The sequence below is a fragment of the Ruditapes philippinarum genome, unplaced genomic scaffold, assembly GCF_026571515.1.
Source record: "Ruditapes philippinarum isolate M1 unplaced genomic scaffold, ASM2657151v2 ctg660_1_1_1_1, whole genome shotgun sequence".
Classification (NCBI taxonomy): domain Eukaryota; kingdom Metazoa; phylum Mollusca; class Bivalvia; order Venerida; family Veneridae; genus Ruditapes; species Ruditapes philippinarum.
Window position 1 is genome coordinate 70096 of NW_026860859.1, and position 144179 is coordinate 214274.

At 33.6% G+C, this 144179-nt stretch overlaps 6 protein-coding genes and 1 long non-coding RNA gene across 7 annotated transcripts; 3 read left to right on the top strand and 4 right to left on the bottom strand.

Annotated features, from left to right (window-relative positions):
* Window positions 1–6876: 6876 nt before the first annotated feature.
* LOC132713583 (uncharacterized) lies at window positions 6877–15999 on the top strand. The gene is made up of 2 exons (XR_009623467.1): window positions 6877–7007; window positions 14024–15999. It is a non-coding gene; the product is annotated as an uncharacterized LOC132713583 (long non-coding RNA).
* A 566-nt stretch (window positions 16000–16565) lies between these two features.
* Window positions 16566–33305, bottom strand: LOC132713582 (elongation factor 1-alpha-like). The gene is made up of 7 exons (XM_060696219.1): window positions 33149–33305; window positions 21845–22003; window positions 19855–20023; window positions 19182–19360; window positions 18064–18358; window positions 17405–17661; window positions 16566–17113 (listed from the first exon to the last, which is right to left on the bottom strand). Exons 2-7 carry the CDS (start codon window positions 21986–21988, stop codon window positions 16754–16756), a joined length of 1404 nt encoding a protein of 467 aa, XP_060552202.1. The 5' UTR covers window positions 21989–22003; window positions 33149–33305; the 3' UTR covers window positions 16566–16753.
* A 1460-nt stretch (window positions 33306–34765) lies between these two features.
* On the bottom strand, window positions 34766–43499 carry LOC132713584 (elongation factor 1-alpha-like). Its single transcript, XM_060696220.1, has 7 exons — window positions 43375–43499; window positions 38509–38693; window positions 37834–38002; window positions 37219–37397; window positions 36614–36911; window positions 36140–36396; window positions 34766–35321 (listed from the first exon to the last, which is right to left on the bottom strand). Exons 2-7 carry the CDS (start codon window positions 38662–38664, stop codon window positions 34962–34964), a joined length of 1419 nt encoding a protein of 472 aa, XP_060552203.1. The 5' UTR covers window positions 38665–38693; window positions 43375–43499; the 3' UTR covers window positions 34766–34961.
* A 5868-nt stretch (window positions 43500–49367) lies between these two features.
* Window positions 49368–65329, bottom strand: LOC132713585 (elongation factor 1-alpha-like). The gene is made up of 7 exons (XM_060696221.1): window positions 65176–65329; window positions 60366–60551; window positions 59835–60003; window positions 58286–58464; window positions 57239–57533; window positions 55555–55811; window positions 49368–50264 (listed from the first exon to the last, which is right to left on the bottom strand). Exons 2-7 carry the CDS (start codon window positions 60507–60509, stop codon window positions 49905–49907), a joined length of 1404 nt encoding a protein of 467 aa, XP_060552204.1. The 5' UTR covers window positions 60510–60551; window positions 65176–65329; the 3' UTR covers window positions 49368–49904.
* Window positions 65330–67611: 2282 nt separating this feature from the next.
* Window positions 67612–78093, bottom strand: LOC132713600 (adenosine deaminase-like). The gene is made up of 9 exons (XM_060696244.1): window positions 77942–78093; window positions 76653–76714; window positions 75179–75301; window positions 74521–74777; window positions 74031–74167; window positions 71689–71760; window positions 71045–71214; window positions 70180–70306; window positions 67612–68176 (listed from the first exon to the last, which is right to left on the bottom strand). Exons 1-9 carry the CDS (start codon window positions 77993–77995, stop codon window positions 68075–68077), a joined length of 1104 nt encoding a protein of 367 aa, XP_060552227.1. The 5' UTR covers window positions 77996–78093; the 3' UTR covers window positions 67612–68074.
* A 3980-nt stretch (window positions 78094–82073) lies between these two features.
* LOC132713586 (toll-like receptor 6) lies at window positions 82074–88627 on the top strand. Its single transcript, XM_060696222.1, has 2 exons — window positions 82074–82294; window positions 84981–88627. Exon 2 carries the CDS (start codon window positions 85005–85007, stop codon window positions 88620–88622), a length of 3618 nt encoding a protein of 1205 aa, XP_060552205.1. The 5' UTR covers window positions 82074–82294; window positions 84981–85004; the 3' UTR covers window positions 88623–88627.
* Window positions 88628–93334: 4707 nt separating this feature from the next.
* LOC132713587 (cullin-associated NEDD8-dissociated protein 1-like) lies at window positions 93335–124294 on the top strand. Its single transcript, XM_060696223.1, has 32 exons — window positions 93335–93506; window positions 100587–100688; window positions 102716–102783; window positions 103329–103441; window positions 103955–104055; window positions 104383–104449; window positions 106493–106591; window positions 106851–106977; window positions 107550–107712; window positions 108980–109083; window positions 109681–109835; window positions 110596–110704; window positions 111248–111433; window positions 111715–111826; window positions 112529–112622; window positions 112981–113098; window positions 113449–113580; window positions 114065–114098; window positions 114813–114912; window positions 115411–115496; window positions 115930–116193; window positions 116979–117074; window positions 117285–117352; window positions 118213–118307; window positions 119004–119107; window positions 119540–119607; window positions 120036–120225; window positions 120852–121040; window positions 121608–121679; window positions 122275–122446; window positions 123189–123335; window positions 124005–124294. The coding sequence occupies exons 1-32, from the start codon at window positions 93465–93467 to the stop codon at window positions 124133–124135; spliced, it is 3708 nt and encodes a 1235-aa protein (XP_060552206.1). The 5' UTR covers window positions 93335–93464; the 3' UTR covers window positions 124136–124294.
* The last annotated feature ends 19885 nt before the right edge of the window (window positions 124295–144179 follow it).

Below are 144179 nucleotides of genomic sequence, written 5' to 3' on the forward strand. Positions count from 1 at the left end.
GTGTCTATAATAACACACTGTCACTACTTACGGAATCAATCGCAACTTGTCGGTCCTTTCCGTCAGTCTTCGGATAAGGACGAATACACAGAGCGGGTTAACCTACGCATGTAAACAAATAGATGTTTGGTAAAGGTTAATCGAAATTAAGTAAATTTAAAGATATAAAAGTAAACTTTACTACTCAATTTATATACTTATATAATTATGGTTGTAGAATTCGAAAGTACAAAATGTCTACCGGTTGGCATAATTCGTATTTGTTTAAAATTCTACATCAGTGGGCATTTTTAAATTAGTGTTATGATTGTCAGATAATTTTACCGAAATAGACTTTATTTTCCTATGTATGTCAATATACATTCGATATACATTATCTCTTTGTTTTTGTTTACAACTTAAACTACTGTGTCCGAGGTCATTATGTATAATAGCCGAGGATGTTCCGATTCCATACGGCATGCATTCCGATTGCATACGGTCAATAAATTACTATAATAACTCGTTGTCACTGTTCGGCATATGTTCCGTCAATATTTTACTATCACTACGGCGCACGTACGTACGCCAGGGTTGGGTTTCATTGAGAGTTCTGGTCCTCAGATAAAAATTGAGAGATTATTTCGTTTCAAGAAAGTCTTTAAAAATGGTCCTAACTTATGACTCCTATATTTATAGCCAAAAACAGTCCTAAGTCTATCGATTTCCTAGCGACGCCATTATAAATATCACCGATTTAGTGAAAGGAGACATCGAGAGGAAATCATTTCAGGGTCAAATTATTCCTGCCTGTATATTCAAACTCAATATTAAGCTATTTATCGCCTTTGCAAGCAAAACTTTATGTGACCACCGCTCTTCACCGTGGAGAAACGCGCACCTGTTCAAGTCGTACAGTAGCGTTGTTGCTTTATTTCTAAAGTTACCTGGATGGTCTAACTAACTGATAAGACAACCAGTGCGGAAGGCGGGTTTCAAAATTGACTTACACTTCAGAAAATGTTTACAGTAAAGTAAAATTAACATCAATTATAATATGTGTTTTACGTGCAATATTTAGAGGTAATAAACATCGTTATATTATGAACCGGTCGCGATATTTTTATTGCATTTATCATTAAGTGACGACAATCGGCGAACACAACCATTGATTAAAAAATACCTATTGTTTTTGTTGTTGTTACTTTTTGTTGTTGCTGTTTTTTTTTCGTTTGTTTGTTTGTTTGTTTTTTTTTTTTGTTTGTAAATATGTAAAAAATTTCAATACTATCATTTGCAAGGAGGTTACTGGGTTTATATCATGTATTTTATAAAGTTTCAAAAAGTCCCCTAATGGGTTTTCACTTTTTACTTCTTTTTATAAAATTTTCCGTTACATTTTTAATACCATTTTTGTGGAAAATTTTCCCGGGAATTGTCGAAATATAAAGGTGGGTTTTCCATCAGATTTAATTATATATAATTTTATTTAAAACTGCACTATTTTTTCACCAATTGCACTGTTAAAGTACATACATATATAAGACTGCAATACTTCTGAATTTAAGATTAAAATTAAGAATGGAAATAAAGAATGGAAAGTCATATTCTAACCACATAAACCAAAGAACAAATAGTACAACAATAAAATAAAAAAATCCCTCGTGGGATTTGAACTCACGTCTCACGTAAACGGAACAAAATCGAATACAGTTCAAAAAAAGTTAATCAACACTCATCAACACATAGTTTTTGTTTGCCACACTGCCTCTTTAAAATTGATTTTATTTTCTAAGTTTCTATTTCTGCGCATCAAAAGTCCAAACCGGTGTTAAATAACAGATAAACACCGCTGAGACCGATATTATTTCTTAATTATTGTTATTTGAGCGATCAATATGCTCGAGAAACACGCTTCAAACTCCCAAAGAGTGTAACTAAAAGTACTAGCATGACTAGAATTACACAATCGGATCTCCTCGGCTATTATCCTTCGCAATAGATTCCTGACACAATAAGGCGACATATTTGGACTACTTCAGTCACATGATTCCGCCATTTTGTCTGTTTATCTTAACATGATGTCAGTCGTAAAATTTCAAAATTTAGTCATTATTTCTTGTTTTTCATTATAACAGGAGAAGGTATCACAAACAGGAATACCTTAAATACTCGGGAACACGTCATGTGTTACTGAACACTGTCTTATAACTCTGGCGATTACGTTGGTGTGTGTTCGTGTTCTACACTGTAAATGAAGAGAACACCGAACGCGTTCACTGTTGTTCTATAGTCATGATAGTGGAACATTGCGCCTTTTTGTATATCTGTGTTCAGAAAAGGCGTCATAACACAGTGTTGCGTAGTACTACGAGGGTCTTAGCTACGGATTCAAACCGACTTGGTGAATCAGTGCATGGCCCTGGTGATTTTAGAATTGAATTAAGACAAATCTGACAGTTATGTGGTGTCTGGTAAATCGTTAGATAATCCTGTTACATGTATACTTACGCTGTTATCCTCAACATCAGAACTGTGAAGAATTCGAGTTTCAAACTTCGCAACGGTCTTTCGATTCCTTTCTACACCATTCTACATGCCAGTACCATTTTCATGGCTGAGGAATCAGAATTCTTGGGATCGCCGTCGTTAGATATTTGTGAAAATAATTCATTTCAATATGGAGAAACCAATGTTAATTTGACTAATGAAATTGTAAACGACAATACTTTAAACTATGACTCCAATAAGAATAGTAACTCTTGGTACACGCATAAAGGGTTGAACATACTACATCTTAACATTCACTATTTGTACCCAAAATTAGACGAACTCAAAATTATAATTTCAGAACAAAAAATTGATATACTCTGTTTATGTGAAACGTTTCTAAATGTAAATTTTCTAGACAATGAACTACAGTTGGACAATTTTACACTTTTTCGCAAGGACAGGCCTTCCAATGGAGGCGGTTTAATTATTTATGTTAGAGACTGTTTATCTTTTGTACATAGATCTGATTTAGAAAGTATTTCTATTGAATCCATTTGGCTTGAACTTAAACAGCCTAAATGTAAATCGTTATTACTGTGTTATGCATACAGACCACCATCTTCTAAAGTTGAGTGGCTTGATAATTTTGCTATATCCTTAGAAAAATCTTATTTAGAGGAAAAAGAATTTATTGTTATTGGAGATTTTAACTATGATATTTTAAAGCATGATAATTGTTCTAAATCTTGGTTAGATCTAATGCAGTCTGTAAATTTTTCTCAGCTTGTTGAATCTCCTACCAGAGTAACTTCAAGCTCTGCTACATTGATAGATCATGCATTTTCAAACATGCCTCAAAATGTAGTCGATGTTTTTGTACCTTCCTTATCCATTAGTGACCATTTTCCCATTTGTCTTACACGCAAACTTTCAAATATCAGTGTTAAAGGTCCCATGCATAAGACAATAACCTTCCGGTCTCTTAAACACTTTGATGAAAATCGATTTTTAACCGAATTGTCAGAGCAACTCTGGTCAGAAGTAGCATTTGTAGAAAATCAAGATAACTCAATAGATTTGTTCACTGATAAATTTTTGTCTGTCCTTGAAAAACATGCACCAACCAGAAAAAAACGAGTAAAGAAGGTCACCCAACCAAACTGGATTAATAAAAACATCCTCGATGCTATTAAAACAAAACACCAGTTTCATAGGGTTAATGACACATATAATTACAACATATGGAAACAAAACGTTAAGTCTCTCATATATGATTCTAAGCGACAATATTATAATGATACCATCAATCAAAACAAACACAACCCAAAGAAATTATGGACTGGTCTAAATGAATTATCTGGTTACAAATCCAAGGTTCAAACACATTTTATTGATGATGATGATGGCAACCCGGTTTCTGACCCCTTAATCACTGCAAATTTATTCAACAGACAATTTGCAAATCTCCACCAATCCCATCATGCCATTAATCAGACTGGTTATGAAAATCCTGAGCTTGTTGAAGTAAATGCATCTAAAAACTTCAGCAGTATACCCCCTTTCGAAAATACCTAAAATAGAGCTCTCTTATGTGTTGAACCAATTAAATCAGTTGATATTACAAATCATGTGGGTCAGATGTCTCAGTGCAAGTTTCTAAAGTTATCGGCTCATATTATTGCTTTTCCATACTTACCACTATATTCAATAACAGTATTCTAAACAAAACATTTCCTAAATCATTCAAAAAATGCAAAGTTGCATTCCTATACATAAAAAGGGTTCTAAAAGTGATAAAAGAAACTATAGGCCCAATTTCCATACTTCTCCTTGACATCACTAATTCTTTGAACGTCATGTCAGTTCCACATTTAAAGCAATACCTTGAGAAAAATCAAACTTCTTTACAACGTCAGTCCCTGGATTCAGGTCAAATCATTCATGTCAAACAGCATTGATTAGAATATTGATGACTGGATTACAGCTATTGACAAAAAGAAATAGTTGGTTCTAATTTTCCTTGATCTCTCTAAAGCTTTTTACTATGTTGATCACTCCTATATATTTGGAAAGCTTAGAAATGATATAACCTAGACCCATTCATCAGATTGCTTGTTTTCCTCCTATTTTAAGATTGCAGAACCCAACAAACTTATATCCGGTTTATATATTCAGAGTCCCAAGTTCAATAACTACTGGAGTTGCCTCAGGCTCAGTGCTAGGTCCTATTCAATGACCTGCCTTTTCTATGGAAAAACAGCATTTTTGCTGATGACACTACCCTTTCAACCTCTGATGTATCTCTAAACAGAGTAGTTAAATCTCTTACTCATGATCTATTAAATGCCAACAAATGGTGTGATTTGAATCGCATGTCTATCAATGTTAACAAAACTAAGGTCATGTATATTTCCTCAAAACACAAGCAAAATTATATCCATGAAAGTAATCCTTGTATTCTATATAAAGCAGAGCAAATTTTTTGTAGCTCTGAAGAAAAATTATTGGTATTACAATTCAATAAACACCTTGTCTTGGCAAAGCCATATTGATAAAATGTTCTTAAAAAGTGTAACTCATTGTTACATTTATTATCACGTATTAAATTATTTCATATCTATACCTGTACGTAAAATATTTTACAATGCATATATTTTACCACATCTTGATTATTGTTGCATAATTTACGGTAACTGTACGTCTTTTCTAGAAGATAAACTCATTAAGTTCAAAAGAGAGCTGCAAGACTTAATTCTAGACAAAGATTATGACACTCCATCTGCTGAACTTTTTTCTGAACTCCGCTGGATGACCTTTTCACAGAGGGTTGTTTTTTCAAAAAGCTTACTATGATGTTTAAAATAATGAATAATCAGGCGCCTACCTATTTATTGAATAATTTCATTTTATCGTCAGATGTTCATACTCGCATTTTGCGTTCATCATCTGATTTTCAACTTTATACCCTAGACAAATACTGAACAATTTCGTAAGTCTTTTGTTTATTCTGGATCTTGTATTTGGAATGGCCTTCCTGATTATATTAAGTCTGCTACATCTGTTAACCATTTTTAAAACCTTATACTTGAGGTATTATCACACATCCATGTATGCAAATTGATAATCTCCTGTATGTTTTTACATTTATGTATTTTAATAGTTTGAATATGTTAAATTTACATTGTTCCTTGTTGAGGGCCTCATGGAAGATTGATATGTTGTTCAAATGAGTTCTCTCGTTAAATAAAGTCTTTATTATTATTATTATTATTATTGTAAATCAGCTATTCGATATTTTGTAAGGAGTCTTCTGATTGGCCAATAGCAACGAGACCGAAACGTTTCGCACAAGGATTCCTAATGGCGTAGAAAGCAATCGAAAGACCGTGTAGAGGTTTGAAACTCGAATTTCGCGTGTATCAGATGCTACTAATTGTGGTGAGTGGTTCCACATAATGTATTTAGTAATATTATTTAGTAAATTCAAGTGATTTTGACCGGTAACTCTGCTAACAAACATGCATTAGTCTATGTTTACGTACCGAATCAATGTGCCACTTATATTTGTCTTCCTGGGAGTTTTAGCACAAATGCGCTCGTTTGCTGACAGATATTTCATGAACGGGAAAGGCTAAAGACTTGGGGTCGGTCTCATTTGGAAGCTTAATAAAACATGAAATAGTGATAAAAGGTTTTTTTACTTTTCTGGACAAATGTTTCACAACGTCCCGGGGAAATGAACCCCTTGCTCGTAGACTCGAATCTGGAGTTTCCGGGCTCTTAACTTATAGCTATACTTTTTTAAGGGGGCTCATATTTCACTTTTTTGGCACATTTTAAAGATCCTGTATTTTAATAATTGAGAATGTATACCACTCTTACGTGAAATTGTATATTTATAAAATTATGCTAATACAACAATTTTCAAACATCGAAGAATATGTAAAAATATATATTGCAAATATTTGTACATATTAAATGTAATCATTAAATTATGTGCATTCATTTCTTATTGGAAAATTTGACTTAGAATTTATAGAAAACAAATTTCTAATTACCTCCCTTATTAACATGAAATGTAAAATTCGGTAATATCTTTATAAATAATGCTTTTTGGAACCTACAATATTGATAAATCTTAATTTGAGCATCATATTATTATTTAAAACCATAAAAAATATGTTTAAGATGAACACAGAGACTTTTTATCAATGTGGTCATATTTTCTTCCCAGGTCCGATACTCGTGCCTGTGATCGGTTCCATAAAAAATCAATAATCTTTTTGTAATTCACTGTAGCATTAAACCGTATAATGATTATGTAACAATGTACATATCCTAAGAATGCAATATATTTATCTGTTTTCATTTTAAATCACAAGCAAAATCCGTTCATTGACGCATTTCTGGTGTACAGGTATCACAACAGTAGGTTTAAGTATCGTATTCTATGTACCGTAAATGTGTAAAATAAACAGGTGTTTATAAATATCTTAAGGTAAATACCGAAAACGGATTTTCAGAATTAACAACAGGTGAGTTGACAAAAAACAACTTTTTGTATTACCGAAGAATAACCAGTGGCAGTGACCTAGAGAACGTATCATATGTAATGCTGTGTTATAGGAAGTGCTTCGGGTCATAGTTCATTTATCTAGGTTTGGATCGGTCGATACACGTTCAATTCGAGATTATACATTTTGTGTAGACTTTCAAGCATTCTTTTATATTAACGACACTGTTGTGATTACACGAGAACGAAAGTCACTTGGTAGATAATCGATATCAATAAGTCAATAGATCACGTGTGGAAATACGAGAACAGGTATATATCTCTCTACCTGTTATATTCGGACAACTAATTACACTGACCTGGACTTGTTTAGTATTAAGGGCTTAAATTGTTATCTTTCATGCGGAAGTAGTTTAAGACATGTCAAATGTAACAGTGTAATATCCAAATGTATCCATATCGTTTTGTTGTATGAATGTATGTACAACATAATGAGTAATTTTATTTATTTTTTATATTCTATAAAATGTGTTATCAAATGCGTTTTGTGCATCGCAAGAAAATGTGTATTTAGATAAAACTTAAGTCGTGACTCACTAACGTTCAAATATGGATTGCATAACGACAGATAAAATTAGGTTAAAAACTAACACAATTTGATAAATTATTTATATAGATCTAACACAGGATATATATCTTTTTGTGTCGCCTCTACGGAGTAGTGGCGACATATAGGGATCACTTCTCCGTCGTCTGTCTGTCCGTCTGTCTGTTTGTCTGTCCGTCCGCCGTCACAAAACTTGTCCGGACTACTCCTCATAAACTACTGGTGCAATTTCATCCAAACTTTACAGGAATGATCAGTACCAAGTCTAGTTGTGAATATTGTCAGCATTTTCCAGTGATTTTTGTCAGAGTTTTGGCCCTTTAATAATTTTTATTTTTAAAGTTTGTCCGGACTACTTCTCTTATACCACTAATGCAATTTGAATGAAACTTTACAGGATTGATCTATAGCTCAAGTCCTTGCGCATATTGCACGGGTTTTCCGGTTGAATGATTTTTGGCCGAGTTATGGCCCTTTGATAAAAAGGTGTTTTTTTCTGTGTGTTGCCAGATACACAAAAGCTTGTCCGGACTACTACTCATAAACTACTGGTGCAATTTCATCCAAACTTTACAGGAATGATCAGTACCAAGTCTAGTTGTGCATATTGTCAGCATTTTCCGGTCAGAGTTATGGCCCTTTAATATTTTTTTTTCAAAGTTTGTCCGGACTACTTCTCTTATACCACTTATGCAATTTCAATGAAACTTTACCGAATTGATCTGTAGCTCAAGTCCTTGCGCATATTGCACGGGTTTTCCGGTTGAATGATTTTTGGCCGAGTTATGGCCCTTTGATAAAAAGGTGTTTTTTTCTGTGTGTTGCCAGATACACAAAAGCTTGTCGGGACTACTCCTCATAAACTATTGGTGCAATTTTATCCAAACTTTACAGGAATGATCAGTACCAAGTCTAGTTGTGCACTGTCCGTCTGTCTGTCTGTCCGTCTGTCACAAAACTTGTCCCAACATGAAATTGGCCATCATGAGGCGACACATGTGATCACTGATCGCTCTTGTTTTTCAAAAAGACGTTTTATCGGTTTTTGTCGTCATTTTGAAAATATACTCTTTTACTCATTTACCTAGTCAGAATGATATGCACTATAAAAACAGACACTCACAGATAATAATAATAATAATAATAATAATAATATTTAATAATATTTTATTATTATTATTAGTTCACTATTTACCACTGTTTGTCCTATCAGTGATGTCCAGACGTGGTTCCCATCTGCATTTTACTGATATATTACATCTGTGTAAAGGCTACAGCATATTTGAGTATATAACGTTAAATCACAAGTAACCTATAAGGTATGTAAATAAACAAAATTCTATATTTGCCGTCATTTTAAAGGTGGCATTGGATCCCTGTTATGGTGTCGAGTTACGAATATATCAGTTGTCTAATGCATTATGTAAAAAGATAGAATAATTACATAATACTATAAAAAAAACTGTGTCTAACATTGTGACAAATGTCCTATGCTGTGTAAAATTTTATGTAAATGCCTTTAAGCCTGTGCAATATACAAATGTAAACAAATACAACCAACAACCAGTAAGTGCACATTGTTATGCTGACCGTCATATAGTTAAGTACTATATAAGTCTATGAACTTAATTTTATATCATTTTAAAGATGTCCTTGTATGCAAACCCTAACTACATTGATGTGAATGTTATTCTGTCAGTTATATAGTGAGGAATACAAACTTTAAGGTGTAATTCATGCCAGTAGCCTATTCAACAAACGTAGGAACAGGAACGCAGATTTGGGCGCATATTTCAGTGTTGTTTGTCCTTGGAATATATTTTCATATTATCCGACAGCGTGTTTTCTTTAAGGTGGCCTTAAAAAATAAACCCAATTGATCTAAATCTTTTATTATAAAAATCGGTCAAAGTTTACTGTATATTGAAAAAGTCGTCAGATTTGGCTGATATTATATTCTTTAAGGCCGTACACTCGGTTTTAACGAAAAAATATTTAGATGTAGGCCGGTAATTTTAGAGATTATAACTCTGCGTTTGATTATAATTCCCGGCTATATTCATGTCTTACATATTTGCTTAGGCTTTGTAACACCGCATTTCGGGGTCCAACGCACTTTGGGGTCCAAAGTGCGTAAAACAAGTACATATGCATTTTTTTACATCAGACTAACGCCGAATTATTCAGGGGAGATCACTGCGTAAAGATGGTCAAATGACAGGCGCATTAATTTTCAAGCAACATAATTCCCGAATGGTCGAAGATTTCTAATATTGTTTTATTCTTTATAGATATACATGCTTTTAGTAAGCTCCATGATTATTTACATCTGTGTTAAACAACAGTTAGTGTCGTTACAAACCCTAATTTAGAATAACATGGTTTTCTTTAGGCCTTTAACATATAAATTCACCGTGGCCGAGGGGTTTGCGCGCTCGCATAGGAAGCGAGAGGTCTGGAATTCAAATCCCAGTTAAAGCAACTCATTTTTTTCAAATTTCTTAAGTCAAATAAACATTGGATTGAATATCTTATAGCCAATTACTACGATTAAAACGCTGGAAAGCATTGGTGGCACTATACAAAAACAAATTGGTTTATAATCTCACAACCTTCACCTTTCTGACATTCTGATACCCAAATAAATTCAGCGCCTTCTGTGCTTTGATTTATTAATCATTTTGTAGTACACAGTGGGTTATTATGGTATGTTATTTAAGAAATAATATATCCCAAACTGTGATTTTATTGCTCAATAACATCACTGGAGTTCGGATGCGGGGAATTATATCACGAGGGCGTAGCCCGAGTGATATAATGATGCGCATCCGAACGACAAACAGTGATGTTATCAAGCAATAAAATCACTGATTTGGATATATTATTTCGATTCTAACACGACATCAACAAATAAATGCTGAATTACATGATAATAAGCTAAATTACGCCTGATTTGTTTCCGTACTTATTGTCAGCGCGTCACATTTTTAGTGGTTACGTCACGTGTATAATGATTACGTCACATGTCTAAATATAGAACGCCAAACAGTGATTTTATAGCATAATAACACACACTTTCGGTTCTTCTATGTTCAATAGGGAAAAATGCAGGTCGGGTTAGAATGTTGTATATGTATCCGAAAGCTGTAAATAGAATGATGACCGTAACATTGTGAAAGTACGAAAATCTATTTTAGGGATGTACTAATTTGCCGGTCTCATATTGGTTATTCCCGGTCTCTCCCGGTCTCTCCCTATAATAATTACAAGTAAAATGGTTTCCTGCGGGGAACATTTTTAATGATACAAAGCTATTTCATTTAACTTTTTTCAACATTGTTTTGGGAGAGGGGAATAAATAAACTTTTGTATCAGGAATAAAGTTGACAATAATCGATCAAAATAGAAGAAGGTCTTTGGAAACTGGTGACCGTTTAACATGAAACAAATATTTCTTTTTAAGAAAATGATTAAATAGGCCTACCATTTTATGAATAATTCCAAGCAAAAAAAATAATAAAGTAAACATACAAGTTTACGCAGAAAATATCTCTATTTATTATGGCAGATGCCACTACGAATATTTTAATTTTGTAGATTTTCACTATAAACAATTTATTGTTTGTAAAATTTGAGATACATATATTAAAGAAACAATGATAATTTTCGAATATATCATTCAAGTTTTTCCACCTTAAACAGTAAATTAATTATAGAAAATTAGAAATATCACGTAATAGTTTTTTGTTCTTATTATGTGTAATTCTGACTAACTCGCTAGAGGTAATTCCGTAACGTACCGATAAACGGTATTTAGCCAGGTTTTCGAAAAGGTCAATTAACCAATCGTGTACGGTTTACAGATCACATGCTCCTCCATGTACCGAAAACAGGTCACGTGCTCCTCCATGCCCGTACCAATACCCTGCGGTCTCCAGACCGCAAATCCAGACCGCAGGGAATTATAGACGTTGAAATATGAACTGTGACGATTTTCCGGTTGTCTTTCTTATGATTTACATATGCATTTTACTGACACGTACGACATTTTTGCAACCGCTAAGCATTATGTATATTACTATTATACTCCGGGTAACGCTCATATTTAAATAAAATAATTTTATTGCAGAAATTCATGTGCAGAACCCATGTCATCCTTTTGCGGCTTAAGGTCAATGTCTTACTGAATGTGTTTTATTTGAATACGAAAATGCACAAATTTATAGGATATATGACATACATTGAAGGAAATTACAGTTTGCATGCCTTGCTTCTAAAAATAAAGACCGACAGCAATTTATATTTACCCCCATCCACCAAAAATTACACCTTAAATAAACTAATTTAGGCCTTCTTCATTCTCCAGAATTCGCAAAATTCCTAATAAAATATACTAACACACAGTGTAATCACTGTTTTTTTTCTTCAAAAATATCCAATTAACTGTCTCATACGTTTAAAATCTTCACAAAATTTTCACAAAATTTCTTACTTGTTTGGCGCCAACTGTCAACTTTCTAACCTCTATTCGGAGAGGCACAAATACATACAATGCTACCAAAATGTTAAGTTTCGGGTAAATATCCAAAACATACTGATCATTTCCTACACACAAACACGAAATAATTATAATTGCACTGAAGTATAAAAATATTTTAGTACCTTAACAACACCATGTCAGTGTTATTAATACATGTAAATTTGATCTGGGCCATACTTCGAATATATCCCTGCCCCAAGGATAACAAGACATTCGGAACTCTTTGGCTATTATTCATAACAAACTCGGACTTAATACTTCTAGATGACAGTGTAATATATGATCGGAATATCTAGCTCGAGGGTGACTGTTTACGGCGGTTTCCGCTAAACATTTACCCCCGTCTGCACCGACGTGCAGATAGAGTTGTAAACGGTAGTTAGTCCAGTCTGATATATGCAAAAAAAATTTAATATTGTACATTGTATAACGAATATATATTTGACATTCAGAGTTTCGATAAAATTATGATAAAAATAGATTATTCTATGACTGACAATCATGTTTAATTTACAAATGTCCACTGATGATCAGCTGGTAGACATTTTCTACTTCGGTTTCTATATAACCATTATAATAAGTAGATCTATATATAAGGGGTACAAGTAAATTTACTGTTACTTTCATTTCTATAAATTTACTTAATTTAAGTAGACTTTTACCCGATATATTGGAATACACTTAGCATTGAATTACTACTGTTTGTTTTACATGTTTCTTAGCGTACTATGTTTGACCGAATTGCCGCACATGTTCTATGTATTCTTACTATTGTGTTTTTGAGGTCCGGAAAGGACGGATTTAAGTAATGTAATGTTAGCATTTATTTCAGCGCCTGAGTATATATCAGGCCAAGCTCATAGCCAATAAAATTTGTGTTAGAAATTGATGTTCCAAATTATCCCTACTTAATAAAAATAGTCTTCCTTCACAGAAAGGAATCAATAATGCATTATACATGATAAACATTTGTATAATATAGAGCAAACTGGTTAGTTATTGAATTTTGTAACATTAGACTTGTCAAAGAAGTGTGATCTAAATCTGTTGATTCATGCAGTGCCACAAGTTAACCTCAGCAACCTTTTTCTGTGAAATTCAGAACTATTATTAATTCCCCTGAGATATTATATGATGATTTTCGTAGTTTTGCTGTAATGTAAAATAATGTATCTTTTTTTCAAAATCTACTAGGGACTTAATATCTACCAGGGACTTACGATAACAATTTAAGTTCTACTTAAGAATCTATAAAACTTTAATTCTTTATCTTTTATTATATTTATTATTCATCTTATTATATATCAAATATTTTTGTTTGTTTGTTTGTTTGTTTTTGTTTCTGCGCAAATATAAGCCGTACCTTCCATGCGTGTCCTTAAGTTAAAACAAGGAGCTCGGTGGAATATATATATATAGGGGTTAAAGCTACTCGTTTGACTCCAGTATGATTGCTCCAGTAAACGACGCCACAGTGTGTTTTAAGATTCTACTCATTATCAAGCTTAATTAAAATTGATTTATTAAAGTTAAACAATTATATACACCGGCATTTGTACTTTCATATGAAAATAAACCATTTAAAAATACGACGAGATCGTGTTTTGTTGTCAAGGTACTCTCCAATTGTGTCGCGTTTTCTTTTTAAACACAAATCTGTTCATGCTTATGGATAATGCAACGGGACGGAGACAAAATCAAAACGAATTAAGAAAATACGCGTGTTTATGATATTTTTTTAGAAATTTAATAAACACAATTATATATCATGATTTTGTGCTTGTTATTAACCATGAAATATTAATCTGTAATAACTTTAGTATAGAGATGTTTTGTTATTGCGCATGCGGCTTTTATGATATTTATCTCTGTTCTATTTTGTTTTCTTTAGCTAACAATGAATATCGACACACAACCGATTAGTCCTACACAAATAAATGAACCGGTTGATGTTACCGCAGTTACGCTGGAACAGGCGGAAGAGGAGCGCCGGAAACGTGAGGCTCAAACATCGGAGCCGATTGACGATGAAGCATGTGTTGCTTGTTTAGCTTGCTGTTGTTGTTGTTGTAGTGGTGACGGTGGTGACTCACATGGAGGGGGAGATGATAGTTGTGATTGTGGTTGTGACGGGGACGGTGATTGTGGGGATTGTGATTGTGTAATATTGTGATTGTTTACTATACAGTTGTGATAGCGGGCAGTTCAGTTAGTGAACGATCTTGTATATTACTAAGATCACAGACCATAAAAGAAAGGGTAATATGCAGAAGACCCAGCAATGTTTATTATAAAGTTTGAAAGGCAATGGATAATGAAAATGTTTTGATTTGCTAATTTAATACTCTTCTCAATAGATCTGAAAAGATCACATCAAACAATGCATATGTTTTATTGTCTGATTTTAAACACATTACACGTGCATGTAACCCGTGGCTCCGATATTTCAACGAAATGATGTACACTAAATGCGGGACTGAAAATTGTGTTTGTGCTACATACATGTATATGCCTGGTAGATGTATATGGTTCCTTGTTAGACAAAATATCTAACTTTTCTAGCAATTTTGATTATTATCTGTGACGCATATTCTAACTGGGTGCTAGCTTCGGTTTTATTCTTTGCTAAGATAATTATCTAGACGAATATTTCTTTTCTTAATTAGCAAAGTAATATTATAACTATGCTATTATTTCTGTCGTTGCCATGGTACCTCATTTGTGTTTAGATATCCATTTAATTGTGTCTTATGCTAAGCTTCAGTACTGTAAATATACTATATTTGACGTCAATTATCTAGAAATGTGTTTCATGGGAGCAAAGTAGTGGTCAATGAACGGGCAACATGTCAAATAATTATTATATTAAGCACGAGGCATGATATGTAGATGAATCGATTTTCCTTCCATTATAATACATTATATAGATATACTTACAGAACATATGCGGACATTTTTCTTTAAATATCAATTCCGTAAATAATAGTTAAGGGTACAAGTAAATACCACAGAGTGCTTTGATTTTACATAACTTTTTTCCATAGAATGTTATCTTTAGATTATTCAAAGAACTATGTATCATTGGGTCAAGATTGCAGTGACCTTGTACAAGGAAAACGTTTGATTGTCAATAACTACATTGACTTTTCCCTTACTTTTACCAAGTATTTTCAAGAAATACAGGTCAAAAGTTGACATCAAATAACATTGGTACCGACAACTGGCATTCAGTTAGCAATTAACAACCTGAAATTACTTGAAATAAAAAATGATCTTACGTTAATTATAGGTGTGCTGTTATTGTCACTTTCATGTTATTGAGGATAAGGACATTATATTCGTATTCACAGAGTGGGGAAAAACGCGCAGTTTGACTTTGACTCGAACACAAACACCACGGAATACTAGTCCACCACTTGATCGACAAAAGTACCTGAACGTTTTCATATTTTCTATTATATTAAGTGAACAAATACACGACACTGTGTAATCATGATCTCATTTTTATCATTCGTTTTTACAACTTTTTGGAGGGTATTTTAAAATCGTTTTTATTAAAGGGTATGAACACATTGATTTAATATATATAATAATTTTATAATAATAATAATTTTAAATTAACACTATGTACATTTGCCATGGTTCCGGCATGAAGATGTTAAAATAATTCAAAAAATGTGCAATCATTTACACCATGTCAAACCGTTAAACTGTATATTTATAATGAAAGTATGTTTTATGTCATCTTTTTTAAACGTTTAAATGTATTTCTACGCACTCAAATCGTCGAAGTAACTCGATTAAATGCAAATAAATGTATATCATGTTCGTCTACATTTTTTATTAGATTAAAAGTAAAATAGTGTTTTTGTTCTTTTATACTTGGATTACTCTACAGTTGGCACATTTTCCAGAAGTATATAAAATCTTGTCAATCTGGCCACTAGTCAGTGTGCAAACTTTCAATGAAACTTATTCGAGAGAAAGCAAAATAATTTTAGCAGAGGATGCGTTTACGGTCAACGTATTGCCTCCCAAAAGTGCTACTTTGTTCAGAACTTTTCTGGCTACTGAAGACGTGGTAGATTAAACTTATGCAGCTGACTGGAGTCCCTCCCCGTTCATTTTACTTCTAAAGCTCAGAAAATATCATTATCATCTCTTGACAGATTCATTCATCAGTACATTTTATAGCTTTCTGCAGAATCCTACATATCAACATTTTCGATAGGCTAACTTGTTGAATACTTCAAAATTCATGTCACTAAGGGTTTTGGTGGAAAATCACAATTAGCGTGCGTGGCATGATTCCACAGCATTTACAGCATTTATAAAATGTGAGTAAAATGTCTAGAAATTGAAATTTGACTTGCTGTGTAGATCTAATTAGATCTCTCCAGCTAAATGGAAGTTAAGAAAGATAAACATTATCATGTAGTCTTCTGAGTTTACTGCATACTTTTTAGCCTTTAAACAGGTATTTTTATTTTTGTAAACTCAAGAGTATCATTAATAATAAATCAGGAAAAAAAACTGAAAAGAAACTTTAACGCACTTCAGTTCATTTTTTAAAGTCAAATGTCTTTATTACATGTTTCATATCTGATAAAAAAAAGTTTGGTTATTTCTTCTTTCCGGTAGCCTTTTGTGCAGCCTTTGTCACTTTGCCAGAAACTTCTGATTTCTCCACCTCTTTGATCACACCAACAGCAACTGTTTGTCGCATGTCACGGACAGCAAAGCGCCCCAGGGGGGCATACTCTGAGAATGCTTCTACCACCATTGGTTTAGATGGACACAGGATTGCAATACATGCATCTCCAGACTTGAGGAGTTTAGGATTTTCCTCGAGATTTTTTCCTGAACGTCTATCTATCTTCTGCTTAAGTTCCTCGAATTTACAGGCGATATGTGCTGTATGACAATCGAGAACAGGTGCGTACCCCGCCTTAATTTCTCCTGGGTGATTAAGAATAATAACCTGAAATGGAATTTATATATTATATTTTTGGTTTGTTTTGTTTTGTAAAATGAAATACAGGCATAACAATATTCCAAACTATACAAGTAGTTTGTATGTATAACAGGATAAGCTAGTTACTAGTTTATGGTTTTCTGGTTATAAAACAACACTCTGTTCATTGTAAAGAAAACATTAAAAAATCTTTAGATTTCTAGTTGTGCAAATATGAACCACTTTATCTGACATTTTTAACAGAATAGGGATTAGATATAGAATGCATGCATGTTTATGTAAGGTGAAATATAGTACCTGGGCAGTGAAGCTCTTGGCACCTTTCGGTGGATCATTCTTTGAATCACCGCAAACGTTCCCTCTCTTAATGTCCTTGATAGATACATTCTTTACATTAAAGCCCACGTTGTCACCGGGTGTTGCCTCTGGTAAAGACTCGTGGTGCATTTCAACCGACTTCACCTCGGTAGTGAGTTGTGATGGCGCAAACGTTACTACCATGCCAGGCTTGAGTATACCAGTTTCAACTCTTCCAACTGGCACTGTTCCAATACCTGAAATATGATTCTTTTACTTCATATGTTGTTTTCTATTATTCTGTAATTCAAAACGTTACAAAGTTATCCCTAACCCATGCAGAAAACATAATTCCTAAGCCTTCAATAGCTGTGAAAGATATTATTCAAATCTCCTTTGAATATCTATCACTAGAAGAGCAATATATTATATGTTTTATTAGTTATTCTAAGATAATATAAATTGTTCCTCTTGCAAATAATCAAACCAATGATACAATGTGAGAAACCCAACTTCTCGTTCACTCAGATAAATACTATATTTGAAACAAAATAAATTAAAACCTTTCAATCTTCAAATCTTCTATAAATCAAAATTACAATGTGAAATATTTATAACAAGGTTTAAAACTTCTTATTTTCAGAGCTATTTTTTATTACCTCCAATTTTGTATACATCCTGAAGTGGTAGACGAAGGGGCTTATCAGTCGGTCTGCTCGGTGGCACAATGGAGTCCAGGGCTTCAAATAATGTCAGGCCGGAAGCTTTTTCTTCTTTCCCGTCCACGTTCTTTCTCTCAATTTTCCATCCTTTGTACCAGGGCATGTTACTAGAAGGCTCTAACATGTTGTCACCATGCCAACCGGAAATAGGAACAATTGCTACTGCTTTTGGATTGTAACCGACCTTTTTAACGTAGGCAGAAACTTCTTTCTCTATTTCAGTAAATCTTGCCTGGAATAAAAGACAGAGATAATTGTAAACAAAAAGTGTATTCATGACTTCTACTAACTCACTGTAAAAATGTGCGACAAGGTTAAAGCAAGGTCTTTCAACGTTAATTGATACGAAAATTGAATTTTGAACTTACGAGATTGACTGCCTAACCATTAGATCATGGCCTGTTTAGATATATAAGTGTTGGATACAATCACAGGCATTAGGCATATTTGTCTTGCAAATAATGGTCACATTATCATAAAATGATCTCTCCTTGACCATCAAGAACAAAATTACTATCCGGCACCCGTTTACTACTATATAATGATTTGATTGGCAAGGCAAATGACATTTTGACATAAATTTGCCGCTTCAACTACAATAAGGATTTGACATAGATTTTGAAGTCACAAAAAAAATGAAAACGAGAATAAATCATGAATAAATGCGATACGATATGGATTTGATATGAACATTTTGGAAATGATAACGAGACTATAAGGGGTGGTGTATGGATTTGATATGGACTTTTTTGACTATGGAATTGAAAACGAGGCTAAGTTGATAAGAATGTATCGAATAATTTTTATCTATTGCAACATTATGAGGAGCAAAATTCTAAAAGTGCATTGGCTTTATTTTATAAGGTGTGAAAGAAATATGTTATAAACGACCAAAAAGAAACCAACAGAATTTCAATAAAGAGGGTAGGGCAACTACCATATGTTTCGTATTGGCCATTCTTGTTGTTGTTGCAGTTAAACGATTCCTATACCATATAGTAAAACGATTCCTATACCATATAGTAAAATGCTAATCAACATTTTAAAGGGCAAACCTCCGAGTAAGGCGGTTCCGTGTTGTCAATTTTGTTAACTCCCACAATTAATTGTTTCACACCAAGGGTGTAAGCCAACAGGGCGTGCTCTCTTGTTTGACCGTTCTTGGAGATTCCCGCCTCAAACTCTCCAGTACTGGAGGCGACAATCAATACAGCGCAGTCAGCTTGCGAGGTTCCTTTAAACATATGACAATACGTATAAACATATTGACAAATGTAACTATTCAGTAACATAAAAAAAACATGTTGCCTTTAACTCTGACGCAAGGTCGGTATTTGATATCAGCGTTTACCTTGCCAGATACCAATTCAAGCCCTTCAGAGATACGACCATATTTCACCATAAGACATAAAATAATTTGTAGAAATTTATAACTTTAGAGAGCGGACACGACATAATTGCAAATAAGTTTTGAGCTTTAACCACAATCATGTTAGAATATCTTTAAACTTAGCTTTAGCCATATCACAGTAATTTTGAGATTTACTATCCTAATAGGGGAGGTAAATCTTCAATGTTTACCTAACCAATTCGTAAGGTATAGCTTCCCTTCCGTCGCGCAAGTATCGCTTTACGGAAGTGTGGGGGCTATATTTACTACCAGATAGTTAGAGAAAGTATCTTTGAGATCCAGTTAGTAAGGAAAAGTTTCAACGGATGCTTATATACCTGTAATCATGTTCTTGATGAAATCACGATGGCCTGGGGCATCAATAATGGTGACATAGTATTTAGTGGTCTCAAATTTCCACAGAGCAATATCGATGGTGATACCACGTTCTCTTTCTGCCTTCAGTTTGTCCAACACCCAGGCATACTTGAAGGAACCTTTGCCCATCTAGAATAAAATATGATTCAGATGATTAAATTTGATTAAACACAATGAATGGATAAAAAAAATTCAAATGCAACTACCTTATCCTTGAATCATTAAAAAAAGAAAAAGTGGTAATGAATAAGAAATAAAACCTTCCAATTTTAGCCAATGGGTCAATGTCATTTTGTATTTTGGAAAGAATGTCTTAGATATAATATACACAAGAAGGCCAATCAGTGTTTCGGAGTAAAAGGTATTTGTTTAAGGTAAATTCCATGATTAGACTGTAATAGTATGGACTACGTCGCTAATAATAATAATAATAATAATAATAATAATAATAATAATAATAAATATAAATATAATGAACAAATAAGCGCTGAAATAACCCAAGGAGTAACACAAGCCTCGTCAGTAAAACGCTTTCTAAATTACTGAGAGATACGGAAAAAATGGAAGATATCCGAATTAATTAAACTTATGTTCGAGGAAAAGCCTTTAGAATGAGTAATATTATATTGTTATTGCAATGCTTTATTTTATTTGCTTTATCATTATTTACTTAAAGTTGTTTCACCTTGCCCAACACTTCATGATTTCTTTTTTTATAGTCGGGACTGATGATTCATTCGTTGAATTTCAATACCTTCTTGACTAAAATTATTCAGAATTGAAAACTTAAACGCTCCATTGAATTATTTGCTATTTATAGCAATGTATAACCTTGTCGCTTGTTTTCTATCCGATATATTACATTTATCTACAAGATAATGTTTCGAAAGTGACATGTAAAAAAAGACCCAGACAGTATAAATTAAAACTTATGTTCGAGGAAAATCACTTTAGAATTGAGTTAATATTATATTGTTATTGCAATGCTTTATTTTTTATTTGCTCCAATCTATTATAACCTTTAAGTGATTCACTTTGGCACAACACTTTCATGGAATTTTGTTTATTTATTTTTTTTTTTTTTTACTTTTGTTGGTAGTCGGTTACTGATGATTCATTCGTTGAATTTCAATACCTTCTTGACTAAAAATTATATGAAATTGAAAGAGCTAAACACTCCATTGAATAATTTGCTATTTATAGCATTGTATAACCTTGTCGCTTGTTTTCTACCTGATATATTACATTTAACTACAATATAATGTTTGGAAAGTGACACAGAAAAAATGACCCAATATTATCACGTTATATGATTATCACGTTATATGATTATCACATTATATGATTATCACGTTATATGAGTGTCGTGTTATATGAATATCACGTTATATGATTATCACGTTATATGATTATCACGTTATATGATTCATCTAAGAGTTGTTTAATTATAGAACTGTTTCAATTATAACATTTGCATTAAAATTGCAGACTGAAACCTGTGAACGACTGAAACGCACCATTAAATATTTTGAAATTAAAATTGTATAACCTTGGGCTTCCTTTGACATTCCTTCATTATCACACGTTTGTAAATTTTATTACGAATCAAAGTTTGAAAGAAAACGACCATAAAATTAGTTAGGACCTTGAGACCTTTTTTACATAAATGAATTGTTTGAGGGTTATGTTCAGCTTTCAAGTACTGTACTATTTTCGTCGTTTATTTCTAAAGATATCACCTAAATGTAATCAATTGTTTATTGCCCATATAAATTTGAAATCAAGATCTATTTTGAAGAAAATATTCAAAAATCATTTTCCAAATTATAATTTCATTCAAAAGCGGTACTACCCCAACAAAAATGTTAAGTTTTAGAAACACAACATGTTGTAGTGCAGGTTTTGAACATTAGGATTATGTAGTACGAGTGAAATTCGAATGTACATTACCTCAGCAGCCTCTTTCTCAAATTTCTCAATGGTTCTTTTATCAATACCACCACATTTATAGATCAGGTGACCAGTTGAGGTGGACTTGCCAGAGTCCACATGACCAATCACAACAATGTTGATGTGGATCTTTTCTTTACCCATTTTCACGATGTCTTTCTGCAATAAATTAAAGGAATGAGAAGCATTTAAGACGCAAGTCTCGAGGAAAATCAACCTTGAGAAAAAATGTACTAAGATATTATGAAGAGCAAAAAATATTGGCAATTCAAGAAACAGTGAACATGTTTTAAGCAAATTAATGAATGATTTTGCAGTATTTATCATCATATTTCTACGTGACTAACGCAGAAAGGGCTATTTTTGCACATTTTGAGCTTTATTTGGTAATTTACTTGGAGTGTCGTTTGCAGAGTGTAAATTACTTTCTTTGTCCACTTCACAGCAGTTTATTTGTAACACATTTTATAAAATGTCCATGTAAAACAAATGCCAGGAACGCTGCTTTAACCGGTAAGCAATAGTTTCATGAACGTGCGAATGGCTCTAAGGAAAACTTATTTCTTTCATACAGGTATTTTAGGAGTACATGTGTATACATTTTATTTTTAAATATTCATAAAAAAATGTTTTGCAACAGATATATACCTTCATACATTTACAAAGCCCACTGAACCTTGGAAAAGCTTTTTTTATTTTCGTGTCCTATTACAAAGAAACGCATTTTTTTCTGAGGCTTATTTTGGCTTTAAATTAAAAATCGACATTTAGTGTTATTATTAGCCCGGTTTAAGTTCAAAGTGTTTAAACGTTTGTCGATCAAATATATTTCGAGTCCCGTCAAAAACCTCAGTACTGTGTCACAGTTGCCTGACACACTCACCCCCTGCCCCCTCCCTACCCCCAATCCTACCCCTTAGTACCCTATATACTAGTATATAACAAACACTATGGAATATTGAATGTCAAAGTCCTTGACTTTGCAGACGATAAAGAAGATGTCGTCTGCTAATATACAGTTTGCTTAGAAATGTAACGTAACAGCTTGCATCCTTACAAAATACTGCAGAAAACATAGGTAAATTGATTACAATATTCTGTTTTCAGTTAATTTAAACGTTTCATTAATAAAGCATGGCGGCTGCAGCATTTTAGCTTATTGATCTAAAATATTTTCTATTGATATTAAATGAAACATGGCTATTGTGCTCGTTAAAAAAAGAAACACACATATTCTGATTGTAAAAGCATTTATAAGATTGTAAATTTCAATGGAACAGCTAATATTGCTGTCATGTAAGAAAACAACTAGCTCGGGCCGATGTTCTATGGATTTGGAGATATAGGCCTTACTTAACTTGTCACCTCTCGGCTTGGTTTATTTTAGTTTTACAGCACACAAGGATCGGCAAGATCTTACTTTAAATTATAACATTTTGTATTTTATTGCAATATCATGCCTTTTACATGATCCCAACACTAACGAAGCGAACACTCCGCCTCTTCTCTATAAGGCACGGCTAATTCAGGTTATAATAAATAGTATGCTTTTATGAAAAAAATGTTTATCGGTACCCCTTTGTTTTGTCAATATTGATATAATTAGATAATGAAAGAAGTTATGTTGAAATGATTGATATAATGTATTCATAATTTAGAGGTCAGTAAAATCAAACTATAAATAGCTTTATACACTACAAATCGCAGGTCATCGGCAAAAAATTTGGAGTTTGAACATGTTTACTGGATAAGATCCGAGATCTTTCTTGTACAAACATGGCAGATCCTTCAGACCAAACTACCCATTCGTCACTTAGGAGTTAGGCTTCTATCGCAATCTACGAAAAATGTGTCAGGGACTACGAGGAAGGGTACTAGGGTGTTTGAGCACTTAGTAAGATGAGACGACTTGAACCGCAGCACCCTTTGCTTGCACAAACAGCTCTTTTCAAGTCTAACCTCCTCCATTATTGCCACTGGTACTGTACGTTTAGGTGCTCATTGATCGCTCTACAGTGACCTTATTTCGGCTCAACATTTATTTCTTTACCTTATACTCTGTGGAAATTGCACGGAGGTAAATGAGGGCATGACTGGTGACATGTCCGGGATCCGTACCCGACAACGAAACGACCCTCTTTAAACATACATTACATGCATACTAATAAATCAGATCCGGTAAAATGCAGACGACAGTTTGCAGATGATTTTATTTAAATGCGCCAAAAGGACAATATTTACACAAAACGTTGCGTATCATATGATAAGCTAACAAAAACATTAGAGCACTTTAGTTTCCTCATGTATTTGTTAACCTTGTGCATCCATGTGTATGCATTTTGAATACAGATTTAATTCGGTCTATATGTCAAAATTTGCATTTTTGAAAATACTCATTTATTTCGAAATTTTGGAAGTTTTCCTATCGGAAGCCACGATTTTAAATTGTAAACAAATTTTAGCTAAATAAAAAGAAATATTCTAACGTGACCCTATGACGTTGAAAAACCTGGGACAGTTCCAGTCTAAGACACAACGTTCACAACATTATTTTTAAACATCATATATTTTCCCTTGTTATTTGAGCGAAAAAACAAAACAAGAACGTTCGTTTATTTCGAATTCCGACTTATTTACTCGAAATTTCGACTTACATTGTACGACTGACATTGGTTGCCGGTGAAATTCAAGATACTTTCTTTCATGTGTAGCTGTTGCACATTGACAGAGCACCTATGTTTTTAACAGAACAATTTAATAGGTTCAGATGGGATACAATAAAACGTCTGAAGAACGCCTGAAAGTACAAATTAAAAGGAAGCATTGTGGGGTTTTTTTAGGTGTGGCGTGTACATGCCATTGTCAAAAGTGACCACACTAATATAAAAATTTGTCCAGGTACCCGTTTCTCCATCTCCATCGTTCAACCGCACTATATCTTATATTATCTAAACTCTTGTAACTCATACCTTTGGCCATTCTAGTAATGTAACTAAGTCGAAATTTCGAGTTAGTTTGTCGAAATTTCGCTTACTCACTCGAAATTTCGAGTTACTAAGTCGAAATTTCGAGTTACTAAGTCGAAATTTCGAGATAAGTTACTTGAAATTTCGAGTGAGTATGGAGTATGCCGAAATTTAGAGTAAGTAAGTCAAAATTTTGAGTAAGTAAGTCGCAATTTCGAGATAATTTTATGTTACTCGAATTTTCGAGTTATTAATTCAAAATTTCGAGTAAGTCAGTCGAAATTTCGAGTTGATAAAAACACACACTTGGCACTAATGCTCTTCCGTAAATATCTGCGCAACGATATGTTGATAAAACCTGCGCAAAGCCCAACAAAATTTATATAAAAAAGGACTTTAAAACGATTTTTTCTATCCGGGTGGTAATTATCCTGTATACCGTGTGGTACGCACGTGCTCACGTACTTCCTGTTGCTGTTATTTCTAGATTTAGATATAAATAACTTCCTCCTTTGTATAACTTCTCTTTTTCAGGCAATGTGTAAACTAATTTTTAATGAAGACAAAACACACACGTATAGCATTTTTGTTGCCCAAATCCGCGATAATTTTCGGGATATTGCTTGACCGGTTTCAGAAGCGACCCTGTTTTGTTTATTATATAAAACCGTTACAGAGAAAAATATAAATGAGACCTCGGTCATCAGAAAGACCCTCCGTATTGTCTGTGGAGGGTCAAAGGACCATACCTGCTGGGACGTCTGGATTACTAATCTTGCGCGTTAGTTTGTGCGAATTATTTAGTTTGATTGTGTTGGAAACTATAAACTTATTGAAACATTCTTGAATCCGATCCTGGGACCAACTTATAACTAACAATGGGTGTAAAGATTCTTGCTCACGGAAACAGCGGCTTATCCTTGACAGGTTTTCAACCTATATAGCCAGAAATATTTAGATTACTGTTATATGTAAATATTACAGCATTACGCCTTCAGATTCACGCTAATTTTCATGACAATTTTGAAAATGTATTTAATTTAATGTTTAATATTTTAAAATAAACAAAAGGAAGCAATTAATTAATAGAACCCACGTAATTACCAAAAAGTTGTCAAAAAATGCATAAATAGCCCTTACTGCGTTAGCAACGCAGTAGAAATATTGTTGTAAATACTGAAAAATCAGTCATTAACCGCACATAGCATGTAAAATATTACTTGAATCTTGCTTTTCCTAAAATCGTAGTACATATTTCTCAAGTTTGATTCTATTGAAATATTTTGACTCATCTGGAAGCAAGCAGCTTTAAGACATGGCTATACATATATATATATATATATATATATATATAACAACTGATAATGCGTGCAGAAATGAACAAATATTATCGTTAATTTAAAGTAAATGAGGCAAAACAATTTCAAAACAAATTTGTAATCATTCAGGGGTAAAGTATTGGTTATGTGCCATATTTTCTGTATCAAAAGAAGTTTTCGTTCGGTTAACTAACAAAAGAGTATGCGACAAAAAGGCGGTAAAATCAATAATATACATGATTTGGCATTATATAGATATACCCAAAACAGCGTACGAGAACCTGGCCAAATAAGACCAAAATTATAAATTGAACTTCAAAATAAACATATATGTTAAAGTATACAACATATGTAAGTTTTAAAAATGTCTGCAGTATATTTTATGATATTTTAAAATTTGTTTACGTTTTTAGAGGTAAACAGTCTTAATGTAAAGAGAGTAAATGTCCATTCATTGTACAGTAAGGTGTGTGAATGTCCGTCCACAATACAACAAGGTGTGGGTGAATGTCCATCCACTGTACATTAAGGTGTGTGAATGTCCGTCCACAGTAAAGTAAAGTGTGTGAATGTCCATCCACTGTACAGTAAGATGTGTGAATGTCCATCCAATGTACATTAAGGTGTGTGAATGTCCATCCAATGTGCATTAAGGTGTGTGAATGTCCATCCAAAGTACAGTAAAGTGTGTGAATGTCCATCCACTGTAAAGTAAGGTGTGTGAATGTCTATCCACTGTACAGTAAGATGTGTGAATGTCCATCCACTGAAAAGTAAGATGTGGGAATGTCAATCCAATGTACATTAAGGTGTGTAAATGTCTATCCATTGTACAGTAAGGTGTGTGAATGTCCATCCACTTTACAGTAAGGTAGTGTGAATTAATCCACAGTACAGTAGATGTGTGAATGTCTATCCACTGAACAGTAAGGTGTAAGAATGTACATCCAATGTACATTAAGGTGTGTGAATGTACATCCAATGTACATTAAGGTGTGTGAATGTCCGTCCACTGTACAGTAAGGTGTGGTGTGAATGTCCATCCACAGTACAGTAAGGTGTGTGAATGTCAATCCACAGTACAGTAAGGTGTGTGAATGTCCATCCAATGTACATTTAGGTGTGAAAATGTCCATCCACAGTAAAGTAAGGTGTGGTGTGAATGTCCATCAACAGTACAGTAAGGTGTGTAAATGCCTATCCCTTGTTCATTAAGGTGTGTGAATGTTCATCCACAGTATTATATGGTGTGTGAATGTCCGTCCACAGTACAGTAAGGTTTGTGAATGTCCATCGAATGTACATTAAGGTTTGTAAATATCCATCGACTGTACAGTAAGGTGTGGTGTGAATGTCCATCAACAGTAAAGTAAGGTGTGTGAATGTCAATCCACAGTACAGTAAGGTGTGTGAATGTCAATCCATAGTACAGTAAGGTGTGTGAATGTCCATCCAATGTACATTTAGATGTGAAAATGTCCATCCACAGTAAAGTAAGGTGTGGTGTGAATGTCCATCAACAGTACAGTAAGGTGTGTAAATGCCTATCCCTTGTTCATTAAGGTGTGTGAATGTTCATCCACAGTATTATATGGTGTGTGAATGTCCGTCCACAGTACAGTAAGGTTTGTGAATGTCCATCCAATGTACATTAAGGTTTGTAAATATCCATCGACTGTACAGTAAGGTGGGGTGTGAATGTCCATCAACAGTAAAGTAAGGTGTGTGAATGGCCATCCACTGGACATTCACACACACCTTACTGTACAGTAGATGAACATTCACACACCTTACTGTACAGTGGATGTACATTCACACACCTTACTGTACAGTGGATGGACATTTACAAACCTTACTGTACTGTGGATGGACATTAACACACCTTAATGAACTGTGGATGGACATTCACATACATTGTACTAAACTGTGGACGGATATTTACACCCTAACTTAACTGTGAATAGACATGTAGACACCTTTTGTACTAGAGAAGGTAATATTTACACACATTATTTTACTTTTCATTGATATTTAAATATATCTTACTGTACTATGGAAGAATATTTACACACATTACTTCACTATTCATGGATATTTACACACACCTTATTATATTGTGGATGGAATTCAGAAACACCTTACTGTACATTGAATGGACATTTGCACCACACCTCACTGTACAGTGGATGGACATTAACACTACACCTTACTGTAATTTTGATGGGCATTTTTACTCAATCCAATGCACATTAAGGTGTGTGAATGTCCATCCAAAGTGCAGTACGGTGTGTGCATGTCCATCCACTGTACAGTAAGGTGTGTGAATGTCTATCCACTGTACATTAAGGTGTGTGAATGTACATCCACTGTACAGTGTGTGTGAATGTCCATCCACTGCACAGTAAGGTGTGTGAATGTCCATCCACTGCACAGTAAGGTGTGTGAATGTCCATCCACTGCACAGTAAGGTGTGTGAATGTCCATCCACTGTACATTAAGGTGTGTGTGAATGTCCATCCACAGTACAGTGTGTGTGAATGTCCATCCACTGCACAGTAAGGTGTGTGAATGTCCATCCACTGCACAGTAAGGTGTGTGAATGTCCATCCACTGTACATTAAGGTGTGTGTGAATGTACATCCACTGTACAGTGTGTGTGAATGTCCATCCACTGCACAGTAAGGTGTGTGAATGTCCATCCACAGTACAGTAAGGTGTGTGTGAATGTCCATCCACAGTACATAAATGTGTGTAAATGTCTATCCAATGTACAGTAAGGTGTGTGAATTTCCATCCACTGTACAGTAAGAAGATGTGTGAATGTCCTTCCAATGTACATTAAGGTCAACTGTATAGTAATTTGTGTGAAGTCTATCCACCGTACAGTTAGGTGTGTAAATGATCATCCACTGTACAATTAGGTGTGTAAATATCCGTCCACAGTACAGTAAGGTGTGGTGTGAATGTCCATCCACTGTACATTAAGGTGAGTGAATGTCCATCCACAGTACAGTAAGGAGTCTGAATGTCCATCCAAAGTACAATAAGGTGAAAATGTCTATCCAATGTACAGTAAGGTGTGTGAATTTCCATCCACTGTACAGTAAGATGTGTGAATGTCCTTCCAATGTACATTAAGGTCAACTGTATAGTAATTTGTGTGAAGTCTATCCACCGTACAGTTAGGTGTGTAAATGATCATCCACTGTACAATTAGGTGTGTAAATATCCGTCCACAGTACAGTAAGGTGTGGTGTGAATGTCCATCCACTGTACATTAAGGTGAGTGAATGTCCATCCACAGTACAGAAAGGAGTCTGAATGTCCATCCAAAGTACAATAAGGTGAAAATGTCCATCCACTGTACAGTAAGGTGTGTCTGAATGTCCATCCAAAGTACAATAAGGTGAAAATGTCCATCAACAGTACAGTAAGGTGTATGAATGTCCATCCACAGTACAGTTAGGGGTGAATATAGTAAAGTGTGTAAATGTCCGTCTCAAACGGAACATTTTTGTAAATGTCTGTCCAAAGTAAGTAAAAAGAGGGTATGCGTGTATGTCCATCCACCGTAATGTTGTAAATGGCCGTTGTCAAACATAGTCTGAAGTATTTCCGCTGATTCATGCCACTTCAATTTAATGTGTACAATATGTTATTGGAAAGGCCCTTCTGTGTGGATAAATTACACTATATTTCAGTAGTAATAGCTTGAGTAGGAATCTAATTTACTTGGTTAGCTTCAGCCACAAGACTTTATATGAATAATTTATTTCCTTCAGGTAAGAATATACCTTATGTAATCAATGTTGAATGTATGTTTAGTTTCTGATACTGCAATAGATTTTCTCCGGAATAATATATATTTCAGGGTTTCCTCAGCTAATCTGGTTGTACAAACAAACTTTCGAAAAAAAGCGTAACAGGCTGACTAATCTATAGTTGACAGAATGTGGGTTTTTCCAAGCTCATCCCCAGGTACACACAAACTTTTACCGTTATAAATTTACGGTGCACTACCGGTCACAATAGATTAACAAAAACCATGCTTATTATGACTTCCCCATTTTTCAATTCATTATTATATAGGGACATTTTTCTGACAATGGAAATCGATGTTAGTCGGTCATTCGTTCGTTCGTTCATACATTCATTCGTTTCTTTGTTTCTTTTTCTCTTTTTTGTTATATCTATCGTTGTTTATTGTTATTATTGTCGTTGTTGTTGTTGTAAGTAAGTTTGTTTTGTTTCTTTTTGTTTCTTAAGGCTAGTTACCTTACTTATGTGACAGATGCAAAAATCTTTTTACAGCATCATGTGTTGTACTGCAACAATAACGTACATGTAAATTCATTCAACAGTTTGTATTTCAATGCTAATAGAATGAAACATCTGTGTTCATCTATAAAATATATTTTAGCAAATGTCTTTGGTTTTACGATACAAATTACATGTATATCTCTATTTATTTTAAGTTTGATGTTACATAAGCATTTCCAATATGTAGTTTTAAATTTCATTTTCTGCATACAAATGTATATGACCTAACATGAATAAACAAATATTTTGTTGTTGTTGTTGTTGTTGTTGTTGCTGTTGCATGATAACCTTACTTTTTTAACTTCGTAAAAACAAGATGAATATTTACTTTGCTATACTGTGTGAAAAAGGGGAACCTATGTTCGAGCCGTCAGTATTTAGCCATATTAAAAGATGAACAGTCCATTTAAGATATTTTGCATGGTTCGAATTAATCATATTTGTCTTGTTGACATTAGCGGCGGAATAGCTATTTGTTACTCTTACAAATGTTACGCTGGCGATATGCAATCACCTAATTATTGCCCTAGATTTCTATCAAATAGCGACATCAGCGCCGAAGTGGATGTGTCAACTACGACGTGGTGTATGTGATAACTGCGACGTAGAGAATGTGATAACTGCGCCGTGGTGAATGTGATAACTGCGCCGTGGTGTATGCTATAACTGCGCCGTGGTGAATGTGATAACTGCGCCGTGGTGAATGTGAAAACTGCGACGTAGAGAATGTGATAAATGCGACGTAGAGAATGTGAAAACTGCGACGTAAAGAATGTGATAATTGCGCCGTGGTGAATGTGATAACTGCGTCGTGGTGTATGTGATAACTGCGCCGTGGTGTATGCGATAACTGCGCCGTGGTGAATGTGATAACTGCGACGTAGAGAATGTGATAAATGCGACGTAGAGAATGTACTTACTGCGACGTAGAGAATGTGATAACTGCGTCGTGGTGTATGTGATAACTGCGCCGTGGTTTATATGATAACTGCGCCGTGGTGAATGTGAAAACTGCGACGTAAGTATGTGATAACTGCGCCGTAGTGTATGCGATAACTGCGCCGTGGTGTATGCGATAACTGCGCCGTGGTGTATGCGATAACTGCGCCGTGGTGTATGCGTTAACAAAACCGTGGTGTATGTGATAACAAAACCGTAGTGTATGCGATTTCTGCGCCGTGGTGAATGTGATAACTACACCGTTATGTATGTGATAACTACACCGTTATGTATGTGATAACTGCGCCGTGGTGTATGCGATAACTGCGCCGTGGTGTATGCGATAACTGCACCGTGGTGAATGAATGTTCCCTTTTTCATCTTCTTTCTTAGTCTCTATTCATAGTGGAATGATAATTTACATCCATTAACAGACCTTTGACTTTCAAAAATAACCCGTCTTTTCGTCGCTTTGTCTGTTTTATATTAGTCTTATGAGCGCCATCAATCATAGCAAAGAAACCACTTCTTAATAAATCTTACCCTAGCTGTTATTGGATGTTGAACCTTAAGTTTTAAAATCTTTATATGCTCTATTACTAGTACATATGCTTTATCAGGACTTTATTATGGCAAAGGGGAAGTTTTAGTTGTTGTGTTTTTATCATGAAACTACACCGTCAATATATGAAATATGATCAACCTTGCCAAGGACGATAACAAAATAATTTAACGCACAGGAAAAGGAAAAAACATGTAATAGCTTTGAATACGTAAACACCGGATATGCCCTATACACCCGGTTTCATGTGCGGGAGAATCAATACTTAAAGCATTACAAGTGACTAGATACAAAAGTTATTGTCAATGTCATCAGAATGAATACATGTTTAACTTCAAAAACAAAATCATTAATGTAAACAAAATTATCGGTCTATTTCAAACAGATCTAAATTAAGACAGGGGTATTTTATTTGAAGAACTAGCACGGTTTTTCATATCATGCCTGATATATAGTGATACTCTACATAAAAATGTCACTGTTAATATCATTGAAACATGCGTTTTAATGTTTTGCTCTAGAAAATTTGCTTTAACAAACTTTACGGTGTTATCTTAATGAAAAATCACTTATTACTATTATAACTAACAAGACAGGATAGTGATCGAAACCTTGACCTCTGCCAGTCGGGGCACAAGCCAAATAACTCATGCAAATCGAGAAACTGTACAAAAGCAAATAGTAAAGTTAAGAGAAAAATCGATTTCACTGTTGTCTTTTATTCATTTACGTATCGATTTTCAGTTCCAATCCATAACAAATTACTTTGAACTTAATCAATAATTAATATCACTACCAGACGACACTGTCGCTTTAAAATGAATATGTCTCATGTATGGAGAAAAAAGGCGCGAAACAGAGGGAAACCTCCAGACGAAAAACAAAACCTAACAACCGCTTCCTCACGTGCAGCGTATATTGTACGTTACTGAATAACTCGTTAAATATATTTGTTTCATTTGATTATTTAATTTAATTATTTATATAATATGAAAGTTGATCTTTACCATAAAAAAGTAATAAAAGAAATTCTGATTGCTGTAAGCTTAGAGTCTGCTTTGAATATGTATTCTTTTATCATTGTCCCACAAAAACAATTACAATGTATCATGAATTTTAAAAAATGCTGTTTCCTTCATTTTAAGTTTTTATTTCATTTTAGATATTGCTAATTATGAAAAAAGGAAGATATACATACTCAGGTGTATAATCCAGGTGTCTACCGTAATGGTTGTGCAATCGTGTAAATCGTTACAACTATTTTAAGCTTAAAACATGCACTAGATATCGATTTGGGTTCATTCGCCTTTGCTACAAACTACGTTTTTAAAACATTGAATAGCCTAATATTCTAACAGGTCTGTAATTAGATATTTTAATCATATCAATTTGTGTACAGACAAGTTTTGCGTACTACTACATAATATACATGTACTTAGGGGGTAGAAATTTGCTGATCATAGTAAACGTTTTCACATTTTGAGATCATGATATGAGCCGCGTCACGACAAAACCAACATAATGGGTTTGCGACCAGCATGGATCCAGACCAGCCTGCGCATCCGCGCAGTCTGATCAGGATCCATGCTGTTCGCTTACCAACTCTATTACAAGTAGAGAAACTGATGGCGAACAGCATGGATCCTGATCAGACTGCGCGGATGCGCAGGCTGGTCTGGATCCATGCTGGTCGCAAAACCATTATGTTGGTGTTGTCATGACGCGGCTCATATTTCTAAAGATATAGATATACTAAGTTAGTCTTTTATTTTACACATCTAGAGGCATGCCACTGGAACCTCTATGCAACTTGAAATTTAAGTGGTAAAAACTTGTGACAGACCGTTTGTTCTATATGTTAGCCTAGTATATTTTAGCATCTTTTTGATGATGCCAAACATCGCGGTACACATTTTCTTCGATATACATATCTGGTACGACTGAGATATTTTGGGGAATTTTGGAAGACGGCATTATTATTGCCTAATTTTATAGCGTTATCCCCATCTATACAAACGCTTTTGTCGAGTTTCGAGAAGCGTCTATCAAATGCTGCAGACCGAATTGAAGATTTTTTTCTTTTCAAAAATATCGATACAAGTTCGTTATGCCTTTGTACTTTTAAGTATAAAAAAGAGGAATGACTGAACATATGTTTTCTATTCAAACAATTCCGTTCGTATTGGTTGCATTAATTACGACAATCATTTTTAAAGATCCTGTATGTTTTGTGATTGATATTGTTACTGTGTGTATACCACACTTTCAAAAAATTATATATGTATATAATTATGCAAATAAAATAATTTTCAAACATCGAAGAATATGTAAAATGTGTACTGCAAATATTTGTGAACATTATATTTAATCAATAAATTATATGCATTCATTTCTTATTGGAAAATTTGAAATAGAATTTATAGAAAATAAATTTCTAATTACCTCCCTTTATTTACATGAAATGATAATTTCGGTAATATCTTTATAAAAATGCTTTTTGGAACTTACAATATTGACAAATCTTAATTTGAGCATCATATTTATGGAATAACAATCACCATTCAATAATGCCATACCTGATTTCACACGAGTATAATAATTCAATGAATTATATATGCTCTATTTTAAATCGTACAGGTAAAATATCGATTATTATAAATGGGAGTACGCCCGGGTAAACAATATACTAGGATAAACCTGTACAAGATGTACCATGGGGGTAAATTGTTGTTTTTTCCTGAATTCTAGGTATGTTTTAAATGTTTAGGTAAAATTTAAAGCCTAAACATATATATATAACAGGACTACTTTGAAGCTGACTAATTTATTTTATTATATTTTGAGATACACAGATTTATATATCAAGTTAACAATCCAATTTCTTAGAAATGCTGTTCCTGGTAATCTATTACAAACAGATTTGATATAAATAAAATATAGATACACATATAGATGAACGTATTTTATCTTGCCATTGCTAAAACGCGTAAGAGTTCTGCAAGTTTCAATACCTATTTCTTCTTCCCGGTCGCCTTTTGTGCTGCCTTCGTGGTTTTTCCTTGCATCTCAGATTTCTGCACCGATTTTATTACACCAACCGCCACGGTCTGTCTCATGTCTCGGACAGCAAACCTCCCCAGTGGGGGATATTCTGAGAAACTCTCGACCACCATCGGTTTAGATGGTACCAACTTTACCATACAAGCATCACCAGATTTGACCATCTTTGGATTCTCTTCCAATACCTTGCCGGATCTACGATCAATCTTTTCCTTGATTTCCTCAAACTTGCAGGCAATGTGTGCCGTGTGACAATCTAAAACCGGGGCATATCCATGATGAATCTCTCCTGGGTGGTTCATGATGATCACCTATAAAACAAAGCAAACTATTAACCGTGAGTACAGCGTTAATCAGAATGTATACTAGTATTTAATTGATTTGACAGTAATTGTTCTTTACTGTACTCTTGTACTTGTGCATTGTATTCGTGTATTGTACTCAGTGTATAGTTCTCAGTGTATTGTACTCAGCGTATTGTACTCGGTGTATTGTACTTGTGCATTGTATTCGTGTATTGTACTCAATGTTTTGTACTCGGTGTATTGTACTCAGTGTATTGTATTTGGTGTATTGTACTCGGTGTTTTTGAACTCGGAGTATTGTACTTAATGTATTGTTCTCAGTGTATTGTACTCAGTGTATTGTGCTCCGTGTATTATACTCGGTGTATTGTACTCAGTGTATTGTCACGGTGTATTGTACTCAGGGTATTGTACACAGTGCATTGTTCTCAGTGCATTGTACCGGTGTATTGTACTTGGTGTATTTGAACTGGGTGTGTTGTGCTCGGTGTATTTGAACTCGATGTAATGTACTCGGTATATACGCAATGTAATGTACTCGGTGTATTGTACCCAGTGTAATGTATTCGGTGTATTGTACTCGATGTATTGTACTCAGTGTATTGTACTCGGTGTATTGTACTCAGTGAAATGTACTCAGCGTATTTACAGAGTGTATTGTACCCGGTGTGTTATACTCGGTGTGTATTGTACTCGGTTTATTGTACTCAGTGTATTGTACTCCGTGTATTGTACTCGGTATTGTACAAGATAATTGTTAAGCAACAATATATTATTTGTAGTAAAGTACTTAACTGTAGATATAGAAAATATTTCTTAAATACCTGTGCAACAAAACTACTCGCTCCTTTTGGGGGATCATTCTTTGAATCACCGCAAACATTTCCTCTCTTTATATCTTTAATAGATACATTCTTTACATTAAACCCCACGTTGTCACCTGGCAGAGCCTCGGTCAAGGCTTCATGGTGCATTTCAACCGACTTGACCTCAGTGGTAAGTTGTACAGGAGCAAAGGTTACCACCATGCCAGGTTTGATAACTCCCGTTTCAACACGCCCAACCGGAACAGTTCCTATTCCTAAAACATCGCAAAGCAATTGATATTATATCATTAACTATAGTACAATTTTATGTAAATAGGGGATTTGTTCACCAAAGATTAAAATTATTTACAAAAAAAAATGTAGTTTTCAATTTTTCTAATTTTTTTTGTAAAACTAATGTATCATAGTGAGAAGATTTCTAAACATTTAGTGACTATTATATTATAAATTAAGATTAGGTTCTGTCATTACCTCCGATCTTGTACACATCTTGAAGAGGAAGTCGTAATGGTTTATCTGTTGGTCGAGCCGGAGACTGGATAGAATCCAATGCCTCAAGGAGGGTCTTTCCCGACGACTGAATAATTTTTCCAGTGACAGGCTCCTTCTTCTCAACAGACCATCCTTTGTACCAGGGCATGTTGTTAGATGGTTCAATCATGTTATCACCGTGCCAACCGGAAATAGGTACAACTGCTACTTCCTTCGGATTATAACCAACCTTTTTCACGTATGCACTAACTTCTTTTGTTATTTCATTGAATCTCGCCTGGACAAAAATAAAACAATTTATTTTATTTATTGTTTTGTTATCGCATTCTAAAAAAGCAGTCATTATACATCTGCCATTATCATTATTCTGCGATAATTTTATGCAACAATTTGTAGACATTATTTCCAAAATATCAAGCGCCCATACATGTACAAATGAAGCAGCTTTCCCAGGGTGAATTTTGTAGATCGTTCAAATTTTATACCGACTTAAATTCAGGTTAAATTTATAAAATAAATATATTTGTAATATTCACTTTGACGTCTTTACGTCAAGCTGTATATGAAATTTTATAAACGCAAACCTCAGAGTACGGTGGTTCCGTGTTGTCAATCTTATTTACACCAATTATCATTTGTTTCACACCAAGGGTGTAAGCCAACAGGGCGTGCTCTCTTGTTTGACCGTTCTTTGAGATTCCCGCTTCAAACTCTCCAGTACTGGAGGCGACAATCAATACAGCGCAGTCAGCTTGTGAAGTTCCTTTTCAAACACAAATTATTCCAAATCTTTATAATTATATTACATTCAACAATCTATATCTTATATCAAACGAAGTGTAGTCTACGATATTTGTATAATATTTAAGTCACAGATAATGGTAAACAATGTATTTGTCTTATTTGCCCTCTTTCCCCTCGCTCTCTTGCGTAATGATATCAGTCTATCATGATTTCAAAGGTCAAAAGTTGTCATTAACCTGAATAAGACTTACATAAACATCTGTTTTATACCTGTGATCATGTTTTCTATTCCTGTGATCATATTATTTACCTGTTAACATACCTGTGATCATGTTTTAAATACCTGTGATCTCTTATACGGCTGTGATCATGTTTTATATACTTGGTTCATGTTTTATATTCTTATGATCATACTTCTATACCTGTTAACAAACCTGTGATCGTGTTGTATATACCTGTGATCATGTTTTTGATGAAATCACGATGACCCGGTGCGTCAATTATGGTGATGTAGTATTTCGATGTAGTAAATTTCCACAGTGCAATATCGATCGTTATACCACGTTCTCTTTCTGCCTTCAGTTTGTCCAACACCCAGGCATATTTGAAAGATCCTTTGCCCATCTGTATGAAAATATATTGCATACCTGTTTTTGATAATACATTTTCAAACATGCAGGCGCATGTCCAGTAATTTATTCCGGAGGGGGTCGCAAAATTTAAGCAAAGTGTAATACGTGTCCAAAAGGGGTGGGGACAATTACTAATGTTTTCTTTTTTAAAAAGAAGTCCGAGTCAAAAAGAATTTGGTTGAATTGCACTTGTTTTTTGCACTATTTTAACTTGGAAAAAAACACGTAAATTGATATTTGAATGCTTGAGGGATTCCACATACTAGACAAATATTAAAGTGGTATCGTGACTTCATATACCCTGTTACCCTACCCCCGTGGATCCACGAATAATACATGCTTATGGTTATTTAAAGCTCCAGTATTTCAAACCAACATCCAACAATGGTTTATGTGTTTACATTTTCATTTCATAATGAAAATTATCATTTCACAAAATAAAAAATGAAAAACTGAAAGTAAGTATAGCACAACTTAATGATAAAATTTTAACATTACCTCAGCAGCCTCTTTCTCAAATTTCTCAATGGTTCTTTTATCAATACCACCACATTTATAGATCAGGTGACCAGTTGAGGTGGACTTGCCCGAGTCCACATGACCAATCACAACAATGTTGATGTGGACCTTCTCTTTAAACTCTTTAGGAGGCATCTTTTTGTTCTGTGCAACAACCTTCAGTTCTAAAAAATAAAACATATTTTTGTGTGTGAGCACTTTAACAAACATCATTTTTGTAAAATGAATTTAATTCCCTAAAAATTCTTTGATATATATATACTAATGGAGTTCTTGCCCAAGAAAATTTCCATAAATAACCATGGGAATGTTACGGTACGGTGGCACAAAGGTGACATGTGGGTGTTTTTATTTATCTCGTGGCCACGAGATACTATGTCGTGGCCACGAGTTACTAAGTCGTGGCCACGACATGGTATCTCGTGGCCACGACTTAGCTATCTCCTGGCCACGACTTAGTAACTTTTGGCCACAACATAGTATCTCGTGGTCACGACTTAGCTATCTAACTCGTGGCCACGACTAAGCTATCTCGAGGCAACGACTTAGTAACTCGTGGCCACGACAAAGTATCTCGTGGCCACGACTTAGCTATCTAACTCGTGGCCACGACTTAGCTATCTCGTGGCCACGACTTAGTAACTCGTGGCCACGACATAGTATCTCGTGGTCACGACTTAGCTATCTCCTGGCCACGACTTAGTAACTCGTGGCCACGACATAGTATCTCGTGGCCACGAGATAAATAAAAACACACACATGTCACCTTTCTGCCACCGTACGAATCCGTTCCTGGAACCAACCAGAACCTTTCTATTTTATCATGTACACGTATACATGTATATATTATTAGCATTACGTTATGTGGTCAACTATAAACGTCATATGTTAAGGAAATACGTTTTATACACAGCCATATTAACTGACAAATGTCTTTGTGACTAATTCATAAAGGAACTCCGCTATGATCAGTCCGATTTGCAATTTTTGGTCGTTTTCTACAATAATAAAAATCATTCTGGAACGAATGATCACAAGATATTAAACTAGATCTGCATCAAGAAGAACATTTATCATGACAACAAACCTCATTGGAGTCTCTATCATATTAATACTGCACAATAAGTGTTAACTTCGATTAAAACAAAAATTCGTTTATTTACAGCAGTCGTGTATAATTAATACTAAAGTTACAAAATAGTTGAAATTATACCGACCCAACACCATTCCCCCAACCCCACCCCTGCACTCCCACTCCAATCGGATGACTCAAATCAGAATTAAACAAAGCGGCTTAGTAGTATTTATGTCAAAGCATAAATATCAAATAAAATGTAAATTTACTATTTCTAGACATTTTAATGCCGGTACCTATAATACTTTTAGATGATTGGTTCCAACAATAAAAAGTAAGGACTATAAAAAAGAAAACTATGGTTTTGCACAATGTATAGTTTTCATTAAAGAGGTGTATCAGTTATGTAGTTTCAAGCTGATGTGTATAATTATTTTTCAGTTTTGATCAGAGAAATAATAAATGTAAAAAGGGCAATAATAAAAAAAAAGAGACTTATGGGTACTTAACACAGTGCTTCACATAAATGAAATATATTGAACTGTGAAATTTCAAAATGATGTTTTCAATGTTTTATGAGGTATACTGTGGTCTAAAAGTAAGTATGAAAAACTAAAAAGGGCAATAACTCGACGATTATGAAATATAGAGTGAAAGCAGCCTTCTCTTTTTCTAAAGGTTTGTTATATTGTGATAAAAATGATTTTAGAATTACTGGAATGGAACAAAATGTCATCATATTTTATTGTGAGTGGGCATGCGTGAAATCATCGCCAAACCTACTAAAATAGCAACAAAATATTTTATTCTGTTCACATACAATATCCATGTATAGTAATCTTGTGATAAATATTTTAAAAGTTTAAGAAAATAACATAATTTTACAGTTTGTTAGTTTTTATAGAATATTGCATCAGACATACTTGAACAGTTACGCATTACTGGCTATATAAGTATATTTTAAAACATTTGCATGACTTGCAATTGATCACCCGAGACAGAATTTTTGAAATTATCTTCATTTATTACACAATGAAACTTCGCTATGCAAAACCACGCCAGGTCTTACTTGTATATACATGTGTACGTGCATCTTTGCGTACCCGTGAATGCAGACGTTTTAAGAATGACTGTTCAAGACGGCACTCTTTTAAAAATAGTACTGTTCCAAGTTTCAATCATAAAATCTTACACAAATGTACTTATAAATGTTTAACCATATCTTTCTTTCGATTTTTCAAAAAGGATGTAACTTACCTTATTATAATGATTAAAAGCAAACTCTGATCTGTGTGAAAACAATATAAGCTATTAAAAGTAGATTTTTTTCCTAGCATTTGTTTGTTTATTTAAAAGGAATAAAATATACTTAAGGACAACTAAAACGCACGGTCGGGATAATTGGATTTTAACAAGGAAAATATATTTCTTTTAAATATTTTTTCACATTTTCATAAAACCGAATGCATTCCGGTCATTTAGATACCAAAGTTATGAAAATAATTGCATTTTAGTGAAGTTATTGCATAATAAAGACTATGGTGGCATATTTCTGCCAACAGATAACCTGATAACAAACAAGTTAATTAAGAGGTTAACTAGTTACGTAACTAGTTAACCTCTTAATTAACTAGTTAGTTATCAGGTTAACTAGTTACGTAACTAGTTAATTTTTTCAATAAATTAAAGATCATAACGGGAAATAAATGCATGTTAGTGCCTGCAACTGCCATCCTTTTATTATATTATCATCTTAAAATTAAGAGGTTAACTAGTTACGTAACTAGTTAACCTCTTAATTAACTAGTTAATTAATAGGTTAACTAGTTACATAAATACTTAACTAGTTAACCTCTTAATTAACTAGTTAATTATCAGGTTAACTAGTTACGCAAATACCTAACTAGTTAACCTAATAATTAACTAGTTAATTATCAGGTTAACTAGTTACGTAACTAGTTAACCTCTTAATTAACTAGTTAATTATCAGGTTAACTAGTTACGTAACTAGTTAACCTCTTAATTAACTAGTTAACTAGTTAACCAGTTAAGTATTTATGTAACTAGTTAACCTATTAATTAACTAGTTAATTATCAGGTTAACTAGTTACGTAACTAGTTAACCTCTTAATATTAAGCTGACAATAAGGGATGGCAGTTGCGGGCACAAACGTGCATTTATTTCCCGTTATGATCTTTTCTTTATGGAAAAAATTAACTAGTTACGTAACTAGTTAACCTGATAATTAACTAGTTAATTAAGAGGTTAACTAGTTACGTAACTAGTAACTAGTTAATTATCAGGTTATCTGGTGGCAGAAATATGCAACCATAAAAGACAGTACCCGAAAAATGAAAAGTAACACTTTTGGCTAATTGTGATAAGATCACAACAGAAAAACAGATTGAAACAATTCATGGTTACTTTATGAAATGAAATTATTTGATTTTTTAAACTGCTAATTATTAACTTGTTTTTCACACCTTTCTAGAAATGTTAGACACAAATGAGCAATTAAAATCTTTATGAGAATGAATATTAAACTATGCCAATGATCAGTTTTAGAAATCGTAAAAGCTCACATGGAAATTGCATATACAAAATGTACACACTTTTCCTCTATTAAAGGTACTCAATTTCAAACACTACTGATGACTTTGTAGCAAATTGTATGCAATGGTTCTACAAAGAAATAACCGCTGGGTAGATTTAGGACATATTCAGTCTGGTCTATCGTCCACCGTTTTGGTGTCCATCGGTCTACAATATCTCTGCTTCACCAGCGTTTTCGCACTACACTACAGGCCGAATGGCGTCAGATTCCACAGGCGACTATCCGCACCGTAAGGTCTATGAGACAACGATGTACATCTGTAAGAGACGCTGATGGAGGACATTGTCGTTTCTAAAGATCCCGACGGTGACATTACGAATAGACATTTATGAGTGACATTGTTTTGGATTTTCATTTTGGTTTTTGCCTTTGTTAAAGGGACTCCACTATGGTTTAAAAGCAAAAAAAATATTACTTTTGAATTTCTTAAATAAATGAGCTGGGGCACTTTGAACAGAAAGATATGCAAAGATAGTTAACAAATATACTTTGATATAAATTGAAAATCATATTTTTATGCTTTTCTTAGCCCGATTTGAGTGAAAAGTGTTTAAACGATTTTCATTTTGGGTTATTTTTTATAATTTGAATAATTATTCTGGAAAAACGAAGTGTGCGAATTATCTGAAATTTTGCACAAATATTAGTGGTCTTAACCTACATCAAATGGTAAATTTATCTGGAAAAAATATTTTCAGTCCCATCATGTCAAAAAACCTCAGTGGAGTCCCTTTAAGATTTCATTACTGTGATGAAAAAGTGTGATTTTGGGATTTTCACCTTAGGTTCTTCGATTTACTGGTGTACGTTTGATTTCAAATATTTTGAATTATTTTCAGTTGTAAAGTTTACATTTTGTATTAAAGTTATGATATATATCTAATGGAGTCGTTAGTGGTTTGTTTTCATGTAATAAAATGCATATAATGCGGGCGTGCGTTTTCATTGTCCTTAAGTATAAAATATAACCAATGTGAACCTTTTTTATATTAGATATTGTAGCTATCCCACCCACAGAGCAGCAGAATATGAATAATTGTTGACATATGAATAAGAATAAAATTACAAACATATAAATTTAATCCATGTCCAGATTACAAACAAAAAAAAAGAGATTGTCAAAATAAAAAAATTATAAACAAGAAGGAAACTAACCTGCCTTGTTGATGTAATATTCAGAGAACTGGATATATACATATCACAAGTTTCAACCAATTACAAACATTTCGTTTTATGTGCTTACATGCATAAAATGAGGGTTGTCATGAAAGTTATAAAGAAGAACCGCGAATATATGTAACAATATAATATAGAAATATGAGTCAGTGTGAATACATCAAAGACTCGTGATAATTCGGCACGATTCGGCAGTTTCCGTGTCGTTCTATAACACGCAGAAGGATTATCCCAAGAAAAATTTAGAATGCAAAAAAGCAATAATGCACGGACTTCCGCCATTACTGGAACGTCGCAACGTCAACTTATAGATATGATGCATGGAAAATAACGACTTTGGCCGAAATTATACCAGCATTTGATTGAATGAATATTGATTTAACAACCCTTTAAGAGAAATCGAAATAGAAGCTTTTGTGCGACAGATGTTTATTGAACCGTATTATTCAATATAGATGAAATATAATCTTAGCGTGTCATTTATACAATAAACTGTACTTTAATACATATGTACCTGTATACAAACTCTTACTGATTTGAAAGTGGTGATTTTCATTTCAAAAAAAACTAATCCTCTTGAGTTCATGGTAGGTGAACCTTCATGTATAGGTAAATATACTATTGAACTGTCCATGTATGTTGAAAATCATTTATAAAATTAAATGAATAAGAACTGACACAAGGGTCAGTGCGTCCAATGGGTCAAGTCTGTAAAACGATTAAACAGTGAAGAAAATATCTTTTAAAGCAGCACGCCTACAGATTCGAAAGTTTTTAAAATGTGTATAAATATAAAATGGTCTGAAGTGAGCAAAGAAAGTAAAGCGCTTACAATCCACCGAAGGAGGTCCAATTATGAAAAATTGGCCCTTACTGCGTTAGTCACGCAGTAGAAGTGTGATGATAAATACTGCCATCATCAATCATTTATTACACATGAAATGTAAAGTATTACTTGCATCTAGAATATTTTTAATTTTCTTAAAATCTTAGAACATTTTTCTCAAGTTTGATTTCCTTGAAATATTTTGGTTCATCTTGGCGCATGCAGCTTTAAAGAAGCATATCGCCAGCTTTGTACAATAGATATAATATCATAATGCTCAAAAAGCACTGATAATTGATATTGTCAATAAAACACTGGCAGATTTGTTAAGAACAAAATTAATTTGACCACGTACAGGGTAATGCATCTGTCCAAACCTATTTTGTGCATATCTAAATTAGATACATATGTACATTGTATCTGAATTTCCTACCTTGCAATGAATTTCGGCCATAAAAGAATATCACCAAAGATGATAGTATGTATTTATGTTTACAAATGATAATTTAAGAATCTTTGGGATAAAATGGTAAATTCTGTTTTTTTTATTTTGCACTTAATATCGATCTTTGCATTTCTTACACAATGAATGTTTTACTTAGCTTGATTTTTGTATAAAGATTTATTTTTACTCAGATGAGTTATTTAAAATTCTTTAGCAAGTGTTAAGTGTTTGAAATTATTTTAATATACAGCTGACTTACTAGACTGATTAATAGTTTGTAGATATGTTAAAATTCATTTGAAATACTGCAATCATATTGGACAAAAAAAATGATTTCGAACACTAATTTACCTTAGCGATGAAGATTGAACAAAATAAAATTATACATTACAACCTGTGAACAATATGCAACATCAAAGTGACATTTAAAAGACAAAGATTGAGATTCTTGATGAGAGGTGTTGTTCTGGTGGTTAAATTTATTGTAAAGTCTTAAATTACTTAAGAAGACTTGATACTGTTGTTATTGAAGGACCTTTCTACAGAAACTGCATCTTAAAGTTTAACCGATTTATAAGTTTAAATGGATAGGCGCTGATGAAATAACGAGACTATCATCTACCATATGAATCACGTGTAAAGATACGAAAACTGAAGAAATATCACAATATTCTAATTCAGACACTCAAGTTCTTTTTGCTGAAAGAAAAGCCTGCCTTATACACATTTATCGCACATTGGATTGATATGATGAATAATTATCATATTATTTGAAGTAAATGGTTTAAGGTTCATGTATTCAACTTTTAGATAGAGTATGGGTTAATATACAATTTATCGATATTGCTATATATAAATCTGTAATTAAGAGAATAAAGGCTCAAAATAACATAAGATCGAAGAAATTGATAACTATGAAAGGCAGGTGTTATATCGAAATCTATGTCAACTGATATCAAATATCAAATCTTGAGACCCGTTCTGAGGTCACTTGGGTGAGAATGTACGACAATGCCAAGTCAATGGTATCAATATTCAAATTTACATTTACAGCTGTAGTAGTTCAATTTTCAATGTTGTAGCTCTCAATAAAAACAAGAGCTGTCAGTAGGACAGCACGGTGCTTGAATTTGTAAAATTTTCTAAGTTACAGGTAAGGGTAACATTTTTTCTTTAAATCAATGTAACAATTATAGGCCTTGAAAAGAGTCATTCTATGCTTCCAAAGAAGTGTATAAAATTTCAACTTGTTTAAAGCCAGATGTCAATGGACTTTGAAAATACTTGAGGTGGTACGCGCGCGAACTTTAAGTCGTATTTCTAAGTCAAAAGGGGGCATAATTTCGTCAAATGCTTGATAGAGTTATCTTCTCCTGTCTACAGGTTGGGGTCATGGTGTTTAGCAAGTGTGCAAAGTTTCAAAGCCATATGTCAATGGACTTTGAAAATATTTTAGGTATTACAAAAACTTTAACACTAGTTGTTTCGCCGACGCTCAGGTGACAAGTATAGCTCTACTTACTCTTATCGAATAGTTGAGTAAGAAAGTATGTCATTGGGTCAAAATCTAATCAAAGTTCAATTCTGCATCTTAAAATGAGCACACAAAAAACAAATTTCGTAGCTTTTAAAAGCTGTTTACAAAAAGAAAACTACTGGCAACAAATGTAAAAGTTAAATTTTGCATCTACTATCGGCATCTTGTCCAAATTTCATAGCTGCATATTTGAAAACCAAAAGGTAAGTCACATGGTCACCACACCTGGAAGAGGGACTCATTTGATACTAAGGCTATAATTTCTTAAAACTTGGTAAAGGTCCAGCGACAGTATTTCATACCAAGTATCATAGTTCTTGCCCTTGTATATTTAAATTTAACTATATTTATAAAAGGAAAATCATAACCAACAGGGATAGCCAACATTGACTCCATAGCTTTAATTTGAACAAGGATGAAATAGGTCCAATACTTAATGATTAATGCCAAATGTCAAAGCTCTAACCCTTCTTGTTAAGGTATATGTATATATTTATATACTGAAACAAAAAAGAAACTTTCTCCAAGTTTGAATGTAGATATGTTAGAACAGTTTTTCAATCCTTTTGAAACTCGATTTTATACGTTGAATAAACATATCGGGCTTTTATACGGGGATTAGCTGACCGATTTTGAATACAAAACGAGTTTGAGAAGCTACTACATGTATATAAGTGTGTACATCTAAGTGGTACCCTTGAACAACTGGCACATACTTTGCGAAAGTTTTGGCTCAGTATATATATATGGAAAACACATGGTTAACCCCTGGAATGTTATTTGAACGAACTTGGCAGAGGTCAACCAGACAATATTTCATACTCTAGCCCTGTTGTAGTTTTAGACAAGAATTTTACTGTACATATACATGTAGTAAAAACCTAGGACCCTCTTGGGCGGGGCCAATTTCTACCCAGATCTATAATTTTGACTATCCTAGTTAAGTCCACAAGATGTTTCATGTCAAATATCTAAACTGCAGCTTAAGATTTTATGTATGAACAGAAAAACTGACTCGTGGGACACCACAAATTTTAACCCCAGGGCTATAGTTTGACAATGTTGGTGATGTCTTATAAAATGTTTTGCAACAGACATCTGACAACCTCTGTTGGGAGACTTAAATCTTTACTTTATTATAGAGGAAAACTTATGATGCACGACCCTAAGATCCAATTTGATATACAATGTTTTATGCCAAATATCTAATGGGCACTTGCAGTTGGTGAAGATTTTTATAGACTTTTTTCTTTGGTTGCTTCAGCATCTAGAGCTCTGCATAGAATTACATTATTTGAACAACTTTGTAGGCACATTCATGTCAAGGCAATATATTGGCCTTGTGGTTTGTGAGGAAATGTTTCAACTGTTGAAGCATATAAGCAAGACCACAGACAACTACCAACCACAATGGTTATTAACAAGTAAAAGTAACTAAAAAGTAAAGGCTAATTTTAGAACCACAGAGGCCAAAGTCATGTCAAGGTCAAAATAAGTTTGACATACATTAAGGTAGTTTTTATACTTGCTATGGCAAATTATAAATACAACACATACATTAATAACTTCAATTTTAAAATTCAGACAATTTAGTTTCAAGGTAGTTGATGGTTCAAGGTTAAATTTCTTATGGTATGCGCTGAAATGTTAAGTTTCATAAAATTTCAATACAAGAGGGCCGTGATCAGATGACCAGGCCCCAAGGTTATAACACCTTTTCCTGAGATCAAGTTCGAATCTCGAGATTTTCATTAGTCAATTCACCCATTTGTATATACATATAAGGAAATCAAATCTAAGCTCTTGCTCTTTCGGTCTTTAAAGTTTTTACTATAGACCTTCAAAAAAAATCAGACCCCCCAGGGCGGGGCCAATTTTGACCCTGGGGCTTTTATTAGAACAAACTTGGTATACACTCACTGCTTAATATCTAAGCTCTACCTCAGTTTTTTTAACTAGAACTGCCACTATCATGGCGTGAATACCCCCGCATACCACTTTGTCAGAATCAACAGTGGCCATTTAAAGCTCAAGGACAACCTCCCTGTCAAATCTGAGGTTACTAAGCCAGTGCATTGCTAAGTTATGTATTCTACATGCTTCAAATGTGAAAATGTCAAAAACAATACACTGCAGACAGGCATTCTTAAGCAATTGTGGGGAAAAGCTTTTTTTGTCAAGGTCCCTGTGACCCTGACCTTTGATCCAGTGACCTCAAAATCAATAGGGGTCACCTTACGGTCATGATCAACATCTATGCCAAATACGAAGACTGTGGGTCAAAGGAATCTTAAGTTATTGGGCAGACAAACTTTTTGAAGTCAAAGTCCCTGTAACCTTGACCTTTGATCCAGTGACCTCAAAATCAAAAGGGGTCATCTACTAATCATGACTAACCTCCATGCCAAATATGAAGACTGTGGGTCAAAGGAATCTTAAGTTAATGGGCAGACAAGCTTTTTATAGTGAAGGCCCCTGTGACCTTGACCTTTGACCTGGTGACCTCAAAGTCAATAGGGGTCATCTACTAATCATGACTAACCTCCATGCCAAATATGAAGACTGTGGGTCAAAGGAATCTAAAGTTATTGGGCGGACAAGCTTTTTGAAGTCAAGGCCCCTGTGATCTTGACCTTTGACCTGGTGACCTCAAAATCAATGGGAGTCATCTACTAATCATGACTAATCTCCATGCCAAATATGAAGACTGTGGGTCAAAGGAATCTTAAGTTATTGGTCGGACAAGAAAAAACCGCCGGACGGCCGGACAGACGGACAGACAAGCTGATTCCAGTATACAACTTTGTTGTGCGGGGGTATAAAAAAAGATATTTTAAGTTTGTTCCTTTGGTTTTATGGCAACCAAAGTTCTGCATGGAATTAAATTCTTTGAAAAAATTTTTAAAGGTGACCACCAAAGGAACATGCCTGTGAAGTTGGGTTGAGATGTCGTTTCAACGGACAGACGCCGGACAAAAAACCATCACAAAAGCTCACCAGGTCACTTTGTTACAGGCGAGCTAAAAAACAACCAGGCTGGTATGATAGCCTCAAGCAAGTATGCCCCCTTGTAACTTTCATTGTGCACTGCGTATATTTACATACCAAACTGAAATGTCTAGATTTCTGAAAATTTGTTTTTCATATATAATTAAAGAAAAAGATGTTTTTAACTAACGTTTTATTTTCTATATATTGTATGTGCCAAAACATGGCAAGTGAAGATGACAATGGTAAATTTACAATGGCACCTGAAATTTTTTATGTATTACATTCTTGGAGCCTACTCTTTGTTCCATCAAGTATTGTTGTCAATGAACTTATTTCCAGTTTAGCACTAATAGATTAACAATTAACAGTTCATTCATGAACTAACAATTTTTTAGATGAAATCAAAGCCATTTAAAAGTGGCACAATGAAATTGGAACAACAATTTGCTAATGTTCTGGAGCAAGTTGGGCTCCATGGTTAAGTAACTGCAGAATAATTACAATAATGTTGCAGACCATCAGCATATGTCTGATAATTTTAGATAGTTCACATTATGATAATGTCAAACATAAGGAAAATGAAAATTATAAACAGAAGAATACAAAGAAATATGTTAAACCTGATATTACAAACATTTGATTTTTACTTTGGCCTTTAATCGTCTATATACATTCAACCTGTCCCACAGGCATTTAATAAGATCCAAAGATCATTTCTTCTTTCCAGTTGCTTTTTGTGCTGCCTTCGTGGTTTTTCCTTGCTTGTCAGTTTTCTCCACCGATTTTATTACGCCAACAGCCACCGTTTGTCTCATGTCTCGGACAGCGAACCTCCCCAGTGGGGCATACTCGGCAAAGGACTCGACCACCATTGGTTTAGATGGTACTAAAGTCACCATACATGCGTCACCAGATTTGACCATCTTTGGCATATCCTCTAACTTCTTGCCAGATCTACGATCAATCTTTTCCTTGATTTCTGCAAACTTGCAGGCTATGTGTGCCGTGTGACAATCTAAAACCGGGGCATATCCATTATGAATCTCTCCTGGGTGGTTCATGATGATGACCTATAAAACAAAGCAGTATTTTATTACTTCCATAAGTTTTGCAATTATCCCATCTTGTTTTTAATTAAAAGCTGATTAGATGAATAAATACATGATTACATAACTTATTTTAAGTTAAAACAAGAGCCATCAGTGATCACATCTGCCGCCTCATGATAGCCAATTGCATGTTGCAGCTAGTGTGTATAGCTGGAGACACAAAAATCATTAACAGGGTAAAAACAATTTTTCATTCAAGGGCCATAACTCTGCCAAAAATCATTCAACCAGAAAACCCATGTAATTTGCGCAAGTACTTGAGCTACCAATCAATCCTACAGTTTCATTGTTAGTGGTGTAAAAGGAGTAGTCTGGACAAACTTTAAAAATAAACATCATTAAAGGGCCATCACTCTTGACAAACAAGAGGGCCATGATGGCCCTGGAATTGCTCACCTGGGCCAATGCCAAGTTTATACCAGGGACTTTTATTTGAACAAACTTGGTAGACAGCCCCCCCCCCCCCCCCCCCCCCCCCCCGGGGAGGGCCAATTTTAACTCCAGTTTTATTTAAACAAACTACTAGAAAATATTTCATGCTTAGCTCTTTTGGTTTTTTAAAAGTTAAGAATGAAAATCAATGACCCCCTGGGGCCGGACCAATTTTGACCCCAGGGCTTTTATTTGAACAAACTTGGCAGACATTCACTAGAAGATGTTTCATGCTTAATATTGAAACTTGAAACTTTTTATTTACTTAAACGCCTATTTTTACAAAACATTCATATTCAATGGCGTTGTACAGCAATAATAATGATAATAAAATACTTCTAATAAAATACTATTAAGAAATGGTTACAGTGTTATGAGCAGATATTAAGAAATTATTGAATGATTTTAAATGAAAATGAGTAAAAATGGTATCAATTCAAGTTAAGAACATATCATGCATCAAGAATAATAAAAAATTGATAAAAGATTACTAATATCACATTGAAAAATCACTTTTAGAATATACTACATATCACAGCTATGAATTTTAAAATTTCAAACGTCATTTGCGCTTTTTCACTTTTGAATTAAAACAAGTTGAAATAGTCCCTGAACATGTGGGTCTTAAGATTTCTCTTGAATGCTTCTATAGTGTTACTGTTTCTGATTTCTGTCGGTAATTGATTATACAGTTTAGGTCCAATGTAACTAAAGCTACGGTCTGCGAAAGATTTTCTCTTATTGAAAGGAACATTGTAACAATTGTCAACACATTCTGATGATCTGAGAACTCGTTTTGCAGATTTGCTTTCTAAAAAGTTCAGTAAGATAATCTGGTGCGTTTCCCTCGAACAATTGAACATGTAAGTTAAGATTTTAAAACTTATTCTTGCCTTTACTGGCAGCCAGTGAAGATCGAACAAAGCTTGCTTAGAGCTATCATATTTACTTCTTGAAAGAACTAACTTTGCGCACATATTTTGAATCCTTTGCATCTTTTGTAAATCACAGTTTGCGATACCGTATAAGATGGAGTTACAGTAGTCTAAGTGAGACATTACTAAAGATAACACAAGAGTCTCTGTCGCTTCCTTTGTGAGGTATTGTCTTATGTTTTTGATCCCCATAAAATTTATCATGGCAGTTCTACATTTCCGCTTTACGTGTTCTTTGAAGTTCAAATTTTCGTCGAGGAAAGCACCAAGATATCGAATGCAGTTTTCTTTGTTGATGGTATCGTTTACAATTTTGATAGATTTAGTTTCACATTTGGTAAGTTGTTGCTTACTCCCAAACAATGAATTCGGTTTTTGAGGTGTTCATTTTCAACTTATTAGAATTCATCCAGTTGTTCGTTGTTTCGCCAGCGTTTTCTAAATCACTTATTGTATTCTTTTCACTGTTTTGTATATTTGGAGAAAACGATTTGTCCATAGTATGGTCGTCTGCGAAGCCACGAAGTGTGACCGTCGGCGGAATGTCATCGAAAAGTGTGCCTGCATAGGCGAGATACAACCAGGGCCCGAGACAGGATCCTTGAGGAACAGAACACTCCAGTGCACGTGACGTCGAATATGCCGAGTTTACATTAACCCGACAACTGCGTGGGTGAAGGTAGGAGTCAACCCAGCTTAATGCGGTAGAGGTAAGTCCGTGTTGCTTGTTGAGCACGTCGATCAAAATGCTGTGGTCGACCGTGTCAAACGCGGCGCTCAGGTCAATGGCGATTAAAGCAGTCACTTCCTGTTTTTCCATTGCGCCGAGAAGGTCGTTCACAAGACGCAGAAGCGCAGACTCACAGGAATGATTTTTTCTATAAGCACTTTGATTTGTGGGTAGAAGTTTATGTTTTTCAGCATGTGAATTTAACACTAATAGGGCTGCTTTTTCAATAACTTTTGAAAGAAACGGAAGATTACTGACTGGGCGATAATTCGAATAGATCAGATCAAGTCCAACTTTTTTAAGCAATGGTCGAACTACAGCCTGTTTCCATTTCTCAGGAAAGATGCCTTGACTGAGCGATAGGTTCACTAATTTAGTTATCAACGGAAGTAATTCAGTCAAAAACATTTTCAAGACGACAGTTGGTAGTACGTCGAGTTCACACGATTTCGATTGCATATTGTTTATGATTTTCTTCACATCATCTTCGGAAAGTTCGTCGAATTTTGGTAGATTTTTCCACATTTTTTGACCGAAGGTTCGTAGTTCGGGTAAGTTTTCAAAGATTCTCTGATTTTAGAAATTTTGTTCATAAAATGGTCCGCAAACGAATCCGCAATAGCATTGTCACTCTCGCCGCTCGGCATAGGATTTTGTACTTTACTTCCGGTAATTTCTGTCACAAATTTATATAATTTCTTTGAATCGCCTTTAAACTCCGAAACTTTTTCGCTGAATGTTTGCTTTTTCACTTTTTTAATTTCCATAAAGTATTTATTCCGGGCATTTTGAAATGAATGATAGTCCTCGGGTTTTTTTGTATCGTTTCCATGTTTTTTTCTGCTTTCCGAAATTGTTGTTTCTTTTCAAGAATTGAATCACTGAACCATGGCTTTGGAGCACGAGTAATACGAGTTTTTCTCTGTGACTGGGGCATGTTTGTCCAAAATAACTTGAATTTTATTCTCAAAATCACATACATATTCGTTTATGTCTATTTGTTCAATTTCTAGACTTTTCAGATCTTCTGAGAAAGCGTCTTTATCAATATTTTTTATAGTTCCTAAACGAGACTGTTTCACTTTTGATATTTTCCTTTTTTATTTCAGTCACAATTTTGACAACACAATGATCTGATAAAAATGGACCCTGTTCACATGATTTTATTTTAACCCCATTTTCTTGTTCAGTTATTACAAGGTCTAGTACGTTGCCCCCAATGTGTGTACTGAAGTCGACATGCTGATGAAGCCCAAGCGAAAATAAACAGTTTTTGAATTCTGATGTTGCGTGTGTACCGTCGTTTAAATGTAAGTTGAAATCGCCCATTAACATCAGGTTAGAGTTCTAAGCTGTAGCTATTTGGGGTTTTTAAAAGAAGATTTTTTAAAGTTTTTACTATATACAAATAAGGAAAACACAATGATCCCTCAGGCTGGGGCCAATTTTGACCCCAGGGCATTGATTTGAACAAACTTGGTACACACCGACTAGATGATGTTTTCATGCCAATTATTTAAGCTCTAGCTCTTGCGGTTTTCTAAAAGAAAATATTTTAAGTTTTTACTATATACAAATAAGGAAAATCAATGACCCCCGGGGCCGGGCCAATTTTAACCCCAGGGCATTTATTTGAACAAACTTGGTAGACACCCACTAGAAGATGTTTCATGCCTAATATTTAAGCCCTAGCTATTTGGGGTTTTTAAAAGGAGATTTTTTAAGTTTTTACTATATACAAATAGGGAAAATCAATGACCCCCTGGGGCGGGGCCAATTTTGACCCCAGGGCATTTATTTGAACAAACTTGGTAGACACTGACTAGTTGATGTTTCATTGGCCAAGTGGTTTATGAGGAGATGTTGTTTAAAGTAAAAGTTTACGGACGGACGGACGCCGGACGAAAAGCGATCACAAAAGCTCACCATGTCACTTTGTGACAGGTGAGCTAAAAATCATTGAACCGCAAAATGCTGATATGCACAACTCGACATGGTAATGATCTTTCCTGTAAAGTTTGGATGAAATTGCACAAGTAGTTTTTGAGGTGTAGTCGGGAAAAGTTTTGTGACGGATGGACAGACAGATGACAGAGAAGTGGTCCTTTTGTCACCAATACTTTGTAGAAGCGACAAAAAAAACTATTTGGTAGTAATTAAGAAATCAAACCTTCTCTTTGAACAATTTTTAAATCCTATAAGTTTGGATGAAATTTACTTAGCGGTTTATGAGAAGATGGTGTTTTAAGTAAATGTTTACAGACGGATGACGGCGGCTAGACAAAAAGCGATCACAAAAGCTCACCATGTCACTTTGTTAAAAAACAAGAGGAAACAAGGCCCGGAAAAATTGTTGCAAAATACGCCCATCATATTAAAAAGCTTTTTACAGAGATGTGGGCTTTATAGAAATGCATAATAGGAGATATACTTTGGGCAATATCCAGACAATATCTGGATATTTTATCATCTCTAGTGTCCTTGACATTACAAATATAAACCCAAATTACATGTGTCACACTTGTAGTCATGATAGTTATCATTTGTGTTATAATCCATCAATAAATGATGCCTAAATGGTCCCTTATCTTTATGTTGACCTATTGTGACCTTGATTTTGGTAGCAGGGACCCCGATTATGTATGCAATACTTCGCCTCACAATACAGTGAACATTGTGCAAAGTTAAATTGAAATCCCCCAATGAATGTATAAATTTTGCTTTCAATGACCTGTGACCTTTGACCTAGAGACCAGGTTCATGCACTTGACACAACTTCTCATAGTGGTGAACATTTCTATGAAGTTTCATTAAAATTCCTTCATGCCTGTAGGAGATATGCTCCTGACAAAATTGGACGCTGCCCGCCCGTCGGGGGCGAAACTTATAATAATACAACCTGTTTTACAAAAGGGTGTAAAAAAAACAGACATGACTGCAAAAATATTTAAGATTATCATCCCTATTTGAAATCATCAAATGGTAATGTTTAAGAAGAATAAACATGTACAGGTTTGAAATGAATAGCTTTTTTAGTATAATAGAGAATGTGGACTTTAACGCAAGGTTAACCAATACAGACATTAATGCAGACACCTATAAAATAGTCATGACAATAGCTTTCTTTTAAAGGAAGGTAATAAAGGCTAAATACCTGTGCCAGAAAACTGTCTGCTCCTTTTGGTGGATCATTCTTTGAATCCCCGCAAACATTTCCTCTCTTAATGTCCTTGATAGATACATTCTTTACGTTAAATCCCACGTTGTCACCTGGCAGAGCCTCGGTCAAGGCTTCATGGTGCATTTCAACCGACTTGACCTCAGTGGTCAGTTGTACAGGAGCAAAGGTTACCACCATGCCAGGTTTGAGCAGTCCAGTTTCAACACGCCCAACCGGAACAGTTCCTATTCCTGAAATTCCCAAAGGTAAACCTTGCTTAAATCATTTTAAAGGAAGCAGGTTTCAACATATTATGTATAATTATATAGATGTTCCTGCCACATTACAATTATGATCACCATGATTATATATCATTGGTGTGGGTGTTGTGCATGACACATCCCCTAATGTTGGTCAATAATCATTTAGGAATAAGAAAGTTTTAAGCCAAAGGAAAGTGGGCAAACTCAATTTACATGTTTTCAGTTGTGATGACAATAATGTTATGAAAGAGAAAATTTAACTATTCTTTTACAATTGTTTATAAAGCTCTGGAAAATCTAACTTGCTGTTAAGTTAATCACCTACAAATAACCAACAGATGGACAGAGGGTTCAATTACATGTACTATATTCCCTGGGGGTCATTAAAAAGCAAACTGCCATAATTTAACAACACACATGTATATAATTCAATTTTGATTAATTTCTAACAGCAAATGAAATCAATCTTGATACATTTTTTTTGCTGCATCAAATGGATATTTCTTAATCATAAAGAGCCATAATATTTAAAATGATTTCCTTACTGAAATATACATTCACAAAGACTACCACATTGAACAGGTTTTCAAATTTTAAAAGGGTCACATTTACACTTGGATTTCTATAGTACGTCTATTAGATAGAATCATGCAGAGTTTAATAACATTCTTATAAATCACTTGTAAAATAAGGCTCATAATGGTCATTAATTTGCCCTAAAAAGGCCAAGTTTTATAGATGCAATTGGCTAAAACTCGGAAAAACATGTGAAGATTTTGAAAAGTACTAAAATGTGACATTTCTCTACTAAATTATAATTATGTCCATGCCAAGTTCAATAATTTATATCTGATCATCCGCTTGTAAAATATGGCCTTAATAGTTTATTTTCTCTTATAAAGAATCACAAATCAAAAATGCATATAATGATATTAAGACTATTATAATATTTTAAGGACATAAAGGCTAAATAAAATGTAATGTTTTTGCAAAATTTATCAACAATTAAATTAGATAAGTTCCATGGTCAATTCTCAAAAAAGTTGTATTGTAACAAAGAATATTTAATACACATGAATATTGTTCAAAATAATTTTGTGCTTGTGCTTTTTCTACCAATTTTTTTCATCCAAGCAGAGTAAAAAATTAAAGAATTTTTGTAGCAGATATATAGCTTAAAACACTTTTTCCTTATTTTATTAATATTGTTAGCATTTCAATGTAATCAAACACTTGTACGATATATGGACTAAACATGAAAATTTTCATTTAAAAATTGTCCATTTGTTTAGGTCCATTACTCACTGTCAAATGGATGGATGACAAAAAAGTGAGTGATCAAAAAAATATCTCAGGTGACTTAAAACCTTCATTACATTGTGCAAGTTTGTTTAAAGATTCACTTTAAAGTATACCTCCTATCTTGTAGACATCCTGAAGTGGTAATCTGAGTGGTTTGTCTGTAGGTCGGGTTGGAGGAAGAATGGCGTCAAGGGCCTCAAACAAAGTCTTCCCCGTCAGTGACTCCTCCTTTCCATCTGCACCCTTCCTCTCTATTTTCCATCCCTTGTACCATCCCATATTTGGTGATGGTTCCAACATGTTGTCCCCGTGCCAACCAGAAATGGGAACAATTGCTACTGCTTTAGGATTATAACCAACTTTTTTCACATACGCACTTACTTCTTTCTCTATTTCTTTGAATCTGCTCTGCAAGTAAATGTTTTAAATAGTTTTGAAATCAAGTAAATTGGTTCACACATGTTATAATTGAGTGAAAATAAAAGTTTAAAACTATACCTTAAATCCACATAGGGTCAAATCTAAAAATTCTATTATGGGTAAAATGCAAGATTATGTCTAAATTACCTTACCTTAATCTTAACACACAACAATAGCTAGATATATCAAAAGTCTAATATCAACAATATAATTGTCTTATTAGATGGCTTGTATCTGAATATCTGTAATATTGAGACTGCTAACAGACGGACAGACAGATGGATTTCTTATTTTAACTGCTGGAAAACCAATGTTTTGTAAGTACAAAAACAACCTATAGCTATGACTCTAAAGTTTCAGATGTCTTCCTAACATGCTGTTGTATAAGGTTCACCAGTCTAACTTGGTCAGCAACTTGTAAAGGTCTACTACAATATAACATATGCTTAATGTCCAAGTTTTAGCAATGACATTTCTATACACTTTTACAAAAAATATGAACTTCTATACAAGGCCAAATCTGACCTCTGAACTTATAATGGGCATTTCAGTTTTCTGAAAGAATATTTTATTAGACTTCATTTTTTAATGTCTATTTTTGGCTTCTACATAAGAATGATACAACTTGTATACATTAGCTTAGGGTCACTAGGATAATTCTTAAATAGTTAAATTCAAATATGCAGTTTCACTTCAATTTTTTTATATATCGGCATCAATTTAACACTGGTAAGGTATACCTCAGAGTATGGTGGTTCTGTGTTGTCAATCTTATTTACTCCAATTATCATTTGTTTCACACCAAGGGTGTAAGCCAACAGGGCGTGCTCTCTTGTTTGACCGTTCTTGGAGATTCCCGCTTCAAACTCTCCAGTACTGGAGGCGACAATCAGTACAGCGCAGTCAGCTTGTGAGGTTCCTTTCAAATACAAAATGGTAACATTTTATGCTCAAAACTGTGCACCAATTCTTATATTTACATCACAATCACAAAATCGTCTGAACCCTGAAAACATAAGTTATTTAATGCTTTTATTTGTTCAGACATTTACACACCTTTGTTTAGTCACCTTTAGCCATTTCAATAATTGGGACATTTTCAGTTGATTAAGTGTATTATTGATTACTTTTACATAGTAAAATATAAAATTGAACACGATTATGTCAAATTATCAAGTTACTTGGACATATACCTACACTTCACCACCGGGATAGGGCGATGAAATGGCTTAATGTTTCCATCTTAACAATTTGCAGATAAATGTTCTGTAGGTTTTGTATTTGGATACTTCAAAAAGATACCATCATATTTTTATACCTATAGGTCCTAATTTACCACACGTCCATTTAATTCAGGTACAAACTGGTGTAGAACCAGCAACCTATAATCTATGGATAGTTGCTCAAAATAATAAAATGTATAAGACTATGTTTGTTCTGTAAAGTCGGCATAGAAAATGAAAAACATGTTCTTTTGGAGTGCCCCATGTATGAATCAGATAGAGCTGCATTAACAAATAGGGCTGATAGTTTAAATGAAGATTACAATACCATGCAGATAAACTGTTTTTCTTTACACAAACCCAGATACATGTTTGATAAGATTACTAAATGCAAACACCTGTTGTAACATTCTTACTAAAAGAAATAATATGTTATATTCAAATAACTCAAGAAAAATAAGATCCTAGCAGTTGATTAGTCTGTTTTAACTCAGAAGTTTTAGACCATTTTAAGTGATATTTTATCCCTTTTAACTACTTTTTTATGGACCGTTTTAAATTGTAAATGCCTGTATGATAGCAAGAATTTTAAAGTCTATGTAAATAAGGGAGACAACACTGTACTGTATATAGACAGTATATGTATATGAAGTTGTCCCCCTTATAAGCTATTATAGTCTCATAATTCTTTAATAAGAATGGCTATACTTGAAATGTATGTATCATATCTGTTTTACATCTGTTTTTATACATGTAAATCATGTTAGATGAGACTTAAATACATTATTAAATATAAATGTAACAGTTGGAGAATAGTTTTACTTTATTACATTATTAAAGGCCCATTATATATCAGAAATGCAGTCACTTATTTCTCAAATGTTTTACGTGCTCTTAATCCATAATTACACTCTAAATCCATAATTACACTCTAAATCCATAATTACACTCTAAATCCATAATTACACTCTAAATCCATAATTAAACCATTAAACGCACGGTTTGACATCTCTAAAGAATAATTTCTGAGGTATAATGTGCCTTTACTAGCAATGCTTTATGATACCTGTAATCATGTTCTTGATGAAATCACGATGGCCTGGGGCATCAATAATGGTGACGTAGTATTTAGTGGTCTCAAATTTCCACAGGGCAATATCGATGGTGATACCACGTTCTCTTTCTGCCTTCAGTTTGTCCAACACCCAGGCATACTTGAACGAACCTTTGCCCATCTGTTAAATATATAAATAACAAAAATCTTTTAAGTGTATATATATTATGTCATTTAACATGCATACATCAAACATCAAAAGCAGTCTAATTACATCATAGTTTACAATTTTCTTCATATAGTGTAGAAATATGGTGATAAATACTACAAATCAGTTATACTCACATAACATTTAAATTTCTACATGAATCTTGAATATTTTTACTTTTCTTAAAATCTTGGTTAATAATTTTCCAAAGTTTTGTTTTCTTGAAATAACTTGGCTCCTCAGCTGCTAGATAATTGCTATAATTTTGTAACGACTAAGAAAAAATTTGCATATATTTTTTGTCAGGAAAAACTCTAATGTCTATGTTAACTTACCTCAGCAGCCTCTTTCTCAAATTTCTCAATGGTTCTTTTATCAATACCACCACATTTATAGATCAGGTGACCAGTCGAGGTGGACTTGCCAGAGTCCACATGACCAATCACAACAATGTTGATGTGGATCTTTTCTTTACCCATTTTAATTTGTGTTTCTGTTCTTTTCAAATATCAAGCGAAGTTCTGTAAAAAAAGGTAAAAACTTGCATGTTATGCCATTAAATGTTTCCTACTGCAAGATTGTCAATTAAACAAGAGCTGTCAGAAGGACAGCACGCTCGGCTATTCTCAGTGCTTGATAGTAAAAGATCCTTGATAATGTAATTTCAGTAAAAAATTTCAAAAAAAGTTCAAAAGGGGCCTATTATGCTCCCCAAAAAAGTGTATAAAATTTCAGCTTGTGTCAAAGCAACAACTTGTGTCAAAGCAAGATGTCAATTGAGTACATGTATAAAAATATTCGAGGTGGTACCCAATCTTTAAGGGACTCCACTGAGGTTTAAAAGCCTAAAACCATAACATTAGAATTTCTTACATAAATGTACTGGGGCGCTTTAAACAGAAATATATGCAAAGATAGTTAAGGAATATACTTTAAAATAAATCGAAAATCATAGTTTTATGCTTTTCTTAGACCAATTTGAGTGAAAAGCTTTTATACACTTTTCATTTTGGGTCATTTTTTTTACAATTTTGAAAATTATTATGGAAAAACGAAGTGCGCGAATGATCTGAAAGTTTGCACAAAGATTCGTGGTCAAAACCTACATCAAATGGTACATTTATCTGGAAAAAAATATTTTTCAGTCCCATCATGTCAAAAAACCTCAGTGGAGTCGCTTTAAGGTAAATTCTAAGTTGAAAAAGGGGCATAATTCTGTCAAAATGCTTGATAGATTTACTCCTGTGTAAAAGTTGGGGGCATGAGAATGAACAAGTGTGAAAAGTTTTAAAGACATATGTCAATGGACTTTGAAAAATTTGACATAGTATGCAAACTTTAACACAAGTGGTTACGCTCGGGTGTCTAGGATTAGCTCTTACTTATTCTTATTGAATAGTGGAAATAAAATGACCATTGAAAAACAAGGTGCTTGTGGATTAATACCTTATCCAAGATAATAACAAAATTACAGTTTGGATTTAAATTTTTGAAAACGACAATTTGACCAACTTGTATAAGAAATTAAAGCAGCATGCTACAATTTTCTTTATCTTCAGTTTTACGATTATATAATGAAAACTAAGTAGAAAAGAGGATTAATTGTGATAAAACTGTTCGGCAGAAATACAAGTATTTCAAGTTTGAAGTGAATATCTCCTATATTTTTAGAAAATTATGAAAGGGGGAGATAATTGGGCAAGAATGCCCTCCAGGCCCCATGGGGTTTAGTCTAGCCCAACAAATTGTGCGCTTAAAGGTTTTTATTATATAAATGATGGTAGCCCTTCTGTAAAGACAGACATCTATGAAATATCAGATTATAAAATTGGTTGGTCTTGCAGTTGAAATATTGACAGGTCTAGGATTTCATGATATTTATGGACTGTCCATAAATTTATAGATAGTCTAGAATTTTAAAGATTTTTCCATCCATAAATTTACAGATATTCAATGTAAAATTTGCTATTTTTAGTTTTACACTAACATCCGCAGGTTAAGACAAGTTGTTTTATTGATTGTTTATTTTTACAAAGGTAATGGGGTGAGTTTCATCTTTGTATGATGATTTTGAAATTTTTGTTAAAAGTGAAAATTGAAAGTCATCAAATTGTTCTGAATCTTACCATTCTGTTACATTTATTCATATAATACGTAGCCTTATTCATTTTATCCTGCGGTTTTGAATTTTAATGCAACCTCTACTATTATATTACTTCATATCTGTTTTACAGATAAAAAAAATCTGTAAAATATGGATCTTCCAAAAATTTACAGACTGTCCATAAATATCATGAAATCCTAGACCTGATTGCGACTAGGGCTTAGTCCTTTAATTTTAGCAAGTGATCCTATGCACACAAGATAATTATAAACACAAGAGCGATCAGTAATCACATGTGTCGCCTCATGATGGCCAATTTCATGTTGGGACAAAGTTTGTGACAGACGGACAGACAGACGGACAGTGCACAACTAGACTTGGTACTGATCATTCCTGTAAAGTTTGGATAATATTGCACCAGTAGTTTATGAGGAGTTGTCCGGACAAGCTTTTGCGTATCTGGCAACACACAGAAAAAACACCTTTTTATCAAAGGGCCATAACTCGGCCAAAAAACATTCAACCGGAAAACCCTTGCAATATGCGCAAGGACTTGAGCTACAGATCAATCCTTAGTCCTAATTATAAGACCTATACGTAACCTATTTCATATTTATCATTCATTAATCTGATATTTTACATTTTTCATTTTCCATGTTACGTTAGGTCTTAACAGATCTTTGCAAAATCGTGTAGCAAAAAAATTGACATTAGACATCGATTTAGATCTAATGCATTTTAACAATTAAAACAGCGTGTATTTACATAAATTTTGAACTATTTATGAACAAAACTAAAAATTAAATACCTTTCAACAAAATAATTGAACTGTCACACCCGAAAAGTCATGATTAAATCCTCTCATTTTATTAAATTCCATGTACAGCAGATATACAAATGGCCGCCCTACAGTGCGCGAAATCTGATTGGCTAATTCAAATGCAAGCGTTTAAATGATTCCAGAAGTTTCTAACGGAATATTTTTTGAACGAAATAATTGCCCATGCACCGTCAGTGTGTTCGAAAATATTTTCCGTTCAAAAAATTGGAATCAATCTGTAAAACGCTTTACTTAACCAGTATGGCCGATGAGCGAAATAGATTGATATTTATATTTTATTTTTAATTAATAAGTACATTGTTTGAAATTTTTGTTACTGATAGACCATGCAATTGAAAGAACAGAAGATAAGCTTTTGAATAAAGCTTGAAAGGCAAGTCAACAGACATTTTTTTAATTTTCAAAATGCTACGCGTTTTTGACCAATAACTATTAGACGTCAGGCTTGACCAACATAAAGCTATAACAAGCCTGTAACGTCTAATCTATTGGACTAATCAATCCTGTAAAGTTTCATTGAAATTGCTTTAGTGGTATAAGAGAAGTAGTCCGGACAAACTTTAACATTAAAAATTATTAAAGGGCCATAACTCTGCCAAAAATCATTGAACTGGAAAATGCTGATAATATGCACAACTACTCTTGGTACTGATCATTCCTGTAAAGTTTAGATAAAATTGCACCAGTAGTTTTATCTGGAGTAGACCGGCACAAGCTTTTGTGTATCTGGCAACACGCAGAAAAATACACCTTTTTCATCAAAGGGCCATAACCCGGCCAAAAATCATTTAACCAGAAAACCCTTGCAATATGCGCAAGGACTTGAGCTACAGATCAATCCTGTAAAGTTTCATTGAAATTGCTTTAGTGGTATAAGAGAAGTAGTCCGGACAAACTTTAAAATTAAAAATTATTAAAGGGCCATAACTCTGCCAAAAATCATTGAACTGGAAAATGCTGACAATATGCACAACTAGACTTGGTACTGATCATTCCTGTAAAATTTGAATGAAATTGCATCAGTAGTTTATGAGGAGTAGTCCAGACAAGTTTTGTGACGGACAGACGGACAGACAGAAGGACAGACGCACAGACAGACGACGGAGAAGTGATCCCTATATGTCGCCACTACTCCGTAGAGGCGACACAAAAATGAATTGCGACTGCAGGCAGGGATTTTTTCTTATTTTATAGCCATGTTATTGGGACATATTCCCAACTGAAAATAGTATATTTTTTCCCAATCCTTAAGAAAATATTCCCAATTGAAAGTTACAAAATAAAAATATTGAATAAAGAGTTTTAAAATTTGAAAATAAGGGCTTGTTCACTGTATTAGTGCAAAGGTGTTCGGCGCTTTGATTGGTCACTACCCCCGGGCCAACACCCCCCCTCTCACCCTTTCTACAACCCTCCTACCTCCAAAACCATGTAAACTGCAGTATTTTTCATTTTAAACATGTTTAAATATTTGGTATATGCTTTTAATGCAATTACCTTCAATCTCCCACAAAAACTAAAAAAATGATATACTTATATTTAGTACTAAAAATAAATATAGTTTTTTTTTAGTTTTTGTGGGAGATGAAGGTAATTAAATTAAAAGCATATACCAAATATTAAAACATGTTTAAAATGAAAAATACTGCAGTTTACATGGTTTTGAGAGGTAGGATGGTTGTAGAGTGGGTGAGAGGGGGGGGGGGTGTTGGCCCGGGGGTAGTGACCAATCAACGCGCCGAACACCTTTGGTTTCCAAAATCTTGGGGCAGGTGATTTCATGTCGATCAACATTTATAGAAAACTTGAATGCACGTGGTTGCACCCGCACGTGGCACGGCCGTGCACGTGGTAACCTTTCATGATTGATAAAACACTGCACAAAGCATTTTCTTTTCTTTTTTCCCCGAAGTATGCTAATACTATACATAATAATATATCTTTAAAGATTTTGCAGACGTAAATATTTAAGAAAAGAAACGAGGTGTTCGCTTTCAGATACGCCCTGTACCCCCACCCACACTTACGTGCCGCATCGACCAACAGGAATCAATACTCTCTACCCCAAAGAAATGTGTTGAAATTTTAACGAGAATGAAGAATTATATATATCAAATACGCAAAATAAACATTCCAAACTTATTCTGGTTTAATACTTTTAAACAATTTCATATATAATATAGAATTTTCAATCACTTACCGGTGTATTAGATAATCTTCAGTCTAACCGCGCAAGTAACCGCACATGTAGAAAAGTCGCTTTATAAATGACAATTTCCCGCCAAAAGTAAAAAAAATCATGAATTCTGCGAGATTCTTCCTTCGTATTAACGCGTGTGAAGGGTTTTTACAAAAGTTTCTAAAGAAAAGCAGGAAATCTGTATATATAAATGGATAACTTCAGCTAATGTTGATTTAAGTTTTATTGAAAGACCCTCATTACGCAAAGAAAAGCATCGCTTCAATGATTTTTAAACCACGGATTTATATAAATCCGATTTATGTAACAAAAATAAAATTGTTTTAACTATTACTTTCTATCTACGGTAGCACAAAGGGGACATCAAAATTGTTTTATCACGAGCTTGATCACGTGTTTAAAGATCCTGTAACTCATTTTTTTATGGTTTTATATCAAAGATATTATGCATAATTATATAGATCTACATAATATTATATAAGATTATTACATGTACAAAAATATTTAAAGGACCTTAAAATTTAGCCAGTCTTATTAAATTCAGCTTCTTAATAACGCTTTGTAAACATAGAAGATTTGAACTTGCCACAGACGAGTATATGTTGTCGCTACCGGAAACCAACCAGAAGTTTAGAAAAATTCTCCCTCTGAAATCTAGTTCAGTGGATACAGAACCATCTCTGTCCAGGGAAGGAGGGCGGCAAATCGTTCTTCAGCAGACACGATGTAAAGCGCCGATACATTGGAAATCCGTCATTCAAAAGACAGTTTTGGCCGTCTGTTACTCCATACCAGGAAATCCAAATTGTTCTTTAGCGGCACCGTTACATGGGAAATTTGTTTCAGAATCTCATCGGAAAGAGAATTTTCGTTGATATAGCGGGATTTCGTTTAGTCAAAACACTTGATCACTTGACTACTCCGCTTACTTTGCACCAGTATACGTGTATCAGGATGTCCATAGGACTCCATACCACGTGACATATTTTGTGATATGCCCGAGTCATTTTTGTTTTGTAGAAAATCCGTCGACACAAAGATGAAATACGATTTTATTACAAGAAAATCAGTACGAAAATGTTTCTTCTTTCTTTTGTTTTATAAAAATTGAAAATACTCCCAGTCGGACTCAGAAAGATTGCAATCAATAGACATGAAATACACTTTTAGCACATACCTTTACAAAACATTCAAATCAAATTATCTAAAGCATTAAAACTTTTATTGAAATGTATATTTTTTTTATTGTAAATTATTTTTTCTTTCCGATAAGAATACGAATTTATGTAGAAAGAAAAATATGTTTTGATAAGAGTTTTGAGTTTCGATTTGGGGCAGATATCGTTTTTGGTCTGGCGCCAAATTTTCCATATCATGCCATTTCCTCTGTTTTCGTTGTTGTTACTAAGCTGAAGGAAACCAGCCGAATTCTAAACAATAATAATGATCTGCTGATAATTCAAATAAGTCCTACTTTTATTGAATTACTATGCATATATACATGCATATATAATGTATAACAGACAATCAACGTTGTTACATCATTTGTATTTTGTTCTCAGTATTTTTAAGTTTTTAAGAAATGTACAAACAACAATTAAAATGTCATTTACAATGTATATGTAATCAATATTTTAAAACATAGGTAATATATGTCAATATACCCATCATATTTCTTGACTATTATTGAAATTTATTTTATTATACACCGACGGACTTTGAAAACGCATCAGTTTGGGTTTGTGCTTTATTTATAGGGAAGAGCATATTCGATTTTTATTTAATTATTTTTTTGCATATGTGCATATGTGTAAAATTGTTACTGTCACTGACTCTATTGTTGAGTTTTATTCGAAAACGCGTGGTAATCAGCATTCACAAAAATCACAACCGACCTGTTTTATTAGTTTTATCGTTTAGTCATGATCTCACTGCATGCCATGGAATTGTTTAAGATCATGTCCGTCCTCCATGCAAGACGAGGACGTGTCGGGACGTCGGATAATCTTTCAATTCTTTCAAATTTTGTTATAAAATACACATTATGTCAGATCATGTGAAGCTGTCAAAATCTGCACGTCGCAGAGACGGCATACGGCAGGTCAAGGTCAAGTCATCTAAGGACCAGGAGTGATTGGTTAACCTGTCGTTACTAACCCGGGAGTGTGTGGTCCTACAAAAGGTCATTTTGATTAATGTCTTTAATGATTTTTTCGCCTTCTACTGCCATCTATAAACAAAGAGGTGGTACAAATAACCAGCTTGAACAGTCGCTGTGGAGGGTACAATACCGGATCGGCAAGTAGTGTATATATTCTGGCTAATAATTCATTCCGGTGGAAAGTATAAAAAAACGTAAAACAAACCAACAAATGCTTTGAAAATCACTGTTTATATACTAGTTAATCATCGCGACACAGTCACTGCTTAATATAATATAATCCTATCTTTTTGTGAAGACTTTTATATTGAAATTAAAAAAAATATATAATATGATACAACAATACAGTCATGTGTATCATTGTATATTATGATGTTTCAAATTAGCAAAATTTAGTTTGTTTCATAGTGAAGACTATTTAGCAAAAAATTATTAGATTAAATATCAGTTGTTCTATTAACTTTGTTCAATGTTATTGCTAATACGAATAAAGCTTTATTTTCTTTCTTTTTTCTTTTATTTGATCATTGATGCCATAATTGTTTGTGATTTATATGTCATTAAACATGGTCCTTGATTGGAATTAAAAGTTATTCTATTCTATTCTTTTCTGCTTATTAAGCTAAATGAAACAAGTTCAAAGATATGCCATGTAAAAACAAAATGTACATGTATGATGTAAATGGCTGTATCAACGGGAAGATCTTTATACATGTACATGATAGATTTTTTCACTTCTTATGTGTCCGTATCAATGTCACCGTAAATCTCAACAAGCTCTTTCAATATTTCCTTCTTCTCGTCGTCCGACGCAAAACAGGATTTGGCGGCATTGAAAATCTGTAAAAGATAAAATCATAATTATGTTCAAAGAATTCGAGAACGATACATGGACGCGCATTTACATAACAGAAATAATTATTAACAAGATGATGTCCGGCTTATGAAATTTACAGACTTGCGTTAAGTTTTACATTTCTAAAGATACTGTACGAGTAAACTAAAATTTAATGTTCTACCAACGTATCATTTGTTCTTTCATAGGTTAAAATTAGGACTAGTTATCTAAGAATCGCTAGCGCTGTGGGTTCAAACCCTGTCAGGGGGAAGCTGGTGTTTCCTTCAGCATGAAACTACTTAATGTATTGCTTAATTCCGGTAATGGATTCGATTTTGTCTGTATAAGCTAATATACAACTCGAAATTTGCTAAGGATAACCTTTTTGACATTGCATATTTCAGTCCTATTATCATCATATTAAAAACGATACACCTGTACCTCATAATCGTGTACTTAAGTTATCGATTTGTCATGTACACCTTGCACGATAAGCACGTGGAAAAGCATACCCATGGAAATTTGGTGTTTTATGGCCATGTGCTTTCACTTAAACATGTACATGTAGCACTTCTCTTGTTTTATTGTAAAACTGTGTTCGAAATTAACAAACTATGGCAAATCGACAGGTTAGACGTCGTCTTAGTGAAGATGAGTTGAACAGGGTTATTGGAATGTTTAAGGCTGGCCATTCACAAAAACACGTTGCCCATGTTCTTGGGGTCTACCAGAGCGTTGCCTCCAGGATGTGGAACCGATTCCAAATGACTGGAAATGTATTGCAGGGCCACGCAGGAGGTCGGGAACGTTCAACGACTCAAGTCCAGGACAGTTATGGGAATTGTGCCAATCATATATTAAGATAAATACAGAAAACAAGTGTGAAGTTTCAATTCAATCTCCTCAGTAGTTATGGAGATACCAGCTTACAGCAAAAACTTAACCAAGAATTTCTAAGTCGAAAAGGGGGCATAAATATGCAACAAAGCATATCAGAGTTATGGTACTTAAGCCAATCATGTTAGATCTTCACAGACAACAAGCGTGTGAAGTTAGCCCCCGCTAATTAGCGTGTTTTCGCTCCACGCCTCCACTATCTTAACTGTTAATTCTCGACTTTTCGCTTGGCGGGGTCGCGGGGCGAAACAAGAATGGCACAAATCTGTGGTGGCTGATTTGGAACGCTTTTGTGCGTCGTGTTGGCGCTAGCGCTAGCGCTACAGGACAAAGCGCCAAACGGCGCGTTGTCAGACTTTCGTCTTGTCGTCCTGTCGCTAATGATGTACGTCAAACGGCGCGTTGTTGTGCGGCGTGTTGTCGCTCGGTTAAAATGACAAATCTTACAAGCCAATCGACAAGGCGACATCGCGACGCACGACAACTCGACGTTTGGCGTGCTTCGCCCGAGACAGGACGACAAGACGACAAGACGACAGCGCGTCGTTTGGCGCTTTGTTGTGTTGTTGCTAGCGATAAGACGAAAAGGCGATAACGATATAGGCTGCGTTATCGCTATCCGGTATCGACAACACAAAGGGCAATGTTCCGAATCAGCCACCATACAAATCAGCCACTAAACACGTTATAAACGATTTGTAAAGGCTATTATGTCTCAAAAGCAGCAAGGCAATTGTTATATAGTAATATCTTTTATAAACAAGACCATGTAATACATAGATCCCTGACCTGCCAAATTTCTTATGATCATATTAGTGTATACAATAAGAATTTCACCACGACATAGTTGTTAACAAAAGAGCACATGTCACTGTTTGTAGGTAAAATTTTTGTTATTCAAATGAAAGGTCAGAGTAATGATCCATCAATATGCCAATGTATAGTAATATATTTACTTTAAAATCGCTTTCCTCAATTAAATAAAAATAAATTAGTCATAAATGTGTGTATATATGAGGTATATAAGAACATGTGTCATTATAATCCAATGAAAATTGAAATTACAAACTTGAGGTACTCGCAAAACTATAGACTTATTTTTTCTTACAGATGTGACAATATGTTTGTCCGTCAGTCCCATATCTACGGCAGCATTATAGTCGTCTAACAGACAGCTATCAAACACAAAAGGGTCGTCTGAATTCAAAGAATAGTTCGCCTTATCCTCGGCAAACCTGTGTGGATAAATCAAAAATGTTCAAAACATGTGAACAAACTAAATGTGTTCAGTCAGTTTTAATGTTACATTTTTTCTTGACAAAGGAATATATCAACATCAACAAAAGTAGAAGTAAAACAGTAAGAATAAATCGTAAACTATTCTATTACGTTAGATAACCTCAAATAAGGAAGTGGTAAGATTGGAAGATTTTAAAGGGACCCCACTGAAGTTTTTTGACATTGCGGAACTGGTAACATCGAGGTAAATGTTTCTATTGATGAAGGTCTATACCAATAACTTGTGTGCATAAATTCACAACATTCGCTCACTCCGTCTTATCCAGAACAATATTAGTCTAATTGGGAAAAATGACCCAAAATTGAAAAGCGTTGTAACGCCTTTACTCAAAACCGGCTTATAAAGGCATAAAATACGATTTGAAATTCATCTCTGAGCATATTTCTTAATTATCTTTCGGATAGTTTCCTGATTTAAGAGCTCAAGTTGGTCTAGATAACAAATTGAAATTTTAAGTTTGAAGGGTTTTTGACCTCAGTGGAGTTATTTTAAGGTCGTCTTATTATCCAATGGTAGCAGGGTCTTTCAAAGACTCTGTTGTTATAAAATATAAGCTAGACTTATCAGCTAAATAAAACAACCGAATTCAGTACAGTATTTCAGTGTAAATTTGTAACAAAATAAATAAATAAATAAATAAATAAAACAACCAAAAACAGAAGGTTACCTTTACCTTACTACAGGGTGTTTATGAATATCTTCCGGCACGGCTCCAGTGCATATGCTCGAGATAGGGCATGTTTCTAAGTGCACGTGTTTTTCGCGCACTTCTTTATATATTTTCTCATCCTCGAGTACGCGATATCCGTGCCCTATTCTCTCAGCATGTAAATCGTCAAGTGCCTATAATCACAGAGTACCTTTTGGTTAGTGATGTTTTTATTGTCTGAGACTCTTCGGTACTGTTTTCATGTAATCAGTTTCCACGAGTGTTTTAGCTTGGCCCAAAATATAGGTGAAATAAAAAAAAACCTCTTTGTTTCAATTACATGTAATGTTTCAAGTATTTGTTGTTTTCAAAAATATTTTGACAAAATTCCATATTTCATTTATTTACCTACGTAAAAAACGAAGAATGCCGATGTATAGTGTGCACTTTCACTGAACAGGTAGAATAGAGCAAGTGCATGATAATGGTGTCGTTTGGTAATTAAACATTTGACATTCAAACACTTAAATATTCGACATTTGATGAACAATACACACTTTCCATCTCTCACACCTTAAACAAATGGAGAGTATCAGAAACCTATTATGACAATATAGTGACAGTTTTTTTATTAGTAGAATTTTTAAGCTTCAAAATAAGTCAAATACCTCTTTCACGCTGGCTGCTGTTCCTGCCTCACCGGCGTGGACTGTTATATGAATTCCGAGTTGTTTGGCACGCTATAAAACAAGATGGTAATAATAATTGGCATTATCATGCGAAATCTTGTATTTTAATAATGCTTTTTATTAGAGGGGAGATAATTATGTCCTATTATAATGTTCATTGGGTTATACTAGTTTCCTCCCTTTTGAAGTCAGGTGTCTCTTGAAAGGTAACGGCTGTTTTTCATTTTGTTGAGTATTTTCACATCATAATGTTTAATTTAAACGATCAAAACCCACCCTGTCCCTCCCTAATGATTTTCTGCCTTTGTTGTGCTTTCTTAATTTATATTTTCAGATGTATCTATGAAGAACTTTCATCATGGATGTATTTCATTGAAACAAAACGTCATGGCTGGATTTACAATGTGACTGTTGACATTTGAGACAAGTGCTTACAGACATTATTATTTAGTAATATTAAGTTAGTTTCTGTTATTTGTTATTTCTCTTCCGAGTGTCCGGAGTGAAATCAACATTCTAAATTTCTTGTATATGACATTATATATGTATCAGTCAGTCATTATATCATTACAATATATGTTTAAGGCATGACATTTGCCAGCACGTTGTCTCTTTTTCAAAATATAAAAATTCACTTCCGACTGCCCAGAGTGTAATCAGCCATATGGGCTTTAGTAAAATTCACTTCCGATTGTCCGGAGTGTAATCAGCCATATGGGCTTTTAGTCATATTGTAATCATTATACTAATTGTATTTCCGATTATCCGGAATACATATCCAGCCATTGGACAAAATTCTGCCAAAACCATAGTAAATAGTTTTTAATCTAAAAATTTTGGTTGTTATATATATATTTATCTTTTCTATCTTAATAATTCTCTGATGCATGCTTGTTGTATAATGTTCACTAAGTATCAACATGTCTGACAAATATATTTAGGATATTCATTTTTTTTCTTTAAATACACGATTTATTTTCATCAGGTGATATGAAATAAATGAATAATGATGACTGGCGGTAGCCACTAGTGAAATATGATAATTTTACCATGAGATGAAAATAAATCCCGTATTTATAGAAAAAAATGTTCTGTTTATTATATACTTTTTTCTTTTCTTTGACATTAAAATTTGAAAAACTTCTCCTTCACTTCTGTGTGTTGGTTGAATTTAGATGACAGTAGTTCGGTGAAAATACGGAAAATATGTTTCACTGCGGTGGGAAATAAATGAAAATGAAAATACGCATTTCATTACATCATTTTTTCTTAATATTTCATTTCTAAGTATATAATAAAAATTCATATACAGTAGTTTTCTCCTGCGCATCGGTCGAATGTTTCACTATCGCTCACTGTCTGAAGCAACCCGAGTACAGTCGACCCTCGTTATCTCGAGGTCATCGGGACCGTCCAAAAATATCGAGATAACGAAATGTCGAGATAAATATATAAGGTTTGAACAAGGCAGTAACTGATTTTTACAAAGGCACGTGTATACATTAAGTCAAATTCATTTAAAGTATCATATCTCCATGTCTTGGTTTCTTCAGCCTAATATACCAAAGTTGATATATATATTCAAAGACATGCTTGCAGAAATTTGTGACACTTTTTATCGCATATTTTCATCAAAATATTGCCGAAAAAAATATTATTCAAAAAGTGAAAATATATATTATTAATAAATACAGTGCAGTGCTTTAAACAAAATGAGAGAGATGGTACATATGACAGGGAAAAAACAACAGCAAAGAGGTAACCCGTGCCGCTAAGAAACCGAAAGTAAGTTGTTTTTATTACCTTAAAATGCGTTTTTGACTATTTATATTTTTCCAAAGATAATATAAAATGATTACATGTTAAATGTATTATGTGTAAATTATCAAATCATTGGTTTATTTTGGCGAAAAAACATCGTGATTTTGTGTAGCTTTGAGAAACGTTGAATTAATGAAATTTAACAGCCCGGAAAAGTAAAAATGCCATCATTGAAACCTCTGTTCCAGAAGTATTCATGTGCATGTAATTATTTTTGTTAAATCTTATCAAGTGGGTGTCAAACGTGCAACACCGTCGCCTAGAAATTGACAACGGGATATTTTCTTAGGGAGCTTTTCATATTGCCATTAATGTAACCTTATTAACAGGAACCTTTTTTGTTTATCTTAATTGTGATCACACTCCAAATATGACAAGAAGACTTTAAAATGAAATTGTTGCATTTCTTAAGTTATACTCGTACATGTATATATCTTTAACCAGTAATTAAATCAAATAAAATATTAAAATATTGACTAAACACAACATAATTTTCTTACATTGAAAGCCTTTTTATGACCCTCATGGACAAATTCTACACACACACTTTCATCATTACTCCCTCCGGCGATATCTATGGCAACGACGCCATCTTGTTTGAATTCCTCCGCCAAATCAACAACTTCCTCCGACCAATCTGTAAGTATATATCTCTATATAAAACATATAATCTTTAAACATATGACATATAGTCTCGGAAATTGATCAATACAGGAACTTTTACAGCTACTATTGTTCATTAAAATACATCATATTTTTCTACTATTCCCGAGCAAAGATACGTTCACGCTAAAACAAAATAAGGAAAGAGTGAGTAGTGTTATAAATACGTGTCCCAAAATCCTATTCGTTTGTGAATAAACAAATAAAAGACTGTCACAGCATATGACCACAGAATGGCAAATATATATTATGTTGTGTTACCGTAACATGCCAATGTTTTAATTCATACCATTAAAATACATATTATAATTCCTGCACAACAATTACCTGGTCTGTGCCGTATGCAACATAAAATTGTCTTCACCCTTATTTTGAAATCTTCCATTCCCTTCTTAGTAGCTACATTTACTAGCTGGACTACTTCGTGGGGCGTAAGATCGCCGTGCTGCAATGCGTACTCTGGTTTTGGCTCACTGTTAGCCAAAAGATGTGGCGAGTATCTCGCTTCAACATATTTTATGTTATTTCGCGCACTGTCCTCACAAAATTCATACACCAGTCTAGATATTGCTTCTCGGTCTCCGCTGAAAAAATTAAATACATTCGTCCAAAAAACATGATCAGGAGAAGATTTTCTTTACGAATGGCACTGATATACATGTACAAAATATTGTACATGCACTGTACATGATGATGATGATGATGATGATGATGATGATGATGATGATGATATCTTTGCTGTGTTTATTAATTTCTAATCAATCATGTGTTTTTGCTGTATGTTCTATTCAAATATATTTAAAAAGCACATACACTTACCTTGAATAAAAAAGCCATTTTGTTATAAATATAAATATGTTAAAAATAGTAGGAATGGTCTTTTTATTATTAATAACATTTGTTTACATTGATTCTGTATAATTTAACGTGTGTGCGTGCGTGCGTATGTGCGAACAAGAAAGAGAGATAACTAAACTGAGCTTACGCTATTATAGGCATGAATATAACGAACGACGACAGGACCTTGTAGAGGGAATGGGCGTGGTACACACATACATTCTTACGGAAATCCTCGATGCTGGTAACTTTAAGGTCTATCTTCCTACGTCTACAACATGAAAAGAAAACCTCATGATTAACGAAACATTATATGAATTAAATTAAAAAATCCATTTTCGTATATAGCAATTTACTGTATTTACAAGACTCCTAGAACATTAAAGGGACTCCACTAAGGTATTTTTGTCATGACGGGACTGGAAATAATTTTTTTGAGAATTACGCTCCATTTGATGTAATTTATCTAGATCAAAAAATTGTGTGTAAAATTTCAGATAGTTCGCTCCAGAATAATTATTTCTATTGCGCAAAATGACCAAATATTGAAAAGCATTATAACGCTTTTCAGTCAAATCGGGCTAAGAATAGCACAATTACTCGATTTTAAATTTAATCTGAGTAAAATTTTTAATTGTCTTTTACATATCTTTTTGTTTTAAGTGCTCCAGCTGATCTATGTAAATAAATTGAAATTTTATTTTTATGCTTTCGTACTTCAGTGGAGTTCCTTTAATGGCATCGATCTTGTAATATAAATATAGAATATAATGCTGTTGACTATCTATTGATAGAACCCCTAGCAGTCCGGTCAGCTCAATAGGTAGAGCTCTGGACTGTGAATCGGGTGACCCAGGTTTGATTCCCGGACGGTGCAGGTCACTTTCCTATAATCTTTTTTACGGTCATTCGCACTGTACCTCTGCTCCAGTATGTACAGCTTGCGAAAGTGAGGGCAACTATAGTGCTGGTAAACACAGGAGTTCGAGACATTTGCTTTGCCAATAATGATCAATTATCATGAACTCATCTCCCCTTAATCATCAAGAACAAAAGCAGCTAAATGCATGTTTACTCGTAGTTGATTTCGAAATTTTCTTGGCACTAAACATGTCGACCTCACAATTTTAAGGTATTTTTCACTATCGTAAATGAAGACAGATGGCTCAATATTTTTAACGGTTACTGAAAGATTACCTGCATGTATAAGAATGAAAATATGTCTTATTCTATAACTATGCGAGAGCAAAATGTTCACCGGGGTATTACGCGAATTATATACCTTGTATAATATTTTATACAGTAAACGGGGGCTGGATTCTTGAGGATGAAGGGGAGATTTTTAATGATAATTTCATTAGTATTTACATAGCAAATGTGCCGAACGACTGTGCTGATAAACTGCTTGACAGCCTGTCGAGGAACGATGCGGTGCCTGAACTGTGCTGTGGTAAAGTCAATGAGGCTTACTTTCGTGATCAGGAGTGAAAACTACAAACACCACCATAGAACTACAATCTCTTAGAATATTGAAGTGTCACACTTGCAATGAAAGGGGAAATTACTGTGTAAATATTGCAACAGCATATTATCTCCCTTGACTTATTATACAATAATCTCACCTGGCAATGTCATAAACAGAAGACAGTCTGAAAGCTCCATCTAAATGCACATGCAGCTCTACCTGAAAAACAGAACAACAACAAAATTATTATTGTACACACAGTGATATCACCTTTGTAACATGAATTACAAAAGACACTAGTTTAATATTCTTCTGGTGGCTACCCAGCGCGACCATTGCAGAAATCATGGTCTGCACTGTCCGGTTTATAGTCAGATATTATTTTTAAAATGATGAATCGTTTTTCCAGACTAAATAATATTAACATGTTAAGTGTAAAAAAAAAACTTGGAATATTTTTTTAAAACTTCTTATTAACTTGAGAATGAGCTGATGACAGCGGTAACTAGCACGTCACGGACAAAACAGCTATATTCTACGGTAATATTATTTCAAATTATTTTTGCGGGGGGAAATGTGGATGACAAGAAATCTGCGTCGCGTATACCACGTTGCTATAGACACATATGAGAGACATTTTACACTGACAGCATTCGGGGAGGATTTAGAGAAATAATGACGCATGTTTACAAAAACTTACATTTTATTCCATGCTGCAAAATAGTTCGCATTAAGATTTGATTGTTATGTTATCAATACGGTCTCAAGTTCCGAGTTACCTTAATTGATGCTATTTTTTTTTCATTTTCTTATAGAATATTAGAATATATTTTATTTATCCTCTTCATTCGCTCTTATGTTTTTGGGGACGATCCATAAACTTGTACTGTTATCTGTTGTACAAAAACGATGTAGATTTACGAAGAAGTCCTTTAATTGACTGGTTGTTATTTGCATAGACTGTACCAGTTATCTGCCAACATATAATAAATAGCTACTTCTCCTATACAACTAAATTACAATAACTGGTGTTGATATGATGTGTTAATCAAACGTGCATCACACTGATTTTAAAGAGCTTATTATGATTATTAATAAGATACTCAAAATATAATAATGTCTTAATACAAAAAAATTACAATGATACTCATGCTATACAAATTATTCTTAATTCATAATATTATGCGTACAAACTGTCATAATAGAATAAGAATATTAGCTAGTATGTTAGAATATCAACGCAACAACACAAAATACGAATTGGCGAATATTCCCTTACATAAATTATATTAAGTACTTTTCTGAATCAATCGCATATTATTACAAGAATGGTGTTAGTTTGAATTATTTTCTATGTCATATAACTGAAACAAAAAAGTCAAATATATTATAAAGATACAGGCATTAGTAACCGCTACACAGTAACAAAAATAAAAGGAATAATACCTTGTACGGGAAATTATCCTTTGTTGGATTTACCCTCTGTCGTTTTTCGTCCATGGTTATCTAAATTAATGTAGGTCATGGATAATAGTCGCTGGACGGTGACACATTCAATTAATTTCTACCCGACCACCGCTTGCTGTAAGCCAAGATAATTTAATATCATTACAAGACGCTTTTAATTATGGGGCACACCATCCACATTTTTAATCGGGTAACTACAGGAATTGAAAGACATGTACTATTTTCGCGTCATTCGGGACGTCACAATAACCTTTGACTTTATACAGAGATATGAGTTCTACCACGTGGTTTTAGATGTAAACAAAAACCAAAACCGGGATTGCGATCTTTAATAACATATGACTAATGTATATATTTTACATACATAGGAAGATAAAGTCTAATTCGGTAAAATTGTTATTGAAAATATGTCATTCAATTTAAGAATCCCCACTGATGATACGAATTATTGTCAACAATGATGTATCATGAATATACATGTATACATGAAATAATGAAGTACAGTGTATATAAATTATGTACTGTTTACTTTTATATCAATAAATTTACTTAATGTATGTGGACTTTTACTTGATATATTGGAATAAATGTAGCTAACAACTCCAAGTAATAAATCACTATTTGATTTTTTTTCCGAAAACTGAAAGGGCCGAAAAGATGCGATTGTCTTCACCGAAGAATAAAGAACAGGTTCCTACCATTTTTGGAAATGCTAAAATTGTAGGCATGTGTGAACTTCTAAACTACGGAATGCCGTTAGGGCCATCGCCTATGAATGTGTTGATCTAAAACGCGATAGTCGATAGTACGATGGTGAAAACGCGAAATCACGAAACTACGATGGTGAAAACGCGAAAGCACGATGATGAAAACGCGATAGTACGATGATGAAAACGCGACAGTACGATACTACGATGATGAAAACGCGATAAACTATCGTGTTTTCACCATCGTACTGTCGCGTTTTCACCATCGTAGTTTCGTGATTTCGCGTTTTCATCATCGTACTGTCGAGTATCGCGTTTCAGATCAAACCATTCATAGGCGATGGCCCTAACGGCATTCCGGAATGCGTTAGGGCCATCGCCTATGAATGTGTTAATTCTGAAAACGCGATAGTCGATAGTACGATGGTGAAAACACGAAATCACGAAACTACGATGGTGAAAAACGCGATAGTACGATGATGAAAACGCGATAGTACGATGATGAAAACGCGGATAGTACGATGATGAAAACACGACAGTACGATGGTGAAAACGCGATAGTACGATGATGAAAACACGACAGTACGATGATGAAAACGCGATAGTACGATGGTGAAAACGCGATAGTACGATGATGAAAAACACGACAGTACGATGATGAAAACGCGAAATCACGAAACTACGATGGTGAAAACGCGAAATCACGAAACTACGATGGTGAAAACGCGACAGTACGATGGTGAAAACACGAAAGTTTATCGCATTTTCATCATCGTAGTATCGTACTGTCGCGTTTTCATCATCGTACTATCGCGTTTTCATCATCGTAATTTCGCGTTTTCACCATCGTAGTTTCGTGATTTCGCGTTTTCACCATCGTACTATCGACTATCGCGTTTCAGATCAACACATTCATAGGCGATGGCCCTAACGGCATTCCGTACTAAACACCGTGTCCAATCGTCAATGTTAATACGTAACAGGATCAGTATATCTAACATCACATAATACGTTAAAGGGACTCCACTAAGGTTTTTCTTTTACATGACGCGGTTAGAGAATAATGTTCCTTTTGATGTAGGTCTAGACAAATAAATTGTGTGCAAAAGCTCAGATCATTCGCTTACTTCTTTTATCAGAATAAGTATTCTTATTGTATAAATTACTAAAAATTGAAAAGAGTTGCAATGGTTTTTGCCCAAATAAGGCTAAGAATTGTATAAAAATACGATTTGCATTTTATTTCTCAGTATATGACTTAATTATTTTTTGCATATCGTTCTGTTTTAGTGCCCTAGCTGATCTATGTTCGAAATCTTATGTTTTTAAGGAAATCACTTTTTTACTTAAGCATATGGATGAAAACGTTCTGCACGTTACATGAAAATATTCTTACGTATATTATAAATAGCATTATTGTATTACAATTGTGATTTACATTAAAAAATGAAAATAAACATGACCAGCCGAATTTTTATGTTTGCTTAATCATTAAATCTCGTTGCACGAAAATGATAAGAAATCAAGACACATAATGAATTTGACCGAATGTTTCCCTCTAGAAACTGTGCCACTTTCTTGTATAATCGTCTTTTCGGCAAATTTGCATTGTCCTTAGCAAAATGCAACGACACGTTTTCCATTTTCTTTTTGTCGCATGGCGGGACGAAAAGAGATAGCGAGCGAAAACCACTAAAATACTCTTGACGCGAGGCGCCTTCTCTTGTCATTCTGTCGTGCGGCGCATGGATTTGCTGTCATCCTTTGGTGCAGCGCCTTGTCTTGTTGTTTTGTTGTGCCTTGTCTTGCCATTCTGTCGTGCGGCGCATGGTCTTTTTGTCATCTTTTCGTCTAGCACCTTACCATGTTGTCATTTTGTCGTGCGGTACATGGTCTTGTTGTCATCTTTTCGCGCAGCACCTTGTCTTGTTGTCTTGTGGTGCCTTGTCTTGCCATTTTGTCGTGCGGTGCATGGTCTTGTTGTAATCTTTTCGTGCAGCACCTTGCCATGTTGTCATTTTGTCGTGCGGTGCATGGTCTTGTTGTCATCTTTTCGCGCAAGACCTTGCCATGTTGTCATTTTGTCGTGCGTTGTATGGTCTTTTTGTCATGTTTTCGCGCAGCACCTTACGATGTTGTCAATGTTTCGTGCAGTGCATGATCTTGTTGTCGTCTTTTCGCCCAGCGCCTTGCCATTTTGTCGTGCGTTGCATGGTCTTGTTGTCATCTTTATGCGCAGCGGCTTGTCTTGTTGTCTTGTGGTGCCTTGTCTTGTCATTTTGTCGTGCGGTGCATGGTCTTGTTGTCATCTTTTCGCGCAGCGGCTTGCCATGTTGTCATCTTGTCGTGCGGTGCATGGTCTTGTCATCTTTTCGATTTTTGATACTGGACAACAATAGGGGAGCCAATCCCAACAATAGGAATTAATGTAGATAATAGACGTTTTATAATAATAACATGTATGGTGTTAACAAATAATAAAGGCTTTTTTGTATATCAATACTATTGTTGTAATTAATATAGGGTATCTTGTCAAATTTAAATAGTTGATCAGGATCCTATTTGAGTAATTGTTTTTCCTATTACAACGCATCAATACCTAACGCTTAAAAGGACTCAACTGTGGGATTTTTTTACAGATTAATATTGATGTAGATATAGACCAATAACTTGTGTGCAAAATTTAAGGCCATACTCGTTTTGGTTTTTTCCCAGAATTGTAAAAAATGACCCAAAACTAAAAATCGTTCATTTAAATCTGGCTCATAAATGCATAATTACGCGCTTCAATTTAGAATTTAAATATCTTTCTTATTTTCTTTGCATATCTTTCTGATTTAAGTGTCTCAGCTGATGTAAGTACATGTAGTTTTAGGCTTTTTGTACCTCAGACGGTGGAGTTCCTGTAATATATTTACTTGCCACAATAAACGTTTGTGCACAAAGAACGTTTGATATAAAAATGACATTTTATTGCAGATGTATACAATTAAACATTTAGTTTATCGGTAAAGTTGATTTAGATATTATATTTATATTGTTATACATACGTAGCCGACAGTTATTCATTGTGTATAAAACTAGCATTCATTTTTACATTAAAACAAAACAAATAAAAGTTGATAAAATATATTTGTGTGTATGTCTTATAGTACTTTGCTGAGTTTATTAAAGTTTCAGTAAATATTTTAGTAGCCAGAACAAGCAGTTTTAACAAAAACCTGTAGGTATTTTATATCTTTATACACAATTATGTAATGTAAATGCATATATATATATTACTAATGTATTTTCTCATTCTAATATAGAAAGGCAGTATTTGTTTAAAAGATGTTTTACATATGATTTTATTCATTGATGAAACTATAAAAAATAATTTTCGTTACTCGCACTCCCCACCGCAACTCCGCCACTGCACTGAAACGCTCGCGGGAACTGACTGACGGGTGCAGCGAACCATAGGCAATCTATTTTGCATGGCCTTTACTTTAAAAGCCACTTGTCAAAACTTTGGAAATGTTCGGATGCGATCGTAAAACTTAAATGGACTTTTTAAATGTTTAAGGCTGAACAATAATGAATATCTGGATAATTATTGATTAGTGATTGCAGGAGTTCTCATCAGGTAGGCTTTTTACATGTATGATATTATGTCATAATAAGTTTATAACATCAGTTGCTGGTTAGAGTGCAGGTAAATAGTAAATACGTGTTTATTTTTAGCGTGTCAGTACAGAAGCCACCAAAAGTATGGACACATCGTATTTTCAGTAGTACGATAAATGTAAATATAAAACAGTAAATAATAACGAAAATATTTATATTTATTGTTAATGTTTGTGCTAATGTTACAAAAATACCGTCACTGTATATAATAGTAATTAAACTACCGGTATAAAAGATATTACTTTGACGGAGAGACTTAATAGTAGTTTGTAAGCGGAGTAAAACACATTTTCGATTTGATGTCAGATGTTAATAATGACTTAGTTGTTTTCTTTTTATGGTAAACTTTGTTTTCTCTATATTATATATATGTAATGTTATGGTATTATGAAATCTTTCCTTAACACCTGTTTATATTTACATAAACAATAAGTTAGTACTGTTCAAAGACCAATTACACATATGTTTTAAAAGATGGTTATTATAACGAAAATTTAACTAATGTTACATACAAGTCTAAAATTGATATTGATCCATATATAAAGTTTACAATTATTCAGTTATGAGATATCAAAGTAATGACTATAATACGTTCATGGGTTCAAACCCAATCAAGGGCAAGTCGTTGTATCCTTGAGCAAGAAACTTTACACTCATTGCTCAGTACTGGTTGGTTCCAGGAACGGATTCGAAAGTGTGTCTATAAGCTTATAGCTTCCTACACAATCGAACTAAAATAAATTCTGTATAAACCAATACGTTCGTTGACAAAACTAACCAAAAAAGAGTTTTGTATGCGCTAAAAAAATTTCCTATTTCAAACTTTTGGACGGTACTGTAGCATGATAAACTTAGCATGAATAACAGCCGCCGATAAGAATGTAAACAACCACAACGATAAGCAAGTTAAAATCTCAATTGAAAAATCTGTTAACTTGTGTTTATATACATGTACACTGTTTGTTAACTTCTTAACCTACTTTAACATATGCAGACTTTGACCTATATATAAAATGTAGAAATACGTATTTTAGTGTACATGAAAAGTATGTGCTACTGGACAGAGCATGGTGTATTAACGTTTTATGAAGAAGAAAAAACATATCAAGCCTGGATGGAGCTTGCAAACATCTCTCTAGACATCCCCGCCCCCCCCCCCCCCCCCCCCCTAACACACACCACCACCACCACTGCTACACTTTTAAACTTTCTTTCATGCTAATTTTGTTTTTTTCCCCCGCAAATATACCCAAATATATTGATATAATAACCGTTTAGCAAAGAGATCAGCTGCAGATGATTGCATTTTGAAATGTTATGTCAATTAGAGCTTGTAGAGTTTTAGAATACAAGGGTGAAACATTTTTGTTATTTTTTGTTATAAATTCGTTTTAAATCAAACGAAATCTTCAGACTTTTCTGATTAATATGTCTTAGGTTTTTATGTCGAACAATTAATTATGTAAGAACATTTGTCTTCTTTCTTCACAAGTCACTTTGCTTTACAGTGTATTACACTTTACAGAATCTAGTTGACTATATTCCAATCCTTTTTAGTTTACAAAAGGTTATCAGGTAAATTCGGTAGTTTTTGAACACCTCACAACTTGAAGATTCCGATGATGATAACATTTATAATATGTCATTCGGCGTCACTTCGTTAATATTGTCAGGTGCATTGCTTTAATTGTCGGACGTCTGTCATCATTATAAAATGTATATTGAGCCCTAGGGCAAATGGACAATGTTTAATGAAATAAAATTCTACGTTGAACAAAATATTGTGAGTAGTGAACGTTCATGAGTAAACAATTAATACATATATAGAGGTAAACCTTGTTCAGGTGTAGAATACATACCAGCAGTAATTTAAAGGCCCATTATGCCTCAGAAATGTTATAATTTTACTTCTCAAAAACTTATTTTGGTTTCTTGTAACAGTTTTCAAAAATATACGCATTTGCTTAATAATCTATCTTTTGCATCTTTAGCTCCGTTTATGAATAGGGAAATAATCGACGAAAAGAAACACTGATACTGTTAATTTCATTTAGAACAATTTAATTTTTTTCCTATTTAACAAGGTATTCTGAAATTTGATGTTTGTCGCCAGACGGGCGTTAACTTCTACATTTCTCAATTTTCGCAACACTGTACATAAAGTCCTTAAATGTTGAGGTGCAAATTGATAGGACCTTAATGATTGGACTTTTTAAGTTAAGCTAAAATATGGCCCTTTGTTTGAGTTATTTCATACATCATTAATATATTCTTTTCTGTGAGTAATTCTTCCTTCAATTATTATGGTATTTAAACCAAAATTTTACATACCTGCTGTCACAAAGTGCACCTTGCAAAAAGGAATTAATAAGGAGTTTAATAATATTTCATAGTATAAATATACACACAATATACAAATTCACAATTTATCAAGTGTACATACAAAGGGATTGTGCTAAATGTTCTAGCAACATAACAGTAGGCCCTTAACTGAGGATGCGCTTTTTGTCCACAAGACCTTCAAACATTTCTAAATGGATTTCAAGACATTATTTTTATATTATATCAACCTGCATTTGTAACAATTCCTGTCGCTGGGTGTTTGTTTCTTTTGTTAAATTATATTATTTTTTACATATTTTCAGGAACCCCTGGTTGGAGTTTCAGCTATGTTTGGACTTCGGCTGCTTTCACTTCTGGCATGTGTTACCATGGTAACGGGTGATGACAATTTTAATGAAACTTTTCACGTCTATCGACTGGACTCTACAGTAATAACCTATGAGTATCCATGGCAGCCTTCTTCGGAATGCTTCTACGACCAACGTTTAGATATGCTTACATGCGTGAAAAATCATCCATATGCGAATGTAACATCAGTATGGAAAGAATCACCAGAAGATGTCTTATACATAAGCGTGAACTGCCTTTCACGAGGACAATACCGTAAAAATGCATGCATTTGCAAGTCTTCAGCGGCTAGTTCAAAGGATGGCTCCGATAGGGAGTCGTATATTCCTTGTCAGCTGAGGCGATTAGACGAAGGTATCTTAAAACGTCTGGTTAATTTAGAAGTTGTTGATCTGTCGTTTAATCAAATAACAACAGTCTCTCGGCGGGCATTTACTGGATTAAAGAAATTGAAATATTTATCGCTTAACAATAACATGATAAAAGAAATACCGTCAGGACTTCTCTGTCAGACTCCAAACTTGGAATATTTGGGATTTAGTGAGCTTGTTTTGACTTCGTATCCAGATCAGAGTTTTAGATGTAAAGGAAATTTTACCAGTTTGAAAGTGATGGAAATAAGAGGAGGAAAATTTACAGATATACCAGACGATGCTCTGGACCATCTGCCTGCGCTGCAGTCGTTAGATTTGAGTTTTACTCACATCACGCAAGTAAAGAAAAGGGCTTTCTCCGGAAGTCGTTTCTTAGAATTTTTAGACTTGTCGAATTGCAACATATCTAGTATATTTCCATATTTCTGCGATTATTTACCACATATTTCACGCCTGTATTTGCATGACAACAATTTTACGACATTTGATTTTACGACAGTCGAAAAATGTTCTTCCTTGACCCACCTTGACCTTTCTTCAAATTATATTGGTACGTTGTCAGGTAATATGACTCATTTGAAGGCACTAACCGCGATTAATCTAGGGTTTAATAGACTTGAATATTTAAACATGACTTTTAAAGGGCTAGACAATCTGACTGCCTTTTTCTTAACTCACAATAATTTAACAACCCTGCATGATCACATGTTTGAGGGGTTGCTTAATTTGATTATTTTGGATATATCAGGAAACAGAATCAACGATAGCACAAACTTTGATTCCGTCTTTGGTGACCTTGAAAATCTGCACTTACTTGACCTTAGTTTCAACAATATTAATACGGTTTCAGACAAAGCCTTTTCAAGCTTACAGACATTGAAGCAGTTACTTCTTAATCAAAATTCTTTAGACAAACTACAGCCATTATCGTTTAATGGTCTCACTTCTCTCGACCATCTAAGTTTGGACAATAACCGTCTGTCAACACTTCCAGACGACATTTTCAAGCCGTTTATATCCGAAAATGAAACAATCCTGAGTCATTTGACGATGAGCTACAATAAATTGTCAACATTATCAAACATTGCCAACTGGCCAAAAACTAAATATCTTGATATATCAAATAATAATTTAGAGTCAGTACCATCAGCTTTAGATTATTCAAAAATGGAAGTGCTCAATGTTTCACACAACAAAATTGTGTCGTTCTTTGGAAAACAAGAAAATCTGATAGCTGACTTTGCAAGCATGACTTCAATCGACTTATCATATAACGCTATAGTTGATATTGACACGACTAAACTCCGTACAATGACCAACCTGACTCATATGAACGCCGAAAGTAACAAACTGGATTTTGTTCTCAACAGTGCAACCTTTAAAAGCATGGGAAACTTGAAGGATTTGAACCTAGCAAATAACAGTATTCATTCTATTGATAACCCTTTCAGTGCGGGTTCATTGCAAAATCTTACTGTTCTGAATATTTCAAGGAACTTGATACAAAATTTAGGCAATTTGTCGCAGAATTACAATGGATCGATGCTAGAAACAGTTGACATGTCAAAATGTAATATTTCAACTATTGGAGAACACACGTTCCGAGGTTTACTCAAACTTAAGAGTGTGGATCTGCGTGAAAATGTTATTGAAACTTTCCCGCCATTTTTGGCCGATGTATCAACAAACTATAATATTGTCGATAATCCTTTACTTTGTGCATGCAACATGTCTTGGTTGAAAGAAATGTATGTAAACTTTACGGAGGAAAGTAAAAAGGTTCCAGTAGCTAATTATAAAGTTTCCAAGTGTAGAGTTTATACTGAACAAGCTGTGTACATTCCAACGGATTTAAAGCGTCAGCAATTTCTGTGCCCGGATGTAGATGATTGTGACTCGCAATGCTCGTGCTTTAAAACAAATTTGAACGGAAACATTACAATTATTGAATGCCGTCATAACTTAAGTGTCATGCCAAAGTTGTCCCCGAAAGCGCTTTCTATATTTCTGGACGGAAATGATTTTGTTGAAAGGACATCGCTGTCAGAATTGTTGAATTTAACGGAAATGGAAGCCAAAGAATTATATATGAATAAAAGTAAAATATCATACTTAAAATCGGAATACTTTTCTTCATTTGGGCGGCTAGAAATTTTAGATCTTGCTTTTAATCTATTGACAACTTTGCCGTCTGGAATATTTGAATCTCAGACAATGCTCAAGCAATTGTATATGAATGACAATTTATTACAAACAATTGAAGTAAACGTGTTTAATAATTTATACAGCCTCAAAGAACTTGATATAAGTGGAAACAATTTGGTGGTCTTATCACCTACAACTGTAACAGAGCTATCTGATTTGGACTATATGAGATATTATTTTCTTGCACGAAATAAATGGACTTGTGGCTGCGCAAACCTTGGTTTCAAAGACCTGGTTGATGACGTGCAGAATAAAATACGTGATAGAAACTCACTTGTCTGTGAACAAGGAACCTTGAAGAAAGAAATACGATACATGCCTAGATCTGATTTTCTTTGTTCAGTCAAAGACAACTCAAAAGATTCAAAGAAAACGATTTTTATACTTGTTATTGTTGTTATTTGTATAGTGTTGATTTTGTTGGCTCTGTTTGTATACTTCAGACGTGAAGTGTTGTCTGTTTTGTATTATTTAACCGGATGTCACATACCTGGTAAAGCCAGATATATCGGAGTTCAGTTTGATGCATACCTGACCTTTGATCCTGCCGACCAGCACTGCTCTACTTACGTTCAAACCATACTGATGCCAAAATTGAAAAACAATTCTTTTAATATTCAGACATCATCAGATGTGATTCAAGACTTGGAAGTCACCAGAAAAGTGATCGAGGACAGCCGCTGTACTATATTCATTATAGACAAAAATTTTGCGACAAATTCATTTCTGTTGGACACATTTCTTATAGCTACTGAGAGACACAGAGCTGAGAAACGTCATAGAGTCATAATAATTATACACGGTGACATTGACCTTTTAACATTAGAACCGGAACTTCTGAAGCGCATGCGCAAGGGAGATTACATAACGGCTAGATCAAAACTCTGGTGGCAGAGACTAGTTTATGAACTTCCGGAGCAGAATTCTGGTTTCCGGCATGGGTTAGAGAATGATGAAGATGATGTAGTTGTTTTCAGTTCACTTGCCGAGGACCAGAGCAAATATCAACAGTTTTAATAAATTGCATTTTAATAAATTGCATTAGGCAAGTAAATCTTAGACAGAATGCAAATAATAGAGTGGTTGTTGTATTATCACGCCAGTATTATGTTTGTTTGGAGTTGTTCAAATGGGCTTTTGCCCATGTACGTCATAGACAAAGGACAATATATTTAACATAATTATAGACAGACCAATCATTTCATGATAATGCTCCAGACAATATCACCCATTTTTCAGATGGAGACACTTTGATAATATGATTGTAATTTTTAAGACCACATCTTTATTAGTTTGCTAGAACCGAAAGTGATATGCTTTTTCAGTGTAGTCTGGCCAGGCCTGATACTGTATGCAACTTAATTGTTGTGCTAAACTGGAATTGAAATATCTTAAACTTTGAACTGACTGTTCCAAATGTTCCAAATACATTACACAAAACCAGAAGGTTCAGGGTACATATAACAAAACATGTTCAAATCTATATAATAAGTTGATAGATATTTTATATAAGATTTTTTGTGTGTTTCATAGAATTTAAACACCTAACACTTGTACATGTTGCCTTGTATGTCAAATCTGTTAGTATTAAATATAGAGTGTCAATAATAAACATTATAATGCAGGCTATTTGACTGAAAAACTGGCAAAGGTTACATATGATATTATTGTATGAAATATGGTAAATTGTTTATTGTTTATGATTATGTTGTTGCATTTATGACATGTACGAAGTTGTATGTCTGTGATGGTTAAAATCTGTAGAATATAGTAGCATTTCAATGATATTCAATCAAACCCTATTAAGGAAAATTATTGGGCTTACACAAAATGTTTTATGAACAGCATTCTAGCATGTTACAAGTGTCCTCATCCATTTAATTTGAAGATACATTGAATTATGTTTGTTCTTTATTATGAATTCTTCCTCAACTACCTAACATGCATTACACTTCTCAACGTCTAGTCTCAAATACATACTTTGTTCACGCATCTAGTTTGTTCAGGCATCTTCTTTGTTGAAACATGTAGATTGTTTTTAACATCGCGTTGATTCAGACATCAAGTCCAATGTAACTCGCTTTAAAACCCAAGTATCAGACATATTATTAGAGACTTGTATACACATTTACATGTATTTTTTGTATTTTGGAGATAATCATGACATTTTGTTACAATCCTGATAAAACGAATCTGTGTTTTCACATATACATTCCTGTACTTTAACCATGAGAAATAAACGGTGCTATGAATAATTTGAATTTGTTACTTTATTGTTAGCTCACCTGAGCTAGCTCAGGGTGAGCTTAAATTAGGATCGTTGAATGTCCGTCGTCCGTCCACATTTGTTTGTTAACACTCTAGCTGTCACATTTTTACCTCGATCATCATCAAACTTTGTCAGGATGCTTGTCTATGTAATTGCTCGTATGAGTTCGAACATGGGTCATCTCGGATGAAAAACTAGGTCACAGGGGCTAAAAATGAAGAAAAAAATGTTAACACTGTATTGGCTACTGTTTTGATCGAAATATCCTGGAAATTGGTCTGAAAGTCTGTTTTGATGATTTCTAGGTAAAGTTTGAATATGGGTCACCTGGGGTCAAAAACTAGGTCACACTGCTCAAATATGGAAAATCCTTGTTAACACTCTAGTGGTCGCATTTTTGACTCACCTGTCACGAAACTTGGTCAGGGTGCTGGTCTAGGTAATTGCTCGGATGAGTCAGGTGAGCGATCAAGGGCCATCTTGGCCCTCTTGTTAATGTTTGTACAAACGTCAATCAACGAAACCTTCTATTGTTACTAGTGTCAATACACAAAGTTTGACGGAAATGGTCGAGAAGCAACGATATGCTGTACAAACCGAAATTAGTATATGTTATCAAATACATGTACTTGATAAGCTTGACAGAATATTATTTGGTTATAAAAATAGAGTGAAGTTAATTCATCTGTCTCTGGCTATGTGTGTCACGTGTGTTAAAGGGTTTCACTCCTAAAACCGTATTATTTTGAAATTCTTACATAGATCCATTGATGCACTAAAAGGAAAACAAAAACATACAATAGATAAAGTATTAAAAAGATGCCAAGAATGAAATTGAAAATCAATTTTGTGCCCTTCTTAGCACGAGCTGTGTTAAAACGATTGAAAGGTTTTCAATCTTGCACTATAGTAAAAATCATTAATCTGGGAAAATGGAGTGAGCGAATAATTGGAAATTTTGCACTCAACCTATATCATAGGGTTCACAAATATAAAAAAATCCTGTTCCTTCATATCTGTGTCCGTACAAATTTTACAAAAACCACTGCAATCCGTAGCCGTCAGAGAGCTGTGTATATCTTTTCAATTTTAATCTTAATTTTTAATATTTGATGTTTCTTTCATTATGCATAATGTATACAAAAAAGTCAAGAATTTAACGTATTTTGTAAAGGAATATTTCGCTAAAATAACGAAAGTATTTGGTATGTAACGTGATACTGTAAATGTATAAGTTACCGACATAAACTACTTCTTCTTCTCTTTTTCTCTATATTTAACATTAAGATGAGTCTCATTTCCTGCCTGCTATGCATTTCAAATTTTGTTTAAATGACTGGTATAGCAAGTTAGAAGTAACATTTATTATAGTAAAATTGCGTGGCGGCTACAGTTGTAACTTCATTTCAAGCCTATTTCATAATTTTCTAATTTCCTAAATATTTGAACCACATGACATCGCTAATGAAAACGTATACAATGCCGAAAATCATTACAATTTTAGGGGAAAAAAACGTTTGTAAATCAATTTATCTATATGACGACCATGATCACTCTATCAGTTAACCTTTAAGTAAATGTAAATTAGTGTCTATAATTATAATTATTAATACATGTTGAAATATGTTTTTTTTTTTCAAAACGGCTTATATTAAGTTTTTTTTATATATATGATCATTACATGTGCTGGGATTGACAAATATGCATTTTATTTGGATTTTAAAGGCATTTTGAGCTCCAAACCCCAAGTGTCTGTGCAATTCTGGTCACGAGATATACATATCGTCACGTGAGTTTTAGCAAATCGTGACGTTACTGCTGCTAGTAGTTTTGGCGTACTAATACACAAACAAATGCATGCATAAGTTAATATTTTCAATTGCTACCTTCAAAAATACCTTTGTAATTAATATAATTAAACGTACATGTATACTAGTAATACAAAATCTTACAGAATACGAAAATCTACTCATCGACGGTGAGTGATTTATTATTTTTTTTTGTTTTTGTTTTTTTATTATTATTATTATTATTGTTATTATTATTATTATTATTTTACAACTATATTTACTGCGTAACAATTTATGTAATTCGGTTCTGCTCGCTTTTGAACAAAAATTTTATAGTCTCAGAAAGCGTCTAGTTTAGCGAAAAAATCCATATTCTGACTTGGACATAATATTATTGATCCTACCAGATGAGGAGCATATTTTGATAACTTTTTTTTTCGATTTCGAGTTATTTTTGTTTAATATGAACTATTCTTGAAGAAACTGAAATGCTTGCAAGCCCTTCTTAATTTTTTCGATAATTAATGTTGTTACGTGAGTAAAGATGCGGTCGGTGCAAATGGTGTGACTGTTGTATCTTTATATGAGCCGCGTCACGACAAAACCAACATAGTGTGTTTGCGACCAGCATGGATCCAGACCAGTCTGCGCATCAGCGCAGTCTGACCAGGATCCATGCTGTTCGCTTACCAACCCTATTACAAGTAGAGAAACTGATAGCGAACAGCATGGATCCTGATCAGACTGCGCGGATGCGCAGGCTGGTCTGGATACATGCTGGTCGCAAACCCATTATGTTGGTTTTGTCGTTTCGCGGCTCATATTATGTCCCAGGGTACACGTAAGTGTTATACATACAATATCATGTATATTTAAAATTGGCTTCATATCTCCTTTTTACCAAATTGCAATATTATGATTATATAGACCTGGATTTATACAGGTCAATAACCCAGTATAAACGTATATCTGCAAAAGTAATCATTTCATTGCTGACATGAGTGAATTATGAAATAAGAAAATGAATAGATAACTAGATACATAATTATACATGTATAGCATTCTTTTTAAGACCTTTTACTTTTTTACTTTTTATCCTTTATTTTTTTAATGTTTTTATCCTTTCTTTTTTTATTCGCACTGCAAACGGTACTTTCAATCCACGTCATTACAAAATAAAGGTCGATATATATATTTTAAATAGTTTTAACACATCTGCGGATGTTTCAAAATTCAAAAATGTACCAGTTCATGTTAAATGTTGAATTCTGTTTAAGCCGGTGCTAGGGGGCGTGGACTATAACTTGCACTTTCCATTACCGTCCATGAACAGGCACAATCACAGCGAGTCTGCAACATTTTCAATTTTGCCGTGTTGGGCTTTCTTTAGGGATTCTTATTTTCTCTATTTACTGCATTTGAATGATTTGTCCCGCAGTAGAAATATGGTGATAAAAGCTGGAAAATCAGTCAGTCTTTGTATATCCTCGACTGACATTTTAATCATTGTGAATATTTTCTTAAAACCTTAGTACATTTTTCTCAAAATTTCTTAATTATGTGGCTCGTGCGGAGGTATGTAGCTTAAGTTAACAGAGTTAATAATTTAGTGGTATTTTATCAAAATGAGTCCAATATCACAAATAGTTACTTCTTCTACACCGTACAGCGCATGCGTATTGAGTAAATGGAAGCGCCGAAGTCTGCAAAAATTTCAGAAACCGGCTTTAAATTCCTTCAGTATTGTAGGACAGCATTTCAACAAACTCCTTTAAGTCAGTTCAAAATACATTAAACAAAATGGCGAGCGTTTCTTACCATATCGCCAATCTTCTTGAGAAGGTAAATTGAACGATTAGAATTGTATTGTTTTTACCCCACCCACACTAATTTTATTGTCAAAATAGTCAATTTCAAATTATAAGTGTCATTAAAGTTCAAAGCAATGGTATATTTCCATTTTTCCAGTGGTAACTTTGGTAAATGTTTTTGCATTTTCAGTCATACAATCATTCAGTCTGGACATTTTAGATTTTCAGTTTTTCCTGGGCTCCAGAAAACTTGTGCATTTGCGTGAATCACTAGGCTACTGGCTAGTGATCAGGGTTCTCACTAGGACTTTAAAACATGGAGTCCATGGACTCCCAACCCTGAAAAAGTTGGAGTCCAAAAGCGTGTCGCAATTAATATGTTTACAGATTAGTCATTCAATGTGCATTAGCATTGCTGATATTTTGAATCTTCAAGAAGACTTTCAAAGTTTTAGTTATTCAAAAGAAACTCTGAACTACATAGTATAATTATTGTTTTGTTGTTAATATTTATTATGAAATGATTTTATTTTAATGCATCAACACATGGAAATCGGTTTTCTTGTTTGTTTGTTTTTTCACTTTTATACCAAATCAAATTTTATTCTGATTAAATAAGTCCATGCTAAAGACAAAAAGTTTATATTTGTAAAAAAAAACGTAAATGTATATAGGCAGCGTTTAGCGGAATGAATAGGAAAATCGTGTACAGCTTCACACAGTGTGTAAGAGATTCATCCGATCGACAATTATTTTAGCAAATATCTTCAAAAGGGGGCAAATTGAAGATCGATATTTAAAGATTTAATGTTGATTAAATAATAAAGGAACAATTCATTCACATGTTTGGCTTGGAAACTGAAAATTTTTGCGAAATTTTAGGGTTTCTGGCGAACGTGAAATCGCCGATGTTCAGGATCAATTTTCGGATAGAATCTAAATATCAAAGAAAAGCGTATGTGTATTTTGGTTTGTTGTCCTGGCATTTCGGCACAATATCTTAAATTCTTAATACTTTTATAGAACGTTTTTGCAAGAATGAAACTAAAGCAAAATTGTGCCTAGAAAATGCCGAAAATATTCGACAATCATTCAAAATTACACTCATTTGTAATTTGAGAAAACAGTCTTTAAACTTGCGGCGTAAATAGTCGATAATTTTATCCTTTAGTCGGTAAAATTTGCTAATTTCCAATCAACTGTTGATCAAAGATATAAAATTATCACCTCGTGTTATATCTGGTAATTACATGTACAGCGCGTGTATACATTAGTCTGATCACTATTGCGTGATAATGATCGGAAGCGTTATCGCTAATTGGCTAATCGCTTCACGGGTCGATGTGCATAGGACCGCCTACATGTACCTATAGACTGACACGCGCTGACATATTTGTGGTTGTAAACAATCGGTAATGTTTATGCGTCCCCAGGCAAAATTAAGCGTACGTGGAATCCTTGCTCTGAAAAATATGCGTCCAGCTGTAATAAACATGCGTCCGAAATACGCCGAAATAATTGTCCCCGAGAACCCTGGTGATGTTAACTTACACACAGAATGTCTGAATGTGGCCGGCCTTGTGAGTGCTGTAGCACACATAGATAACATTAATGATGTGTATAAGTTATGCTGCCATAAGTGAAATTGAAATCACAATATAATCAATAATAGAGTCAAAGTCTAACAAGTTTAAGAAAAACCCGTAGTTGATCAGGGCACTGCCATTTGAAAATCTTGAATGGGCCCTCGGGTTTAAATTTTTTAAGTTTACCTAAGACCTCTCAATGTTCACAATATTTTTTTTCAAGAATTTGCGTCTTTCGGCAGACAACATGGAATTTCATCTTGTCCAATGCCCAGAAAAATCGGTGAGCTTTTCTCCTTGCAATTCATTCTGTAAATCAGGGAATGGAATGGGTTGGGAGAGCGATGGGAATGGATAGTTAAAGGGAAAGATACTACGAAGAGGGGAATGTCTGAAAGAGGTCAATTGGGGATAAAAGAAATAAAAACTCTTGCCCAGTTATAACACTCCGTGCTCAGTTACTGAAAATGCAGAAATCACGTTGTATAAAACTACAAAGGCATTTCTATATGTTTTCTGTCCATAAACAGATTTACAACCATGTAAAAGTCTTGTTCAGAGTCAAAGACAGTGACCCTAATTTTCTGGACATATGATATTCATTGCAATAAAACCCCTTTCTACAACCTATACTATTCCAGGGATAGACCTAAAATTTAGGGAGAAGTGACTTCTCCCTCCAGTGAAAATAGGGAGAAGTTTTTACAGGGTTCGACACTAACTGTTTTAACAAGGGATCCCATAGGAATCCCTGAGATTTAATTCAGGGATTCCTCCTAAATGTCAGGGATTCCTCAGATCAAAATAGTAAAATATGAAGGCGAAGAATAACAAGGGAGTGTAGCAATCAGATTTCAAATTCTTTTTTTAAAGGCCACATACATGATATATTGCCTTGTTTCAGATGCAGAAAATGTAGTTTATGAGCCCTTTGGTTTTTTTTGTTTGCTTGGATTTTTACAGCATGTCAACACATAACTGGCCATATGAGCCCTTTGGAAATATTGCTGTTTAAAGTTTTAAAAGTGTTTCAAAGTGTTTTCTTTACTTGTATATATATATAATTGGACTGCTAAGATAAATTAAAACATAATACATTTTTTACATGCACGTAAACAGAATAACATTAAGCTCACCCACTGAACAAGAGTTCGATTTGAAAATAAAACCTGTTTTCTCCCTGGGGTTGGTAATTGTGAACCATGCAGTTTCTGTAAATGAAGGTATAATGCAAGTGACTGGGCAATGGGACTTAGGGTTTGAACTTTTGAAGTTAAGTAGGAACTGGGGAAACATTTTCCAAGATAGCCTAGGGTTCACTGAAATAGAGCCAACAAATCATCTTTAAAAACTTACAGGTAATGATTAGGCTCCATATTCCAGTAAGTTCTGGTATGGATAACTTTTGGAAAATATTTACTTTCATGTCATTTAAAAAGAAATGTTTAATTATGATCACTTTAAAAAGATAAGTGATTTTCAGCTTACTGTACACGTTTTGTGTTTAAAAGGAAATATCCCATAGATTGTTGTAAATTAAATATTTTGTTAAATATTTACTAAAGCTAAAATATCAAGAAAAAAGTTTTGTTTGTACCTTCAAATGATTTCGTTTTTAAAAGTAAAATTGTAAAGTGTAATATCCAAATTTATTACAATTTATCTCAATTTTTACACTGCAATGTCCGATTCTTTTCCTCCCTGTGTGTATTGATTTTTTTTAAGTTTTGACATATGCCACATCAAAGGCACTCAACAACAGTCATGTAGTTCAGAACACTGATTGGCCCAAAGAACTGTCAGATGAAATATACGTCATTTGGTGTATGTTTCACCTTAGGATTTTTCTAATTTTTTTGTCGGTAAATTATGCATGACCTTGATTGACCTTATAACACTTCAGTCTTTAGTTAGACATTTAAGCATATAAGGCTGCAGAGTTTCAAAAAGGATTTTAAGCTGAAAAGTATGGATTCTTTTTATTCTATTTATTAATTATACTTTTGCTGTACTTCAGGGAGAAAAAAAATACATCAGTAATCTTTTTGTTTTTTCACTTTTTTTACGAAAATTTACAATGATCACAAATGCCGATTTTTGGCACACAAAAAAAACACGTACTTGTTAACTTCGTAGCTACCGCCGGCAACGCTGATCTGCACATATTTGAAGTGCACACCGCTCGTGTAAAAAATTATACGATAATTATATTTCTTTCTTGAATTTTCACAACTTAACAGGGCTTTTTTTGACAGGTTGGGGAAGCAGCCCTGTCCTTAATTTTGGGGAAAAATTACACGGTATATTTGCCAAAGGGGAAGAAAAAACTTGATGTAAATTCAATTTTGGGGGAAAACTGCATGATTTTAAAGAATTTTCTTTGGGGAAGCAGCCCTATAACGGCCCCTACTAAAGAAGGAAAAAAGGCCCTGCTTAATATTATGAAGTCAATGCATGATATAAAATTATTCAAGAATGTTTCTTTAGCCAAAATATTTTTCATTATATATCGCAAATGAGTTGATAGCAGTCACTGCACAAAGGAAATCTGGCGTACATGATTCAAGAGCGTAGATTTTACCGGCGGGACTTTTCTTTTCTTTCTTGAACCTTGCAGTTGTGCCAGTCTTTATTAACACTTTTCTTGAATATTTGTGATTCAATGATATTAATTCAGACAATTTCAAAAATTTACACAGCAATTTTTCAGGGATCCCAACGGAATCCCCAGCTAGGAATCACAGAGATTCCTCCCGACTTTTTGGGATCCTCGGAATCCCGGGATCCCGTTAATGTCGAACCCTGTTTTAGGGACAAGGAGAAGTGCATACGAACTGCATTTTTTTGAAGTGTTGATGTTCCATTTCTAAGTTTTAAGATTGATTAACATTATGTGGAGTACATAACAGTTTATTAAGTAACTCATAACAATATACAGCAAAATTACAAATGTGGCAGTTTTTTTCCCTTCTATACCATCTTTATCATAGGTTTTGTGTAGCTTGTTTTGATTTTAATGCTGCAGCCATGTGATGTTGTGCTGAAATAAAAGAAAAAAATATTTTAGTATCACTAGTAGGCCCCTAGGCCCTATACATGTATTTCATTATTTTCCCCAGAAATAGGGAGTGCCGAGTCAAAGTTCATATAAACTTAATAAGGTTTATGTGGATGCTTTTTTCTTTATTTCATTTATTTATTATCCCCCGCCGAAAAATTTCGGCGGAGGATATAGAAATAGTCTCCGTCCGTCCAACCTTCCGTCCGTCCGTCCGTCCTTCCGTTCGACATTTTTGTCCGGAGCATATCTCTAAAAGTATTTGAGTTATCAACTTGAAACTTCATAGGTGGATAGACCTCATTTGGGAGGAGTGCAGTGCACAAGAATGATAACTCTACCTTGCATGATTTTTGAGTTATTGCCCTTTGTTATTTTTCAAAATTGATTTTTGTCCAGAGCATAACTCCAAAAGCCTATGAGATATTAACATGAAACTTTAGGTGCATAGATCTCACTCAGGAGGTGTGCAGTGCACAAGAATGATAACTCTACCTTTCATAATTTTTGAGTTATTGCCCTTTGTTATTTTTCATACCTAATTTTTCACCTGAGTGGAGCATAACTCAAAAAGTGTTTGAGATATCAACATGAAATGTCATAGGTGGATAGATCTTATTGAGGAGGAATGTTGTGCGCAAGAATGATAACTCTTCCCTATACAATTTTTTTGAGTTATTGCCCTTTGTTTTTTTTATGCTATTTTGTCCAGAGCTTATCTCAAAAAGTATTTTAGGTATCAACTTGAAACTTCAAAGGTGGATGGATCTCATTGAGGAGGAGTGCAGTGCTTAAGAATGATAACTCTACCCTGCATTATTTTTGAGTTATTGCCCTTTGTTATTTTTCAAAATTAATTTTTGTCCAGAGCATAACTCAAAAAGCCTTTGAGATATCAAAATGAAACTTCATAGGTGCATAGATCTCACTCAGGAGGTGTGCACTGCACAAGAATGATAACTCTACCTTTTATAATTTTTGAGTTATTGCCCTTTGTTCTTTTTCATACTTAATTTTTCAATTCAATTTTTTTCTCAAAAAGTATTTGAGGTATCAACTTGAAACTTCATAGGTGGATAGATTTTACTGAGGAGGGATGCAGCACACAAGAATGATAACCTACCCTGCATTATTTTTCAGTAATTGCCCTTTGTTATTTTCAGCCATCAGTATTCACATAGGTTTCATATCTGTAATCACTATAGCCATCAGTTTTCATTACCAAAAGACCTCTTAAAATGGAATTATTCCGCTCTACTACATATACATTCTTCCAATGAGCAAACACATTCGGCGGGGGATGGCCATGTTGACATGGCTCTTGTTTATTTTTTAAAGAAAATCTAACGTGTACCTAGTTGTTAATTTTTTTTTTCTTCGACGGACTTTTTCTGCATAATGCATTAAATCTATCGGTAAAAAAGTTCTTTTAAAGAATAATAATCAAGGAATAAATCATCACCAACATTTATAACAGCTAGAGACCCATTTTCAAAATTGCTGAGACAATTGTAAACATCGATACATGTGACCAACACTTTTGGCGACACGCTTTTGTACAGATAAGATCACTAAACTTACCGACTAATTAATGCAATAAGTATGCCCCCAATTTATCCTAACTGGCATGAATCGCCAATACCCGAAGATGTCAACCATTCAATTCCAACACTCGCTAAATTGTCTCGCTGCGTTTCATTGGCTTTCCAATTTTACGGACCAATGAAAATGCGTTTAACAAATCGCTTTGAAATAGGAGGAGCGTAGACGATTACCGAGGTGCTTGACACTTTAGAATTTATTGCAACCGTTTGTTAAAAATTAGGGCGACTTTGTTTTCGCTTTTCTGAGCGATCCGGGCGAAATGGAGAGAGACAAGGCGTTTTTGTCGCCCAAGTCGCCTAGAAACTAGATCCCTGCTATACAACTGCATTAGACACTAGACAGTAATTATAGCACCTGTAGACACTTTGAAGTTTATGACAATAGCAAACATTACTTTTTAAAATTTATCTAGTTTTACATGTACAAATATTTTTTCTATTGAATTGCTAATGGGAAAATTTAAAACCTATCACTCTAGCGTGAATATTGAATGAAATATGGCCTATCAGCTTCAATTCCAGACAAAAGACAGGACTCTGTCAAAAGTTTTAACAAAAGTATACTTGTCTTTAGATTTACAATTTTGATTTAGTTTTTGTACTTTCCCACTGTTTTTAGTAAAGGGCATTAATTATACTCTTTAAGGTATTTCCATAACTCTTTATGCCTTTTTTTTCCCAACAAGTCAATGTGTAACTTTACTTTACTTATTCAGTAGTCACTTACAAGTACTTAAAAAAAAGTAATCAATAGTGCTACAGACAGCTTTTGTTTAATTTGGAGCCATCAACATTAAAGAAAGGGGAAAATATTGTAAAAATTGAGTGCTTTATTAAATGTATGCATTTTTTTTCTTTCATAGATGACATCCAATGACAAAGATTTTCGTTTCATGGCAACAAATGATTTAATGACAGAGTTACAAAAAGATTCAATCAAACTGGATGATGACAGTGAAAGAAAGGTTTGCTTCACTTTAGGGTTTTAATACTTGAAATAATATATTTTACTTGCAGTGATTTTTTTCGTTTAATTGGGAGGAGGCCTTAGCCTCATGATTTTGTGAAAATAAATCGCTAAAATTGCTAATTTGGGAAGAAAAAAGCAGGTTTAAGTTCAGATTTTTGGGAAAACTGCATGATTTTAAAGAAAATTTCAATAGGGGAAGAGGCCCTTTTTCGGAGTCTGTTTTATAAGTAGGAAAATCACTGACTTGATACATAATCTGAAGACTGACATTTTAGATGTTTGTTTTTTATGCCCCCAAAATGTGGGAGCATATAGCGTTGCACTTGTCCGTCCGTCAGTCAGTCCAAAATCTTGTGAACACAACTCCTCTTAAACCGGATGGCAGATTTTGCTTAAACTTAAAGGGATGAACAACCTTAATGTGTAGATGGTAGTAAAGGAAGGAATTTTCGCTGCGACCAAATTTAACAGAATTATGGCCCTTTGTTGAGTTTTTCACTAGATACTATGTAGAAATTTTGTGAACGCAACTCCTCTTAAACCGGATGGCAGATTTTGCTTAAACTTACAGGGATGAACAACCTAAAGGTGTAGATGGTAGTAAAGGAAGGAATTTTTGCTGCGACCAAATTTAACAGAATTATGGCCCTTTGTTGATTTTTTCACTATATACTATGTAGAAATTTTGTGAACGCAACTCCTCTTAAACCGGATATCAGATTTTGCTTAAACTTACAGGGATGAACAACCTTGACCAAATTTTACAGAGTAATGGCCCTTTGTTGATTTTTTCACTATATACTATATAGAAATTTTGTGAATGCAACTCCTCTTAAACCGGATGGCAGATTTTGCTTAAACTTCCAGGGATGAACAACCTTAATGTGTAGATGGTAGTTAAGGAAGGAATTTTTGCTGCGACCAAATTTAACAGAATGATGGCCCTTTGTTGATTTTTTCACTATATACTATATAGAAATTTTGTGAATGCAACTCCTCTTAAACAGGATGGCAGATTTTGCTTAAACTTACAGGGATGAACAACCTTAAGGTGTAGATGGTAGTAAAGGAAGGAATTTTTGCTGCGACCAAATTTAACAGAATTATGGCCCTTTGTTGATTTTTTCACTATATACTATGTAGAAATTTTGTGAATGCAACTCCTCTTAAACTGGATGGCAGATTTTGCTTAAACTTCCAGGGATGAACAACCTTAATTTGTAGATGGTAGTAAAGGAAGGAATTTTTGCTGCAACCAAATTTAACAGAATTATGGCACTTTGTTGATTTTTTCATTATATACTATATAGAAATTTTGTGAATGCAACTCCTCTTAAACCGGATGGCAGATTTTGCTTAAACTTCCAGGGATTAACAACCTTAATGTGTAGATGGTAGTAAAGGAAGGATTTTTTGCTGCGACCAAATTTAACAGAATTATGGCCCTTTGTTGATTTTTAGTTTTCAACTTGTGGCACATGTAGTTCAAAAAATATTTGACCTAGAGTCATAAGATTGACAGAACAGTGGCGTGCGGAGGCATCAGTGTCCTATGGACACATTTTTAGTTGTGTTGTTGATATGCTTTTCCTTAGTCAAAACCTCAAAAAATCAGTGCTATATTATACATGATGATGAAGTACATATGAAAAGTAATATGATATAGACATACTATATATATTAAAAAACGGTGTTCTATGTTTTACAGTAATCCTTGCCTATTAAACAGGGAAATTTTAGTGAGGTTTTAACATGATAGTGATTTAGCAAACTTGTTTAAATAGTATAAAAAGGGTGTTTCATAAAAAATAAAACATATTTGCCTAATAATGGATCTTGTTGGGAGTATGTTCTCAGTTTTATGGAAATTTAAGGAGTGAATTAGCTTGTCAGTCAGAATAAATCTGTATTCACTTATTTTATGAAAATAAAAAACACTTGAAGGTAAAAATTAATCTCCATCAAGGCAGTTGTAATACTAATATATTTTTCTGTGAAGATTTTCTTTTCTTTCTTTAACAGGTAGTAAAAATGTTGCTAAAACTTCTAGAAGACAAGAATGGTGAAGTTCAAAATCTTGCTGTCAAATGGTAAGTTTCTTGATATTTTAATAAGAAATTAATATTTAAACAAGCATATATAAGTCAAGTAATTCTTTCCTGCTTAATTTTTTGTTCTGGATTTTCCCTACTTTGACTTTGGTCCAGTCCATCCAAAGGACAAGGGATTTCAACACTAAGTCTATGGCCAAGTCAATGAGATTGTTGACTTTAAACCCATTAACTGTTGTGGGTTTGAATCTAAAAAGGGACTTTGGATTCTTTCATGTGGGGAAGAATGTCATTGTTTCTACTCAAGTGCCTGTCTGTGCCTTAAATAATGGATGGAAGTGTACCTGAGATTTTTCTCCACTGTAAAAAGCTGGAAAGTTGCTGTACTGTTTTTGTGTGACACTTTAAAAAAGAAGAAGAAATTCGGCTCAGAGTATAGAGCCTGATCAGACAGCATGATTATTGTGTTCAAGCTTGCATGGCTCTACGCTGGTGGCAAAAGCTATCTGTTTTTTCTGCAAAATTATTAAACGTCTAATAACTTTATCAGGGCAATAATTCAAAACTGTTACTTTTCATTTCAGCCTCGGTCCCCTGGTGAATAAAGTAAAGGAGTTTCAAGTGGAGACTATAGTTGAGACATTGTGTAGTAATATGTTATCTGACAAAGAACAGTTGCGAGATATTTCTAGCATTGGTGAGATGTTATATAACTAGCTTTTCTAAATAGGAAAAACCTCTAGGTCTTACATATACCCAGTAATGATAAAGCCTTAAGGATTATTTTATATAAGAGTCTCCCTACATGCATTTATCTCTCGTTATTGGGCCTCTTGATTTTAGGAAGAAGTATTGCTAAAAGTAAAAGGCTGGTGTAAGTTTGTATTTTTAAGAAAACTGCATAATTTGAAAGAAAATTTTGTTTGGGAAGAAGCCTTTTATAGGCCTCTTTTTAATAAGATGAGCATTTTTGATATAGAAATTTAAGATTGCCTCAAGGGCACTTGTCTGTTGTCAATGCCTTGATCTTACAGAAGAGCTAAATGTGTTAATTCATGAGAGCATAATAGATATTCTCTTACAGCGTATTTCAGTTGTATGTTAAAATTACATAATTTGATACAGCATGGCATTAATTCCTTGATACATTGTTATTGTTATGGTCATGTAAACTGATAACTAATGACATATTTTTGGCTTAAATATGCAGGGTTAAAGACAGTTATAAGTGAGTTACCTCCCTCATCAACAGCTCTTGCTGCCAGTATATGCAAGAAAATTACAGGTCGACTAACCAGTGCAATCTCAAAGGTATTATTGATTCTTTTTGTTTGGTTTTGATATTGAGTTATATCTTGTGTACATTGAGGGTTCACAAGTCAATGATAATGGACTTTGAATCACTGTTAAAACCTTATTTAAGAAAGCAGCATGATATTTGGTTTGGAACATTTTTTTCCGTTAATGTGCAATTTTCATGTGTGTTAGATAACTAAAGACATTCCATGTAACAGCTGTATCGGAAATTAACCATAAGATCATGCGACAACATAAATTTACTGTTCATAATTTTCATAAAAATGTCTTGTAAGATACAGCTTTATATTTTAAAGACTTTATAACAATGATATTTTACAGCAAGAAGACATGTCTGTACAGTTGGAAGCTCTCGATATCCTAGGAGATTTGCTGAGTAGATTTGGAGGTAAAACTATTCTATTTTTAGCTCGACTATACGAAGTATATGGAGAGCTGTCCTACTCGCCCCGGCGTCGGCGTCCGCGTCCAGATTTTAGATTAAAGTTTTGGTGCAGTAAAATATTTTTCACTATAACTTTGTCATTTCTTAAGGTATCAACTTCAAACTTCAAATATATCTTCCTTATCATCAACCACATCATATGTGACAAGGTTCATAACTCTAGCACCAATATTTTCAGATTTATCTCCCCTTGAACTTAGAATTTTCCTTAAAAAATACTATTTTTTACTGTTACTTCCTTATTTCTTAAGGGATCAACCTCATACTTCAAATATATGTACCTTATCATCATCCCCATCTTATGTGACAAGGTTCATAACTCTAGCACCAATATTTTCAGATTTATCTCCCCTTGAACTTAGAATTTTCCTTAAAAAATACTATTTTTTACTGTTACTTCCTTATTTCTTAAGGGATCAACCTCATACTTCAAATATATGTACCTTATCATCATCCCCATCTTATGTGACAAGGTTCATAACTCTAGCACCAATAGTTTCAGATTTATCTCCCCTTGAACTTAGAATTTTCCTCAAAAAGTACTATTTCTTACTGTTTCTTCTTTATTTCTTAAGGGATCAACCTCATACTTCAAATGTATTTACGTTATCATCATCCCCATCTTATGTGACAAGGTTCATAACTCTAGCACCAATATTTTCAGATTTATCTCCCTTTGAACCTAGAATTTTCAATAAAAAATATTTTTTTTACTGTTATTTATTTATTTCTAAAGGGATCAACTTCATATTTCAAATATGTTTACGTTATCATCATCCACATCTTATGTGACAAGGTTCATAACTCTAGCACCAATATTACAAGAATTATCTCCCCATAAACTTAGATTTTTTTACTAGAAAAATGTTATTTTTTATTATAACTTTTTTATTTTTAAAGGTATCTACCTCAAATTTCAAATACTTATTCCTTATCAACAATTACATTTTATGTGACATTGTTCATAACTCTTGATGCAATATTTACAGATTTATCTCTCTTTGAACTTAGGATTTTCTTTAAGAAATATAATAGCTTCTTTTCTTTTTAAGGTATCTACTTCAAACTTCAAATATATGTTTCTTATCATTACACAAATGTTGTGTGACAAGGTCCATAACTCTAGCATGACTATTTCTAGCATTATTCCCCTTGGAATTTATGTTAACAAATATTATTTTTTTACTATAACTTAATACATAATTATACATAATTGATTTTTCTTTCATAGTTTTGTCCTCCTTACTGCGTCCAGTATTTCATTAGTCGAGCTTCGCTGTCTCCTGTGACAGCTCTTGTTATCATTTAAATAATGTAAAGATACTAGTTTTTAATACACAGATATTTTATGCCTTTTGTAATGACAGAATTATTATAAAAATTGTAATTTTTTGTAATGTGAAGTATTTCACTGTGAAATTTTATCTATAATTCCAAACAGCATGCTGAACAATTCTTGGTGTTAAAAAAAATGATGTTAAGAATATTTGTCTTTAAAACTTTAAAGATTGAAATGTGTACCATAGTTAGGTGCCATAGCAAAATTGAAATCTGCTGTAGGACCAAATCATGGAGAATATTTGGATGTATTGTTCCAGATCAGGACCGGACGCAAATTAGCTTTTAGGGGACTAGGGGAATTTTGTGTTGTTTTGAACAAAAAATCTCCGTAACTCAAAATGTGAAGTATATGATATTATTTTGAAAAAAGGAAAATTTAAAAAATGTATAATATTGCTAAGGGTCTTGTGCTTTGGGCTGGTAAAACTTAAAAGAAAAAAAAATAGATAGGATTTTTTTTTCCAAAAATAGTGATGAAAAGATGTATATTAATTTAGGAGACAATTTTCAGCCAAAAAAAAAGTAAAATGAGGACCCTTTGCATGTAAATCTGTAAAGCTTCTATAACTATTGCATGTAACAACATGCATGATGTAAAGTTGGTTTAATAAAATAATAATTATATATATATTTTTTTTTTTACAGGATTGTTGATAAGTTTTCACCCAACCATTTTACAATCACTAACTCCCCAATTGTCCAGCCAGAGATTAGCTGTCAGAAAAAGGGCAATTATTGCAATAGGTAAGAAATTTCTGTTTTCTCTATGTAGTTGAGAAGTGTTGTTTAAGATGATACCTACTTCCAAGTGATCAAATAGTTTCATGTATTTTGATTGTCCAACAACTTAAATATAAAATTTTGAAGGCTTTCTGTAGCACATATTAAAGGATTTTTAGTGAAAAGAAAAAAAAACTGATTAAATGTGATTTGGGAGCATATGCTTGTGGTATTATCTGATGAATTAGTGATAGTGCTAAATTTGTTTGTTTGTTTACAACAGGATATCTTGTAATGAGTTGTAACAACACATTGTTTGTGGAGTTGATAGATTATCTGTTATCTGAACTGGCCAAAAACACTAGCACATCTACAACTAGAACATATATACAATGTGTAGGCGCCATCAGGTATGATTAACTCATATTTCACAGTAAATTTTATAATACTATATAAATGATTTCAGTTGAGAATGCTCTATCTTTCTAGATAACATTTGGACGGTAAATTCAAAATTATACAAAATAGTTAAAGAAGACAAAAATACTCACTGGCAAATATAAATAATTGTTTGCCTCTTATTTCTGAGAAGTAGTAAGCCATTATATTATGTTAAAATGACTGCTATACTAATAATCTAGCAAATGTGTCCTTGTAATGGTTATATTTGACAGTGTTTGGAATTTATGGAGTCTGTATGCCAAGTGGTTAAAATAGCTCTCACTGCTCTGGTTTTGAATCCTGCTCATAACTTATGATTCTTTTATGCATGGAAGCTATTCAGCTGGCTTATAGAAGGCCAGTGGTGTCTCTCTGATGCTTGAACAAGTGGTTCCCAACCTGTAAATCATGAAAGTCATAGTGTGAGCTTTACAGTGACAGCATGATCTGAAACAAACAAAACATGAGATAAAAGAATTTACTGGCAATACTAACAGACAAAATAAAGTCTACAGTTATATTGATTTTTCTCTGTTTTAAGTCGTCAAGCAGGACACAGATTTGGGGAACACTTGGAGAAGATTATGCCACACATAATAAAATTCTGCCGTTTAGAAGATGATGAACTTAGAGAGTACTGTCTGCAGGCCTTTGAGTCTTTCGTCAGAAGATGTCCAAAAGAAATCTCACCTTTTGTTTCTGATGTATGTGTTCAATTTCCATTTTAAGTCTATAAATTAAGTTCATTAAGTGCTGCAGTGTTTTTCAAAAAAAGGGGAAAAAAATATGTTGATGTAGGTAGAAAATTATAATGAAATAATCACTCCTTCCAGTCTGCATGTCTACCTGTTAAATTTAGTATTTATTAATCTTATTGTTTGAAATTATATTTTATCCATTGAGATTGTTCCATTTTTAGCTCGACTTTTCTATGAAAAGGGGAGCTATCCTACTCGCCCCGGCGTTGGCGTCACACCTTGGTTAAGTTTTTCGTACCACCCCACTTTATTTCAGAAGTATTACAAGTATGGCTTTGAAACTTACCATACTTGTTCACCATCATAACCTCCATCTACAGACAAGAGTACATAACTCTGTCAAGGTTTTTGACAGAATTATGGCCCTTTTTTGACTTAGAAAGTGTATTGAGCTTGGTTAAGTTTTTTGTACCACCTCACTTTATTTCAAAACCATTGGAGGTATTGCTTTGAAACTGACCATACTTGTTTACCATCACGACCTTCATCAACAGACAAGAGGACATAACTCTGTCAAGGTTTTTGACAGAATTATGCCCCTTTTTGACTTAGAAAATACATTGAATATGGGTAAAATCCACTTATTGCCTTAACCCTTTGAGATATTGCTTTGAAACTTTTAATGCTATTTCACATCATTACCCCCATCTGTACGCAAGAGAAGGTAACTCTGTCAAGGATTTGTTTTAAAAATTAAGGCCTTTTATCGACTTAGAATCTTGGTTAAGTTTTTAGTACCAGTCCACTTTTTGACTGAACTGTTTGAGATATTAATTTGAAAGTTGGAATACTTGTTTACAATCATGATTCCCAAACATGTCCAGGAGAAGGTAATTCTGTCAAAGATTTTATTTGAATTATGGCCCTTAACTGTCAATGTTTTGTATTATAGGCAAGCACTAAAAAACTTAAAAAATCTAAAAAAATTCATTCCTATCCACTTGTTCACTTTACCATAAATTATGTCATATAAACATTGCTGTAATATTCAAGGGTATCAAACAACTAGTTCACTTTAAAAATACAGAGATTCTTGTATTGCCTTTTACTGCAAAAACTTTTTTTATTGGCAAGCAATAAAAAAGTCGAGCGCGCTGTCTTACGGACAGCTCTTGTTCATTTTCTTTGTTGCATTCAGTTATCAGCTTATCCACTTGTGAATAAATTCAACAGAGGTGAAGATGTGAAATTATATTTTGTTTTCTGTTTATAGATAATACAGATATGTTTAAAATACATTTGTCATGATCCTAACTATAACTATGATGATGATGATGACAACGATATGGAGATGGAAGCAGACGAGGAGGAGGAAGAGTAAGTTAGACTGTGCCCTTGATTTTAGTTCTCCTTTAATTCAACTTTTTAAAGAATTGTGGAACTATCTTACTCTCTTTGCACAAGATCATTGCCATAACATTTATTTTTGTTAAACTTCATATATGGTCAATCCTCATCCATTTAAAAATTCACGAAAGTTTTTAAGATCGTAATTGTAGGTCGCTGGCCATGACCCATAACTGATACTCTGACATGGACTTTGTCTAAATTATAGCGCTTTGTCAACACAGAAAATTTCTTGTTTTAGTTTTGCTGGTGAGATCAATCTTCTTTACTACTACTGAAAGTATTTGAATTTCACACATGTCCTAGAATCATACTTTTAGGTCACTAATCAAGACCCATAACTCTGGTCTGGATTTTTACTGAATTAAAAGCCCTTTATGATCTAAGAAAATGTAACTACATACTAATATTACTAGTATTATACTGTATATTACTTGAAATTTGGTTGATCAGCTTCTTAACCCTTACAACATAGGGATGAAATTAACACTGCAATGTATTAGATTTTATAATATAAAGTGTTCACACACAAGTGCTAGTATTGTTGTAATGTTATATATATTACAGGGGATCAGATGAGGAATATAGTGATGATGATGATATGTCATGGAAAGTTCGTCGAGCAGCTGCCAAATGTTTATCTGCTGTCATAGCAACCAGGCATGAGATGTTGTCAGACTTCTATAAAACTGTCTCACCAGCTCTCATTCAAAGATTTAAAGGTAATTTCTTTTTATTTCACATAATTATTACACTTAATCAAGTTTGTCAGATGTTAACAGAGTATTTGAATGAAGGAGAAATGTAACTGTTGTTAGAATATGTAGCTGCATGGCTGTTTATTGAGATAAGGGGTCACTTTATCATTTGTCATTTGAAACATATGCTGTAATAATGAATAAATTAATCTTTATTTTTCGAGTTGCTCTTTATAAAAAAAAATGGAAATTTGTGAGGCAGGTTATAAAAAGGTATACATGTAGTTCTCAATTAAATAGCTTTAAAACAATTTGATGTTTGAGACTGACTTTGCTTTAAATCATGAATCTTTCTGACATATAAAGGAGCAGACTGCTAGTTACTGTCTACAATATACATGCATCATGTTTCTATAGAATTTGGTGTGTTTCTAAAAAGTCCTGAAAACCTGTTTTGGTGAAAATAGAATTGATTATTCACAATGAACTGTTGACATATACATTACAGTGTTCAGTGCTTGTTTGGGACCTAATTATTTGGTTGCTTTTAACTGACTTTACAATATACACAAGTTTGTTTTAAACAAAGATTTTGATATAAAATAAAGAAGAAATATAATTTGGACCTTGGAGAAGTTCTTAATAATATGGTGATTGCTTTATTGGAATGTGGACGATTGTGCTGGGCTGCATTGAAAGTTATACATAAATTCAGAAGGGTAACGGCTAAAAGTTCTGAAATCATGTCAATATTTACATAGATATAAATATATTATAATTACAGAGAGGGAGGAGAATGTAAAGGCAGACATATTTCAGGCATATATTACACTGTTACGACAAACCAGACCTACAGTATCTCCAGATCCTGATGCAATGGAGCAAGAAGGAGGGTAAATATAAACTTGTTTCATCTCTTAAATTATAATTTCCCTTGTCTAATGTCACACTGTCTGTTGTCTGACAAAACAGTAAAACGTGGCGGAATCAACACTTTTCATTTTATTGGGCATATTCGTGTTTAAAGAACTGATTTTCAGTTACAAATATAAAAATGATATAGTTGCAGAGTGACTTAGGTTGTCTCACTTCAGTTCACTTGCACCTCTCTGCTGAATATTTGAATCTGGTCATGGACAATAGATTGTCCAGGAAGCTATTCAGCTAGCATTTGAGGTATTTGTTTCCCAGTAAAAAGCTGGAAACTCCCCATATGATCTTTACAGGGTCATTGTTACAAAACAGACAACAAAAAGATTGATGTGAAGTATATAAGCTTTCTCCATGTTTAATTCTTTCTATGTTACTAAGTAGGATACAATGTGGCATTAACATATTTGAATATTAAAGACCTTTCAATACTGTTACATACCCATATTTTTAATACTTTATATACAAATATAGACTATAGTGCAAGTGTTTATTGATTTTTTCAGCCCAGTTTCAATGCTTCAAACCCAGATTCCAGAAATTGTTAAGGCTATACACAAACAGCTAAAGGAAAAAAGTGTGAAAACAAGACAGGGTTGTTTCAGTCTCCTTACAGAACTTGTCTTAGTTCTGCCTGGTGCCCTCACAGATCATTTACCTATGCTGGTTCCCGGTATACAGTATGCACTTGGGTAAGTTTGCTGAAATAACTTTGTATGGCCAAAGATCATTGACCTATGCTAGAACTTTCTTGCATTATAGATTTGGGATATTAGACTCTTTGATTCTGCTGGTACAGTGTTCTTTATGCTCAATAAATTAAAGATTAGACCAGGCATTGTAAATGAGCAAGATTCCATCAATATTTTATTAAATTTACGATTTTACTTATAGAATTTAAGGCATTTTGATTACTAAAATGTATATTATAGTTAGATATGAAGTTATTTTGATGAATATTTTATGATTTCAGTGACAAGAACTCCACATCAAACATGAAGATAGATACTCTAGCTTTCCTTAATTGTTTACTGAGTAACCATAGTCCTGTAGTGTTCCATCCTCATATAACTGTAATAGTTCCTGTAAGTATGTTGTGTAATTTACTGTAAAATGTCTTGTTTACATAATTTAACGTTTTGATTAATTAATGGAAAAAGGTTGTTACGATTCAGGAAGACTTTGGCGCTGATGATATGAGTCACAGATTTGAAACTTATATTTATGCTTAGAAATATTGCAAATGTATTAAAGCACAGTGCTCCTATGCAAGATTGTGACCTCAGTGTAAAATGTGTTAGGTTGCTGCTGTGTGTTTAAGTCCAGCTAAGGACTTTGACTTGTTTCATGTATGAAAGCTAAACAGTTGACTTACAGACTGAAGGTTGGTAGTTCTACTCAGATGGCATCTTAGTCTGAAATGATGGTGGGAAATCTTAAGTGTTCCTCGATCTGTAAAGCTGGCAAGTCACCATTTAAACTTTACTGTGACAGAGTTACCTATAGGCTTACAGTAATAAAAAGAAACAATATACACGACTTCTGCCAAATGAAAATACTATCAAGTTAAAAAGTGAAACATAAAACAAATGGCATTTTGATGATTCAGCACTTTATAACCAGTAATATGTCAATGTCGCTGTTAAATCCATACAAACAAAAAAAAACTTTGAAATTTGATTTTGTTTTCCTTTGGGCGCATCTCTTCATACATTTGAGCTTGTTATTATTTATTGATTGAAAATGAAACCATGTTTTACTGATGTATGTATGATATTGATTTTCAGCCTATTGTACATGCAGTAGCTGATCCTTTCTATAAGATTACATCTGAAGCTCTCCTAGTAACTCAACAACTGGTCAAAGTTATTAGACCATTAGGTATGTACACTGTTTATTGAAACCATAATTAATAGCCCAATCCAGTGAGTCTACATGGACAAGTACTTTAATATAAGAAACACCAATTATCCCGTGTTACTGATTATTTTCCAGTGGAATCCTTTAACACTAACATGGTACGGAAAATTTGTTACCAATGTCTACATACTGATAACAAGGATAAAATGCTGAAGTTGATTCATGCTACATTATGTTAAATCCTATAAATTCCTGTGTTGAAACTATTGAATGTTGGTAAATACGAAATGGGGAAAATAAATGATTTATAAATTCAGCTTTGTCATTGTTTGATGGAATGTATATTTGATATACATGTGTGCTTGTGTTTATATTGTAGATATACAGACATCGTTTGATTTTAAACCATATGTAAGGGAGGTGTATGGATGTACCTTGATGAGACTGAAAGCTGCAGATATTGATCAAGAAGTCAAAGAAAGGGCTATCTCTTGCATGTTAGTCTCTGTGACCTTTTAATTCATTAATTACTGGTAGTGATAACTTGTATTAACCAAGTCTGACTGTTACTTTCCAGCAGTCAGACTGGATTTTATACTGCTCAATTTACTGATCTGTTTTATATTTTTACAATTTAAACCTTAACAATAGATAGTTCTGAATGATAGAAATTGAGGAGGGTGAGGGTTATTATGATTTATGAAAGTGGCAGCTGAGGGATTAGTCTTACAATTTCTTGAGTATTAGCTTAATAAAATCAGTGAGGTATAGAACAAAATGTTTTACTGATATAAGAAAATACCAGTTTCTCTTCTTCATAATTAATGAATAACTTGTTTATTTGCAGGGGACAGATAATTCGTAATCTAGGAGATGTGTTATCATCAGAACTTAAAGAATGTTTGCCAATATTCCTAGAGAGATTGAAAAATGAAATAACCAGACTCACAGCAGTGAAAGCTTTAACCATGATTGCAGGGTATGTTTGTATACATTAAACTTGTTGTAGCGTAATAAAAGCAATTATTTTTGCAAGAAAGCAAAAAGAAAAATTGGAATGTCTTGTTGATTACAAGATCATATTTTTGAAAATGACTCCTTTATAAATTTTAGGACTGTAGTGCTAGTCCTAGTAATAAGATATCTGAATGGTAGACAGTTTGATTATTTCAAACCAAATATTACAGATATTAATGAAATAATTTCCTTGCTTGGTATTCAGCATTACAGGGAAACTTACAATAACATGTTCTTTTTTTCATTGAGTTAGCACAAAAGTGGGGATCTTTGTTATATATGATTTGAAATTCTGTTCCGAGGTGGGGGGGACAGCTAAAATGTTTATTTTGAACCTGTAATTAAAAGATGTCATCATTTATTCTTTTTTAACACAACTATTCACCCCAGCATTGGCGTCACACTTTCATGAAAAGACTATTTTGATGTTTGATGTTTATTTTCAGGTCACCACTAAAGATTGATCTCAGACCTATTCTAGTGAGTATTTTATATATTAGATACAATATACATGTACAATATTTATTACAATTTTATCAGTGACAGATAAATTGTGAAACATCATAATAAAAAGATACCTGTAAACTATGATTTTTCTTGAAATATCCTTTTAAAAATATTTAATTTCATAGACAGGTACTGTATTAATTTTGTCTACTTGAAAGCAAGTCTTCATTTTTAGCTTGTCTGATTCTGAGAGTAAGCTAGTATTATCTGCTCAGTCATTGTTGTGGTGTGTAAAATCTTTAATGCGGTCATTTATTCAAAAATTAAAAAAATTACTAACATGAAATTTGGACTGTTGCTAATAATGACAAGGTGCAGTTGTTCAACAAGGGGCATAATGCTATACTTCTGTAATAATGCCATTGTTTAATATAGATTTTTTTTGGGTTAAAATTGGTTGCACTGAACAAACAAGAGTTATCTTCACATGTACATTAGAAATTAAAAAAAAAAAATTCTGAGAAATAATAACGACTCCAGTCAACTTTGAAACCACAATACCTTGGATAAGAGGCACACTGAAGAAGGTACCTTAACCACTTAGTCAACTGTCCCCTTGAAAACAATTGAGAGTGAACAATATGATTGATTATTTTATGTAACATACTTGTTTTATATTTATAACTGAATAAGCTGCAGTCTTTTTTTTTTGTTCGTTAAAGTTATAATGAACATTAAATATTTCAGACTGATGGAATTCCAATACTTGCCTCATTCTTGAGAAAAAATCAACGAGCTTTGAAACTAAGCACACTAGCGTGTCTAGATGTTCTTGTTCGTAACTATGGTAATGTATTCTATTCTCCTACTATACTTATAATCAAAAGTTCAAAGCCTAGAGTCTACCACTACAGACCCATGCCAACATGATTAAAATACTCATACAATACATCTCCTTGAATTAAAACCATATATTTAAAAATAATGTGATAGTATTACAGTACATCAAAAATATTATGTGAGATAACACTTGTATATAATATATATTTTCTTTCTATTGGGTTGTATTTGTGCATGTCATTGAACATAGCAAAATATATTCAAGTATATAATGAAGGAGAACATTGCAAAGATGTGCTATTCTGATGAATTTTTATTTCTTCTACTCTGATTTAAGTGCATGAAGAAAATCTAAACAAACAGAAGGAATTATTTTCCTTAATGCCAGTATATATATTCATGTTGTCATAACAAACAATATTACAATGTGATGAATGTAGTATTTCATCTATTGAAAATAATCATTTTTATCAGAACAGTTATATTATAACACTGTATATTACAGGATCAGCATTGACTGCCAGTATGATAAATGAAATGATGAAAGAGATGCCACCTCTCATCAATGAAAATGATCTGCATGTTTCTCAGGTAATATCATATAATACTACACATCTCTCAGGTAATATCAGCCATTCAATACTACACAACTAAGATAATGTCACACATGATATTTTATACAAGACTGTCTATGCAACTCCTGAGTGCAATTGATTAGTAAATTTTGACTTTGCATTCTTTACTTCAATGAAGCTTTCTTTTTACTTTCTGGGAGGTCAGAGTTTCTATTTAATTGCTGTTGTAGGCATGAAAGAATGCAAAAAGGGGCACATAAGGTCTTCTTCTAAGACACATGCTCAAAGCTGAAAAGTTGGCATATGACCTAAACAGTGCCCATTTTGTCTAGTCAAATATGGGTTTATGCTTTAAATATGTTTTTGTTGTGGCAGAAAAGGAGAGATATCTGTAAATTTAGACTGTTCATATAGCTTTTAATACATCCATGTTCTATTTCTGTTTACAGCTGACATTGAACCTGTTGTCATCTATATCTAAAATACACAAGCAATCAATGGCAAATATCCCCAATGAGATACTGCCTCAGATATTGGTGCTCATACAGTCTCCACTTCTACAAGGTGGTGCACTAGGAGCCATGCTGGAGTTCTTCCAGGCAATTGTTGGTTTACCGAAGCTTGGATTTAAGGATTTACTACAGATGTTGATTAAACCAGTTTATAACCCCACATCTCAGACCCACCACCAGGCTTTCTCTATACATAAACAGGTAATGTGTATATGTAATTTATATTTGTACAAAACTTGTAATAACGTCAGTGAAAGACAGGTGTTTGTCATTTAATAGTTTTTAGCTTGACTTGTTGAAGAATAGGGAGAGCTATTGTACTCACCCAGATTCAGCATCACACTTTATGCAAGTTGGTTATAGGTTGAAACTTCACACACTTATTTGGTAGCATAATCACTTACCAAGGTTCATAACTGTTACATGGACAGAATTGTGGCCCTTTCTGATCTTAGAAAATTCTACATTATCCAGGCTCTTGTCTTGTCAAGCACTGTGAAAAGTCTATCACGCTGTTCTGCCAACAGTTCTTGTTGTTCTAATAAACTGTTGGTTCATTCTTATCACAGAAAAATTATTTTTGTAAAGTTTTATTTTTTAACCAATACTGCTGAAATTTACTACTTAGTAATTAAAAGAACTTTCCGTCTCAAAATTTAACTATTACATGAAGACTACATGTTTAAGCCAGCTTGGATCTTCTTTGTTTTAATTAGTGATCTGGTTAAACATGAGTAGGTTTTATCTAAAGATAAAAGCAAAAATTCCTTTATCAAAAAGAAAAAACAGAATCACACAATGTATTCTGTTCATTACAATATGCATTTTAGGTTTGTATATGGATGCTAAAAGTAACAGCCTAGTTGTGACCTGTGTCTGATGTATGAAGTATGGTAAGCATTGGCAATATATCAAGGCTTAATTATACAGTTATCTACTAACTACTAGTTATCTAAAAAATTATATATGCTATGTTTATATTTCAGGCGTTCCATTCAATAGCAAAATGTGTTGCAGCACTTACTGTGATGTCACCTAATGAAGCTACAAATGTTGTCAACCAATTTGTCAATGATGTCAAGGTAGGTTGAGAGAAATATAGCCTACCTGACTAGCTTAAACCCTGTCACTGAGCTGTTTCTACAGCTGTAATTTTTGTTGTCTAGCTTACAATCTGAATTATCTCCCTTCAGTGAATTTAAATTACAAGTTACAGGCACAAATATGTTGCATAAATTTGTAATATAGCTTATATATTTTATATCATTTTTGTTTTCTTTATGCATTTACAGAACACAAAATCAACAGACTCAATTAGATTGTTCTCTCTGTTGGCTCTGGGAGAAATTGGTAAACATTTGTAAGTATAGCAGTTCTATTAGCAATGTTTCTCTGTTCATATTTTCCTCTATTTTGAAAGCTTGATGTGATTCGGACACAAAAATCAGTGGTCAATATGCTCTATTTATATTAGTTGTTCGTTTTTTATGCCGATTTAAACTGGTCTTATTCGGTAGTTGGTCCATCTTTCTGTTGAGTATTAATTTCCTCTGCAAATGATGGTCTGTTTATCCCACATGATTTCTGAATCAGCTGTCACAGACAAATGACCATTAGACTTAATGATTAATTGTTGCAATGCTTGTATTTTGAAGGAAATAATGCTGAATGTGAAATAATTGGTGATAAATGTAAGAAACAAAGTAGTATTATGTCTTCAACACAAAATACTAAATTGCTACATGTATAACTGTACTAATTGCTTAAACATAAAGGCAGCAAAATATGGCTAATGAAAAACTTTTTTGAAACTGTGTTAGGGCACCAAGAATAAAAAGTTTTTGAAGGAACTCCATTGCTCCAAAAGCCACAAATCATAAAAAATAAGTTCTAACATAAGCTGGGACACTTAAAACAGAAAGATGTGCAAAAGATAATTGAGACATAAATTGAAAATTGTATATTGTTCTATTCTTAGTCACATTTGAGGGAAAGTCATTGCAATGCTTTTGAATTTAGATTTTCACAATTAAAATAATTATTCTGGAAATAGTGAGATCTGAAATTTTGCACATTAGTATATTGTCTAGATCTATGTCAAATGAAATCTCTATGAATTATTTTCCTGTCCCGTCATGTCAAAAAAATTTCCTCAGTGAAGTCCCTTTAAGGGTTATGCAACTTTTAAAAAACTCTGATATAAACTGTATATATTTACAGGGATTTGAGTGCGCAGGGTGAGATACAGACTGTGATACTAGATGCTTTCTCATCACAAAATGAAGAGGTGAAAGCAGCTGCATCATATGCTTTAGGTATGTACTACTTTATTTCTTTATTAAACAGACACGGCAGTCAAGTGTTTTATTACAGTACTCTAGTACCGATTTAGTATCTGGTTACTCGCAAGATTTCTTACAACTTCTCAAATGTAAAGCCATGATTCTTGTACGTTTCATCACGAAAACAAAGACTGTACTTCATTTGTAAGATCTACTTGAAATGCAAGGACTGTACCTTGAAAATAATAAAAAAATATTGTTGATTCAAAGATATAATAAATAACTTAAATCTATAATTATTGAAACCATTATCTTACCTTAAAAGCTGTGTACAAGTACCTCGGAACAAATATTGGTAACACACTTGTCACTAAAGGTCATCATGAGTGAGTGAGTGACAAAGTTGGTTATTACATACACTTGTTTAACAACAGATTGCCTTATTAAGGCGTTAACCATTGTCAATTTGCTGTAAAAATTTGTACCTTTATTAAATCTAGGAAGTTTATAGTGGACAATATTCCAGAAAGTTTCACATGCAAAAAAGATTTGATACGTATTTCTACGGAGTACTTGAGTATCAATCATGTTGAACGCTACTGACACGTTAGATATATTACTTGATTGATTTGTTACTTGTTTATGTTACTCGTTGCCATCATACTTGCTTTCATTTTATTTTGGAGAATAGTTTACCTTGTTAGATAGTGAGATATTATTTTATTTCAGGTAATGTAAGTGTGGGCAACTTGAACAAATTTCTGCCATTTGTTTTACAAGAAATTGAAAGTCAGCCAAAGAGACAATACTTACTGTTACATTCACTTAAAGAGGTAAGTCGAAAATATATGTTATTAAGTTTGACTTCTAAATTATAAAGAATTATATATATTTAAACTAAATTTATATAATGGATTTGTCCTACTTTTAAAAGATTTCATTAAAATCAAATAGCTTCAAACAACACAGATGATAATTAGCATTCAAATTTTAAAATATGCTTCAGTTAGTGTAACACTATAGACACGTCAATGAAACATTACTCTTTTAATTGTAAAACAGTTCTTATTTTGTATATGTGATGTATAGAACGTTTGTATAGATTTCAGTTCCCTAATTTATAGAACTCATTAAATAAAACCATATTTTGTTTGCCAGAGGCTTGCATAATATGAATTTTTATAAACTTGTTCAATAAATTGAGTATTAAATCTACACTCAGTCAATACCTATATCTATAAATAAATGTTAACATATGATTACAGATTATAAGTTGTGAGTCGGCATCACCTGCAGGAGTTAGCAACCTTAAACCTTATGTACAAACTATATGGTATGTATTATTATAATATAAAACTGTCAATTTTTATGGTGTCATTGTTTTAAGAGATTGATTTGTAACTTTTTGTGTAACAAAAGCGTTAGTAAAAGTTTATAGTATGCAAGTAGTCTTATCTGTGTTCCTGAAATTGCAACAAAAGGGCTATAAATTCAGTATAGAAGTGGATGCTGCTTACAGTATTTGTTGGTTTTACTTGACTACCTTGTATAAGATACTGCAGGCCACTAAATATCCGCCAGTGTATGCAAACACTTTCCATTTTACCTCTGTAGTGTTATTTGAACTTGAGTAAGCATTTTATCTAATTAAGCATAAAAATACAATGTGAAATTGGTGAACCATTTATTTTAGCTTTAGAAAAAGTGTATTGTATATCACATTAAGAAATTTAAAGTTTGTATGATTGATTGTTATTGTAGGAATATGTTATTTACACATTGTGAATGTCCGGAGGAGGGTACAAGAAATGTGGTATCTGAATGTCTCGGTAAACTAACATTAATGGATCCTCAAACATTGCTGGCAAGCTTGAAGAAACATCTGACATCTCAATCAGCTTTGACTAGAAGTACAGTTGTCACAGCTATTAAATTTACCATATCAGATCAGGTAATGTCTCCACTTGATTTAACCATTTACCTGCTCAAATTGTGTGATTAATCTGTCCAGCTTTGACTTTAGAACATTTTATTTGTATTTCATCAAAATAAAAAAAACCTGGGCTACCAACAGTACAGAGCCTGGTCAGACTGCATGGATGTACAAACTGGCCTGGCTCTATACTTGTGGCTATGGCCTATCATTTTCTGTTCCTGCATGTTAAGGGTTATAATCTGTTTACATCTTACGGTAAAAATATTGCTTACTCTTCAGGCAAACATGAAAAATTGGCAGATTTATAAATGGTTATTCTATCCTTCGTGTATGTACTGTAAAGATTAAATTGTACTTTAAGCAGCAATAAAGTTTAAGTTTGACTTTAAACTCATCAAGATAAATCAGATGCTTGATAAGAAACTAATTAAAAAGAAAACAAACAATCTTACTTCACAGATTATTTGGGAAATCATCATATGGCTTTACATGGTTGATGCTGTAGGAATACAAAAACAAGACTGTTGAAAGTTCTACTAGATTTCTTGCCTGTGCTTAAAATAATGACGGCAGGATATTGTAGGTATCCCTCTAATAGTCATGATGCCTCAATTGATTATACTGATTTTCTCTTATTTCAGCCTCAAGGTATAGACCAGTTGTTACGTGCATGTATTGGAGAGTTCCTGCAAACATTACAAGATCCAGACCTGAATGTTAGACGTGTTGCCTTGGTAACGTTCAACTCGGCAGCTCACAATAAACCTGCCCTGATTAGAGATCTGTTAGAAAGTGTTCTACCACATTTATATAATGAAACTAAAGTGCGGGTAAGTATCATCAATATTAAAATGTTTTATTGATGAGGTTAACGTTTAGAGTTTAGTCTTTGATAAGGGATGAAATTAGGGGAGGGGTGAGGTGGGTGTTGAGTACATTTAATCAAGGATGCAAGTTAAACATTATATGGATGAAAAATATTCTGCAGAAAATATTTAGGACAAAGGTTTGAGGGTAAGTCGACTTTATATATAGGATTCATATTGAGAATATTGGTTCACAGGCAATGTTCAGTGCTCTAGGTTTAACGATTCTAAATGAAAATAGTTTCATGAAAATTTATTTAGTAAATTATGAATATAAGTTATATGAAGCCTGTTTGTTCAGGACTTTTTATGATACTTTCATTGTCTTTGATTGTTTATTTTCTTAATTTAGACTAGTTTATTTTATTGTAGTATACTACTATTAAGGAAGCTTGTTGATAGAATGTTAATTGCTCTACACCTAATGTGCCTGATCATATTTATAGAGTGATACTTCCTTAAATAGTACAATTTACAATAAACATTCTGACCAAGTAAAAAAGTTCATATATTAAATCATTGTAATTTCAGAAAGAACTTATACGTGAGGTTGAAATGGGTCCTTTCAAACACACACTGGATGATGGTCTAGATATAAGAAAGGTAAAAAATAATTGTTGCCATGGTAACCTAAATAGTGATTTTATATCATTGCATATATAGGTTTTTTCCTGTTCTAAATATGTCTTAGTTGGACCCACTTACTCTTTATCCTGTCAAGGACTTCTGATAAAGCCAATAAGCTAAGTTATTGAAGGACAATGGTTCAGCTCAGGTGCCAACTTGTTCATGGAGGGTCACCTGAGGTCAGTCTCCTTGCCAGGAAAGTTTGAAAGTCACCATATGTCTTTAACAGTCTTTGTGTCAACCCTAACCTGCGGACTTGGTGTATTAAATTTCCTCTGAGATAGCTTTTTTCAGTGGTCAAATATTGAATTGTTTCGTTAGTTTTTGAACAAAATATTGACATGAATATATGCATGTTTATTATCAGAGAGGTTATGGTGAATCTTCAATGCCTTTATAACCATCTTGTAAAATTCCTTCATAATCAAAATTATGTATATTCCTTGTTTTTCTGGATTTAATGAATTTGACTATTTGAGCATACATTTTATACATGCAGTGGAATCATTTCATTGAAATTCTTATTACCACAGGTTAAATGTGAATTTGTGTTTTTTTATGAATTTTGTAGGCAGCGTTTGAATGTATGTATACATTATTGGACTCGTGCCTGGATAGAATAGACATTTTTGAATTCCTGAATCACGTTGAAGATGGCTTGAAGGATCACTATGACATTAAAATGTTAACATATTTAATGTTGGTACGTCTATCACATCTCTGTCCTAGTGCAGTATTACAAAGTAAGTTCTACTATTTTATAAAAACAATTGTTTTTAGCGTTTGACTAATTTATCAGTTAGTCATATCATTAAATGGTTCATGATCTAACTATGCCATGAAGATAGAAAAGATGATGAATTACTCTACTGTGTTGTTACAATTACCAGATTCATCATGAGAGTGGGCATCCATGGCAGAGTGGTTAAGTTTGTTGAATTTGAAAAACTTCCACCTAACTGCTGTTTGGTTCAAGTGAATCAAGTACCTGTAGAGACTTTGAATTCTTTCATGTTAGGAAGCTATCCAGCTAACTTACCGGAAGGATGGTGGTTCTACTTTGGTGACTACACATGCCTGAAATAATGAACAGAAGGGCATCTGAATTCTTACACCAGCAGTTAAAACTAGAAAGACATATTATGACAATTGAAGTGTCTGTGTTAATTAAAACCCAACACAAAATATTTAGTAGAACATAACCAATTGCATTTCATAGTTTCCATATTAAATTTCTCGGGCAGAGTGGTTTAAGGTTGTTGACTTCAACTACTTGTCCATCAAATTTGTGAAATAAATTCCTGCCAGGGACTTTTACATGTGAGGAAGCGATCCAACTAGCTAGGTTCTACTTGGGTGTCTTTCATGCCAGAAATAAAGCACTGAAGGGCACCTGAGGTATTCTTCCACCATTAACCACCATTAAAGCTGGAAAGTCCCCATATGACATTTACTGTAAAACATTATGATGTGATATCTATACAGGACTTGACAGACTGGTGGAGCCATTGAGAGCAACTTGTACAACAAAGGTGAAGGCCAACTCTGTAAAACAAGAGTTTGAGAAACAAGACGAGCTCAAGAGATCAGCTATGAGAGCTGTGGCAGCATTGTTGTCTGTTCCTGATGCAGGTAAATATGAGCCGCGTCACAACAAAACTAACATAGTGGGTTTGCGACCAGCATGGATCCAAACCAGCCTGCGCATCCGCGCAGTCTGATCAGGATCCATGCTGTTTGCTTACAAACCCTATAACAAGTAGAGAAACTGATAGCGAACAGCATGGATCCTGATAAGACTGCGCGGATGCGCAGCCTGGTCTGGATCCATGCTGGTCGCAAACTCATTATTTTGGTTTTGTCGTGACGAGGCTCATATCTTAAATACACTGGTTCCTCACATCCAAATCTTGAAAAGTATATAACCTATAACTGACTTACAGTTAGCCACGCCCATTCAAATTGAGTCCATTATGTAAATAGGCGGAGACCTTTATATCGGCTCATGTTAACGTATATTTAATACATACAGTTGAGTTATAGCACTGTATGGTAAATACTTCGGTAAAATTTAAACAAAATAGAGCAAATTATTGGCAGACAGACTTTGGCGAACTGTAAATTTTGCTACCATAATTCTTAAGGGATCTCTTAGAAATTAGTTTATTTCTTAAAAATATTGATATATTAAGTTGAATAGTTGACCAACTATATTTTGATTCAATTAATACATGTGTACTGTATCGTTGTGTATCTACATAATGTATAATGTTTGATTTGTTGATATTGTAATGTTTACAGATAAAAGCCCACAGATGAACGAGTTTCTAACCCAGATAAAATCCAACTCTGATCTAACACAAATGTTTGAGAACATACAGAAAGATGTGATGGCAACATCATCAGATACTGTGATCATGGATACAAGTTGAGGACCTGACAATGTTATATAACAGTGTTTCTTCACAATATTACCTGTAAATGTAAAAACTTACTGGGGATTAGAAACTAATGCCCCATATTTCACAGCCATATAAGACTGTTGTTTTTCTTCATCTCTTTGGTTATATATAGTGATAGGATAAATAAATGTCTAATAGGAATGAAATGCTTCAGTAAAAAATAATAGGATGTTCGCTCTGTAGAAAACTCCGGTGTATTTCATGATTTCAAGCATTATCAGGGAAAGGTATGCTTGCTCTCTTTTTTTAATGAAAAACGTTTGAAAGTTGACAATGAAGAACTTTGTAAAAAAAAAATTCATGATACTTCAAGATACTGTATAACTTGATGAATCCTCAGAGTTCATTTCTCATTGTGTAAAACAACATCAGTGGACCTAATGATTAGTTTTTCTAACTTTGACTATTTATTTGTCAAAAAAACAGTATTTGTCATTGATGTAATAAGTATGAGAGCTTGAATTTGAATACAGGATGCTCCATTTTGGTGTGTGTAGCTTTTTCTATTATTGACTTTAAGTAAGAACATTTGATATGTGTGGAAAGTATGTCAGATATGTTTAAATAATGTTACCCTTTTGCTGTCTGAGTCTGTGTTCTTGTAGTTAATATAGATAACTAAATATCTATGGATATTTAAAGTCACTTTGATTCTATTATTTAGAATTATTCAAAATATTTATAACTATACACTATGTACAGAAGTTATAGCTGCATGCCTCCAGATAAGCCAAAATATTTAAAAAGATAAAACTTGAGAAAAATGTACATGTACTTCATTGTAAGAAAAGTAGAAAAAAATCATGATTTGCAATTTATATGCGATAAACAACTGATTTTTTCATGTTTAACTGTATATTTCTACTGATATCTAATGCAATAAGGGCTATTTTTGCATATTTTGACCCCCTTTTGTAGTACTTTAAATGTATGTGGATTGCAAGCACTGTTTACAATTTGTAAATTAATATATAAATAATGTTTGTTTCTTTACAATATTTTATTTTTAAATACATTTTCAAAATGTTCATGACAGCAAGCATGAATCTGGAGGCATACTACTTTAATTGTTTATGTCTGTGTTGGTTATATATTTAGCTATAAGCACTAAACAACATACTGGTATCTGTCCACTTTTGAATGACACTAAGTTTTTTTTAATATATATGCTAAGTGCTGCAGCAAGGCTGCCTTATCTTTAAGTAAGTGCTATATTACTGTTTCTACTTGATCTAGCTTGACTATACATGTATAAGATTGGGGCTTACCATATGTAGTGAGTTTGTTAAGTAGTAATGTGTAATAACATTATAACTGTTGCAGTATCAACTGCAGTTACATCCCACTACTTCTGGGCTGGGGGTGGGGTATAAAGATTTGTATGTCACAGTGTGTCAATATAATTGTACTAAAGATGGTTCAGGTATGTAACAGATGTGTGACATTTTAGAAACGGAAATGGGACACTCAAAATAAAAAAAGCTTTTGAAAAATATTAGCATTTTTAGGCTTAGTGGGCCTTAAAAAAGTTGACAATGAATGGTGTAATTTCAGGACTGTTTTCTGGAACTATAATAATAAAATAATGCTAATTTGATACCTGTATAAACCATGTGACAAACAAGAAGTCGGTATCATTCTACATGTATACAAATTGGTCAAATATGTTAACACAAATATATGTATATGTGTTTCTCTCAATTGTTACTATATGTGATATTAAGTAACTTAACTTGAAATTAAAACTTGGTGTAGTAGTCTATATTCATCTTAAATACATGTATAAATCAAGAATATGCATAATAGATAGGAGTTATAGCCAATGTTGCACATGTGGGAGGTATATTTATATAGGGACTTTGGGGAAAAAACGGCAAAATAATTTATATGTTTGTATTACATGTGTATAATCAAAATGGAAAGATAATGGATTTACAGATTTATTTTATGTAATAAGTTATTTAAAATTGTGAGCACACATTACGCATTCATTCAAATATAACTTAAAGGTCGCTAGTTTAGCGTGGCATATGTGGTTATGGTCACTGAACTGTATCATTTACCACTCACAACTGTGGTTTTTGTACCATGAGAGACTGTGGAATTTTTTCGTGTGAGGGAGTTATCCAGTTCAAACTTGCCAGAGATAATACACGGAGAGGCTCTGCTCTGAAGATGTAACTCACTTTGATAATTTTTGCTTGTATAGTGTTTCCAAACCCTAGTTTATGAAGTGAATGAATGAAAATGGCTACATGAGGCATACAAACCTCTTTATTCAAACTAAAAGTGCTTTTTTCTGCAGTATTTGGTGCATATTTGTTTACTTATTAAAGGCCAAGACATGATAAATTAGAGATTTGTTTAAATATGAATGTGTTGCAATTTTCTTCTTAATTCTTTTGATGAGTAAGTATTGCTTTGTTTAATAAGGAAATTTCAGTGCACATATTTCCTTGAGTGTTACTTTTAATCATGTATACATGTACCTAATCAAATTTAATATATCAACTTACCTTCTCTAATATTCACAATTTAGTTACTTCATATGTTATAATTACAATATAAGTATATAGAAAAGGGCACACAAAAAATGTTCTAGATCTTCCTGATATATCACGTGACTAGCAGATTTGTCACGTGACTTCTATGTACGTGTATATTGTTTTATGTCAGATTAACTCATAGTAACAGATTATGAAATCTTGTGATTGCTTGCAAAATAATTTTGCGGATGTTCAAATCATGGCTTCTTTCAGCATAACATTACACATATTGTAAGTTTTGTATTAACATATATACTGGTATGATATGTTATAATACTACCAGGTTATGTATGTGACATCTTGGTTCCTTTGTTCTCTTCTACCTGTAACTTATGTAACAGTTTTTTTTGTGTTTTTTTATTTGTGAATGGCTGTTAACTATTTTTATAGTTCATGAAATAAATTTAGCTGTAAACACAATTTTTTGGCGTTTATTATTATATGATCACCTTGTTCATACCACTGGTCTTTGATCACATGATCTTGTCTTGTTATCCCAGGTGAGTGATACTTGCAGTCACGTCATCTTGCTATGTAATTAGTTATTAGTCCCCTACCGGTTTAACCGGATGGGACTTTAGGTTTACTGTCTGTCTGTCAGTCCGTCCGTCCACAAAACTGGATCCCGAGATAACGCAAAAAATACTGAAAATATTTTTATGAAACTTGATATATGGATAAATGGCAGTATGGAGATTATGCACATCTTTTTCTTTTCTTTCTATGTTGAAAATTCTGGTTGCTATGGCAACAAATAGACTGAAAATATGGCAAATTTAACACATAAACTGGATCCAGTGATAACTCAAAAAGTACTGAAAATATTTTTATGAAACTTGAAATATAGGTAGATGGCAGTCTGGAGATTATGCACATCTTTTTCTTTTCTTCCTATGTTGAAAATTCTGGTTGCTATGGCAACAAATGGACTGAATTTCAAGATTTCTGATTTGAATTTTTACGCTTTTTCACTATAAGTTCTTTAATTCTTAAGGTGTTTACTTTAAACTTTAAATATAAGTTTCTGGTCATCAACCACATCATATGTGACAAGGTTTACAACTCTAGCTCACAAATTAGCAGAATTACCTCCCTTGAACTTAGAATTTTTATGAATAACTTCTTTTTTTCTTAATGTATCTTCTTCAAACTTCATATATATGTTTCTTATTATCACTCAACATTTGTGAGAAGGTTAAATACTCTAGCAAGACTATTTCCAGAATTATGTCCCCCTTGAACTTACATTTTTTTCTAGAATTTGATATTTTTTACTCCAACTTCTTCATTCCTTATAGGATTTACTTTAAAATCCCACATCGTAATAATATGACAAGGTTCATAAATCTAGAATCCATATTTCCAGAATTATCTCCTCCTTAAACTGAATTTTTCTTATTATGCCCCCACTTCAAAGAAGAGGGGGTATATTGCTTTGCACTTGTTGGTCTGTAGACCAAATGGTTTCCGAGTGATAACTAAAGAACGCTTAGGCCTAGGAACTTCAAACTTGGTATGGTGATTGGTCATGACCAGCAGATGACCCCTATTGATTTTGGGGTCAAAGGATCCAAGGTCAAGGTCACATTGACCTTGTAGGTAAAAACGGTTTCCTTTAAATTACAAAAGAACGCTTAGGCCTAGGAACTTCAAACTTGGTATGGTTATTGGTCATGACCAGGAGATGACCCCTATTGATTTTAGGGTCAAGGGGTCAACGGTCAAGGTCACATTGACCTTGTAGGTAAAAAAAGTTTCCTGTCAATAACTCAAGAATGCTTAGGCATAGGATCTTCAAACTTGGTATGGTGATTGGTCATGACCAGCAGATGGTCCCTATTGATTTTGGGGTCAAGGGGTCAAAGGTCAAGGTCACATTGGCCTTGTAGGTAAAAATGGTTTTTGATCAATAACTAAAGAACACTTAGGCTTAGGAACTTCAAACTTGGTATGATGATTGGTCATGACCAGCAGATGACTCCTATTGATTTAGGGGTCAAAGGTCATGTTGACCTTGTAGGTTAAAACGGTTTCTGATCAATAACTAAAGAATGCTTAGGCCTAGGAACTTGGTATGATGATTGGTCATGACCAGTAGATGACCCCTTTTGATTTTGGGGTCAATGTCATATTGACCTTGTACTTAATGACGGTTTGTGACCAATAACTCAAGTTGTCTTGGTTGATATTTTTATATTAAACTTAAAATGCTTTTGGTATACACATTTGAAGATCTTATGTAGTATAACAACTTGGCTGTCATTAATGAGGCCTACATGATTCATAAAATTTATGCATATATTATTTGTAAGATTTGTTATAACTTTAACTGCTGCACGCAATTGGGGTCACAATAATTATTACCTTGTGACTAGTCATGACCAGTAGATACTAGATAACCCTTATTAATTGTTTGTTCAGTGGGTCAGAAGTCATGCATAATAACCTGATCATATGACTAATTGGCTGCCGATAGGGGGCATACATGTTTTACAAACATATCTTGTTCATTCTTTAACTTCTATTTTTTTCTTCATGGATTTTCTTCAAATTCAAAATAAACATTCATTATCAACACCTACATTATATTTTTTTTTATTTTAATTTTTATTACTTACTATACATTATAGTTAATGCTATAGTTGAAAATTGTTATTTTTTTACTTACCTTTTTTGTGACTATAAATGGTATCTTTAAACTTAAAGTAAAACTCGCATTATATATGACAATGTCCATAAATCTAGCATCTTTATTTCAAGAGTTATCTCCTCTTTAAGAATTTTGCATTATAATTTGTTATATTTTGGTAACAGGGATGTTTAAAAAAATAACTTAAGAGTCTCCTTCAGTCTGTCTGTTCATAAAAACTGTTTCCTGAGATCACTTTTAAAGATTTTTTCCAACAAATTTACTTAAAATAGAGAAAAGTTTAAACATTAGTTATACTTATTCATCCTGAGAAAATTGGACCTTTTGATTATCTGTTGTATAAACATAATTTCCTTACTAGGCAGGGAAACTTAACACATTACTATGATATAGACAAACTAAGAACTCAAAAGATTTATGTTCATTCATTCACTGGTAAAATTGAATGGCCAATGGCACATCAGAATGTTGCTGGGGTTCTAACCGGTAGGGGATTATGGATTGCTTGCAATACTATGATAATTGCTTGTTAACTTCTGCATACATGTAATTGCATACATGTAATTGTATATCTCATGAATGCTTGTATATGACTCTTTTAAGAGTTAATTTGCAAAATAAAGATTCTTCTTCTACATTTTGTATTGATGGGTATATATTTGGCTTTGTCTGGTGTCCGTCCTTCCTCACGTCTGTCTTCATTTTCAGCCGGTGTCCGTCCTTCCACATTTGCATCTAGTGTCTGTCCGTCCTTGTGTTCATCCTGTGTCCGTCCGACCCTCGCTTTCATCTGGTGTCCGTCCGTCTTCATTTCCACCCGGTGTCTTTCCGTCCTCAGTTCCATCTAGTGTCCGTCCTCGTGTCCATCTGGTGTCCGTCCTCATTTCCATCTGTTGTCAGTCCATCCTCATGTCCATTTCGTGTCCGTCCTTCTTCATCTGATGTCTGTCCGTCCTCATGTTAATCTTGTGTCAGTCCGTCCACATTTCCATCTGGTGTCAGACCGTCTTCGTTTCCATCTGGTGTCCGTCCTTCTCATGTTTATCTGGTGTCCGTCCGTCTACACTTCCATCTGACATCATGACAACTTTATATAGCTTATTAGTTTTTCACTAATAAATTTTGTTAATCAGTTTGTCCTCATATATTTCCATTCTTTAAGTTTTAGAAGAGAAATGCCCAAGAATCATATAGAATCCACTTGAAACCTTATAAATTGATTTATATTTTAAGAAAACATTTACTGTCCAAGAAACATTCTCTTTCGCCGTTTTTGAAGGCATTTTATCGCCCTTTATTGTTACATTATAAATCATAGTTAATATTTGACTTACATTTATTCCTGGTTTTATTGGATTCAATGAAGTTTATTATTTGAACATAAACATGATGTCACTTCACTTGAATCTTACGACTGTCATTCATATATGAACGACTAAATGACACTGATTAATGTCGAAACAATATTTGCATGAAAAGATTGATTTTGTATCTCCCAGTGAAGGATATCACTTCAATGAAATTGCTTATTATTATAGAATTTAAGTTTAATGAGGGAGATGATTTTTAAATGATAAAAGTTCTGCCTTTCGACCCAAGATGATGGGCTCGAGCAGTCAAAGTCTTGATTTTTTTCTTATGGTTTTTACCTTTGCGGGGGTATTTCATTACTTTCTAGCATATTTTGTTAATTTTAAATCAAAATGGATTTACAGCAAAAATAAAATTAGTGAAAGTTCTACGAGCAGATATTTATATGTCATACGAGCCAGTACCTGCAGTATATCCAGCAAATCCAAATCCAGAAATTCTTATTTCCATCCTAGTGTGTTCCTTCACACTTCTGTAAGTTGAACGATGTAAAACTCGCTGTCGTTGCGGAATCGGTTCATGTAACCAAAAAATCGTGAAATCTGGCCTCTATATAAACCGGTTTACGTATAATAAAATTAAATTCCCCAATATTTAAGATGATGAACAATCAGTGACGCGATTTAAAATTTCGTCTGATACTTTTATCATGGGAAATCATACATTTACGTCTTAGTATAGTTGATATTAGCGCAGTTTAGAAGTATTGAAGTAAAGAAGTAAGAAAAATGAAGAATTAGAAACATTATATTCGTATTTACATATAATCAGATACGTGGTTAAAAGATGTACATATATACATTCATTATATTTTCTATTTGATAGTTCTGTTTTCATCTTTATAGATTAATAAAGCACATTTTAATGCCCATGTTTTTGTTGTTTTTTTCCCAAACTATTGCACCATTGTAAATTTAAGGACGCTGGCATACATTTCATATAGTGAAACAATAAAATGAATTACTGGATATTACCTATGCAAATTATAAAACATTTCAACTCTTTTCGACTTACTTTAACAAAGAAGAAATGTTCAATCTGACCAATTTATGATCGCTTTCATAGCAAGAAATCAACTAAAAATACAAAGCCTTGATAAAGAACGATATTATACGTTTCGATCTCTTCAAAGTTTTCGTTTTATAATATCTAATAAATTATACGAATTTGTTATCATTAAAGTCAGTTAAACTTTATCGAATGTGAAATTCATTTTTCCTATAGATTGCTTAATAAAATGATCAGAAGTTCAGTTCCTTGTACGCTTTGTGCCTTGTTTCTCGTCGCCCAGATGTGGCACGTGCGTTGCACGCGGACAGACACGTGCACGAACCATTACGTCATAAGTTTTGACGCTCCGTTCATCCAATGGTATAATTAAAGCTAATTTTACTAATAAAGAAGTAAATCGTAGCAATCCATGCGAGTGCAATTTAGTTCTGGAATATTTATGAGATATGTTAGGTAAATGGGACATCTGTCTACTTGTACAACTAATAAGTCAATAACACGAGATTTTCGTACTAATTTGATATATCAGGATATTTCGTTTGAATTTATTGGATCAGAAATATTACATAGGTCGCCTTGTCATTCCAAACTCTGTAAGAGCGGCTGCGAGTCTTCGTTATAAAAATTTGAGCCGTGTCACGACAAAACCAACATAATGGGTTTGCGACCAGCATGGATCCAGACCAGCCTGCGCATCCGCGCAGTCTGATCAGGATCCATGCTGTTGGCTATCAGTTTCTCTACTTGTTATACACTTTGTAAGCGAACAGCATGGATCCTGATCAGACTGCGCGGATGCGCAGGCTGGTCTGGATCCATGCTGGTCGCAAACCCATTATGTTGGTTTTGTCATGACGCGGCTCAAATGTTTCTTTAACGTTTCTTGTGTGATACAACTTCCGGGAAAGTCTATGTTCATGCTTAATATATAAATTTGTTCTTATTATACTAAGTTTTTATATCGAATTTTATAAATAGTTGAATTAATCTGTCAAAGTTATTTGTTTTGTTTTTTTAGCTCGTCGGTTTCGAAGAAAAAGTCTATTAATCAAACATTTCAAAACGGACCGTCACAAAACTTGGAATAGTTGTTTATCACGACAAGGTGCAGTGGTTAGACTTTGGGCATAATTCTGAAAGCAGTATTTTTGGAGCATTGCACCTTTTTAACTTAGAATTTCAACAGACGAGCGTTAACACCTCACGAGGTGCTCGTGTTGAATTTAGTTTTTAATTGATATATTTTCAAAAATTGTCTCGCGTTTTCCCAAAATTGTACAAACATCTTTTAAAAATTAATTAAAACGAACTTAAGCCATACAATGGTTAATTAGAAGTTATTTAAAGTGCTTTATTTATAGAATAAAACTGAACGTATAGCGACGTAGTCGTGTGGTTAAAGCGTCGGAACAGTTATATTATTCCCGGCAGCGTTTGTCCAAACCACGTCAGAAGCAAGCCATTGTTTCCTAAAGCAAGTTACTTTACACTCATTACTAAGTACTGGTTGGTACTAGGAGACCGTGTCTTTCAACTTTCTACACAATCGAACCCAAATAATTTCTGTATAAACTACAACTTAAAAACAAAGCGATGCTGTGTGACATGATCTGAATGTACAAATGTAGTCCTCGGAAGATTATGAGTCAATAAATCACACGATCACACATACTTATATTAGTATCTTAAATAATACAGCAGTTATTGTAGATAAGATGGACCTTTGCTAAGTTATAGAAGAAAAAATGTCACATTTCTTCTTATACACTTTCTATTCTTATTCTTGGAAAAAAGTCTCATTCTGTTAAAATTCATACAAAGACATTACATTAGATTTACACACAAAAGTATAATATACCCTTATAACGTTATATGCATGATGTTGTATCTAATGGGATGAAGAGATTTTATTTATATGAGGGTAACAACGGCTTAGCCAAAGTTACAACTTGACCCGACAAAACAAAGAGTTCCACTGTAGCCCTTTGTTGTCAACTTATTAAACATGACAGAGGTCTAGCAGATGCGTGGACGGACGCACGGCACGTGCTCATCGCGTCCTAAATGAGTCAACAAAACACAAATTTGATCAATTAGTTTCCATCCTACTTCAAAACTCTCGTATAAATACACATTTCATGCATAAATGCTTCCATATCTATCCAACTAACTGATATTCATATAGTCCAGTCACAAGCAGTACCGAAAATTTGCAGCTGAAAATTGACACGTGCATTACGTGTGTCATGAGTACACGCGCACGCGCAGAGATGAGTTTTAATTGCAAAGTGTCTGGGAATCTTCTCAATTTTCTCTAGGCATTGTGGATATATTCGTATTAAATTTCAACGATGAATTTCAAGTTAAGACCAATTCATCAGAAAAATTCTGAATATCAATTGTTCAAGTTATTCATTGTCAAAAGATATTAAATCTTGTAAACACGGCTAATTCAAACTTCTTTCACGACACGCGCACTGACTTCCGCCGGACGGTCGTTTATTCCTCCGCTGCAATAATTAGTCCGGTTAGTTAGAATGATAACCTCGGAGTTTTGATAGAAAGTCGCGTGTTAGGACTCTTTTATGATTATATTTAACACCTGGCATATAAAAACAAAGCAACTGTAAAAGAAATCTCAGATTCCAAAAAGTAATCTGTACAGTATGGTGGGGTTATTGCACGGTGTACAGTATGGTGGGGTAATTGTACAGAAAATTCGAATTTCAGTTTTCGGTACGTTTATAAGTTGAATTCGACCGACAGCTTAGGATCTTATTCACGAGGAAGGAATTGTTACCCGAAGGATGGAGCTCTTATGATAACTTGTCAGAAGTTATTGTGGTAACTGTCACGGAGTTTGCAGACACTCAAGACCAACGTTATATTCAATTTTTTGTCCAAAGGATGAGCGTACTACATTCCATAATGATTTACAACCTTATTGAATAATAAAAAACACTAAAACGTGCTAGATTTAGCGTAAGAAACACACAGGCAGTAACAAAAGTTATCATAAGAACTCTAGGGCATCTTTAGAGTTATGACAAGAACTCTAGGACATTTGAAAAATCGGGTATTAGTTTGTTATCCGGGGCTTTATGTTTGCAATTTTGCATTATAATCAGGTAATTATGTATGGCAAGGATGAAGACCTGAAATAAACATGTCAACATGGGCAAATTAGGAAATAATTTTGAAATTTTACTCAAAATTACAAGATTTTAAACAAGAGGCGATGAAAATTGGACTATGAAATAGTTTTTGACACATATACAAAATGTAAGGCAAGCTTAATCATTCAAATTTAATCTAGCACCTAAAACTCACATTTTAAAGATGAAAATTACCATTTTTGAGGAGTGTTTTTGTAGTATTTCCGACGAACTCCGCGACAATTATCACAAGAACTCCTGACAAGTTATCACAAGAACACCATTCCTCGTGTAACAGTTCTCCCCCGTGTTATTCAGACTGGAAAAATCTTGACAATTTCTTAATTTCTGATAAAGAATAAAGATGACGTAATCAGGGTGATCACGTGACATCCGTGTACGTTAACATTGGATCATTGGTAATGGTCGCGCCAGTATTTGCTAGTTTTTCATTGGATCATCAAATATTTGAATAATAAACTGCAGGTTTGTTATGTCGAAACGCATGTCAAGTTCGATTTACGCTGTAATACTTTTTTACTGATAAGGTTCTCCGTTTTAAATCATTTTTTGTTGATAATTAACGTCCCGGGCACTACTTGCAGGCCGCCCGTGTACCTTGATATATCCAGACACTCTTGAAAACTGCTTTTATGGTAGCCAGAAATATTCTTTGGTACCCGATAATACTAAAATACCCCCAGATTTTTTCCTGCTGTTTTTTTTTCAGATTTGTCAAAATTCCATTTATGCATATAAATTTTAACAGTTCCTTCAAAAATTATAGCGATAATCTACTAATTTTAGCATCGTTCAAATTTATTTGCGATGTTGTAAAACGGAAAAATGGTAACCAGGAGCTGAATCCAAACAACAACAACAACATAATTTTACAACAAGCAGACTGACTTGTTGTCTTATTTATATGGCAGGCAAACAACAATGGCAAGTAAGGGGAGGGAGGTGCAAATGAATTCAGTTTTGATACAGAAAACCGTTACTTAATTTGTTTTACGACATCATTTTTTGGCGTGTAAAATTCTAGAATTTCTGGTACCAATGAGTGTTTTCTATATGGGTGGTTACTGTTCTTTTGCACTGGCACCAGAGCTTCAATGTCTTTTCCCTACAATCATTAAAACCATAAAAATCATTTTACTTTGTTGTATTTATCCAAATATATTATCCAAACTATTAAATAACGTTTTTATGCTTATTTATCTTTGTATAGAAAGGGTCCAAGAGCAAAAGCCTAGTTTTGATGATTATATTATTTTGTATCAACAAATCGGATCATATGTATGTTACTCTTGGGCTTTTACAAAAAATATTGGATAAAAACTAATATTTTGGGTTCTCTTGTCATTTTATTCACACTTGTCTGTCACAAGTAAATAAAATGATTGTTAATGAAGTTACATGAAGTTAAAACACGTGACCAGTGTGTTTTTTTATACTAAAAGAAACCCAAAGATGGTCTACAAGTAGTACAATAGACGGCAATTACTCCTACAGCAAACATTTTGGTTCCCGCGGGAAAACCTTTGAAGGTTTTCAGCATAGCTTTTGATCAATTTTGCTATTAAAACTCAAATTTTAACAATAGTAATTATTGGTGTAGGAATCAATAATTCTAAAGAGTCTGTTCCCGGTCTATCATATTTGATATTTACCGAAATTGTTCTTATTACATGTCCATGTTATTAAGGGCCGCTAGCTATGTGTTATAATCTGTCTGGTGAAATGATTTATTCATGTAATTAGAGTATATAAGTTGTGAAAGTTTGATACCTTATGTATCGAAACATGTATTTATTGAAACACCTCAATATAATCAGTCATTCACATTAACTTCATTAAGTGTTTGTAATATGACTTCATAATTACAATAACGTAAGTCATCTAAAGGCAAACGCAACTTTTCGGACCTTTCCGTCTACTTTCGAAAAAGGACATCGAACACTTCACAAACGTGTTTACCATCCATATGTCGACTTAAAAGTAAGATGCACAAAGTACATTTTTTGTGGGAGGGTGTTCCACGGTGTCAAAGTTAAATTTTACACCGGCCCTTCCTGCAACGAATCTACAATCTTCGTCCAAGTCCTTTAAGACCATCCTCCAGAGTAAGTCACCATATATAACCAGAAGGGCCCACAATGTCTACTTTTGATATATCTGGAGCAATTCTTTACTTGTCCCTAGGATATTAAAGAAAATTGTAAAAAAACCAATCACCTGACCGTATATTTCTTACGTTTAATGATTGCAAAATATTAAGTTGATAAAATTTTAATACATTTCAATTTATGCCAATGCAAATTTATAATATTTTACAATACATGTATTTTTTTCAGTGCAAAGTAGTATTTTCATTTTTTTAAACTTAGTTGTTTTCATTTTTACCATGGCAAAATATATTCATTTCCAACGGTAAATTTACAGTATTACACGTGACATTTTCTGTCCCGATGAAATATTCAAAAGACAAATACTTGGATGCAGTTATGAACATGTCCAGGTGATTTTTTTGTAACAAAATATTGACTTATGTAGTTAAAATGCATTTTGCCATATAACTAATGACCCAAATATTTTGTATGTTCAGTTTATTGTTATTGTATGGAAAACTGTTATGAATTGGTAACTTGTGTGTTTATTTTTACAATAAAATGAAATTTTATTAATCTAATAATTTTAAACACCTTTTTGTAATTAACAATTGCTAAAGTATATAAAGTTATTAATTGCTGACTAAAATGATATTGTGATTGTAATTATTACAGAATACCTCAAACGAAAGATATTTGTCAGTGTGTTTAAACATCGCCAAACTTTACAAAATAGCAAGCGGAAAGTTTTATTCTGTAAACGACAAAGAGGTTATTATTACAACACAATTTTAATGTCTTAAATTTTTATATAAATTTCACCATATGTAGCTGTATACACATGTAATTTCATTTTATTTCTTACTTTGCATGTACGTTTATTCTTGTGCTGTGATTTAACGGTGTATTTTTTTTGGCTAAAACAGATGTTTTCTTTGAGAAATACGGCCGCTAATCAAGAAATTAAGTTATCAGAAAAACTGGTAGGATATTATCATATTTTTGGAGACTTATAATAAATGTTATCTTCTATGATTATTCCCTTAAGTGCTGCGATTCAATTAGAAAGCTACTGAATCATAGAACCAGATATGTTTAATTATAAATTCCTAGTATCAGAACATTTGCTAATAAGTTTTCTTTCAAGTCAAAAGAGTCTTGGAAGTGTATGCTATAACGTTTTTTTCTTTCCAAACTCATCTGCCATAAAATTTACTTTAAATTCGTTTTGAAAGACAAAAAATATTTTATTTATGTTTTCTTTTTACGGAACCGATAAACACCAATGGCATCCAATTGTCACTTTATATCTTCCCATAATTTCCCAGTCACGTGTTTCCGTGGGATTTTTGCTGTTTTCGCGACGAAACAATGTGATATAAACTCGTGAAACCATTATCCCAATTGATCCCAATTAGTAGCTTGTGAACCTGATTAGCATTAATTGATTTTAGGAGAAAAAATGAGAGATGTAAGGGAAGACATGCTATTCTCATGATACTGATGTGTAGATTATCTAACTAAACGGTGCTTAACTCGCTTTGATTTATGTCCGAGCAATATTCAATATGAAAGAAATCGGAACAATAGTGTGAATTTGGCTAAAGGTGGCACGAAAAACTCAGGATCGTATATTGGTGTGGGAAATCGGTTACATGTTCAAGAAAGACTTTGCAAATATGGGGGCCCGCTATTTTTTTTAACGAAACACAAAACATAATGTGATCATTATTTTTTTTTTAATTTACTAGTTCATGCCAGCGTTAAAGTTAAATTTTTTTAACAAAGATATATACATAATTTATTTTATCTATAGTGATTTTAAGGCACTTCTATGCAAAAATGATTTTATGGGTATTTGTTTCTTTTTTGGCCGATTTTTTTTAAAGTAAGAAATAATTTTTATCACTATGCAGACTAGCATGTATTTATGCATGGTACTTGTTAGGTATACACTTCATTCGCAGACAGTGGAATCAATTCCCGTGGGTTCCGATGATGGTATCTATATTAAATTTGATTACTAACTCTATAAATGGGGCGTTTTCTTACAAAACTTTCTGATACCCTTTTAATTGTATAATAAGAAGGAAGAAAAACAAGTTGTGATATATTGATTATAATATCTCATTAATCCTTACCGCGCTAAACATTTTTCTCCAAAAACCTTCACCATTTGTAGAATAAAACGAAGCGACTAGCTTACAGTACCGACCATGATCAGACGGCGTGGATGAATACTGTTTGAATTTTACTAATTAGTGAATATTGTTTTTTTAGATGTTGTTCACGTCATTTAAATTCCATATCTAGCTTTCCTATACTGAAAATCAAATATAAACATAAGTATAATAATTGAAAATTGAATTTGTCGTCTTCTTGTATCTCTCAGGAGACGTGTTCTAAGATAATTATTTTGACGTGGAACATCGTTCACTTTAAATCAATTTGTATTATTAAATAAAGTTAAAACTATGACAGAGTGTCAGTGCAATCACTCTAGCTATTAGCTCTTACATTTTGGTGTTCTTCCACGATCACATTTTCATTTCATCTTAAAAATGACGAGTTGACAGTATAGTTCCGTGTGTGGGAAAGTCCATCTTAAATGGCGCTAAACGGCACGAGCGTTATTGCAATTATTGCTTGTAAGCGATCGACTCTCCGATTATGACACCATTTGTACTCCTTAGATAATATCATAGCGGATTAATCAACCGAAATTAGATTAATTAATCCCAATATTGTTAAAGTATTGAGAATTTTTTCTGGCTAATATGATTCCTGGAAATGAGGAACGCCTTCTACAATTATAGAAATTCTCGTTTCATGTATAAAAATGTTGGAAATATTTGTTTTATTTATAGGAATATCAATGCATTATGATATCAAAGCACAGAAGGCGCTGAATTTGTTTGGGTCTCAGAATGTCAGAAAGGTGAAGGTTGTGAGATTATAAACCAATTTGTTTTTGTATAGTGCCACCAATGCTTTCCAGCGTTTTAATTGTAGTAAAGGCTATAAGACTAAATGCAACACTGATATTCAATTCAATGTTTATTTGACTTAAACAATTTGGAAAAAAAAAATGAGTTGCGTTAACTGGGATTTGAACTTCAGACCTCTCGCTTCCTAAGCGAGGGCGAAACCCATCGGCCACGGTGAAGTTATATGTTAATGGCCTGAAGAAAACCATATTATTCTAACTTAAGGTTTGTAACCCTTATTATTGTAAATAATCATGAAGCTTACTGTACGCATGTATATATATAAAGAATAAAACAATATTATAAATCTTCGACCATTCGGGAACTATTTTGCTTAAAAATTAATGCGCCTGTCATTTGACTATCTTTACGCAGTGATCTCCCCTGATTTTTTCGGCGTTAGTGTACATATAAAGGGAAGTTACCGCTTCAGCGGACTACTTTCGGCATTTGCAATTAACAGCATCAGGGTCTGAAATTTCGCTACCACTATTTGTTTGGTCTGACGACCCAAACAAATAAAAATGCTTCATTGTACTGTGTCATTAATTCTTTTTTTATACATGCACATGCCTTTCGGTATAAATAAATATATCAAATGAAAAACAGTGAGACTACTTTTGTTACAGTTTTAAGGAAGAAAGTGATGATGTAATGAGAACGACACTTCCCTACCCATCACTCAAACGTATCCAACCACAAACGTGCAAGTGCATTGATTCTTTATCCTATTTATTTTGTGTAAAGCTGAAATGAACGAGATTGAAAAACTCGCAAGAAATTGCATAGAATGTGAAATAAAAGGTTTCATTTTAACTTTATTTATTTCGATGTACATTTCCTTTTAAACCAATCAAAGTCTTTTGAACAGACATGATTAACTTTCTCGAATTTTATTCAAAATGCAATACTGCGCAATTGTGATAGCTTTATTAAAGTTACAGAGATGGCATGATTTCAAAAGAACGTCCATTTTCCGTTTTCAATTAGAAAGACCCTATAATTATACAGATTGTTTCCTGCTATTCCATATTTCCCAAAAGTATATGACAACACACTATTATACTTTCAAAACAGTATTATATTGATTGATCTCCTTTAGGATAATATCATACAAAAGACTGGACAGTCTTTAAACTTAGTAGATTAAATGTCAAAAATATATATGTTTTATTTATTAAAATTATTCGTCTGATGATATACACAAGCATTTGAAGCGTTGCCGAAATTATGAAAAATTACGCAGTTTGTTGTTAGTTTTTAGATATATTATTTTTTCTTTATGTTTTAATCTGTGTTGTTATATCGTAAATAAAATGATGAGGACTCAAGTTTAACAGCTAATTACAGTTGTCATTACAGACTTTATTTGTACAGATGTGCAGTGAAGAAATGATACAGAATGAAATAATGACGAATGTATACTGTAAGATAATCACTGGAAGAAATAGACTTGTGAATAAATCTGATTACTTTTCTTTTAAAGATAAAAAAGATCAAGAATGTCTTATCTGTGAAATTCTGACTTAACATTTTCTCACTGCCTTTATAAAAAATCTTGTTCATAAATTATTCACAAAAAATATTTACCACTGTTTGGCACAGCATATAACCTGTAATTTACTTTAATAATATTATTTTCTCAACAACCACTTGAATACAAAAAATGGCAAAACACACTATTGGCCACAGCGGTACTGTGTAACATTCTCACGCGAGATTCACGCGATATTAGAGTAGTTCACAATACAATCAAACAAAAAGCTGTTTGCAGCAAATATTTGCTCTTTCAAACAGAGTAAAATTGGTTACAGAAAGTACGTGAAGTTTATTTATTTCAATCTCCCCTATCATCATATTAAAGTTGATGTTTTTAAAAGAAAGACATTATCAAGATGATATTGATAAACGATTTAATGATTGTGTGAAAGAAAGAAGAAATGATAAGATGATTTTTTACAGTTTAAACTTCAGCGAAGATGGATGCGGTGGGCAAAATACTGAATGTGTCTTCTTCTTAACGAACGGATTGTAGGTTCGATTCCTGATGGTTCATACATACGTGTACACATATTTTACTTCATTTGTAATCAAAATAAGATGAAAAAGTTAAAAATTACCTAATAAGTGTGTGTAGGCTGGGACATACTATATTTTTATGTCCCTGGTCACGGATTTATATACTAGTAATTAAGATCCGTGCCCTGATGTAGAGCAATGGTCTTATATTTCTACGCAGATTGCGCATGCGCGAAAAATTAAGCCCTCGGTCTAACGAGGTCCATAATTATTGTTTTTACTCTTGCCATTAATTTATATAAAAAAGAAACGATTTAAAAGCTGCTGGTCCTAGAATTTACAAATAAACTAATAAAGAGAAGATTATATGTTTAGGAAATAGATATCAATTCTGAGTGCATTGTTGTAGAATAATGCACGGTTTGAGTTCAAATGCGTAGTAATTTAATCACGAAGGCCGATAGGCCTGAGTGATTAAATTACAAAGCATTTGAACGAAAAACGTGCATTATTATACAATAATGCACGAAGAATTGATATCTATTTCCATTCTAATACGTCAAGAAAAAATATAATTTTTATTATAACGTTGGGCTTTATGTTTGGTGGTTGAATTTGTTTTCGCATCAGAGTTTCCAATAGAAACGTTCTTTAGAGGCCGTTCCAGTGGGTTGAAAAAAAAACTGTTAAATCTACCGTTTGTAGAAACATTTTGAAAATAACGAATTTTGAAAACGTTGATACAACTTTGTTTGTTTATTTATTTCAGTTTATAATTTTCCAAGCGAAATACAAATTATTAAAAGTGAAATAAATGTAAAACTAAACTCGTTTGCGACATTAAATAGCGAACTTGATTTGATTGTTTTGCACGTGCTGTTTGGCGCTACATTGTGACGTCACGTAAACAACACTTTAAACGTCTGTACAGCGTTAACGACTGAATTAAAGATATTGGTGTTCGGATTAATTTTCTTAGTTAGACCATTTTCTTTCATTCTAGATAGTTTTCACAACAAAATTCGAAAAAAATTGTTTTAATTTATCAGATTTTTTAAACAAAATGGCGCCTTCAATGTGAAAATACACAGGGAGATAATAAGAACGGCGAGTGCATTGTTGTAGAATAATGCACGCTTCCGGCCTTCTTTGTCTATATAGAAAAAATTCCGATAGTGTTAGAATGAAAAGTAATACATATAATAGAAAAGATTTATCTCAAAACTGGGCAACTCAAATCAAAATGATATACATGTACATGTATGATCGTCATGCTTTTTAGTACGTGTATATTTAGAATTACGAGTTTGATGTAGCTATTCCGTTTGAGGAGATTATTGACAAAGTTCGTACACTGAAATAAGAAATTCAACAATATGCACTCTTTTTGATATATAAACACAGTTTTTCGCTGGAGAAACGTTTTAAATATATTTAGGAACAAACGTTGAGAATAGCATTAATCAAATTTAAAGCAATAGCGCATAATGCACGAACGAAACCTGGAAGATATGATGAAACAACACGAAATAAATCGAGAACGAATATCATATCTTGTAAGGCTGCCCTTACTATAGAGATATGGGACCAAAATATTTGCCTAAATATAAATTCCATTGGCCGACAGTCACAAAATTTGAATCTATCCAGAATGTATCAAAAATGCGTATATGTGTTTTGACAAATACAAAGTAATTTAGATTATTTTTTAATTGTGTATTAGTCTTGTCGCTAACCCATAATGTTCCATTACGTTGGTATATAAACAATATTCAAAGTGGCGGCTTGGACGAGTAGTTAACGCGTCGGACTACTAATCTAATGATCGCTAGCTTCATGAGAGTTCAAACCTTGCCAGGGGCAAGTTGTTGTTATCTTGAGCAAGAAAATTTACATTCATTGCTCAGTACTGATTCCAGGAACGGATTCGAAAGTGTGTCTATAAGCTTATTGCTTCCTAGACAATCAAACTTAAATAAATGTTGTCTAAACCCAAAAGGATCATTCCGCTGACAATAAGTTGGTATATTTTTATTGTATGATTACTATTGCCTGTCAATGTATTATGCTGTGTAACACCGCACTTTGGGGTTCAACCCCAAAGTGCGTTAAACTTCGCACCGCACTTTGGGGTCAAACGCACTTTTGGGTCAAAAACGAGAAA

Coding starts and splice junctions, on each gene's coding strand:
- LOC132713582 (XM_060696219.1), bottom strand. CDS start 21,988: ATGGGTAAAGAAAAGATCCACATCAACATTGTTGTGATTGGTCATGTG. Junction 17,662..18,063: donor GGATGTATACAAAATTGGAG/GTAATAAAAAAT, acceptor ATCATATTTCAG/GTATTGGAACAGTGCCAGTT. Junction 17,114..17,404: donor CCAAGAGCTTCACTGCCCAG/GTACTATATTTC, acceptor ATTCCATTTCAG/GTTATTATTCTTAATCACCC.
- LOC132713584 (XM_060696220.1), bottom strand. CDS start 38,664: ATGCCTCCTAAAGAGTTTAAAGAGAAGGTCCACATCAACATTGTTGTG. Junction 38,003..38,508: donor TTGAGAAAGAGGCTGCTGAG/GTAATGTTAAAA, acceptor ATTTTCATACAG/ATGGGCAAAGGATCTTTCAA. Junction 35,322..36,139: donor CGAGTAGTTTTGTTGCACAG/GTATTTAAGAAA, acceptor TTTGTTTTATAG/GTGATCATCATGAACCACCC.
- LOC132713585 (XM_060696221.1), bottom strand. CDS start 60,509: ATGGGTAAAGAAAAGATCCACATCAACATTGTTGTGATTGGTCATGTG. Junction 57,534..58,285: donor CAGAACCACCATACTCTGAG/GTATACCTTACC, acceptor ATTTACTTGCAG/AGCAGATTCAAAGAAATAGA. Junction 50,265..55,554: donor CAGACAGTTTTCTGGCACAG/GTATTTAGCCTT, acceptor TTTGTTTTATAG/GTCATCATCATGAACCACCC.
- LOC132713600 (XM_060696244.1), bottom strand. CDS start 77,995: ATGGACGAAAAACGACAGAGGGTAAATCCAACAAAGGATAATTTCCCG. Junction 74,778..75,178: donor ATATTCATGCCTATAATAGC/GTAAGCTCAGTT, acceptor TAATTTTTTCAG/CGGAGACCGAGAAGCAATAT. Junction 70,307..71,044: donor CATAAACACCCTGTAGTAAG/GTAAAGGTAACC, acceptor TTATCCACACAG/GTTTGCCGAGGATAAGGCGA.
- LOC132713586 (XM_060696222.1), top strand. CDS start 85,005: ATGTTTGGACTTCGGCTGCTTTCACTTCTGGCATGTGTTACCATGGTA.
- LOC132713587 (XM_060696223.1), top strand. CDS start 93,465: ATGGCGAGCGTTTCTTACCATATCGCCAATCTTCTTGAGAAG. Junction 114,913..115,410: donor TGTTCTTGTTCGTAACTATG/GTAATGTATTCT, acceptor TGTATATTACAG/GATCAGCATTGACTGCCAGT. Junction 121,041..121,607: donor ATAATGAAACTAAAGTGCGG/GTAAGTATCATC, acceptor TTGTAATTTCAG/AAAGAACTTATACGTGAGGT.